Source organism: Coptis chinensis, chromosome 7 (assembly GCF_015680905.1).
Source record: "Coptis chinensis isolate HL-2020 chromosome 7, ASM1568090v1, whole genome shotgun sequence".
In the NCBI taxonomy this organism is placed as follows: Eukaryota; Viridiplantae; Streptophyta; class Magnoliopsida; order Ranunculales; family Ranunculaceae; genus Coptis; species Coptis chinensis.
In genome coordinates, this window is record NC_141462.1 from 8977981 (window position 1) to 9104073 (window position 126093).

General features: G+C 37.2%; 11 protein-coding genes and 2 long non-coding RNA genes across 17 annotated transcripts; 9 read left to right on the forward strand and 4 right to left on the reverse strand.

Annotated features, from left to right (window-relative positions):
• Window positions 1-6191: 6191 nt before the first annotated feature.
• Window positions 6192-8411, reverse strand: LOC147485833 (cation/calcium exchanger 2-like). The gene has a single exon (XM_086571533.1). It carries the CDS (start codon window positions 8095-8097, stop codon window positions 6379-6381), a length of 1719 nt encoding a protein of 572 aa, XP_086427659.1. The 5' UTR covers window positions 8098-8411; the 3' UTR covers window positions 6192-6378.
• An 11384-nt stretch (window positions 8412-19795) lies between these two features.
• On the forward strand, window positions 19796-22932 carry LOC147485834 (DnaJ/Hsp40 cysteine-rich domain superfamily protein). The gene is made up of 3 exons (XM_086575304.1): window positions 19796-20208; window positions 21472-21727; window positions 22565-22932. Exons 1-3 carry the CDS (start codon window positions 20047-20049, stop codon window positions 22621-22623), a joined length of 477 nt encoding a protein of 158 aa, XP_086431430.1. The 5' UTR covers window positions 19796-20046; the 3' UTR covers window positions 22624-22932.
• Window positions 22933-22997: 65 nt separating this feature from the next.
• Window positions 22998-23801, forward strand: LOC147485835 (uncharacterized). The gene is made up of 2 exons (XR_015203309.1): window positions 22998-23162; window positions 23231-23801. It is a non-coding gene; the product is annotated as an uncharacterized LOC147485835 (long non-coding RNA).
• Window positions 23802-24212: 411 nt separating this feature from the next.
• LOC147485836 (beta-glucuronosyltransferase GlcAT14A-like) lies at window positions 24213-27152 on the forward strand. The gene is made up of 4 exons (XM_086575303.1): window positions 24213-24847; window positions 24935-25010; window positions 25100-25215; window positions 26273-27152. Exons 1-4 carry the CDS (start codon window positions 24361-24363, stop codon window positions 26785-26787), a joined length of 1194 nt encoding a protein of 397 aa, XP_086431429.1. The 5' UTR covers window positions 24213-24360; the 3' UTR covers window positions 26788-27152.
• A 458-nt stretch (window positions 27153-27610) lies between these two features.
• LOC147485837 (uncharacterized) lies at window positions 27611-29757 on the reverse strand. 2 transcript variants are annotated; one of them, XM_086575302.1, is made up of 2 exons: window positions 29552-29757; window positions 27611-29299 (listed from the first exon to the last, which is right to left on the reverse strand). In XM_086575302.1, exon 2 carries the CDS (start codon window positions 29282-29284, stop codon window positions 27962-27964), a length of 1323 nt encoding a protein of 440 aa, XP_086431428.1. In that variant the 5' UTR covers window positions 29285-29299; window positions 29552-29757; the 3' UTR covers window positions 27611-27961. The 2 variants fall into 2 exon arrangements, with proteins under 2 accessions (XP_086431428.1, XP_086431427.1); XM_086575301.1 differs by having other exon boundaries at window positions 27611-29345; window positions 29552-29739.
• Window positions 29758-31132: 1375 nt separating this feature from the next.
• Window positions 31133-45069, forward strand: EMB3011 (RNA helicase family protein). The gene is made up of 18 exons (XM_086570484.1): window positions 31133-31256; window positions 31392-31432; window positions 31512-31647; window positions 31730-31948; window positions 32297-32373; window positions 33557-33797; window positions 33919-34071; window positions 34161-34309; window positions 35018-35115; window positions 36220-36328; window positions 36738-36915; window positions 37618-37847; window positions 40741-40920; window positions 41808-41879; window positions 41985-42161; window positions 42970-43031; window positions 43137-43289; window positions 43370-45069. The coding sequence occupies exons 2-18, from the start codon at window positions 31418-31420 to the stop codon at window positions 44955-44957; spliced, it is 3837 nt and encodes a 1278-aa protein (XP_086426610.1). The 5' UTR covers window positions 31133-31256; window positions 31392-31417; the 3' UTR covers window positions 44958-45069.
• Window positions 45070-46584: 1515 nt separating this feature from the next.
• Window positions 46585-49941, reverse strand: LOC147485839 (C2 calcium/lipid-binding plant phosphoribosyltransferase family protein). Its single transcript, XM_086573300.1, has one exon. The coding sequence runs from the start codon at window positions 49789-49791 to the stop codon at window positions 46834-46836; it is 2958 nt and encodes a 985-aa protein (XP_086429426.1). The 5' UTR covers window positions 49792-49941; the 3' UTR covers window positions 46585-46833.
• A 1939-nt stretch (window positions 49942-51880) lies between these two features.
• LOC147485840 (acetyl-CoA acetyltransferase 2) lies at window positions 51881-57615 on the forward strand. Of its 2 annotated transcripts, none has more exons than XM_086569747.1 (14): window positions 51881-52188; window positions 52266-52364; window positions 52445-52618; window positions 52699-52804; window positions 53249-53387; window positions 54044-54121; window positions 54210-54275; window positions 54741-54826; window positions 55749-55848; window positions 56071-56181; window positions 56274-56315; window positions 56455-56541; window positions 56744-56847; window positions 57283-57615. In XM_086569747.1, exons 1-13 carry the CDS (start codon window positions 52158-52160, stop codon window positions 56831-56833), a joined length of 1209 nt encoding a protein of 402 aa, XP_086425873.1. In that variant the 5' UTR covers window positions 51881-52157; the 3' UTR covers window positions 56834-56847; window positions 57283-57615. The 2 variants fall into 2 exon arrangements, with proteins under 2 accessions (XP_086425873.1, XP_086425872.1); XM_086569746.1 differs by having other exon boundaries at window positions 51925-52188; window positions 56744-56829.
• A 1487-nt stretch (window positions 57616-59102) lies between these two features.
• On the forward strand, window positions 59103-69438 carry LOC147485841 (Cyclin/Brf1-like TBP-binding protein). 3 transcript variants are annotated; one of them, XM_086572008.1, is made up of 19 exons: window positions 59103-59411; window positions 59494-59575; window positions 59646-59721; window positions 59790-59875; window positions 59963-60039; window positions 60612-60668; window positions 60815-60927; window positions 61559-61686; window positions 61782-61868; window positions 62740-62820; window positions 63247-63393; window positions 63478-63591; window positions 64256-64346; window positions 64546-64664; window positions 65615-65695; window positions 66437-66562; window positions 66798-66887; window positions 67149-67196; window positions 68907-69438. In XM_086572008.1, exons 1-19 carry the CDS (start codon window positions 59350-59352, stop codon window positions 69117-69119), a joined length of 1878 nt encoding a protein of 625 aa, XP_086428134.1. In that variant the 5' UTR covers window positions 59103-59349; the 3' UTR covers window positions 69120-69438. The 3 variants fall into 3 exon arrangements, with proteins under 3 accessions (XP_086428134.1, XP_086428135.1, XP_086428136.1); XM_086572009.1 differs by having other exon boundaries at window positions 59210-59411; window positions 68911-69438; XM_086572010.1 differs by lacking the exons at window positions 66437-66562; window positions 66798-66887; window positions 67149-67196 and having other exon boundaries at window positions 59210-59411.
• A 1811-nt stretch (window positions 69439-71249) lies between these two features.
• On the reverse strand, window positions 71250-77183 carry LOC147485842 (uncharacterized). The gene is made up of 3 exons (XR_015200659.1): window positions 77123-77183; window positions 76929-76999; window positions 71250-71530 (listed from the first exon to the last, which is right to left on the reverse strand). It is a non-coding gene; the product is annotated as an uncharacterized LOC147485842 (long non-coding RNA).
• An 11640-nt stretch (window positions 77184-88823) lies between these two features.
• LOC147485843 (uncharacterized) lies at window positions 88824-97775 on the forward strand. Its single transcript, XM_086573593.1, has 8 exons — window positions 88824-88853; window positions 89065-89414; window positions 89567-89669; window positions 91720-91779; window positions 93192-93309; window positions 95006-95088; window positions 95497-95567; window positions 97315-97775. Exons 1-8 carry the CDS (start codon window positions 88824-88826, stop codon window positions 97424-97426), a joined length of 927 nt encoding a protein of 308 aa, XP_086429719.1. The 3' UTR covers window positions 97427-97775.
• An 876-nt stretch (window positions 97776-98651) lies between these two features.
• Window positions 98652-99269, forward strand: LOC147485844 (putative disease resistance protein RGA3). Its single transcript, XM_086573594.1, has one exon. The coding sequence runs from the start codon at window positions 98652-98654 to the stop codon at window positions 99267-99269; it is 618 nt and encodes a 205-aa protein (XP_086429720.1).
• A 1564-nt stretch (window positions 99270-100833) lies between these two features.
• On the forward strand, window positions 100834-105439 carry LOC147485845 (uncharacterized). The gene is made up of 4 exons (XM_086572351.1): window positions 100834-101683; window positions 102754-102836; window positions 103249-103319; window positions 104155-105439. The coding sequence occupies exons 1-4, from the start codon at window positions 100855-100857 to the stop codon at window positions 104264-104266; spliced, it is 1095 nt and encodes a 364-aa protein (XP_086428477.1). The 5' UTR covers window positions 100834-100854; the 3' UTR covers window positions 104267-105439.
• The last annotated feature ends 20654 nt before the right edge of the window (window positions 105440-126093 follow it).

Consider the following 126093-nt stretch of genomic DNA (forward strand, 5'->3'; position numbering starts at 1 on the left):
TGATATACGGGCGAGGGCCGAGAGGCAACGGTCAACTCTTACTGCATTTTTTGATTGTTTGCTTCAGATTCGCGTCGCGAGGGGCTCACATATCAACAAGTGCCAGAACACTACGTTTGGATAAAGCAACACCAAATTTGGAAATTCAGGGCACAGGGGTTTGCTATTGGTAGAATGTATTTCGCGAGTCCTAATTCTGGTGAAAGGTTTTACTTACGCTTGCTTCTAACCGTAGTGAAAGGGCCACAGTCCTTTAATGATCTGAAAAGGATTGGTACTGATTTACATCCAACTTTCAAAGAAGCATGTATTGCACGCGGACTTCTTGAGGATGATAGTGAATGGGTGCAGTGTCTGCAAGAGGCCTCAACCATGCAAACTGGTTATCATCTTCGCCGACCGTTTCGTGTTATTCTCGCATTTAATGCAATCCTCTATATCCCCAAACATTGTGGCATGATTTTTGGGAGAGTATCTGTGACGACCTCTCACACAAACTTCGCACCATCTTCAACATTCCAGAACCTACCGAAGCAGAGTCCAAGATTATGGTTTATTTCTTCTAAATGAGATTCTCATAGAGTCAGGTAAACTGCTCATTAATTTTCCTCCTATGCCACTATCAACCACCAATTGGAACTCAGTCGTTGGTAACCGACTTATATGGGACCAACGACAATTTCAATATGATCCACAAACTGAAAAAGCACATGGCAACAGAGTTCATTTAAATGTTGAGCAACACTCGGCATATAAAGCAGTTCTGGATTCTGTTTACCGAAATCAAGGGACACTCTTCTTTTTGAATGGGGCAGCAGGGACAGGCAAGACTTTTGTCTATAACACCATTGCTGCTACGTGTCGGATTGAGGGACATATTGTTATTATGGTGGCTTCATCTGGAATAGCTGCGTTGCTATTGGGTCGGCGGTCGGATCGCTTCACTCAACCTTTTGCATCCCACTGGACATTCTTGATACCTCGGTTTGTGGGTTCAATAAGAATTCACCGCATGCCCACTTATTCAGGGAAACTAAACTTATTATTTGGGATGAGGTCCCAATGCAAAACAAGTTCTGTGTTGAGGCAAGATACTTGCAACAATAATAAGCCTTTCGGTGGAATTACATTGTTCTTGGTGGTGACTTTCGCCAATGCCTTCCAGTTATACCCAAAGGGGTGCGAACAAATTGTGCGTGCTTCTTTGCGGTGTTCTTTCCTCCTCGAATCATATTCGGTTCTAACTTTGGTACAAAACATGAGATTAGAACATGGGGACTCTGCAAATATGGGTTTCTTTCTTGATGGAGGTAACCACTTATGTATTCTTTTCTCCTTTTGTTTTCAAACTTATATCCATTAATCTTTTTCTGTCTTCTTTCGCTTAGATTGAAGTGATCCAAGTGAGACGGTTGAATCGCCATCGACAATTCGGCCAATGTGCGATCTTCGAGAACTAATTTCTGCTACATACCCTCATCCGAGTCATGCTTTTCACCCCAGATATTTAACTCGAAATGCATAATTCTTTCGCACGCAATGATGATGTCAATGAAATTAATGCAACAGCTTTGAATATGTTCCCAGGAGAAACTACTCTCTTTCTAGCTGCCGACAAGATGGAGGATGCAGAAGCAAATAATCCAACCAATATTAATCAATACCCAAATGAGTACCTAAACACACTTGATCCAACTGGTCTGCCACCATTTCGCCTCAACCTTAAAGTTGGTAGTCCTATAATGTTGTTGCGAAATATTGCTCCCAGAGATGGACTATGCAATGGAACCCGATTGGTAGTGGTACAATGCAAACCACATGTTCTTTTTTCCAGAATTTTAACTGGTGAAAAACAGGGCAATGAAGCTTTTATTCCAAGGATATCTTTGTCACCGCCGTCTCTGATTTTCCTTTCCATATGACGAAAGACAATTTCCATTCGATTGGCCTATTCAATGACTATTAATAAGTCTCAAGGACAATCGGTCCAAGTATGTTGGTATTGACCTCTCCGCGACGGAAGTTTTCAGTCATGGTCAATTGTATGTGGCCCTCTCAAGATGCACTTCGGCGGATAGGATCAGCATTCTTCTACCTCCAAATGCAGAAAGTCAAACCGCAAATGTGGTATACCCAGAAGTTTTGCTATAAACCTCTTCAACAACAAAAGTGTAATTTCCCTTCTCCCACTTAGTTGATTTCACTTCGCTTTGTTTTCGTAAGTGGACACTTTTGTTCCTGTACTTAATGTCTTCCGTAACATATGAACAGGCACTTGACTACATCTTCAGATATGTTTACTCAAGTCATGGGATACGCACAAAAATCACTCATTTTGGGGCCTCGGTAAGTTTTTCAAACCAGATGGAGAACTCATTACACTACTGTTTCCGGTAAATCATTTTCCAACATTTGATTAGCTTTCTTTTCTAGATGTTAGGTTGACGATCAAGAGGGGAGGGACGGATTTTTGCTGATTCATATTTCTTCAATGGGAAGGAGCTCGGCAAGAGCATCAATCCAGATGAGGCTGTTGCCTATGGAGCTGCTGTTCAGGCTGCCATTTTGAGTGGCGAGGTCGATGAGAAGGTGCAGGACCTTTTGCTCCTGGATTTCACTCCCTTTTCTCTTGGGTTGAAACTAGCGGAGGTGTGATGACCGTGTTAATTACCGTGAATACCACCATTCCCACCAAGAAAGACCAGGTCTTCTCTACCTATTCGCATAACCACCGGTGTGTTGATTCGTGTATGAGGGGGTGAGAGGACAAGGACTAGGGATAACAATTTGTTGGGTAAATTCGAGCTGTCTGGCATCCCTCCTGCTCCTCGTGCTATTCCTCATATTACAGTTTGTTTTGACATTGATGCCAATGTTATCTTAAATGTTTCGGCTGAGGACAACACTACAGGGCAGAACAACGAGATCACCATCACTAACGACAAGGGTAGGTTGTCTAAGGATGAGATAGAGTAGATGGTTCAAGACGCAGAGAAATACAAGTCTGAGGGTGAGGGACACAAAAACAAGGTAGAATCAACGAATGCTTTTGAGAATTACTCTTACAACATGAGGAACACCATCAAGGCTGAGAAGATTGCATCCAAGCTTGACCCAGAGAGATAAGAAGAAGATTGAAGATGCCATTGAGGTCTGCTATCCGATGGCTCGACAAAGAACCCGACTTTTGCGAGGCGTATGAGTTCGAGGACAAGATGAAGGAGTTCGAGAGCCTCTACAACCCAATCATAGCAAAGATGTACCAGGGTGCAGGTGCTGATATGGGTCCTGGAAAGGATGAAGATGGTCCTTTAGTCGGTGGAGGCAGTGGTGCTGGTGCTAGTGCTGGTCCTAAGATTGAGGAGGTCAACTAACTAAGTTACTGTCGATCTTGAATAATTTTGTTGCTCAGCTATTGCCTTTTTAAACTTTCCAGTCATGGTATTATGAACATGGGTACTTTTTGTTTTGGTTAAGGGAATTATGAATTCGTGATATTGCTTAATATGGGCTCCTGTTTTTTAGTTATGGCCTTTATGGCAGTAAATTTTACTTCCAGTTGTTACCTAATACTTTTTTGCTCATATTTTTAGTTGAACCTTGTGTTTGTTAGGTGGAATTTCATATAATGTTGTCTGATCTCCAATTGTTTTTACTTTCCTTTGTCTAGCTTGAATTGATTAAAGTTCGTTGAAACACTTTCATTTTTTCTTCACTGTTGAAATACGCGAAGTGTTGTGTTGTTAAATCCCATGCTTCTGAAATTCTTTTTGGAGGGGAAGAAGTTTAAAAATTGGAACACGCTTTTTACTGTGTATGCGCAAAGTAAAACATATACATATGTGCCTTACGTTATATATAGAATTGCGCCAAAGGCGCTCGTATCTGTGCCGTACGGCACGGGCAAACCCTAGTATTTAACAAGAGTAAATATATAAATATAAAATTCAAATCTAATTAGATTGGTCAATAAGGACAACTGGGCTTCTATTGGAATTCGATGGGCTTTTTTTGGTATTGGACTTCAATTGCAATTTGGTTGGGCTTATTTTGAATGGGCTTCAATTGCAATTTTTTTAAAATCAATATTGCACTTTTGTTCGGCTTGCTTTAATGGCTTGGTTAATTAGACAGCTCTCAATTTCAGCTCATAGGGTGTGCCCAAAATGCTATTAATTATATAAAGATACGAGCCCAAAGTTTCGTCTTAGAACAAGTCCAATGGAGAGCTGTTAAATGGGCTGCCAAAAGGTGTCATAAAGGCCTTTTAGCTTGTCCAGTCAAATTTGGCACTCCAAAATAAAAAAACCAATCCAATCGCATTTTCTGTTTTGAAGTGCTATATGATACGGACGACATAATTTCTGCCATCTGTCAATTATTTTGTAACTTAAGTTGAAATTTTTTTGGTCGGACGGCACAGTTTCTGCCGTCCGTCAAAATTTAACACACGAATGGCAGAAACTATACCGTCTGTCTCCTGAATTTATTATAGCAACTTTTAGCGAAGGTCTTAATTTTGGCTGAGTTTTTTACTCCTTCCAAATTTAAAACCCTTTTAGCAGCCCTATTGGAATGACATTTTTGTGGTTGAGGTGCTATATTTGCATTTAGCAGCCCATATAGCTCCTTTGGACTTGCTCTTAGGGCATCTCCAATAGGGGGTGTAAACCGTATAGAGTGGAAATTTTACACCTAAAATATAAAAAAACTCTCTCTAATGGGGGTGTTATACCGTAGGTAATAGTGTATTAGCTAATAGAGAGGGTAGGGAATTCCCCCTCTCGCTATTAGTTAATAAAAAGCCCGGACGTCACTTAAAATAACTTCTGTTTAACTTAAAAACTCGGACGTCAGCTTTATTTTTATGTTTGCGACGGTCTAAGTCCGTCACTCAGTGATTTATAATTGTTAAAAACACGAACGTTGCTTTGAATGACATTTGAAAGTGGACCACTATTTGTTTTAAGCTTTTGCGACGGACCAGATCCGTTATTTTACATTATTTTGAATGAGCTGTGACAGTTTAAGTCCGTTGCTATCTATTTTTACACATTTGCCTCCACCTACCATTGGAATAGCCACAAATAGTAAATATACACTTTATGTATTTGAGATTTCTCTAGAGTGTATAATCCTAATGGCGCCTATGTGGAGGTGGATTTTTCCATATGGAGATGCCCTTAGCCCGTTACACCATTTTATTTTATTTTTAATCATAATCTTAAGCGTAGCTGGTTTCAAGAAATATCTAAATGGGACCACTTAATTGTTCGTTTGAGTAAGAGAAATGTGAAAAAGAATTTAACACTTGCCAATGTAGTCAACTTAACAAAAAAGTTGTTGAACGAGATTAAGATGAAATCATGTTCAGATTGCTTCCGTATTAATCTTGCCATTGAAGTATAGAACAAGATCACAAAGGGCATAAAGAAAGCGTTCAGGACCATAGGTGGGGCAATCTGAGAACATTATAGAAAAGCTACTTTCTCTCGTTGTCACCTTCCTCTGAGATGCGGCGCTGGCTTCTAAAGTAAAGATCAGTAGAGATATTTTCATTCAATAACCATGGAACGCGTTTTGGGACGTTGGGTTCTTAATATATTTAAGGGGATTTTTGTTTTTTTTCTTAAAAGATTTTTGATAACTTAGCAGTTAAGGAGCTTCTGGACACTTTATTGAGTTATTATGTAGCATTCTACCTGACAGCATGATTATATCTGTATCAGTTTTATAGGGGCAAGTTGTGATGGCAATGTACGTACGTTCTGTATTAGGCCGAAATCGCAAAATGCTTTGAAGGTTTGCGAGTAAAAGAGTTGGGGAAACAAACTTCATTCCGATCATTACAAATTAGATCAAAGAAATGCAACCCAAGGAAAAGAGCAGTTAGAAACTGAAGACTTTTGGTTTAGCACAAAATTAAGATGTGGTGCAAAATTGTTGAAGAAATTGCATAAAAAACCTAACATGTGGTAGCACTGTAGAAAGGATCCATTTCATGACAGGGTATGTAAGGTTACAAACAATTCAATTTCACGTCAGAGAGAGTTTTGAACAATTCAGATCACACAGGTGACCAAGAACTACGCTGCCGGGAATCAAGAGAATGTGCAGCAGGAATAACAACGTCATTACTAATTAAATGTGAGAATGCTCTCAAGTACCCCAATATATCAAGTGAAAAATCGTGACCAAACATGGAGATGTCTTTAATTGCTAAACCCAACATATCCACAAACACATAATTACATTGCCCAGCAACTTAAAGCATCAGAACTTACATAAAAGATTGACACTACAATTATCGAGATCTTTCATTCAAAATGCAAAGTGTGAAATGTGTAATCAATGTCAAAAGTGTAAGATGACTATATGTTACAGGGAACCAAGTGTCTGAACCAACCTCAAAGAAATGCAACCCAAATATATAGCTAAAAGCCCTACACCCAAGAACCGATCAAGCTTCATCTTTCTCCATTGCAAAATCACAAGAGCCCAAAGCAATCCAAGCACTAAGAAGGCCAATGTCTCTAGTAAAAATACGTCTTTAGCGATCACAACAGTAGATGGATAAACATGCCAAGTTGAGATAATCTGAGACACGCCCAATCCCACGAATAAGTTGAAGATCGGCCCTGCATAGCAACCTGAGATTGCAACCTGGGTCCCTTCAGGCCCTCCTTTCAATGCCATTGTGACATTGGTTATCAAATCTCCAAGCGAGTTACCCCAAGCAAGCACAGTTAGGCCTAGAATTGCAGGGCTGATCCCAAGGATATACCCAATTGAAACTAACAACGCAACCAATTCATTAGCTATAATATAGCTCCAAGCCACACTCATCACAAATCCTCCTACAAGCCAAGGGAACAAGAACTTCTGCGGCGGGTTAGAATTCTCTGTTGTTAAAAATGCAAGAATCCCAAAGAAAATTCCCACTAGTCCTCCAACTATGTAAATAGCAACCCTTGTTTTAAACCCCATGTCACTAATTTGGAAGTTACATATAACTGCTAACAGTAGCGGGGCTAATGTAACTGAAGCAACTGCAAATGGCTTAGACCAATTCTCCTCAAAAACAACAGGAATGGTCAATCTCCTTGGTATTGAGAGGGGTAGTTCTAGAAGGTAAATAAGCCAATTGAGTATTGCAGATGACTTCAAACTAGAACAGTTCCTCTTAGTTTTGCAGTCTCCCTTGGCTTCAAGAGCTTCACTCTTTGTCCTCAAAAACTCTTCGCTTCCGATTCTACGCAAAAGGGGAACACCTAATTCATTGTCATAGCTCGAATCAAGAGCAATTACACCGTCTTCAATGTCAGTCTTCAGATGGACATGTGTCTTGTAAACAACAAACACGTATACGAGATACAATGAAGCAAACGCAATTGCACCCCAAAGATTAATCTTCCCCACGACAACAGTCAAAAGTAAGACCAGAAGCCCAAGGAGGAAGAAACAAATATCTCTAACAAAGTTAGATTTATCAATAGCCACTCGATTTGGAGCCACGACAATGCTTATGACCCCGGTCACTATACACGTAACAAAGAAACCACCCCCAAGAACACTATTAACACCTACACTCTTTGAACCAGTGCCTACAAACGAAACAATGCTAGAGAAAAAATCGGGCGCCCCATTGCCAAGTGATAGGAGTGTAACTCCAGCTATAGTAGGAGACAATTTCAATACCTTTGACAAGCTTTCAAGTGATGTACAAAAGTAAGTAGAAGCTGTATCCCCCAAGATGTAAAACAACACAAGTAGCCAAAGGATAACAAGGGTAGAACCCAGAAAAGGCCAATTCCCACACAAGCAATAGAACAAGTAAAGATAGTCAATGTAACCACTGGTGTCACATGAATGCTGGGATTTAAGAAACAGACACTTGGCTTTATAGTCTTTCAGGTTTTGTAGCTCTCTGCAATCTTTTTTAGCATCAGTAATCAATTGTAGATTAGACCTTGAAACAAGACTACTCTTTGATGTGAAGAAATGGGCATTCAAGAACAAACCAAAGAGTAACACAAAGGAGATGTTTAAGAAAACAAGATATGCCTTTGATTTATTTAAAAAACCAAAACCAGCCATTCCAGTGTAAACTTGTCAATCTTTAAAACCTTAAAAACAGGATCTAAACATGATATAAAGACATGGGTCATACATCATTTTGATCACACCAACCTCAACAAAGCTAACCTGTTTTCAAAATGATCACTCAATATACTAAAATGAAGTTGATACTTGAAAAAGAACTGACCTTTTTTCCTTGTTATAGAAAATTTGATAGTTTTCCTTCCTTGGGGTGGTTTTAAGCTTTATACAAAAGTGAAGTTTGGGGATTAACAAAGCATTCAAGAGTGAGGGGTTCATTTAATAGTTAACAATGGTGAAATGGCAAGTTGCCCGCGGGACATTAGTACACGTGTTCATTTAAATACACTTTCTTGGGAGAATCTATGCTTTGACGCGGTAGTACACGTGGCAGTTGTTGAGAAGTTCCTTTCCCTTGGAAACCCAAATATAAATAAAGACATAAAGTGTCTTCTTTAAAATATACAATTACGATACTACCCCTCACATGTTCGCTCTTGGCAGTTGGTAGTTGGAAATTTTGGAGAAATACCATCTGCTGAACTTTTAGAAGTCGGCACGATACTCTTTATATTACTGATTTCAACGATTACTTCTACATTCTAAGTCGGTATCATTATCTTTGAATTAAAAGAATCACTGATGAAGTTTGATACTTTGATATATAGAATTCAGATTTGAGATCCAGATATGAATAATAGCCATTTAAAACTACAGACAAGGATCAAGTTTAGAAATCAATTCATTTAGTATTGCACCATCGCAAATGTGATGCACTTGGTTGATACGCAACTACTACACTAGTAAAAGATCAACTTCATTTTCTAAAAACATTGATTCTCCATAGTCTTCTATTTCTGTCGACAAAGCAATGCAAGTAGACTAGTGGATGAGATACGCTTAAAAGCTATATATAGTTTCGGTTAGCTGATGGAAAAGCCATGAGTTTTGTGGTTAGCGTATGTCTTGGGCTAGCATTACATTAAAATGTAAGTAAAAATGATCAGAAGATGATAACAACAAATTTAATGTTTATACCAAACTTAAGAGTGGTTGCGTGAGTTTATTATCGATGAAAATCAATCGTTCTCTTGCTCATAAGTTGTGGTGTGAAAGTCAGGAATTTTCATTTATCAACCATGATGAACTAGTTTTGAACATACATGTAAGGGACATCCCACACTGCACAAGGCCCATATACAACGACTCTTTCAAGGTAGCTCAACTTCAGACACACAGATACTAATCACAGTTGAAGCCGACTTCAGACACTCGACATACTCAAAGACTCGCATACATATCAGCACAAGTGACTTGTCACTTGGCTCCACCTCGTGACATCATCACTTACCTCTTAATACATTAACCATCACAGTCATTTACTATCATTGCGGAGTACTCACCATTATTACACTCTATGACAGCTCAAACAAGCCTGAACACCTATGACTACTACCCACATGCCTCTTATGGAAGCATGTCACTCATCTCGACTGCATATATGTACTCATCAGTACACGTGTCGCATTCTATGTACATTTTCAATGCCTATAAAAGTCACCCCCAAAAACTACGTGTGACTTGATTCCAACATAATCATGGATCCCCATTTGAATTATTAACTCAAAGTTCACTACCACTTCCAATACATAGACGTAATACGTAGTCATCTTCATAAAAAACAGCCACCCCATTAACAAAAGGACATCCCCTTATTTCACTTTAATTTAAGAGCTAAATCTTAATTTGGTGTAATATCCTGATAGTCCTTTAAAACAAATTTAGACATTTACAACACATTACTAGAGAATCAGCAAATTATGTATTAACAAACTATGATCGTGTGATCAATTCTATACGCAACTTACGTCCATAATTCGTTCATCCTATTTGAGGACCAAATGACCCACTACTTTTAGTCAAGGCCCAAAATATCATTGATATATCCTATATATTGCCGATTTATATCATTTTTTTGGTACACCGACATGGATATATTCGATATATCTCAACCGAATATTGAATATATATTTTTTTCTGATATATATCGTAATTTCCGATATAACAATATATATCGACCGATATATACGATATAAATTGTTGACTTTGACCGATATTGTTGACTTTAACCAAATATTATTGACTTTAACTGATATATTGACAATATTTTCGATATAATGGATGATATTTCCGATATAATCGACGATATTTCCTATATATCAACATACAAAACAAAATTTTGACTAGTCAACAAAAAAATATATATCTCCGATATTTCCAATATATCCGATATATATAAGTTTTTAGGAACATCGAAATATTGACCGAATTCGATATTTTGGGCCTTGCTTTTGGTAGAGGTAGATTCTATCTATAAGAGTATTTTGAGATATTGTTTCTTTTGTCCAATATAAAAAAGTCATGGGAAAACTGTTGGGGTTTATACCAATACCAATCGATTCCTCCACTACACAGATAATTTGTATTTGAACACAATTCAACTCCAGACAAATTTTAAATATCAACTACAACCTATACTAACATGCCCAACTCGCTAAATAACTATTAACAACAAATAATAATGTAAAACATAATTAAACGCATACCACAACACAAAGATATACCGTGGTTCGGCCAATGGTGCCTACTTCTACAAGAGCTAGTCCTTTATAAAGTGGGAATGAATATTACAATCTCTCCTTTCAGTCTCTCATTTTACTAGATCACTCTTATCTCTTTACAGGGTTGTCTCTCTATAAAGGTTATCTCTCAATCTTGATAGCTTTCAAGATTGGGTTTTCTCTGACTTTTGTGGTGCCTCTCGTGTGTTTTCTGGGTGTTAGGTTTTGCCAAAAACTCTAACTCTTATTGCAAACTCGCGGTCCACAATTTCTTCTGAAAATAGACTTGGGCGATTGGCGCTGCAGGCAGACTAAGTCGAAGCGGTCGGCTACTCAAACATTTCCACATAGAATGAACTTCGTTCTCTCCTCATGTGAGGGATAATTCCAACAATCTCTCCCTCCAAAACAGTGAGGTGGGATACCTCCACTACAAACTGTTTCTGCTTTAGCCCTAGTTCATCGAAGAACATCTTCATCCATAACAACTCTTTGCAACACTCAGTGGCTGCAATATACTCGGCTTCTGTAGTGGAGAGGGCAACACATTTTTGTAACTTTGATTGCCAAGAAACTGCTTCCCCTGCAAAGGTAACCAAATAACCGAAGGTGGACTTCATCGAGTCAACATCACCTGCCATGTCTGCATCAGTGTAGCTTTCAAGTAAGGGCTTACTTCCACCAAAGCACAAACACAATTTGGAAGTGCCCTTGAGATATCTCAATATCCACTTAACACCTTCCTAATGTTCCTTACCCGGATTTGACAGAAAGCGGCTTACAACACCCACGGCGAAAGCAATATCCGGTCTTGTACACACCATTGCATACATCAAGCTACCCACTGCAGATGTATAAGAAATCTTTTCCATCTGACTCTGCTCATGCTCACCCTTTGGATATATCTCTTTGGTCATGCGGAACTGGCCACCAAACGGACAACTGACTGGCTTCGCTTGATCCATGTTGAATCTCTTCAACACCTTTTTAATGTAGCTTTCTTGAGAAAGCCACAACTTCCCACTCTTTCTGTCACGAGTGATCCGCATCCCAAGTATCTGCTTTGCTTGACCTAAATCTTTCATCTCAAAGGACTTACTCAAGTCTTTCTTTAATTTGGATATCTTGTTGATGTTTGGGCTAACTATCAACATATCATCCACATATAATAATAGCACTATGAAATCCCCATCTGGATATCTCTGAACAAACACACAATGATCGGAAGCAGACTTCTTGTATCCTTGTTTCGTCATAAAGGAATCAACTTTATGTATCACTGCCTCAGTGCTTGCTTCAACCCATACAAGCTCTTTATCAGCTTGCATACTAGGTGCTCCTTGCCTTTGACCTCAAACCCCTCTGGCTGGTCCATGTAGACATCTTCTTCAAGGTTATGAAGAAAAGTTGTCTTAACATCTAGCTGCTCAACCTCTAGGTTCATACTTGCGGTCATACCCAATACCACCCGGATAGAAGTCATCTTCACTACAGGAGAGAAAATCTCATCAAAGTCAATCCCTTTCCTTTGACCGAATCCTTTAACAACAATGCGAGCTTTGTGCCTTTGGTGAGGATTGTTCTCCTCATGCTTGACTTTGTATATCCACTTATTCTTGAGAATTTTTCGTCCTTGCAGTTTCTCAACTAACTCATAAGTGTGATTCTTATATAAAGAATCCATCTCGTCATGCATGACCTTCAACCACTTTTATTTGTCTATACCTTCAAGTGCCTCTTGATAGTACATAGGTTCTCCACCATCCGATAGTAGAACGTACGTATGTGGTGGATACCTGGTTGAAACTAGTCTCTCTCTGTTTGACCTTCTTGCCCTATCTGCTGGTGCCTCAGGAGGATGCACTTCTACTTGCTCTGGTGATGGTTCATGCATCTCCTCTGCATTTTCTATACCAATAGGTTCTATCCCATCATGAGCAATAGGATTCTCATCATGAGCTTTAAACTCATGGTTCTCTGCATTCTCAATGCCTTCTACACGTTCCACAGTAGGAACTTCTGGTTCTGAATCAACAAGATCATTGGTGAAAGCCTATAGCTTCTCACCCTCCTTAAAGTCTGCTATGGTTTGGTCTTCCATCCAGGAACACAACATCTCTGCTATGGTATGATCCAAGCTTGATGGCTTTTCCATCAAGCTTGGATCTCTCATCCTTTGGAATATGCACAAATGCCCTACACCCAAATACCCTCAAGTATCCATAATCAACATCTCTGCCTGACCATACTCTCTCTGGATAGTCACTATTCAGAGGCCTCGACGGCGATAGGTTGATTACATGCACGGCTGTACGCATTGCTTCTATCCAGTAGGTTCTAGGTAGCTTAGAGTGAAATAGTATGCATCTCATCCTCTCTACAATGGTACGGTTCATTCTATTTGCTATTCCATTCTGTTGCGATGTCTTGGGAACGGTCTGCTCATGACAAATTGCATGACTATGGCAATACTCTTCAAATGGCTAAATATACTCACCCCCATTATCTGAGCGAATACACTTCAACAACTTCCCAATCTCTCTTTCCACCATGCTGTGGAATTTCTCAAACACGCCAAGTACTTCATTCTTGGTCTTCAAACTATAGGCCCATATCTTTCTTGATGCATCATCAATGAAGGTCACGAAGTATGAAGCTCCCCCATGGGACTTCACTTTTATAAGACCACATAAGTCTGTGTGTACTAGTTCAAGGACATTGTCCTTTCTGTGAGATGAGAATCTTTGGAAAGACACCCTGTGTTGTTTTCCTACCAAACAGTGAGTACATGTATTTAAATGTGTACCTTTAATATCTGGCAAGGCCTTTTGCTTAGCAAGAACTTCCATCCCTTTTATGCCCATATGACACAGTCTCTTGTGCCACAATTTGGAGAAAGCTTCTTCTTCTGCCGCATTCACTTCTACTTTACACAAACTAGCCTGTGTTTTGTAAAGAGAGCAAGTTTTCTTCCCTCTGGCTGCTACAATGGAACATCTATCTACTTAGTTTCCATACCCCGTTACCAAATGAGTTTACAAAGACATCGTCATCTAACTTCCTAGCCGAAACTAGACTTAGCCAAATGCCAGGGACATGTCTTACATCCTTGAGTGTCAAGGTGTAGCTGACATTGGTTTCTACATGAACATCACCAATGCCTATAATCTTGAGGCGCCATCTGTTACCCGATTAGCGGAGCTAAAGTCCTGTGGTACACCCTGGCGTACCCTCAACTTTCTCCAAAAAAAAATATAGTTATCACTTAATCATGTATAAGAGTGTATGTATGGTAGAACTAGAAAGAATTGCAAACAAGAACTGAAATGGCAATCATGATTGCATCCTCTTCTTCCGTTCATCTTCTACCCTATTTCATTTTTTATATTTTTTTTCTTCATCAATAAAACCATAATGATATAATAAGCCTTCTCTTTCCTTCACAAAGAAGATGTACGGACTCGAAACGAAGCCAAAACAACTAAAACCGAAACACCTCAAGACTCAAGACATTGAAAGTTTCGAACCGCTCACCCAAATTCACTAAAAGGTACAAAAGTGGGACATGAAAGAAAGCAGAGGCAATAAAAGGAATGAAGCCGAAGAAATGGTCATTAGGCAATGGCGCAAATGGGAAGGCATTGTTTCTTCCACCTGTGCCATTGAAGGAACCAGTTTCGAGTGGAGTCTAGGTTGAGTTGTGGTTCAGTAGGTACGTACACTAAGCGGCTCAATGGTTGGCTAGCTGGTCTCGGGTTAGCTACGCTGCCTCTGGTGGAACCAGCATCTAGGAAGAGCGTGATCAATAAGTATCATCACTCCCCATCAATAGTATGCGTTTTATTCACCAGATTTCGGGTGTAGTCTTAGTCTTTGTGTTCATCAAGTTTGAGAAAGAGGGGGTCAGCATTTGGCTTAATACTCAATCCTCCCATTCAAAAAAATAAAATTGGTTAATTAGGAAAAAATTATAGAAAACGAATTTCTCTCGTTTTCTTGTTTATTGAAAATGAAGTAATGCAAAAACTTCAAAAGAGTGAGCAGATGATTTGAGAATTTATTTATGTATTATTATCACCAAAGATTGCAATGGGCTTGGAGAGTTGGAGGTGTGAAATTGCTCAGGAGAAGAGGTTGTATTCATACGGTCTACGATGTCATGATATATTGCAAAATATTAAGTTGATCTAGTTGGAATTTGGAGATTAGGAATTCTAAAAACATTGTGTTTAAGTTATTGATGGATGTTTCCACCACTAACGGATGCAAATTCAGTGAAATTTTTCTTTGCCATTCTAGAAGTGTGAAAATTTTGTTCCTATTTGCCTCTTATGAGAGAGATTATGGAAGTGGAAATACCTACAAAGTACAAACTACTCAAAGACCATCCCTATTCCGAATCCAAAGATAAACAATGTGCCCAAATATATAGCTAAGTTTATGAAAATGTCATACAACTAAAAATATAGTTATCAATTATCACTTAATCACATATGTTTATCACCCGGCCGGCCGGGTTTTGTATACTTGGTTATTTGGGTGGCTCACCCTCATTCAAATTCCTAGCTCCGCCACTGACTGTTACCCATATTCACCACCACTGTAGGTAGTGAAGAATTCCATGTGCGGTGTGACGTGATATATGCTCCTATATCTATTACCCACTCTCAGATCGACATGAGGTACTAAGACAAAGACACACACACAATCGACCTGATTTCCACTAGGTCGCCGACTAGTGCGGTAGTATCTATCTCCTTTGTTTTTTCATTCCTCCACACCATGTCTTCATGTACACAGTTATTCTTCTCATCCCTCTTCAGTGTTCTGCACTCATATCTGAAGTGGCCCTTGGTGGCACAATAGTAACATTGCCACTCTGCCTTAGGAGTTCTAGCTTCACCCCTAGATTTACTTCTGTCATCATCTCTAGAACGAGATGGTTTTTTCTGTATCTATCTCTCCCCTGTTTCTCTGTGACAAGGATCTTTGAGTGAGAGGAGCTACCTTTTGAACTCCTTCTAGTCTCCTCATTCAACAAAGACGTGGTAGCCATCTCCATGATAACGATTCTATCCTTGGCTGCTCCGTGTAGAGAGACTGCTAATGTCTCCCAACTTTCGGGTAGAGAGTCTAATAGAAACAAAGCCTCAACTTCATCTCCCAAATCAATCTTCATCAAATGCATCTGATTGATGGTATTCTGTAATTCATTAAGATGCTCAGACATTGAAGAACCTTCTTGGTACTTCGTGTCGGCAAACTTCTTAAAGACCAACACTTTGCTTCCGCCCGACTTCCTCTCATAAAGGTCTTCGAGTTTCTTCCACAAGCCAAAAGCTATAGTCTCTTGGGATACATGGTGAAAGACATTGTCGTCAATCCACTATCGAATGTACCCAATTGCTTTTCTATCAAGCTTGCTCCACTCAGCCGCAGCAACCGTTTCCAGTATTTCTCCTTCATTGTCAATGGGTTGTGCCAAGTCCTTGCAATAAAGCAAGTCTTCCATCTTGGCTTTCCAAATGGTGTAGTTCTTCCTATTCAGACTCGTCATGCGAGTGTTCACGGAATGGTCCATTTCTACAAGTTATTTAAACTCAAATTTTCTCTTAGGAATTTTGTCAAACACCTTCCGACCAAGATTTGGATAACACCCTCGGCTAATCTAACCTGGCTCCGATACCACTTGTTGGGGTTTATACCAATACTAATTGATTCCCCCACTACACAGATAACTTGTATTTGAATACAATTCAACTCCAGACAAATTCTAAATATCAACTACAACCTATACTAACATGCCCAACTCGCTAAACAACTATTAACAACAGATAATAATGTAAAGCATAATTAAACGCATACCACAACACAAAGATATACCGTAGTTCGGCCAATGGTGCCTACTTCCACAAGAGCTAGTCCTTTATAAAGTGGGAATGAAGATTACAATCTCTCATTTCAGTCTCTCACCTTACTAGATCTGTCACAGCCCGAATTTCTAAACAATTACAAAGTGAATATTTAAAATATAAATATCTCAAACATCGCTATGTTCAATTGTCTAAAAACCCAGGCTATGATGGGGTGGATACATCACATGCCAAAATCGAAAACCCACATCATAAAGAATCAACTTAACAATAAAATATCTCCAAAATTATCACTTTATTAAAAGACTATCTTCCGTCCAAAAATCATCAATATAAAACTCTAAGAATAATAAGTCTTAAACATCGTATTCTCATGTCACATGAATATGAAACTACGTTATTACATACTTCCAAAAAGATCAGACCTAATAAAATAAACTCCCGGACTGCTCCATAAATAAATCCAAATCAAACACCATGGTTCTACTGCCTTCCACCTATGTTCCCAAGAACACACCCACGTTGCCAAAACAAAGCAAACATGGGTCAGCAAAATGAAATTTGCAGGTATGAGTAGGCTAACCACATATAAACATTTCCAGTCTTTACTTATCAAACTAATACTTTAAATATATCATAACTTAATCATTCTCAGCTTGGAAGACAGGTAGTTCCGTCATTACAACCGGCATAGTTTCTTCCCAATCAAAACTTCCATTATATTAACTCATTATAATAACTCGTTTTAATAACTAAGTAATTTAATTAAAACATACCGATATCCACTTCTGTATAAGGGTAGGACCGCGTTCCTGCACAAAATATTATTAAGTCCTACCCTCCTGCAAACGAAAGTTAGAAATTTGATATAACATGTGTAGATATCCTATAGGTATTCAAATGTAAGCGCAAACACACTCGCATAATCAAATCAATTTCTTTTATCAATTAATTAATTACTTTTCTTATACACCCACCCTTTAGTACCTCTGTACCTTAGGTCATTCCCGCCACATTCAATGAATACCCAGGTCATTCATGGCATAATCAATGAATAATCAATGAATACCCATTTATAACGCTAACGGGCCATTTATGGCACATTCAATAAATGCCCACCTATCACATGACATATTCAGTCATAAAATCTCATTTCCAAACTTGAGGAGTGGAGAGATTCTAAAAGGGTGCGGTAAATTTGTTGAAAACACTATTGAACTTTATTGTATACATTATTTCAGATAATGGAGGAGTATTTTGTTTTATATATTTTTGGTTTACGCGTTATTAATTATATGGATGTCTAAGTGTCATAACGTTATATATCATAACAGACTGAAATATCACATAGTAGTTAATACATGTACACAAGTATATATAGAAATGTTTTAGCCTAAAGCCAAGCACGCTAATAGCTCTAGACCTATCATAATCCGAGTTAAAAGGCAAACTGGGTCAACTGGTCAAAGTCAACCTGCCAAGGGTCAACAACAGTCAATCAGCCAGGTCAACAGCAATCAACTAGTCTTAAACTCCTCTAACCCAAAAGCCCAAAGACTAAGGCCCAAAGTCTAAAACTTAAACCCAAAATGAAATATAAAGTTTAAAACACTCAAGCCCACCCACTAAGTTCGGCCTAAGCCCAACAACAAAACCCTTACTGTTCATTTTCCTCCTCCCTCACCAGCTCGCCACTTCCACCAATTGACCACCACAACCCACCAACCTAACACCATTATACACCCCACGGTTCCACTACCCTTGAAAAACCAAATCTGCCGATACCCTAAAACTTCAATTCCCTTATACTATAAAAATCGCGATCGACCCGCCATTAATGGCTTCTCTAGAGCTTCAACAGCCCCCAACCCACTACGAAATTAAATCTCCATTCACCAACACAGTTCCGTACTAGAACCACAGTATAACCTACCAAAACACACAACAAAATTAAATAGTACCGATTCGAGTTCGCGCCTCCATTAACGCATTTACAGAGCTTCAACATCGCATTCTCCAGCGCCCAATCCAACATCAACAATCAAAATCAAACTAACAGTATAACCTCACAACAAAATCAAACAAAACCAATCATTCAAACACAACAAAAATCATGACGATTTGGTTCTTATGGCGACGCCATTAACAACCTGTTTCAAGGCTTCGACAGTTCAATCCAAAACGCGAAAAATGCATATTAAATACCTATATATATACAAAGTAATTTACATAAATTCTTAATCACTTGATTACTTGATTTTTATCAAGGTATCTTGACTAGTTTTTCTTTCCGGAGACCAGATTGGTTCTTCAGTCGAAACTCAACATGTAAACGCAATTAGCACTAAACGGCATACAGTACTGAATAAAACAGCATGTGAACAGTATGAACAGTAAAAATAATATATTTCCTTTTTTCCTCGTATCATAAAACCTACAGTAAACGAAAAATTTAAAAACCGTAAAATATCTACTCACTTGTTGTATGCCCCGACTACCAGCTAGCTCTCAGAAAAATCTTCCTTTTCTTCTTTCAGTAAAACCCTTTTTTATGTATAAAGGTTTTTATGTGTTTTTCCCCCCAGAAACTCTACGTGAAAATCCATTTTTTTAGTTTTTAAAACCTCACCGAAAAACAATGATGAAACTTATTTATTTACCTACGGGACTTTTATCCTTAATTGATAGTTATCATATATTTAGTTTAACCTATTATCATCATCATTATTATCATTATTATAGGAAAATAAAATAAAGAGACGAGGTGTTATAAGATCACTCTTATCTCTTTACAGGATTGTCTCTCTGTAAAGGTTATTTCTCAATCTTGATAGCTTTCAAGATTGGATTTTCTCTGACTTTTGTGCTGCCTCTCGTGTGTTTTCTGGGTGTTAGGTTTTGCCAAAAACTCTAACTCTTATTGCAAACTCGCGGTCCACAATTTCCTCTGAAAATAGACCTGGGTGCGGATCGCGACTCGGGCAAGACCAAGTCGTGGGTCGCGCCTTGGTCAAGGCCAATCTTAGCGGATCGCGCTCAAACATTTCCACGTAGAATGAACTTCGTTCTCTCCTCATGTGAGGGATAATTCCAACAAAAACTTCTTTTTATCATTTATCAAATCAATTTATATTTCGAAGTTTGATTTTCTCTTTATCGGTAATGTTGCTCCCTAAATCATCTCCTCAAAAATCACAATGTGCCGTATATATTTCATAAATGTTTTCAATTATCTCTTTTATCTATAATTTTTTTTTTTCGATAAAAATTTCCCAACCATATCAGAGATGAGGTAGTTATTTCTAAGATGAAAGAACTCTTTTTTGTCTGTTTTATCAACGACATAAAAAAAACAAAACATCGATACTTTCAAAGCCTTCATTTATAGCCCATTTGTTTTTTTCCCTATACAAGCCTCAAATCTAAAATTTCATAAGAACTAAAACTCTGTAATGGAATCTACCATTAGTTTTTCTTCAACCACCCCGTTTCCCATTTCTTTCAATACCTCATTTGATAAAAAACCATTCTTTCAGCTAAAAGAAAGAGAACCTATCATAAAAATCAATGCAATCTTCTGCAAAAGCTCAGTTTCTCACCTTAAGTTGAATGGGGTGAGACTTTTCTTTCCAGTTTCTTTTATACTTATTTTTTGTATTATGTTTGATAATTTTGTTGTTTTGAGCATTGGTTTTGGTGGATTTGTGGGCATGATTGGAGTAAAGGGTATGAAGAAATTCCACTGAGTTATGTTGGGTTGATTTGAGATTTGGGTAATGTTTACTGATAAAGACGATTTAACAATTCTTGCAAAGTTTTCATTAGCCAGTAAAGTGTATATTGTGTCTTTACTACTTGGAATTTAGCTTGCCTTGTCAAGTTGATTCTAGCTTTAGAACTTAGTCCAGATTTTTTTAAAGCTTACTCTTTGGTGAATCGAGGGATGCTACATTTTCTGGAAATAGTTTCAGTGAGTTGATTATAAGATTGGTTTGGATAAGAACATTTAAGCCTCCACTAGGATAGGCATAGAAGCGCATTGGAGAGTTGAATGGCGTATTACATTGTCAACATACAAAAAGGGTGTCTAAGACGCCCACATCTATTGAAAGAGTGTGGAATGCTACACGGTATACGATTCGTCTATCTCTGTCATGAAGCTGAACCTTGTACCTCCTTCCGTAGCAGAGCTTCATTGCTAGGTTGTTTGAATCTAAGTTTATTAGATATGCTATGTCGATTTGTGGACTGAGTGGAAGCCTATTTGTTGTTTTTGAACCCTATGTTACTTATTTTAAAGCTCACGTGGTCAAGCATGGAGAAACATTAGACTTTCTACCAATAATTTTAATCAAATTGTTAGTGCTAATACAAGAATAGTTTCTTGGGAACATTGAAGCTTCACAATGGTTACCATATAAATTGAACAATGTATAATTTATAAAGGTGTTTGTGGCTCATGCCTTTGTAAGATTTGCATGAGGATTTGTGTTAGTTTACTGTTCTGTTATTGTTAGTAATTTCCTCTTCCTTGTCTTTTTTCTTAATATGTATCTATTCGTCTGTTTTCTTCTAGACAACTGCCATAGACCTACAGTTTTGGTATGTAACTTTTTTTTTTCCTTACTTTTTTCTCTTGTACATAATTGTTTCACTGATGATTAAGCAAGAGATGTACTTTCAGTGCCCAAATGGGCATTGGTGTGAGACGGAAATGACAGACCTGGCCTTCTCATATTTTGATTTAGTTGTGTCTATCTTGGATATGCATCAAAATGTGTTTGAACCACAAATGCAGAAGAGAAAGAGAAAATCAACTGAGATAATTGCAAATTCTTTTCCGACTTGACTTATTGGAAATTTTGTTAATGCTTCAGGCCAGGCAAGCTTTAGTAGGAGATATGCATAGATCCAGAAGTGGTGACAATTCCTCGTTTTGCTATGATAAACCTATACCAGAGGAGATAATTGAGGAACCAGTTGCTTTGTCAGAAAAAAGTATTGGTGACAATCCTCGTTGCAGTGTTTGTGAAGCCAAAGGTGCAGTGCTTTGTTTGACATGCACTGGGTCTGGCTTATATATTGACTCTATAATGGAGAGCCAAGGGATCACAGTCAAAGTTCGGTGCCTAGGTATTTAGAATTCCAAAACTAGCCTACGTGAATTTTCTTTTCTTTGGATTCTTTGGATTCCAAAACTTCTACTTATCGTTAGAAAATTTTGGTAATTTCTCCCTTTCGTTAACCATTTCATGTGAAACTGTTAAAGTTCTAAGGGAAAATTTGTAATGTTTATAACTGAAAAATATAATGTAATATAACTGAAACCATTTATAAATATTGGCTATCTTTGTTCACGAGTCACGACTTATAATACTATCTAATGCAAAATCATGAGATTGGTCACCTCAAGTAATGTCTGTTAAAGTTAAAGAACATACATGGCAAATTGGAATGGAAAACTTGTTTTCCCTCAGTTAATGGGGACTTAAACAGAAAAGAGGTCGCACATTACTACATTATGTATGTTTCTTGGGGAGTTACGCTGGAAGTATTATGAATTCTTGCTAACTGACCAAACAAGGTTAGATAGGCAAACCGTTGGTAGGCGGAGATCTTATAAAGGCAGTTTCTCTTATTGGCTTTAGTGCTTTACACTCTTACGGCCTTTTACTTTCTTCATCCATAAAGGTGAAAGGCCTTGGAAAACAGTTGCTAGAGTAATGGATATTGAGCATTTCAAATTCTTGGAATAATTATGTTAAACCCTCACGTTATGTATGAGATTCTCCAAACTATAACACTGCTACTGCCACCAGTGCAGATTTCTTAAGGTCTCAGAAATTAGTTTCACTTGATAACACTAATGTATTAATACAACCTGTACTTTTCTATTTTGTCTATAATAGTATATAATAGTAATATTTGAACCTTTCTAATTTTTTGTTTTAACTTCTTGGTATGGTGTAGGTTGCGGTGGTACTGGCAACATCATGTGTTCAAAATGTGGAGGGTGGGGTCACCTTTGAATTATATGATGTTCATGGTTTGCTGATTTTCTTTTAAATTTGTCAAAATTTTAGCTTGTACTTGAAATATCTGATGCGGCAGCTGCATGCACTACAGAAAGATCAGGAATTAAAAACTTGATCTAGTTTTTGCCTATTGGCCATGGCTCTCTTTACTTCTCATCCACGGTTAGCAGTCCTATAAAAGCTGTAAATGACTCCTTATTGTAACTTCAATAATTATGTCAAGGTCTGTATACCTCTGGTTGAAACAGATACTGTACAATATAGATGCGGTTTATTTGGGGAATGAGAATTTACATGGTATAATCACTGACTTCAAATGCTTCTTCCTTCTTGCCTAGGAGGTACTGTCACTTCTAATATCTTTTCAGGGGGGAGAGTCTCCATTTACATCATTAAAAGGTTTTTAGATAAGCTAAAATGACCCAAGGACCCATTACATGTTTAGAGCTTGTTACCAGCCTGCCCATTCCAGCGTTGAAGATGTGAAGCTCAATGTGTCTTACAAGTCAGTTCTATTCATCAAGACAAGATAGGTAATATTTTCAGATATTTGGACTCAAGCCTTGTGTTGATTGAAAATTCACCAAGACGTTTCTTTTAGGTGGTCTTCAAAAATGTGATGAACGATCTGTTATCCATCAAGAAGCTTTTGGCTTTTGCCCTACCTGTCACTGGCAAAGTGCTTTTTGAGTTTCTTTACTGGCTTCAGCTGTTCGAATTCTAGTAACCCAAGCTAAGTTATATCTGCATTGCCGGTCAGAGATGCATATGCCTTCACACGTTTCCTAAACTTTCTTCTTGGGCACTAGTGCTTTTATTATGAAAAATGGTCTTTCAAAAAGTTCAACCTGATGGATACTCATAAGGTCTCTGGCTCTCTGCTCTCCTGTGTGGGCCGACCCCACGACAAATATGGTGATCTGAATGTTACAGCCTTACAGGTTCGGGTATTTGACGATCCACATAGAAAACCTGTGTGCGTTTCTTTAGGTTGGCCAGACCCGGCAATACGTACTCAAAGTCTCAGAAATGATGATCCAATTGGGCAACTGGATGGTCCTCAGTAGCCTTAGGTGCTTTATTTATTACTTTATAAAAATAACAAGGTAGAATGTGTTGAAAAAAGATATTATTAGGTGAGTTACACACTTCCACTAACGTTTTAGGTAAAATTCCTATTTATATGATTTTTTACATATATATATATATAGTAATGGCCAAATTTTAGGACAATAACCATATCTACTTCAGTGGGGATTGCACTACCTATAGTGTACTTGAAGTGGGAATTACCTATTCAGAAGGGAACAGGGTCTTCTGCGCAACTCTCATGGAGTCCTTGACCACAACAATTACTGTCACAGAACTATTCCAACCCAAATTGTTAGTTTGTTACACAGATTACATAAAGAAAAATCGATTTTCCAGACACTCCGAGTATTTTTGTTTATCTAAAAAGAGAAAGATTGTTTCTACTCTTTTTGTGGTCAGTTGTTTTGAGAATAAAGTCACACTAGCACCAAGTCCAAGCTTGCCACCTTGGTGGCCTTCCCTTCAAGTAACGTACCATTACCTGATTTGTACTCTTCCTTGCATTTACTCCTCACATCAGGTAACTTCCAACAATAACTTGATAACTACTTTCACATTTGGCAGATAACTGCTCTTCACCTCCCTTCACTTTTCTCTCTCTCTTTCTCATGTTTTCTGCAACTGTTGTCATCTCCATTAATGGGTATCAAAGAGATCATGATACCTTCCATCTTCACCTTTATTATCTTCTTTATACTCTACATCCCAGCACTTCTAACTAGACCAATATCTAGATTACAAGCAGTTAACACTCTTAAGATCTTAAAACCAATAGAACCATATCCTGTAACATTTGCATACCTCATTTCAGCTTCAAAAGGAGATCTCAATCAGCTCAAACGCACTCTATATGCACTATACCATCCTGGAAATTACTACCTTCTTCATATGGACCAAGGTGCACCTGACACTGAACATCTTGATCTAGCGCAATTTGTATCTGGCAACCCGATTTTCGCTGAAGTTGGCAATGTTTGGGTGGTTGGCAAACCAAATTTAGTCACTTATAGAGGACCTACAATGCTTGCTACTACACTTCATGCAATGGCAATGCTTCTAAGGAGTTGTAAATGGGATTGGTTTATTAATCTTAGTTCTTCTGACTATCCTTTACTCACTCAAGATGGTAAGGTAAGTGAGTCTAAAGTTGCTATTAGTTGTTTGGATATTTCGGTTTGTTTTTAATGAGATTTTCTTGTGATCCTTTTCTCAGATTTGATTCATGCTTTCTCCAACTTGCCTAGAGATCTCAATTTCATACAGCATAGTGGTCACTTGGGCTGGAAACAGTAAGAATCACGAAGTTTCTTTGAACTGGTTTGGAAGTACAAGTACCTTTGCATGGTGGTAACAACTTAATTGTTGTAAAATTTTGTAGGAATAAGAGAGGGAGGCCAATCATTATAGATCCTGGACTCTATAGTCTTAATAAATCAGAGATCTGGTGGGTTATAAAACAGAGGACTCTGCCTACTGCCTTCAAGCTGTACACAGGTTTTTCCTTGCTATATTTTACAACTTTCAGCACATCATTTTATTAGTATAAGATACTCAAATCATACATGAATACAGACATTTTTCTGATCATTCACTAACCAACTATCCTTACCCCTGTTAAAACTTAAAAAGCTGAGGTAGTAATGTGCATATCTTCATTGCACATTAATAAGCATCAAAGCATGGTTACATATGCATACATTGAATAATTGTATGAGCATGCATGGAAATTATTTTAAGAGTGTTCATTTCTTCATTTAACAAAAATATAGTACAGAGAATGTACTAAGTACTAAAACTGCATGGGCATTTCCCAATACCTTGAAAGCTGATTTATAACATTTTTATCATATCTTTCTTTAAGATACTAATCCCCATCAATAATTCATGCTTATATGTACGGATACATCAATAAAAACATGCGCTTGTACTATATCAATATGTTTGCAGTTAAGGTAATAGTAATTTAGAGTGTTGATGTTGCTGCAGACCACTTCAGAATTTTAATCATGGGAGTTGAGATAGATGTTCACAGCTTTCAAATTGCATAGTGTAGTGAGACCACATGTTGTGGCCTTTGTTCCAGTTTGTGGGGATTGAATGAACGTGCTTTCCTGCTGGTGTAGAGGGCCAAACAGATTGTAGGAGTTGGAAATTAATCATTTAGTTATGAAGTCCAACAGATCTTTGGATCCCTGACTCAATACTTAAGTGCCTTAATCATCACTTAAATACAACACGTGGACTGGCATAATCTACATTTCTATATTTTAATTGTAAAGGATAAGATCAAGGGTGCTACTAACACGGTTTTCGACCAACTTAACAATATCTATTATTATCTGGATTCAGTGTATATTAAACTAAGGAGTCGTAATTAATAATTAAGCTTTATAAAGATATCTAGTTAGGGACAAAAGGATGCTTTAGGGAAGCGATCACAACCATCTAGCTGCCCCCTGTAGAGTAATTTGGATTCTGAATAGTCCATTGCATCCGCATATATATTGTAAATTTGTAACCCCCAAATTTGTTTTCTGTATTCACTATTCAGGTTCTGCTTGGACAATATTATCCAGATCGTTTTCTGAGTACTGTATAAGAGGTTGGGACAATTTGCCAAGGACCCTTCTCCTCTATTACACAAATTTTGTCTCATCTCCTGAGGGCTACTTTCAGACACTGATATGCAATTCACAGGAATACATGAACACCACAGTAAACCACGATCTCCATTACATAGCATGGGATACACCACCAAAGCAGCATCCACGGTCTCTTGGCTTGAGAGATTACAGGAAAATTGTTTTAAGTAATGCTCCATTTGCTAGAAAATTCAAGAAAAGTAAACCAGTACTGGATAAAATTGATAGACAGCTTCTCCAACGACACAATGGAAAGTTCTCATTTGGTGGGTGGTGTTCTCAAAAGGGGGAGATGAATGATTCATGTTCTCATTTGAGTGATAACTTAGGTGTGTTAAAACCTGGACCGGGTTCAAGAAGATTGAAAGTATTATTAACAAAAGTGCTTTCAGCAAGGAGTTTTAGGAGAAGGCAATGTCGATGAATGGTTAAGAAGACCGAGCGGCAGGTATCCTGAATCCCAGAAGGGCTTTCTGAAGTAGCCGCAAACAAATTTTTTGTATAGGTAATGAATAAGAAAATGAGATATAACAGAAGCACAAGGCTGAATTGGTTTCAAGAAAATGAAATTAAATTGCAATAAAACAGTCTTCCAGTTTCTATGTTTTAGTGTGTTAGGAAAATGAAGAAGCAGCAGAAACTTTGAAGGTCAGCATGACATATGCTTCGTGGTATGTAATAGGACAACGGAAGAAGGTGTTCTTGTACGATCAAATACACTGTAGCCACTAGCCACAATTGGTGGTCATTACTATATTTTCCAACTTAAAGTGATGTTTTGTTGTCATTTATCCGGTTTAGTTACATGGTATCACAGCCGAACTCCAAGAAACAGAGCTCCTGACATTTTCAGGAGGTGGTGATAAAACTGTTACTAACACAACCTAGCTGCTTCTTTCTTACCACTGCTAATGCATGATAAATCAACATTCATTTGTTCATCATTCATTTCCACGTTCAACTGTCAGTCTGTCACTCATCTTTTCAATAGGATAAGGACCAATAAGCTGTTTTCCTATTTACTTTTGTATCTACGGGTGGCACGCCAATGTTTCAACTCACCGGCACAGAATCAGTTTAATCCTGCTTCATGTACATTGAATTGAACACAGAAATATACATACGCATCATGAGTAGGTTGATCACTTGATCATCCTAAAGCTTCAATAGTTCAATGTGTTTGTGCATATTTTTTATTTTATTTTTTCATTAGAACCCCAAGGAGAAATCATCAGTCGAAGCAAGTGACAACGTAATTATTTTGTACTTTTCAAATTTCAATGGTTTAGACTTTAGTATAATTAAAACAGAATAACAGTTATATACATGAAAAGTAGATTTTGTAACCGATGTACATAGAATTATGTGCTTGCACCGCCGCTTTTATTGAGCAGCCAACCTTGTCTGGTGCAACACTCATTATGATATGCACTGCAATTACATGGAATGCATAAAATGGGCATGTGTCGGATAATGGACGCCGCATCAGGTCAGGTGCACGGTGCACCTCTCAAGTCAATGTGATCTTCCCAAATTTGTAACCCTCTCCCAGCAGAGCAACTCACTTTTTCTCTCTATTATTCACAATGTCTGCCATTTCATGGCTTTAGAAGCATTGATCCCATGGTGGATGTCATCCATGAAGCAATCACATCCACAAGCAAGTCAACATCTTTTGAGATCTGGGACTTGATGTCCACGCCTAACGTGCTGTTCACTTCTCTGGCTACTGTCTCCCACGGTGTTCCCACTGTCAGATTTGCCAAAAGCTCGCTTCCACGGTTCACTGCATCAGCCATTCCTGGTGGAACATCTGGGATAACCTGTTGCAACGGACTTCCATGGTCTCCGGGTAAGGAACGAACTGACATGTCCAGCAGTGAACTAATGGCAGATTCTGAGCTTAGCAACTGCGCTAATATTGGAGTTTCATCAATGGTATCGTCTTTAAACTTTACCAGAAGATTCTTGGCAACACCGTAATAGGATTTTACTAGTCGCCGTGTTTCTTCAGGTTTTGGGATGAAATCTTCTCTGCCTTCAGCTAAGTCCATGTACAAGGGAGGAAGCTGCTCAACCAGAGGGAGAACTTGTTTCATAATTGGAGGGCTAAGGGTCTCGAATTGCTTCATTGCCATTTCGGCGCCGAAACGGACTGTGGGAGATGATATGAGCTGGGAGATAACTGGACCAAAGCTTTGGGCCATAGGCACAATAACAGGAGAGAATAATGGAACAGCTGAGCTTGCTTCCTTATTGTTGAATGACATCAACACATTTCCACTTCGTTGAATAGCATATCTAGCCCCAATTAAAAGGTGTACCACAGATCCCAAAGAATGACCGATCCCAAAAGTAGGAAGATCACTTATGTCTTGTAAAGATCGGACACATCTGTCGAATTTGAACTGTGCTTCATCTGCAATGCGAAAGTGATCAAAGCCACTAGCATATGGTGTTGCAATCACCAAAACACCTTTTTCTGAAAGTCGCTCAAGAAACAAACGGTAGGTTAGTTGCGGGGCAGCCCCAACAAAGATACCACCAATGAAATGGACAACGGATGTCGGTCTTGAATTTCTTGGTCTTAGCACCCAAGCTCCCTCAACTTCACGCCAGTCTCCTGAAACACCCCAACCATCTTGGGACCTCTTTGCAGTTTCTGTCATTAATTTCTCAATCTCACCATAGAGCTGTATTCCAGCGGCTTCACTACGAGGTTTATTTTCAGTCTCATCTTGGTAGCAGAAAATCCTACCAGGGGGGACGGTAGAGCTCCTCAAGTGTGGACGCACTTTAAGGAAACGGTGGTTTGAGGAATTACAGAAGCCATTGGTCTGAAACTGCAACAGCTTTGCTGGACAGTGTCGATCAGGAGTGACAATATTCAGTAACGGGGCCAAGAAGTAACAAGTGGCCATCCCTTCTCTCCCTCCCTGCGTCAATTATTCAGCAGTAGCAATTTATTCTTGTCTGAGAAAACTTTTTATTGCCAGCAAGAACCAACAATAACAAATTAGCAATAGTGGCAGAGAACAAATCCATTAAAATTAAATTACTTTACTTGTATGAAATTAATTGTTAAGCAAGGGGCATGAAAATTAACCATGTAAAATGAGGAGAAACAACCAGTGTAAGTAATAAACAATTTAACTAAATATAAGTTTAGCCAGCTTGAAAAGTCTTACTTGTTCTCAAGGTAAAATGAAAGTGTGGAGAAGCTTTGGATGAAGTAGAAGAAGATCAAATCATGGATCAGAGAAGAATTACGCACAGAAATAGGGAGAAGCAGAGACGTAAAAGTGGACTTCCAAGTAGATAACTAGAAAAAATAGACGTGGGCAATTTAACTTCCTATTCTACGTCTGTACCTGTCGTTTTAACTTGTGCAACTAAACTAATTTATAATAATGATTTTCATCAGTACCAGAAATTATTCTGGTAGAACACGTGTCTACTCGCGCATCTACATCTAAAGGTGGACTTCGGCCGGGTTGGTTCGGGTTGAGATATAACCCGAGGCTAATCCGAGTTTCAAATCCTTCAACCCGAGCATGAGACCAAACCCTATTCCGTCTTTAAATTTTCAGTCCAAGCCCTAGCCCTACCAATTCGGATTGGGTCGGATTATATTGAGTTAGTCAACTTCTTAGGTGTTTTTTGAAATTAGGAGGTAAAAACACTGAAATTGAAATCTTCTAATGAAATCAAAGAGATTTTATTATTTGAAAAAAAACTAACCTTGTTGACTAGATAACTGCTAAGCAGTGGGGAAAGCGGAGGGTGAAGAAGAGAGAGAGATAGATGGGTTTGTGGGTGGGGAGAGAAAGATAGTTAGAGTTTGGTTGAGAGGGAGAGGGAAGGAAAGAGGGAGAAAGATAGGTGAGGACAGACAGAAACCAACCAATTTAATTTTTGTCTGCATAACTCTTATTTCTGCCCAGATCGTTCGCTCTGCTCGTTTGATTACATTATTCTTTCTAAAATAGAGATTCTCAACCTTATTTTTTTTACAAAAATAGAAGAATTGAAAGATATACATATATACTAGCTTGTAGGCCCGTGCATACGCATCGACTCTTTTGAAAATATTTAAATTTTTGTTAGAAAATTGGGACTACCGTTTTAGTCACTAACCTGTTTCAATTTTCAAACAAATTGTTTTAATTAAGTTTTAAAAACCCATTTTTTTCAATTGGGAGAGAGATTATGTTTTAATAAGAAAATAATTTCCGTTTTAATTAGATATGTTATACTTTATTTTTTCAATAAGTGACAAATTATCATTTTAATAGGAGAATGATTCCCGCTTTAATTAGAAGTGCTAAAATTTGTTTTAATAGGAGATGAATTCTCGTTATAATAGGAGAGGAATTATTTTGTAAAAAAAGATTTCCATTTTTCAACCGTTTTAATAGGAGATGACGTGGAATTTTAATATAGCTCGAAAAATATCTCTTGGGAGCTTTAATATTAAGATATAGATATGTACACGAGCTCAGGTTTTTCGGTTTTTTAATATTCTAACCCGAGCCCAATCCAAAATAGAGTCGGGTTTTGATTTTACAAAACCAAGCCCAGATTATGAATCTAACATGTTAGCCGAGGACCAACAAAAGTCGGGTTTTAGCCCATCGGGCTTGGACTAACCCGACCCAAGTTCCACCCCTAATAAAGTTTTTGTCTTTAGGGGTGTGGGCTTTATAAAAAAAAGTCCATCCACAATATATGGGCCGGGCTTAAAAGCAATAAAAGTCACCACCCGTTAGTGAAACCGCCAAAACACAAGTATTTTTCTTCATTCCGTTATTTTTAAAGAAGAATATCCAGCTCCCCCTTTCATCTCTCACTCTCTTCACAACATCATCAGCAGCAGCAACCAAATTATCCCACGTGAGTTCTCTCTATAACTTTCTAGTCTTCACCTCTTTTTTATATAAATCGAATAAATTAAATCTAGGTTTTCATAAGTTGACTTAAACACCCTTCGACTTGGTATTAATTACTCTACTTACTATTCAATTACAGAACGATTGCGTGTCAAATTATATACAATGTCTAATACACAGGTAATATATGTTTAATTTTTTATTTGTTTTGTTTTCTTGTGGTGAATGAATAATTTATTTTTGTATTATGGTTTTGCAGAAAATTAATACTGAAGCTATTGATCTTGACAAAACAACGGTTATTTTAGAACCTGATAGGGTAAGTAATGGTGGACTACAGTTTTCTGGAAGCGATAGGGTACTTTACCAACCTCGCGAGAGGAAATCACTTCTAGGTAAGTGTTCATTATTGTTGGTGTGCGTGGATACGAGTTTTGATGATTATATTAAGTAAGTTAGAAAATTTTATGTGAATAGGTTTGGATTCGCTAGCTATTGCGAAAAGAGAATCTAGAGGCGAGGGTGAGTTCAAAGTGCCTAAAGAAAGACTGCTTTTTGCTATTTCTGATTTTGAGGAAGAGGATAAATCTACGTCCTCGGGACTGGATGAGGAAGGGGGTGGGTTGTCTAGTGGTGGGAGGAGTCATTCGAGCCGTCATTATCGGGGAAATACAGTTCAAGAATCACCTCGTTCAGGTAAAGTGTTTATGCTATTGTGAGGGATCATTTGGGTTTCACTGTTTATAGATGGGCTTAATTAGTAATTAGTGATACAACAAGTATGACACATTATCCTAGTTTATAGGGTTCAACTGTATGAGTCCTATTCCGCAAAGTGGAACTTAACACACCTTTTCAAGTTGTTGCATCATTTAAGGTGCAAAAACACTACTTAGTTTAGTTATTTGGTTGTTATGAAAGTGAGTGTGATGCAATGACATGTGTATGGTTCTGTTATTGTTTTATATTGATACAACTGAGGGTTTACTTGGAAATGTTTTTACTTGGTTGTCTAATGCCATTTTGATGTTTACAATTTTGCAGAAAGTGCTTTGACTTCGCATGGACAAGAGAGTTTTACATATGGATCCTATCTCCCAGATGGTCGCCCACGTTCAGAGGTGTGTTCTATTACCTTAAGCTAAATGAGCTTTACATATTCAGGGGCTTCTTTTATCTGAGCAGACATACTATTTCTTTTTTATTTTTATGTTTTTCATTTCGTTTAATAAATCTCAGGGATAAGGTGGAGAAAGTTATAACATTATAGCAAAAAGAACATGATAAAGTTAATCCAAAAAGGTTTTATACCGGACAGTAGCCCCTTAATCCACCATAAGTATATCATTCCCATCCTTTCTGAATCTAAGAAAGTCCAGTTACCAAAGAGGAGCCTTGGTATTCAGACTAGCGGACTCCAAGAAATCAGGTTGTAAAAATTAAATTGTCAAATGTTGATGGGATATATATATTGTCTTAAGTAACATTTAAATGTAATTTTCTTCCATCTTTTCTTCTACTAGTCTTTTGTATGCTTTGTGGTATCTCACTGAGTGGCAGTTCACATAAAATTAGTCTAAAGTGCAATAGACAAAAGAAAGTATTATTTTAGAAAAATGGTGTTGCGCACTTGGGTATCAATCTTGTGTAGTTTGTTCTATACTCTATTAGAAAGTTCACTTACGTTATTGTCTGATATACATGAAATTACTATGGGCATGATATATATATATATATATATATATATATATATATATATATATATATATATATATATATATATATATATATATATATATATATATATATATATATATATATATATATATATATATATATATATATATATATATATATATATATATATATTCTCACGTATAAATAAAACAACTGTTGGATTTGTTTTAATATTCTCACCCAGCCAACGGAGACAAATACACCCCACCTTTTTTTTTAAAACAATTAGGTTTGTTTTAATAGTTGTCACTCAACAGATATAACTGGGATTTGTTTTAGTAGTTGTAACTGAACGTATATATAGGGATTTGATCACGAGGTCTCTGATGAGATCATTCGAACATTGCTCGTATGTCTTTCAATATTAAGACCCTCGTATATATTTTTTTTTCTAAACTTTGTCATTTAATAGAGGACTTTGTATATATGAGTATTTGGTACGAGGTTGGGATTATGATTCTACCAATGAAGCTTAGATCGTCTATATGTATTTTTGTTTTCCCTTTTTTATTTGAAATGAAGTTGAAAAGAGGATATGATTATGGTTTGTGTTGTTTTCCTTGTTAGATTCTCACCCCATCTAATGGGAGATCTCGGAGCGGTGAAGATAGAAGTTTCAGTCATTTCGACAGGGATGATCGCCGTCGTGAAAGAAGAGATTTGAGGAATGACACTGGGAATGATAGCAGGAGAAAGAGAGAGCGTTCTCATGGAAGGGAAAGATATAGTCATTATCCATCTGAAGAAAAGTATAGCGGAGACTTTGGAAGAAAACGGAGTCAAGGGGAATATTCTAGGTGGACACCTGGTATGTCATACCGATTGACCAGACATGACACATCTAACTATAAGTTTAGAATCTATGTTTCTAACAAGTGCCTTCAGAATTAATGGTGTTCAACCTAATATTCTGTATACATGATTTGCAGGAAGGTCAGAGTGGGAAGACACACCAGGTCGAGATAGTCATTCTATGACTGATAGGCATCGCCATCATTCAAGATCTCCAATGCTGTTTGGGGCATCACCTGATGCACGACTAGTGTCCCCAATGCAAACTCCTCAGTCTACAGGTTATACAGGTATGGCACAATAAAGTGAAAGTATAAGACAAATTGGATTTAAATCCTTTTTATTGTAGTGCTGATGTGTCATGTTGGTGATGTTCTAGGGCCTTCTGCTTCTTCATGGGACTACGCTTCTCCATCTCCGGTCCCAATACGTGCTTCAGGATCCTCAGTTAGATCTTCAAGTTCTCGTCTCAACAGAAGGACACATCAGCTCAATTTTTCTGGTGAAAATTCAAATCATGATTCTGAGGTATTATCCACATTTAAGCCTCTAACCGTGTATCTTGTTGTACTTTTTTTTGAGATCGGTGAAACATATTCAGTTGATATAATCATTAATTTAATACCATGAGGGTTAACCAGAAATTAATCTCCAAGAACCAGACCCATATGTCCCCTACCTAGGAACAAGAACCCAACATTATTAATGCCTACAGGTGGTATCCACTATCCAGTACTCATCCCCCAGGCCTGAAGTGAGACAGACAAGTCTTCTCATTTAGCTCACTTCCTCACCCCCCTAGCACTTTTCTAATAGTTTCTTGTCGTGTTTTTATTATTATTATTATTATTATTTTTGGGTAATTATATACAAATGATAGTGCATGTCGATCTTTGCAATATGTACACTATTTAATATTGTAGTAATGAGCTTTAAGTTTAAGCTTATGCTCTGAGCCTTTGATACTTGCTTTGGTATATAACTGCTATAAGTTTTAACTTTGAAAGATATTTGCGGATTTACACATTAATCCTCCAAGTTTCTGTTAATATTTTTAAGGGAATAGTTAATTATTATTGTGGTGATTTGCAAGATTGTCTGCGAAGCAATAATTATTTCCTTTGCCAGTTTTTCCATCAATTATCAATGGAGTGCTAATCAGTATTATATAGGGGATATATATATTGAAAAGTTTTCCAATTGTTTTTCTTCAATGTACTATCTTCTTGAATCCAGGATAACAGGATGGATAGAGATTCATTTGTTAAAGAAGAGGATCCGGAGATCACTGAAACAATGCGTTTGGAGATGGAATACAATTCTGATCGTGCATGGTATTTGAGCATTAGCCTTTTACATTACTATAAATTCGTTTCTGCATGCACACACTTAAGTTAATTTTTGCTTATTTGTTATTTATAATTGTTGGATAAGATTTTCCATGTCTGTTTATATTGTGCTTGTTTTGATAATTCGTGAAGAAGTGCCATGATGTTAGTTGTATCCTTGATTAACTTTTGTACGTACCCACATATTTCACTTTTCAAATATTACTCAAATATTTAGAGTCATGCCACAAAACATTACTCAAATGTCAAATGTTTTGAGTCATACTGATTAAATCCTGTTTGTCTGATATGTTCGTTTCTGATAAGCTATGCTCGCCATCGCATTAAATGTAAACATTGGCATCTACTTCTTGCTCTCTAGAACACCTGTATTCTCCTAACTTGGTACATTAACCGTCTATGCTGTACATGGAGGGACCATCTAATTTGAATTTTGTTTAATTTATTGCCTATTGGGACTATTATTACACTTTCCAAGTGCAGTCAATTTTTTTCTCCTTCCAAGTCTTAGGGGTTATCGGACTGGACATCTAAATTTCTGTTATACTAAGTTCCTGGCTTCCCAACATTCCGTCCAGAAAGCATGACTGGCTTTACCACTATTTTATGTCATTTCCTTTCAGTTTGATTGGAATGAGCTGCAGCTCTGAAGCGGATACATAATTTAACCATCTTTGGACAACATCTTCCTTGTTTTCTCCATCCTTATTAATGATGGATCCATGATCTTGGAACTTGAAAGTGGTCAACTTTACCAATGCAAACCTTTTCAGTTTTTCTTTGTCTTCCAAGTAAAAATAAAGATACAGTTATAATGTCATTCATTTGACTCTTATGGGCCATGGCTTGATCTATTGAAGTGTTGCCGCTTCACACCTAGATGTTTATTTCACTTTCCTCAATGCAATATATCTCATGGATTGAATCCCCTAAATGTAGAAGTTCGCATTACCCTTGCAGTATATCACTTTTATTTTAGTGTTGTTAACACTTTCTATTCTTGGTATGATTGTATCTTAGTTGCAAGACACGATGTTTATGGTTGGTTAATTTTTATGATGGATGCACTAATATATTTATATTTTGTAGGTATGATAGAGAAGAAGGAAATTCAGCCTTTGATACTGACACTTCATCATTTTACCTTGGAGATGAGGTCTCTCTCAAAAAGAAAGAGGCTGAAATTGCAAAACGATTGGTATGTATAAATTTGACTGGTCTACTTTCTTTTTTAGCTAGATGATTTCCTTTTTTCCCCGTGTTGTACTAAAAGAGGATCTGTGGTCACAAAAAGAACTGAATAATTGTTTTGATAATTCAATTAATTTTTAAGTAGATTTTGGAGAAATGATGGACGGTTGGAAATTGTCCAGTAAATCTGATGTTTGGCCTAAGCATGTTGAGATGTTTGTATGCATGAAAAGTACATTTTGGTCTGAGTACTCGACTTTGGATATTCTCTTTTTAGATTATGGAGAAAAGGCTATTTTGATTTGTTAAGAACTTTATTTTCTTTCTGTTGCATTTGCTGTTCGTTGTATTGTTTTGACAGAATGAAGTGCCTGCTTGTGTGATCTGTCTCATGCATATCGTGTATCTCAATACAGGTGCGCAAAGATGGAACACCAATGACTCTTGCGCAGAGCAAAAAGTTGTCGCAACGCACTAAAGATAATGCTGACTGGGAAGACCGACAACTTCTGAGGTCTGGTGCTGTTAGAGGTACAGAGGTCCAAACCGAGTTTGATGATGAAGATGAACGGAAAGTTATTCTGCTCGTTCATGGTATGCAATTTTCTTCTTACTATCCTTCCTAATCAGAAATTATTTGTAGTTTATCTCGACCTACTTTCGTTGATATAATAAAACTTACTGTGCCGACCAAAATAAAATCACAAATTTTTTTTGGGAATCTGTCAAAAAATAGTTGTTATGATTGATTTATATAGTTTAAGTGTTTCTTATGCATGAATTGGCGATAGCTATTACTTTTTTCGACTTTGAGTTACTTTATATTGAGGCAATTTTACTCTAAATGCCCAAGATGATGGAGAGGGGCGAGAATGTGTAATGAAGGGCACAGATGGGGCATATGCCTTTTACTTTATTGTGAAATACTTTGCTTCTTATGGAAAGGAATGAAAAGAGTTCATGGAGCTTAGTTGGTCACAATTTATATGTCTTAATGTAAAATGTGAAATTTTGTGTTACTGTTTACTGTTACTAAGACGCCCTGGGTTGTAAAGATGTTAATCTGATTAGCTTTTCTGGTATCAACTCTCTTCACAGCGTTAAACTTCTAAATGAGTACACACTGGTCTTACTTATTCATCTAATATCTGGGTCCATAAAGTTTGTAATCTTTTGTTAATTATAATCATAGAACAAATAAATGATTTGTTGCAGTGTTGTTTCGACAGAATATTGAAAACATGCATTTATATCCTATGCCTTTATATGTTTGATTTGACTTTTTTCTTGTCCCAGATACAAAGCCTCCTTTTCTGGATGGGAGGGTTGTCTTTACAAAGCAAGCGGAGCCCATAATGCCATTGAAAGATCCTACATCAGATATGGCTATTATATCTCGCAAAGGATCTGTTTTGGTTAGAGAAATACATGAAAAGCAAAGTATGAACAAATCTCGCCAGAGGTTTTGGGAACTTGCTGGTTCAAAGCTTGGAGATATATTGGGTGTTGAAAAGACCGCAGAACAGGTAACATACTCTGAGTTGCAACTGATATCGTACTAAAGATATTTGAAGAAAAATGTAGGTTTTTAGGTTCGAGAAATTTGTTCTTCTACCAAGAACAACACAGAAAAGAAATTCTGGTCCGACTAGGAAATAACTACTAAATCATAATATAGTTAATTAGGAAACTAAGGTTCTCGTCTAGATTGAGGAGAGTGATAAGTGGTGTGATCTCCCATGAGCAAGGAGCTTTTGTGTCTGATAGACAAATTTTGGATGGTATTCTTATTGCCAATGAGGCGATTGATGATCGGAAAGGGAGGGGTGTGGGTGGTATTGTTTGTAAAGTGGACTTGACTAAGGCTTATGATCATGTAAGTTGGAAGTTTTTGGATTATGTCTTAGATAGAATGGGTTTTGGTTCTAAGTGGAGAGGCTGGATTAGAAAATGTATTTCTACTGCCTCCTTTTCAGTGCTTGTGAATGGGTCTCCAACTGTTTTTTTTAAGAGTACTAGAGGTCTTAGACAAGGAGACCCTCTATCTAGGGGTGGAATTTGAGCCGAGTAGCTTGGGCATGGCTCATTTAAGCTTGGCTCAAGCTCGTTCATTTAACTAAATGAGCCAAGCTTGAGCCCATATTATAGCTCGCTTAATAAACGAGCAGGGTGAAGCTCGGCTCAATAAGCTCAAATACCATCATCACAGTGTAAAATAGCCGAGCTACTCGGGCTTGGCTCAAGCTCAGCTCATTTAAGCTCAGCTCAGACTCGTTCATATAATATATGAGCCAAGCTTGAGCCTATATTAAAGCTCGTTTAAATAAACGAGTTGAGCCGAGCTTAGTGAAACTCGGCTCGATTAGCTCGAATTCCACCCCTACCTCTATCCCCACTCTTGTTTATCTTGGTGGTGGAAGTTTTGGGTAGAATGTTATCAAGGGCAAATGAGATGGGAGTTTTGTCAGGTTCAGAGTTGGTAGGGAGGATGTCCTCATTCCTCATTTTCAGTTTGCTGATGGCACCATTGTCTTTTAGGGGATGAGATTGAGCAAGTTAGGTGGTTTAGGGGCATTCTAGGGTGTTTTGAGACTGTGTCGTGTTTATGTGTTAATCTCTCAAAGAGCAAGGTGTTTTCAGTGGGGGAGGTTGGAGACATTCACGCCTTAGTCTCTGTGCTTGGATGTGGTGCAGATCGTTTGCCTTCGAAGTATCTTGGCCTTCTCTTGGGGCTCTTTTTGATCTAAAGCTATTTGGGATCCTGTAGTTGAGCAGTTCGGTAAGAAGCTTAGTGTTTGGAAGGCCAGGAATTGTCTAAATGGGGCGCCTTGTGCTCATTAAGAGCTCTCTATCTAACCTACCTGTTTATTCTTTGTCTCGTTTTTTATGCGCCTATGAGTGTTGTCCTTAGGATAGTGGCAATAATAAGAAATTTTTTGTGGGATGATACAGGCGAGCACCATAGGTATCATCTTGTCAATTGGAATTTAGTTTGCTTGTCTAAAACGGATGGGGGTTTGAGCATTCGGAATATCCATACCTTCAATTTGGCGCTGGAAATGACTTTCGAGATTTGGTATATAGGGATAGTTTGTGGAGAAAAGTGATCATGTCTAGGTTTGGGGAATCTCATTTTGGTTGGGAGAGTGGTCTTGTTTGTATCTTTTATGGGTGTGGTGTTTGGAGGGGCATTGTGAAGGTCTTGCCCATGCTTAAAAGAGGTATTAGGTATAGTATTGGTTCAGGAGATAAAATCCTGTTTTGGGAAGACACACGGCTAGGAGATAGACCGCTAAAAGAGGTGTTTAATACATTGTTCAACATGTCTGAGCATAAAGGGCGCACTATTAGCAAATGCATGGTTAGATCTTATGGGGATATTTCTTGGAACCTCGGCTTTCGTAGGGCTTTCAATGATTGGGTCATCGATGGGTTAGCCTCTCTTATGGCTCGGCTTGGAGAGGGAAACCTCAACCAACAAGACCTTGATTCGATGGTTGGTGCCCTGACAAGCCCCGACAAGAAAGGGATCTTTTCTACCAAGTCGTTATACTTTGCTCTTCGTTCTTGGTATCCCCCAAGCAATGTGGTTGTTTCCATTCCCTATTTTCCAGGTTCAGGAATTTACCCTATGAGAATTGCTTTCTTTGTTTGGTCTGCCGCTTTAGAGTGTATTCTTCCTGTTGATAATCTCAAGAATTTTGTTTTTAAGGGTCAACCTTTAGATTTCTGCCGCTTATGTTCGATGGTCGAGGAGTCGGTTAATCATGTGCTTTTGTGGTGTCCTTTTTCTTAGATGGTTTGGTCTTTCTTTCATTGTGAGTCTGCGTTGGTTTGGGTCTGTCTTGGTCGGGTGGTTGATCTCCTTACTCAGTGGTATACAAGGTCATTTTCATCTAGAGGGCAAAGGATATGGAACATGCTATAATTTGCGATTATGTGGGGTATTTGGTTAGAACGTAATAGACACATCTTTAAGGGTAAAACTATGGTGATCCAAAAAGTCATACTAGTCATCAAATGACTTCTTTGTTATTGGAGTAAAATTTATGTGGACCTAAGAAACATTTGCTTTGAACAATTTGTTGCTAGATGGGAAGATATTATGTATAGAGTCTTGGGTAGGGTGGTTGTTTTACTTTTGGGTTGTTTTCATTTTTATTATATGTAATTGTAGGTTATCTTGACCTACGTTTCTTTGATCTAATAAAATTTAACCTTTACCGATAAAAAAAAAAAACTAATGAACTAAAAAACTAGTATATAAAATCAGGCTTGGATATTGTGCGTTCCATGAGGTTTGCACATCTTCAAAGATGACGTAACTACTTTGCTCTTGCATCAATGACTCTTTGAAATGTTGAATAGTTCGGATGACACAACCGTGAGTCTATATTCTCTTAATTTCTTGAATCACAGATTGATGCAGATACTGCTGTCGTTGGGGAAGATGGTGAAGTGGACTTTAAAGAGGAAGCAAAGTTTGCACAACACATGAAGGAGAAGGGTGAAGCAGTTAGTGATTTTGCAAGGACTAAAACTTTGTCTCAACAACGACAATATCTGCCGATATTTTCTGTGCGGGAAGAATTGTTGCAGGTGAGTAATCTGATATTTTGTGCAAGTTTAACCTCGGAATCTGTGTGTTTTTACTTGGTGATAATACACATATTATAGGTTGGAAGTCATGCCCATCATTTCGATGGTTTTCACCTTGGAACTTTTATCTTTCTCATTCTTGGGTGGTTAGACGAAATCGAGAACAGCTGTAGTATATTGATTTAATATATCTATTGATATTATAACTTGTGAAGTGGACAATTCAGCAAAGGATGTGTCTGCCCACCGATTTTCCTCTTGAAGGAGGAGCTTGAGGGAAAGTGTGGGCACTGTTTTAACAAATTTGCATATATCTGAATTTCACTTTAATAAATACGGGTGTGCCTTAATTGTAATAACACCGTGCTTGGTTCTTGTAAATTTGTTAAGTATTTAACAATGGTTTTCACAATTTTGGTAAATGTTAAACGAACATGTTGTCAAATCTCATCTCTTTTCTACATACTATGACTCAGTCCGTGAATGTTCTTTGTTTATGCATGTCTTTTTCTATGTAGTCTACTTTGCGTATTGCATTCAACAAATAGATTTATCTCATCTAAGTAAGCAGCTAGATTTTTTCTCTCTCTCTAAAGACCTGTAAATTCTTGCAGTTTAATAAGAAGGTGCTGAGAAACCTATTTGCTTTTCTTTGGGTTCTGCATTGCCCAAAATATTCTTATACATTTGATTGGATTGCCATCAGGGAAATTCATCTGATGGTTGTTCTAGTGGGATGTCATCTTAGTTGTTTAATTGCATTGGGTGATATTCACATCACACATTTTGAAGTTGAAACATGTTTATGGATCTTAATTAGTCCTTTTCCCTGAAGTGTTCAAACACTTTTCTCATTATATTTTAATTTCTTTTGCAACCATTATTAGGTAATTCGTGAAAATCAAGTGATTATTGTAGTTGGAGAAACTGGTTCTGGAAAGACGACTCAGCTGACACAGGTTCGTTCTGCTATATTGCATAATCAATTTATGGTTTTGTAGTTTGGTGAAATTAAAATTTGAGCGTTTAATTATGAGTTTCTAATATTCTGCGAACTTTTACAGTATCTGCTCGAGGATGGATACACTACAAATGGCATTATTGGTTGTACTCAACCAAGACGTGTGGCAGCCATGAGTGTTGCCAAACGAGTTAGTGAAGAGATGGAAACAGATTTAGGTGATAAAGTTGGGTATGCTATTCGGTTTGAGGATGTGACTGGGCCTAATACCTTAATAAAGGTGAAATAGATTTTGTGTTTCGAAAGTTAAATTAGCTCTCATTTTCTTCCAACAGTCTCTTCCAGTGGTGATATGTTGAAACGGTCTCTATTTTCTTATGCTGATGAGTTTGCATACCAAATATATATAGGGGAGGGATAGAGCAACTCCCGAGCCACTCCATCAATTTACAAATTGAATTAAGACCCGATTTTTTGTGGATATGATCTTCTCAAAATGGATAGCATGCCTACAAAATTTCATCCTATTTGGATATGTTTAACCTTGCGAAAACTAGTGTTCAATTTGGAACGTTTATCTAACGGTCCAAAATTTTCCGATTTCAGAAGTTAGACATATTTGAATGAGCCGAAATTTGGTGGGTATGTTATTCATGGTGAGGAGATCATATCTACAAGGTATCAACCCTTAGTTCAACCGGTAGGATGAGATATGGCCTTGTACGTTTTGGGAGTGGCTCTATCCCCATATACATATTGGCTCGGTTACCAAATAATTTGAATGGTTGTGGTTTTGCATGTGTCTTGTGCTTGGCATGACCAGTGCTTTTGATTTTCTTGTGAACTTATATAAAAAGATAATGGGAAATTGATTCGAGTTTTCATAGCCCCAAAGTTGATCTAGGTTGGTTTGGCATGCAGTGAAGCACAGACCAGAACCAAGTTCTTATTTCCAATGTTCACCTAAATCAAAAGAGCTGTATTTTTTGTGAACTAATGACACTTTTCAGTTCTAAAGTTGATGCTCCTGTCTATTTTTTTTTTTTTTCTCTAAGTTCAATTAACCTTACAATTTCAATTGTTTACAGTACATGACGGATGGAGTACTTCTACGTGAGACGTTGAAAGATTCTGATCTTGACAAATATCGGTATGGTCCTTTCTTCTAGGTCATTAAATTTTAATCCCTTTATGGGATAGCTAGATGTCATCAATTTCATTTGCGTTATAACTGACAATTGAGGTGCTTTTTCAGTGTGATTGTCATGGATGAGGCACATGAGAGGTCATTAAGCACTGACGTCCTATTTGGGATTCTGAAAAAGGTTGTTGCGCAACGCCGTGACTTCAAGCTCATTGTGACATCCGCAACTTTAAATGCTCAGAAGTTCTCCAACTTTTTTGGGAGGTAAGACATGTTTTATTCTTCCGAATTAGTTTATCCACTTATTACATCAATCTTTTAAAACCCAGTTGATTTCATTGCAGTGTGCCAATATTTCACATCCCTGGGAGGACATTTCCTGTGAACATTCTCTACAGTAAAACCCCCTGTGAGGACTACGTTGAAGCTGCAGTGAAACAGGCCATGACTATTCACATTACCAGCCCTCCTGGCGACATCCTCATCTTCATGACAGGGCAAGATGAAATTGAAGCAACATGCTATGCACTTGCAGAGCGTATTGAACAACTTGTATCAACCACCAAGAAGGGGGTCCCCAAATTATTGATACTACCAATCTATTCCCAGCTACCAGCTGACTTGCAAGCTAAGATCTTTCAGAAAGCTGAAGAAGGGGCTCGCAAATGCATTGTGGCTACCAACATTGCCGAGACTTCATTGACTGTAGATGGTATCTTATATGTTATTGATACGGGCTATGGTAAGATGAAAGTGTACAATCCAAAGATGGGTATGGATGCCCTTCAAGTGTTTCCAGTCAGTCGGGCTGCTGCTGACCAGCGAGCTGGTCGTGCTGGAAGAACAGGACCAGGTACATGTTATCGTCTTTACACAGATAGTGCCTATCAAAATGAAATGCTGCCCAACCCTGTGCCAGAAATTCAGAGGACAAATCTTGGGAATGTAGTTCTTCTGCTGAAGTCTTTAAAGATTGAAAACCTGCTGGATTTTGATTTTATGGATCCACCTCCACAGGATAACATCCTCAATTCAATGTATCAACTGTGGGTTTTGGGTGCCTTGAACAATGTGGGGGGCCTGACGGATCTTGGGTGGAAAATGGTAGAGTTTCCATTGGACCCACCACTTGCAAAGATGCTTCTGATGGGCGAGCAACTTGGGTGTGTTAATGAGGTCCTAACAATTGTCTCCATGCTTTCGGTACCTTCGGTGTTCTTCCGGCCAAAGGATCGAGCGGAGGAGAGTGATGCTGCAAGAGAGAAGTTCTTTATTCCGGAGTCTGACCACCTTACTTTGCTTAATGTATACCAGCAGTGGAAAGCAAATAATTACCGAGGAGACTGGTGCAATGACCACTTCTTACATGTGAAAGGTTTGAGGAAGGCAAGGGAGGTGAGGTCCCAATTACTGGATATACTCAATACATTGAAAATCCCTCTCACATCATGCGACCCAGACTGGGATATTGTGAGGAAGGCTATTTGTTCTGCGTACTTCCACAATTCTGCAAGATTGAAGGGGGTGGGAGAGTATGTGAATTGTCGGAACGGAATGAAGTGCCATCTGCACCCAAGCAGTGCTCTCTATGGTCTAGGGTACACCCCAGATTACGTCGTGTATCACGAGTTGATCATGACAACAAAGGAGTACATGCAATGTGCAACGGCGGTGGAGCCCCAGTGGCTAGCTGAGCTTGGTCCCATGTTCTTTTCAGTTAAGGATTCAGATACATCAATGTTAGAGCACAAGAAGAAACAAAAGGAAGAAAAGACAGCTATGGAGGAAGAGATGGAGAAATTGAGGAAGGAACAAGCAGAGATGTTAAAGGAAAACAAGGAGAGGGAGAGACAAAAGAGGGCAAGGCAACAGCAACAGATCTCAGTGGTAGGATCTTCGACATATTTAAGACCAAAGAGGTTTGGTCTTTGAAAGTGAATTACATTTTGTAATTGTAAATAACTTCGTGTTAGATAATTATGTTCACCATTTGTAAAAAATTTAAAATGTTGATTTATAGAAGAGAATAGAAAAATTTGAGGCAGGGTAGAACGACAATTTCAGTCTCACAAGAGAGATGGGATCTCATGCTGTTACCATGAATTAAGTACCTACAGTCAAAAGTAACTGTGTTGCAGACACTACCGTCTGACGTATCTGTATTGCTCTACACATTAAAATTCAGAATTAAACTGAACATTTTGTAAACTGGACTTGCAACTGAGTATATAACTACACTAAAAGTATCTGTAAAAATATAATGCGGTACACATTACTAGGAAACTGAACATTTTGTCAACCGGACTTGCAACTGAGGCACCAGGAATTCAAACGATTGACAAGATGCATATTTTTCATTGAAGGAATTAGTCAATTTAAAATGATTACAAGTTTTACAACCATAACAATTTTCTTGTATTATGGTGATAAACTTCTGAATTTGTTATAATTTGAGAGGAAAGATTGTTATAAATTTGCAACTTCCGAATTTTGCCGAGGATTGATTGATTTGACTTAAGTATCGGTTAAACATGCAACCTGAGTTTCTAAAAGAAAGTTTTTGCACAAATAAAATAACCATTTTAGAAAGATTTGAGCATCCACATTAGGACACTAAATAGGAAACGAAAGATTCCTTGAGTGGTTTTAGAGTTATATATAAAAATATAGAGGCTCAATAACGTCTATTAAAGTGGATTTTGCAGCCTTTGCGTAATAGAAGGATTGTTGATTTAAGGTTGGATTATTCAAATAGTAGTCACAATGTGTCATCTTGGGAGAATGCGTCCGTGTAGTAACTGTGGTAGGGATTGCAATGTGCGCATCGAGCAGGGTTATATGTAAGTATTACCTCTATATCTGTTATAATATGTATATTTCATAGAGAGTCTATATTTTTTATTCGATTTACTGTGTACTGATTGGTTTACCTTTTTTCTCAGATGTTGTCATGACTGTGGAAAGATTTTGAGCTCCGAGAGTGTTGAGACCTCTAAAAGGAAAGATGGGCCCTCGAAAAAGAATGCCTCCATCGAATATGCCGGAGATCAGAGAGCAAGTCAGTTCTTACATGGTTAATTATGTTGCCTGGCATGAGTTGGTTTTCCTTAATTAAATAGTACTAGTCTTAAATTGGGATATATTAATACCCTTTTTTTCTCGAGTGTTTGTGATAACAAAATTTTGATCGTACTGTTTTTTAGAATTTGAAGTTTTAATTGAAAACAATGATCATATCATGAAATAGGATATTACTTATTAGCACCATTATACATGTGTTGGAGGAGTAGAAAGGCATCAGGTTATCAGAGCAAGTCTGTTCTTACTAGCTCTTCTGCCGTGCCTCCATCAAAATAAACTGAATCAGAGAGACAATAAAGCTTTTGGGGTTGCTTTAATTTTACAATTTCATGCATACTTCCATAGTTCCATACTTAAAAACACTGGACAATGTACTTGAAAATCTTTCCAAGGTTGTCGAGCATTACTCCCTAGCTAGCAATTATTTTCTTCTTTTCTGATTTTATTATGCGTTGATTGCAATAGCCACAACAACCTTGTACTTAAAAGGCAACGGTCACTTTCTGACCATTAAACAACTCACCAATGTCATTGAATCTAAGCTCAAAGCTCACGATCCCTATAACGGTCTTATGCCCACTTTAGTGCTTTCTTTTCATTTATTATTACATTTCCATAGCTAGGAACCATATTCAAATAAATTAATGAATATTTTTATACTAACAACAAATTCAAAATCCCAGCTACCTTTTCCCCAAAATGTGTCGCGACATACACTTCGATTAACCTATAGAATTTGGTCAGAATAAGAAGGGAGTCGCCGGAAAAAGTTAACAGGGACAGACGGCATATCACCCCGGAACCTTGGGTGACGCAAGTAATAGAACCCAGCTCCAAGTACAAATCCTCTAAATGGCACAACATAGAAGACCAGGGAAGCAAGTAGGCAAAACACCACAAATATTCCGGTTGCGCGTGGATCCCTCCAGTTCATTAAGGCCTCCACGCGCTCACCTTGAGCTGCGATATCACCAAGTAGTGATTGAACCCGGCCTGCTAATGCCCGCAGGCGATCATACCTCACACGAACTTGGTCCGCCGACCTTGTGGTAGGAAATGTATCGAACTCCTCATCGAGTTCATCTGAACCCACTGCATCGACATAAGAAATCCGAGGGTCCATATTTGCCGGTAATCGAGGACGATTTCGGAACCTCAATGAGACAATGAAGAATGCGTAAATGAAGGCAGTTGGTAGTACCAAATGTGGGCACAGAACAATGGACACAAGTAGAGCATGGACTAGAACAGTAGCTGAAGGGTATGCCCATGTGCGAATCCCATCTAACCAACGTGCAAACTCTGCCGCGCGGGACAAACACCCAACAATTCTAAACCAATTTGCTTTAGTTCTTCTCATGCTCCAAACGTGGGTATCTGTATCTAACATGAACTGAACCACTTCTTGACCCATTGGCGGCTCTGATCTTGCAAGCCGAGCAGTGACTATCTTCATAGCTGTGTGTCGTAAGATATCTTGTTGGGCTGCACCCAAAGGCTTCACATAGTGCATTCTTGGCAGCATTGGAGTAGTGTACGATTGGAGCAAATTCATCCATGATGATGATGAAAATCTAACAGCTAATTGTATCTCACCCATTTTCTTCCCACCACCAGGCTGCAATACTGTGAGTGAATACCAGTTCATGTACACCCGGTTAGCATCCAGAGTCGATAATCTTATTCTTAGCTTGCCAATACGTAGATCTTTGCCCGGTTTTCCTGCTTCGTCGCGCTTATACCTCCCATTGTCGAATACACCAATAGTCAGTACAGTACACGGATCATACACATCCCATGTGTACTGCTCATGCCAACGCGGATTAAACCGATCCAGGATTGTTCGCGTGCGAACCCATTTGGGCCCGTATTTAGCAACCACGTAAGCATCAGCAGTGCCACGTGTTCCATCCTTGGTTTTCACAGGAAGCAAATTAGTGGCACCACGGATGCCTACCTCAAGCAAACCAATTAGTGGCTTTGTTAACTGCTTTGCCGCGGCTTGAACATCACTAGTCACATGAGCTGCCTCATCTAACACATGATAACCACCTTCTAAACAACACCTCACATGTATCCTCCCTGCATAAGGACGATTCTCATCACCAGTCAAATTAAACCATCTCGACCGTGGATCTGCTCGATCATCAGTGCGTCTATCTAGGCTCGGCACATGTACTTTAGCATAACCAACCGACTGACCACTAGAAACATCTTCCACACTCACCACCAAAAACGGCTCAAACGGCTCAGCTGCAATAAACACAAGATCTTCATTCCAACAAGGATTAACTGAACTTGAAGCAGAAATCGAGCTCCTAGCCGTTTTAAAAATCTGCGCCCCGAGCTGAGCTTTCACATAAAGCTCACTTGTCCGAACCTTAGGCTCAGCCACCACCGAACCAAGTTGCAAATCTTGAGTCTGGATGACCGTTAGTCTCAAATACCACAGCTTTGGAGATAGATATACTTTTGCTCTAGTTTCCGGCATTAATCCACCAGAATCCGATTGCCAAGCTTCTTGAAACGCCTCATCAGTCTGCGTCCCAATCCACACGGCAAGCATTACATCAGATACCGGCGCATTCTCCGCCACAGCCCCTTCGAGTGTGTACCACTGTGGAGCAAGTGGACTATCTGGTGGTACTCTTTTTGGCACTTCTTGCAAATCAAATGACACATTCCCAAGAGCCATTTCTGTGATAGTTTCTGTACCCGGCCCCGGATCCGTTCCCTCCTCCGTAACTGGAGCTGGAACTGTTTCTTTCTTTTCTGACCAAATTGAGACTTCTAATGCAGATGAATTCAAGCCTTCTTTATTGAAAGCAAAGACTTGATCCCAATCTTTATCAGAAACACTCTTAGTACGAATGCTATGAGTTCCAATAACAAGCTTTGCGTAAATAGATGTCCCAGCTTCAACATTCGGATGCTTTGCTTTCAAAACTCGAACATATAGAAACGGCATTCGCTCTACTAAATCATATGTACAACGGCTTCGATCACCAAGCGACCTCAGTTCTAGATCATTCACCCCCGAATCACGCCTTTTCTGTGTCGCAATTGGCTTCTCTACTTTCGACTTGTCTGATTGAGCAGTTGGTGGATTCTCCACGGCAGCCGGCTTTTCCTCCTCTGGTTTTGAATTCTCCGGGGGCTTTTCCTCCTCTTTCGGTTTTTCTTCTTCTTTTTTCTCCTCTTCTTCCACTTTCTCCTCCTTCGCTTCAGATTTCTCCGTTGTTGTTGTCGCTGCGGCTTCAACGACTACTGGTGGATCTTCATCAAGATAACATATTTTCAAACCAATCTCACCTTTAATCTGCGAAAAAACACTCCTTTTCTCTAACGGGTAATAAACAAGTGTTTCTAAACCAGTTTTAACAAAAGTAGTACCTGACAACTTCACTTTACCAAGAAATGTACTTCTCTTACCACTCTTCTTATCATTATAAACATTAATCTCCAATGTTTCAGTTGCCATAGCTTCCGTATCATGAACTAAGAACTCAAGCTTCTCATCCCATTGCGGGTTTAAATCTCGCACTTTCGTCTTTGTTCTTCTTCGTTGTCCGTCGAAGTCCACTAGTACGTATGGACTCGACGTTCCTTGTCCATCTTTCGGCATTAAATTTTTTGCATTGCATATTTCTACTAGTAGCTTTCGATTATTACCACTCTCGCCCATCGTTTTGAGGATGTAGCTCGATTTTTGAACGAAGTGTTTTGAAAGAGTGGTTTTTTAGAAAGAGAAATGAGGAATGTACAGTGAAAGAAGAAGTGTTTATAAAGAGAAGGAGCCTATTACCACGTCAGCACTTAGATGGCAGTTTCTGGGATTATTTCAAGGTTTACACCACTTGGGTTTGTTACATGTGTAACGCTTGGTTGATCATGAGAAATGAATGTGTGATTCAAGGTGCCGTTGAGGTTGGTTTTGGAATTTCGTTGTCGATGTTACCGTTAGGTTGGACGACCTTTGTATTGATTTCTAGCCAAAAATAGGAAAATATATTTGGTACTGTACTGATGATATATGCAATGTCTGCCTTCAGACAAGATCTTTCCATGAAAATATTTGGGTTGGTCAGATAAAAACGTTTATTCTGATTGCCAGATATGATACTTTCTTTATGTTGTGCAAGTACACATTTAATCCTTCACATTTTTTCCGAAAATATAGATTTGGAGTGTATTAGCTAGCTTACATTAAGCTCACTAGTCTTTACCAAAACAATGTTTATCAAAAAAAAAAAATTTACCAAAAAAAAATGAAGCTCTAAATATGAGAATATGATCGAGATGTAGTGTCCATTGCATAAAATATTCTGATACATCGGAAAATATTGGGTGACAAGGGGCGGATCTATGAGTTGGCTGACCCGGGCTGTAGCTCCTCCTAACTTTGCTCAAAAATCATAAATACAGTGATAACTGTTCACAAAAAAAATAATAATAATGAGAATTAGTGCTAGTATCCCCCCTATTGTTGAATCCTGCATCCGCCCCGATATCAGGAATTCGAAGTCCAATTGTAAGAGTGGCATAATCTTTGCGAACTTAAACATGTGATAAGCGGATTCCTGGAGATTTATCATCTAAAAAAAAAACGGATTCCTGCCTTTCTTGGAGATAAGATTGCTAATTGTGTATGTTTTTGTGGTTTTGACTTTTGAACTGGGAAGAGTGGGTGGTATCCGAGACCAATCCATGAACATAAATACAAACATTTATCTCCATATACATCATGTAATTGGGTCTGGCTTCATACGATCATACTCAGCAGTCAGTATTGCGATATAAATGAATAATAGAGACAGATGAGTGAGATGACCACTTGCTGTCTTGCTCTGCGCATATGAACGTTGCCCTGTGCTCTAAGAAGCTTTCTTAAAGTTAAATTTGTAGGGTACAAGGTAAAAAAACATGGCACATACAGTGAGAATATATCAGTAAATCAATGCCATTATTTGTACTTTTTCCTTGAAATTTACTTGTACTGACACACCAAGGATGTGAGCATATTTTAACGGCTTTGTGAGTGCGTGGACACTGAGAGTTGGTTTGCTGTTAATGAATTATAAATTCGTGAATGAAGATTTTGTGCTCTTCTTCACATGCGCATTATGGTCATCTTCAGTAACAAATTAGTTTGGTAATCGAGTTTTTTTGTGCTCTGCTTGGCTACAATCACAAGAAGCAGCTAGATTGATGGAGTGTTGAGTACTTGAGTCTATTGGGGATTTGGGAGTCGGTTAGGAGTTTGGTACTTTGGTTTGTTGGTGGGAAGTTTGGGCTTTGGTTTCAATTTTCCAGGCTTCTGCTCATGGACACTTTGTGCTGGAGTGTTGAAACAGACATGGATATGGGCTGCTAAAGACAAATATAACACTCAAACCACAAAAATGTCATTTCAATGGGGCTGTTAAAAAGATTTTAAATTTGGAAGGAGTTAAAAACCCAGCCAAAATTCAGACATTCGCTAGCAGCTGTTATAATAAGTTTGGGAAACGGACGGCATAATTTATGCCGTGTGTTAAATTTCAATTGACGGCAGAAACTGTACCGTTTGTCTTAAAAAATTTCAAAAAATAATAGACACGATTAGATTGGTATTTTTATTTTGGGAAACCAAATTTAACTGGGCAAGCTAAAAACATATGTGGCATTAACACTTGTGTAACACTTTTACCAGCCCAATTTAACAGCTTTCCATTGGACTTGCTATCAAACTTTATTTCATATCATTTCTAACACACTCCGCACGTGTTCCTTGCACTGGCTTAATAGTAGATGGACCTTTGTTCACGTTGTTGAATTTAACTCACACTCGCAGCAACCAACCATGTACATCTCACCATTCCCTAGTAAGCTTAAAATTGTGTGCCACATTAACAAAATTGGATCATATTAAGATACATAAAAAAAATAGCTGACTCCTAGACCCCGGTCTCGTCCTTTCCCGCCTCCTACTCACAACTGTCATAAATCATGTGCTAACTAATCCTCTCTCTCTCCAATTACACGTAAACCTCCTCTAATAATCATTTCTCAATGGCTTCTTCAGATTCGATTAACCCTCGCGGTAAGTCTATTCCAAGATTAAATTGTGATCCAATATATTTAATTAGTTAGTTAATTTATTTTATTTTGGGGTGATAGATGTATGCATTGTTGGCGTTGCACGTACACCAATGGGTGGATTTCTTGGTACCCTTTCATCATTATCAGCTACCAAGCTTGGTTCTATAGCAATTCAATGTAAGTTCCATAAAGAATCTATTTTTATCATTTTTTATTAATAATATATGTTGTTGTTTTGATTATTACTATTTTAATAGGTGCATTGAAAAGGGCTAATATTGATCCATCACTTGTTCAAGAAGTTTTCTTTGGAAATGTTTTGAGTGCTAATCTTGGGCAAGCTCCTGCCAGACAGGCTGCGTTAGGTGCCGGGTTACCTAATTCCGTTGTTTGTACTACCATTAACAAAGTTTGTGCGTCGGGAATGAAAGGTTTGAATTTTATTAACCTTGGTATCTTTATTTTTTTCTGTAGTAAGTATGATTATGTTTTCTTACTTCTGTGGTGGCAGCAACGATGTTTGCTGCACAAAGTATCCAGTTGGGTGTGAATGACGTTGTTGTGGCTGGTGGCATGGAAAGCATGTCTAATGCACCAAAATATCTGGCTGAAGCAAGGTTTTTTTTTTTTTTTTTTTTGATTAGTGAGTTGTTTACTTCTCAGCTGTATATGCCTTTCAGCCTTTGGTTATTATTTATATGAGACACACAAGTATACGACTCTTTGGAATTTGTTGCACATAAATGAAGGTAAATAGGATATTTTACTGGAAAGATCATTGACATCTAGAAAGCATAGTTGTAGCGACAGAGGAGCTGGAGTGCTTAGATGTCCTAACAGTTTGTCGAATGGAACTTCGTCATGTTGTTAAATCCAGGCTCAAGTATAGTCTTGACCACTGGATATGAGTTCCTTACGCCTTAATAAGTTTTTCCAGATCTCATACCCTCTAAAAGTTTTTAAATGCATAATCAGTTCGTCTGGATTAGTTAACCATTTAGTATGCAATATGCCAGTATGATTTTCAAACTTTCTTGATTCTTTATCATTTTCATAAACAGGAAGGGATCTCGCTTTGGCCATGATACTATTGTTGATGGGATGCTTAAAGATGGACTGTGGGATGTGTATAATGATTATGGAATGGGAGTGTGTGCAGAACTTTGTGCAGATATGCATACAGTAACAAGGGAAGAACAGGTATTGTTTAAACATTCTCCAAATGCCCTTTGCCATTTTATTTTTGGTTATTATATCAAAATAATTATGCTTGAGTATGGAAAGTTTATGGTATGTAACTTTAGGACTTGATATATTGAGTAAAATATCACCCATAAGATTGTTCTTGATTCGTATCTTGAACCAATAAGATTTATGTATTGTGTAAATGATGTCTTTCAATTTTTTCAAGTCTGTATGGTCTGAAATATTAGTGTTTTTCAGAGAACCTCTAGATGTTTAAACAATACAATAACACAGTTTTTAAAGTCAATGCATTGAAAAACTGAGACATCAAGATGTGTAAAATAAATTATTTTGATTTTTTTCATGTGTAATTTTTCTTGTTGACTATAGAAGTTTCACATTACCAAGATTGCATAATATGAAAAGGGCTATATTGATGGTGAGTGTCTTAAGCATGGGTTCTTCTAGTATAAACCATTAAACAGATTGGACTTGAGCTTCACATGAACAGTCAATTACAAGACATTGTTTTTCTTCTCACATTTTAAACTGTCGGATGAGTTCTTTGAACTGAGGTCTTCAAATTTGTGTGGTTTCTATTTGGTCGATGTAGACTTCTTTTCTTTTTTTTTTTTTTTTTTGACTTGCATACGTGTATGTGAGTCCTACAGGATGATTATGCTATTCAGAGCTTTGAGCGTGGTATTGCTGCTCAAAATGGTGGTTCCTTTGCATGGGAGATTGCTCCAGTAAGACTTCAATTACTATTTTTGATGGTAACAGATTTTACCGTTTGTATGAAACTGCTATTATTTATCAGCTTTTATGACAATTTAGGTTGAAATTCCTGGTGGGAGGGGAAAACCTTCCACATTTGTTGATAAGGATGAAGGCCTAAGTAAGGTAAAAGGAATCAATTTACTATTCATCTACTTTTTCTATAGAGTATTTTCTTCTTATGAGTTAGCTATGTGTTCCATCATTGCTTTCTTTTGGCACCTTACCTGTAGCAGGGAACAGTAAAATTCTAAAATATATGTAAATCTGTTGTCATATTTGAGAAGTTCAATATTGCCCTTTGAGTTGCATGACATCTCATACGAACTTTAGGTTCATATCTTTGATGTCTTCCAGAACATGTAAAAGGTTTATGCTATTCTTCATTGATTACAAAGTAAATAAGGCATGTTATATCTAAACTCTGTTGGCCTTGAGAAATTCTCGCATGATCCTTTTTTCTGTATTTGTTCTTGGATTTGTGACATAATCCATAAATGGAAACTGGAGTTCGTCAGTGTAATTCTACTTTTTATTTGTTGATCATGCTGGTTACTGCTTTTAAAATTTTGAATTGCTGTGTCTTCTCAGTTTGATCCTGCAAAACTAAGAAAGTTACGGCCAAGTTTCAAAGAAAATGGAGGTTCTGTTACTGCTGGGAATGCATCTAGTATTAGGTACAATAACTTTTCTACTTAATATATTTCTTCATGCATATTTTATCTTGCATGCCTTACTGATTAATAAGCATTTACAATCTGATAGCGAAACATTTATATTTTCATACATCTGTCAACAAGTTGAACATTCCTTCACGTTTTATCATATGAACTATGTGTCTCTGTTATTGGGTTAATGAAGTTTGTTGTTCTGAAGTGTACGATTACCCAACTTGTGATGCACGAGCACTTCTTTAGATATAGGGAGGACTTGGAATATCCATGTTTCAAATGTATGTGAAACTAAAACACATCGATTACCAAGAAAGTGACCCACCTACACAACACAAACACATTGTTTACCAAAATTTTGTGGCAAAAGCATAGGTTACCGAAATTATTTCTTTTTGATATTCCTTTGTTTACTTTTTGTAACCCCACTTTTTTTCATTAATACAATAGTTACTGATTGACCAAAACAAAAAAATCTTCCAAAACAAAATTTTCATAGAGACAGCTTGAGAACCTGAAAGTAGAAGAAGAAAACTCAGCTTTAAAGTAGGTGATCAACTGATCAAGTAGGTGGTTGCTAAATGTCGGTATTTAAGTTTTGCATTGGCGTTTCTCCTATGTCTGTCACATGCAGTTATTTATGTGTCCTTAGTACATTAGGCCCCAATTACAAGGTTTTTACAAGTCCATATCAATGAAGTTATTAGAAATGACAAACATACCATCATAACATAGTTGTTGATGACTTTGATGTTCTTGTGGTGTTACGTTGAATTTGACGTTCCTCATAGGGATAACTTCTACATCCAGTCTTTCAACTTTAAGTTTATCTGGTTGCATAACATTGAGGTTGAGATGTCAATGAGCAATTTGATATCTTAAGAATGCATGATGGAGAGCTTTTTGCCAAATATCCTCTCTTGAACAGTGATGGTGCTGCTGCGTTGGTGTTAGTGAGTGGAGCGAAGGCACTTGAACTTGGATTGCAAGTTATTGCCAAGATCAAAGGGTACGCTGATGCTGCTCAGGTATATATGGCATAATCATTTTAATTTTTACATCTAGGTCTTGATTTCAGTTGGACAATATTGTTTTTGTGGGCTAATCTGTGTGAGCTCTAAAATGAGGGCAACCAATTTTTTATTTTAAATCAGGAGCTTTACTTTACAGTCTTCCTTTTTTTTTCTTTCTTATATTACCTTGTTGTCAAGTCCCCATAATCTTGGTGCTGACATGTGATGGTTGTGCAGGCACCTGAGTTGTTCACGACGGCTCCGGCCCTTGCTATACCTAAAGCTATTTCAAATGCTGGCTTGGAGGCTTCTCAAATAGATTACTATGAAATAAACGAAGCCTTTTCTGTAAGATTCACGATTCATTATGTATAGGAAATTCTTTCTTCATTTACGAGTCTGTCTAGCAATCTAATATTTGCTGCAAATCTTCTTTGCAGGTTGTGGCCCTTGCAAATCAGAAATTGCTTGGGATTAACCCTGTAAGTCCTATTGTCTTCCCCAAGAGAGGCTTTTTTTTTTAATGATGCACAGTTTTGCCCACTTTCTTTCTTGTTCCTATTGTTTTGCTTCAGTTGTTTCAGCTACTTTCCATTTAGCTTGTACATCATGTGCATGCAGGATAAAATCAATGTACATGGTGGAGCTGTATCTTTGGGACACCCACTAGGTTGCAGTGGAGCTCGCATATTGGTTACATTGATAGGGGTAAAATCTTGATTATATTTCTCCTTCATGCTTGTAATTATGTTACTTAGATGGACTATTTGAGTCTTTTGTCTATGTTAGAAGAATTCTTGAAATAGTTGTCAGTTTTGAACATGATTTTGTGTTTAGTTCATATAAGCATGCTGATATATGTCCCTGTTATGTTTGACAATGAGTTTTCATATTAATTATGGTACAACAGGTGCTCAGACAGAGAAATGGGAAGTATGGAGTTGGTGGTATTTGCAATGGAGGAGGAGGGGCATCATCCCTTGTATTAGAGCTCATGTAAGACTCCACCAGTTGGTAAGATTCAGTTGCTTAATATTATGATAAGTTCAAGTTTGTGTAAAATAATTAATTTAATTACATGTTCAAATCCACCCTCAACTAAACTTATGAGTTCAATTATCAAGATGGAAAAATGAATTCTGTATTCTCACCTAGATGATATCGAATTATTGATTATGCTATTTCCCAACATTATTCTCTAGTAAGAAATCTTTCAGAGGTTGTATACTTGTATGGTGCACCGATTTGATTTATTTCAAAATTCCCAATTCCACGACCAGATTAGATTAGGATACAGAGACCTGTAATATATGATATGGAATCATTGATATTATTTTCCACTCAAGTCAAACTCTGTTAATAGTATGTCATACGAATTCCGACCCTAATCTTTTTTTTTCTTTGGAATAGGCATTCAGTTTATAAGTTGAAATTTTTTATTTGTTGCAGGCCATTTGCAAGGGCAGGACCTTCTTCTTTATGAAAACTAGCTTCCTTTTTATGCCATGACAGTGGCAGTAATCAAATGTGACGAACTTTCATCTCTTTTACTCCAATAAAAGTATTCTGAGAAACATTCTGCTGAAGAGATTTGACATCCAGTTGTAGCTGTACGGCTGTACCAACCAAAAGAGAGCAGGGAAAGGAAGGCTTGTTGTAGTTGTTTATTGACGCATCTTCTGTAATCATTTTTTTTTTTCTTTCTTATTCTATCTGGGGATCAGATTGACTGTCCATTTTAAGAATAAGATTGAGGAGAATAAAATCTAGATTACAACTCAATCGCTTAAACAGTGATGACTTTTGATATAACGTGTTCTGGTGGATGGAGCTGAAAATTCGTTTGTTTTTGCTTGTTTTTAGTTGCGATTCCAAAGGATAACTAGAACTTTGCTTGGATCGTTTCTTTTCCAATCTAGCACATGAACGTTAAACGCTATTTTGCATCAACGCATCTCTTCCTGTTCAATTCTAGTGTTGTTAGCTACTGAATTCTTAAACATCTCAAGACAATTTCAATAATTTCCCTGGAAAGAGTTCTCCATCAGCTCATGCCATATTTACATGATTACATCAGTTATATATCGGTGCCAGGCTTGCTGAAAACCGGTTGATTTCATGAATTCATTCATTGGCAGGGGAATATTTTGTACTAAGGCTGTGTTTGTTTAGTGGCAAACCTCTAGTGGGAAAATATAAGATTTCTTTTCCCACTAGAGGCAAATTTATAGTGGAAAAATTTCAGTTTTCCAGTGTTTGTTTGTAAAAATTTATAGTGGGAAAATATGAGATTTGCTAGTTTTGTTAGTGTTTGTTTGCATGATTTTTTTTTCCTGTGGCAAATAATATTTCAACTTTTTGAAAATATAAGTTTTTGGTTTTCAAACTCAATGAAGTAATAAAAAAAAAAAAAAAATTATATAAAAAAACAAAATAATAATAATAATAAAAAAAAAGTAAAGACAATACACACACAAACAAAGACTTCAAATTATCTAAAATAAAATGAAAAAAGAAGTGCATAATAATGAAGTTCTTAGACAGTGTTTCTATACCAAAAAAGAGATCACTAACAAAACCATAAAGAAATCTAAAATACCCCAGACAAATCAATGATATCCTAATATCCGCCTTTAAGATTGTAAGTACCCTCCGTTCTACACTACAGAGCACATGTCCACATGGCAGGACGTCTTATTTCAGCTCGTCCCACAATATCAGATCGTACCAACGACCCAACACCCAGGTCGTCACCAGCAGCAGTTACAACTATTTATGGAAATATATCAACTAACACAATCTTGAAGCTCAATCAACGCCACAATCAATAAAATATTAACTTTGTAACAACACATTAATGGCGGTCATCAAAATAGCACACAAGGTGGATCTGCAATTCATAACGGTTCAAACACATATCTATAAATAGAAAGAGATGAACTACGTAAGGCTTGATTCGAGTTTATCCCGAAAAACTTGATACGTAGGCAACTCTTATTCCAAGAAGAGTGCATCCATTTCTTATCCAACAAATCATCAATCGTAGTACCAAATTAACCAACATCTACAAAGATCATTAACAACATCTACAAAGATCATTAACAACGACTACGGGATATGTGTGACAGTCTCAAGAGTAGCACCCTCCACCATAAAACCAAGCTTAGGACCCTCTGGTTGCCTCTTTGTGCCAATCTTCTCGCTACAAGTTTTTGCCTCAGCCTCTGCTAAACATAACCACATGCCAACAGCAGCACCAGCAACACCTAGAACCAGTAGCAGCACATGGACCAGCAGCACCACACTGATATGTCATAAGTTGTTTATTGGGTATTAACGAAGTCGAACCCAGGACCTCAAAGTTTCCTCCAAAGCTTATTAACCATCATAGCTGCGTAGTTATCAAGTCATTCCTCGTAAAAGAAAAAACCCTAGCCACCCCCTCAAACATCCTTATATACCCGCCGAAATCAACCAAAACAAAAAAAATCCCGCCATCTCCTTATTTCTCATTCAATGGGTTGGTGTCCACATTGTGCTAAAAATCTCGAAACTGTTCGTGGAGATGAAGGTTTCATGTGAGCATTCTTTTCCACTCTTTGGTCAAAGTTAATGTCGTACTTGAAACTTGATTGCTTATTTTTTCTGTGTTATTCTTAGATGTTGTGCTTCTTGTGGAAAAGTTGTTGATTCTGATATGTTCACTGATGAACCTACCTTTATCAAAGGCGCCGGTGGACAGGTCTGCTTCTTTCTCTCTCCCTCGTTTTTATTTCTTTAAGGATCATTTCTAACTTGTATTTATTTTGTAGAGCCAATTGTCTGGTAGATATATAAGGAGTGTTGAAAGTGGCAATTCAGAGTCACGTGAAAAGACCTTGGCAAATGGTGTGTTTTCTTTTGTCTGTTTTAATTAAATGGAATAGATTACATTTGCCATTTTTCCTTTATTGTAGGAAGAGACGAAATCTCATCCCTGGTACAAAACTTAAGCATGACCGGCCAAGAGCCTATCATTAATGCTGCTCTTAGTTTTTATAAGGTGTGTTCCTTGACATCTAAATTTACTGTTAATTCACCAGTAGCTTATAAGACTGTCGATTATCTAAAATGTACCTTTCATTTGAAGTTAGCTGTTGACCGCAATTTCACTAGGGGCCGCAAGCGCAATCTAGTTACAGCATCTTGCCTTTACATCGCTTGCAGGTAAGGGGATTTTTTTTAAATTGGATTAACTTCTTGTTTCATTTGTTGAAATATCTTGTGTGAGTTTTTAGTAGTGGTACCCAAATCGAAGTTAGCCTGTGGAAGCAAAACTAAAAGAATGGAAGGAAGGGTGGCTAATAAGATGAGATGGGGTGGGTGAATTGTGAGGTTCTGATTGTTTCCCAGGACCCACGAGCCACAGTTGTATTATATTGAACAATTTTTCGTAAATACGTGAAAGTTGACCAACTTGGTGACTGGGAGTGGCATTGGAGAAGTTTGCTACTGCTGTGGTTTGGGAGAAACCTAATCCACAATTGTGAAAGATGAAGTTACTAGGATGTATGTATTGTATACACGTCAGGCTTCATAAATGTAAATACCAGTCCTGTTGAAAAGCCCATTCTTAGTTTTGCTGTTTAAAGTTAAGATATTTGATATACAAAGGGACTGAATCACTGAACAACATGTTCTTTTAAGATATTATTCTCATAAAAATATTTAGTGTTTTTTCTATTCTGTGTTATTTCAAGTAACTAATGCCAGTGTGCTTGTCCTTCACTCCTCTGTAGGGAAGATAATAGGGCATATCTTCTAATTGATTTTTCAAACCAGTTGTGCGAAAATGTGTAAGTTAACTTTCTCATAGGAAACTTTCCAACCATATTCTGTAAGGAGTTGTTGTGGTGGATACATCTGGAAATTGTATTTGCTGTGTCAACGACGTTTTCACTTTTTGACAGTGCTCTCATCTGATAATTGAATTATGTTCCAGTTATGTGCTAGGTGCTGTATTTTTGCAGCTTTGCCAATTGTTAAGGCTTCAAAACCATCCGATTATGAAGAAACTTGTTGATCCCGTTCTTTTTATTCCTCGGTTCACACATAGTAAGAAGCTCCCAACTCGGTAATCTTTTTTCTTGCGAACGTGCTTCCATATTCTATCAGGATAATGTTCTGGTGCCATTAAGATCTTTATTATAGTGTAGATGCACATGCACTATATCAAAAGTGAGATATAAATGGTTAATGATCATATCATTTTGTATCTTCGTTAGACATGATCACTTTCTTTTCCATTGATATTTTATTTGTCTGTTCGAGAAATTCATTGAGTTTATTAGAGATATAAGAGCACCATATCAGTATCACTTGATTTTGATAGAATGTTATTTGAATTAGTGTTTGTTGGTCGTTAATCTCAATCTGGAGCTTTGATTTATAATTTCATTGGAATAGTTATTTCACTAAGAACCACAAAATATTGATTTCTCAGTAATCAGTATGCAATGAAATCCCCGTGTCAAATTTTTTTCAGCTTTAATGGGACTTGATGAAGCTTAATCTTTTGATAGTAAGAGCTTCTGTATGTAGCACATAATGTCAATTAGATCCTGAAAGAATTATTATTTAAGGGTTCATTATATGTTGGGCATCTCTATTTCTTCGTCTATCTAATGTATATGTATAAAAACATGCTATTAGGAATTATAATCGGTTATGTCTATTCATGTTTTAGGTTTACTCATGTTACTCGATGAAAGAAAGAAAAAGTTAGATTTACTGGGGAGCAAGACCAGACTGTTCAATGATATTGAAAGGACTGCAAGGCGCATTTTAGCTAGCATGAAGCGAGACTGGATGCAGGTATGACTTTTTCCCCTAAGTAATTAACAGGGTTCAAGTTTGTAAATATTCACCTGAAAATCAATTTGAAGACCAAACTGATTAAGCATATACAGACAGGGCGAAAACCGAGTGGCTTATGTGGTGCTGCATTGTACATATCTGCACATTCGTTTGGGCTCGAATGTTCAAAGTCTGATGTTGTAAGTTAAAACTATTTACTGATGTTCTCTGATATGCACCTTAGTGAGTTCAAATGATATATACCACTGCCACAATGAAGAGAATGTTTCCAGCTTAGAAACAAAACTTGTAAGTTCCACTGACAAGAGATTTTCTTCGGGATATTTCCAGATTTTAAACTTGTCCTATTCAGTCAGTTGCAGTAGTACAAGTTGTAGTTGAGAATAAGACATAGAAAGCAGTAGAAGGTTTGAGGTACATAAAATATATATATTTTAATGGATGCTAAAATAATACAGACTTGTGTGTACTATACTACTATGTGAAAGCCTTGTGTGTTGTATGCTTGGCTCTGTTTCCTGTACTTGAATATTTGAAATGGGGGAGATTCTGAGCCACAAACACAATATTTCCCAAACACTCTCCTCTCCTCTCCTCTCCTCTTCATCTTCCTATCTTTCAAGGCCCTAGTACAGACTTGAAGACCCTCGACTCACATGGGTTTAAATGCAAATGAATGCATGAACAAAAGTTTTGAAGCGGACCTTTTCTAGTTGGGAATTTGGATGATGATGTTTACACATTGTTTTCACTCATCATTGGCACGGTTTCTATTTTCAACTAATTTTCAGACGTTGGTCCAGTCAGTCACAGTTTATTTACCAAGTGTCTGATTTCAGGATAAACATTCATGATTCACATATATTGGTATGTGTATAACATGTTTGTCAAAATTTGCTATTTGAAATTCAATGTGATGACTAATATCTTTCCTCTATACCACCACGACACCAATGCCCTCTAAAATACTCACATCTTAAGTTCAGCCAGGTCTTTTCTTTTTCCTACTTTTCTACTAACGGAAGTCATTCATATGATAATGCTCAACAGGAAAGTATTGTACATGTCTGTGAAGCAACATTGACAAAACGACTGATCGAGTTTGAGAATACAGAGTCAGGAAACTTGACGGTGAGCATGAATACCATTATTAGTTCCTTCATAGAATCTCTACCACATCTCAACATTTTTCTTTCATCTTGATAAAAGAAATATGTTTGCTATATGTGGAATTTTTGCCTAGTATCCCGTGAGTACCAATGAAAAATGTAAGGTGTAGAGTAAATTAGTCTCTTCATCACAAGTCTTGCAACTATCTTTAACATATTCACATGTTTGATCCCAAATGATACATGTAATTTAGTATGTATCCTTGTCAATGAATTGTTTTTTGCTTTGCATTGGAGGTCAAGCTGACGCTCTGCTTATGAATCAATCCTCTCATGCGGCAATCCTCTCACGTGGCACTTGTTTTCTAATTTCATAGCCATCTCTGTCCTGCTCTATGACACAATTCCCGTCATTCTTTCTTTATTTCTTTATTTATTTTTTTGCTAGATTGAGGAATTCAATTTGAAGGCAGATGAGCTTGAGAAGGAACCAAAGCTGATTAAGTCATCTGAGGCTAGGGAACTACTTTGTAAGCACAATGAGTCCGAGACACCTCATTTTGCTAATGGACTTTGTAAAGAATGTTACGATGAGGTGACCTTTTGGTCCTTTTCTACCTATTAGTTTTTCTCCTCATTGCATGTCTTTAACATCTCAAAAATGTATGGGTTGGTGTAGTTCGTTGAATTTTCTGGTGGGCTTCAGGGAGGTTCAGATCCTCCAGCTTTCCAGCTTGCTGAAAGGGAGAGATTGGCCAAAGCATCTGCTGAAAAGAGCAAAGACTCAAACCTGGTTAGTAGGCCTATGCATCTCGGAGGAACATTATGATCGACATATGAATGGCTACCTTCTAGCTCAGTGTTTAAAGCTTCATGGTTCACCGAATGTTTTCCAGTAGTAGATTCAAAATTATGATGTTTCTTCTGAAACTCTGATACGAGTATTTCTTGGAAGACTTTAGAGACATGATGAAACATAAAATTGATGAATGAACAAGAAAACGAAGTAAAGGGCAAAAAAAGGGAACAAGCAATTGGACTAGCACAAAATGATGAATTGGGAAGCCTCCAAGATTAGAAATATTTGGTAGCATTGACCCTTTTCGTGAGGTGTAAGCAAATGATATATGGGTCAAGAGGGCATGTCTTTGCTCGCATGGTTTTAAAAAAATATTCTTCTTCTTTGCTTTAAATAATTATATATACACGAGTAGGTTATATATATACACGAGCAGGTTCCATTTACCACACTTATTATACCATGGTTTATACTTTATACCACACCCCCATACAAGTTGAGTTAAGCGCTAATAATTTGTGGATATGATCTACTAGTTCTTATCTCATGTGATATCTTATCTTAGTCCTTGTTGCATATATTGTGTGAAGTCTTGGCGTATTTTTCTTGTTTTGGTTCATCTTAACATGTTGCTTGATTGTTTGCTTTTTAATTCTAGTGTGAGAAAGAGGTGGAAGAGGGGGATCCTTTTTCTCAGCCCAACCCAAATGTGAATGTAGAAAAAAAGCTGGATTCTCAACGGTCAGAAGGTATATGTTAGTTTCTTCCACATAAAACTCGTAAAGAACATTGTGATGCGTTCAAACTTCAAACTTTTATGCCATCAACCATTTGCAAAATATGTTGTTATTCCGAAGTTTTGGTACGAGAGATACCAATTGTTTTGGCACTAGTACTTTGGCGTTTACGAAATTCAACTAAGAGGTACAAAAAATGGTCATGTTTCAGGTGTTGTTAATGAACACCAGACTGTTGAGGAGGGTGTTTGTGGTCAATCAATTGGACATGAGGATATAGATAATACTGGAGATGAATCAGAAAGTTTCTCAGATATCGATGATGTTGAGGTTCGTGGCTTCATTTGTTTTTAACTTCGTTCTAGACTTGTATCATGTGCCAAGGTAAGTTTTGTTTGGAAGTGCAAAGTTCCATCTCAAGTCCCATTTTTCATGCAATGTAACATAAAATTAAACCTTTATATTGTGAATCTAATTAGATAAAGAGTCCACTGTGTACAGCAGATTGGGAGTCGGTCATCATACTCTCATCTTATGTCTCTGCCATTGCGCGTTTTCTGTTATCATATTCACTTGTAAGCACTGGTGGAGCCAGGATTTTCATCCAGTAGGGGAGAACCAACAGAACCTCCTAACCCTTTGGCCTTGGACCTGGGAATTGAATTTCAGTGTAACTAAACTAAAAGGAAAAAATTCCTTCAGGGGGTCCAACAACTATTGCTTGGCCCAAAAAACATTAACATACATACTAAACTTTCAGAACTCTAGAGTGGAGGGTGGGATGTCTCCCATCCTAGCCCAAGTAAGGGCTATTTTGCTATCCCCTCATTCAGTTGAGGTTCTTTCAGCGTCATGATTCTTGAGAGTGCATTCCTTGGTGGGAGGGCAAGCTGTGGAGCATTTTGTCATTCACTATCTTGAAGCCTCTGGCTAGAGACAAACACCAGACATTATAAGGAAGAGCTTTGCAGTTGGAGGTGGTGATGGCAAAAGGGCTTATCATTGGCCAAAAAACCTGGGAGAGTGGGAAGAGTTGTGTTTGGATGAGATATTTTGTTTATTTGTGTGTGCATGTATGGTCGTGTTCTTGTATTGTAGGATAGCCGAACCTAATATTTTATTTTTGAATTGTATCTTTAACGACAAAGTTCAGAAGGAATTAGTTTGTTTCTATGTAATGAATATTTTAGTTCTTATGACACTTTACATATGCACACCTTTAAGGTTTCTTGCTGTTCGTTTTAGTTGATTTATTATCCGTAAATGGTAATGCTACATAGGTCAATGGGTACCTTCACGACGAGGAAGAAAAGCGCTTGAAAACAAAAATCTGGGAGAGCCTGAACTGGGAATATCTTGAGGTATTGAAATCCTTTTCATCCTATTGAAATGTTTGTGACAGCGCATAGTGCAAGTACTTTTCTTAATTGCCATCTCTTTTGTATGTCACTATGTGGAACATATTAGGAATTGTTTAGTAACAGGTCTTTGTTGCACTTTCTCAGTTACTGATCACTTTAACCGCATTTGAATCCCATGTGTGATGTTTAGAGCCTTGCAGTATAGTAGAAATCTTCCTGGGCCTCTCCACTCATCACCAAATGGTTTTGATTGGATGTCCCAATGTTTAAGATGGTATAGAGTTGGCTATTGATTTTTACTCCACGTCACCCAAGTATGTTGTCCATGTGTTAGGCTCAAGTAACGCCACACGTGAGAGCACATGTTGAGATGTTAAATTTTAGAGTTGTGTCCCACGTCTAGATGACCTAGGAACGTAAGATAAGAAATCCACGTTATTTCTTGATCAGAGCTGTTTCATGTAGTCCTCATTTTTCGATAGACATTAGTCCGCCTAAGCATGTTATAGGTCTAAATTCTAAACCACTATAGATTAGCTGGTGTGGATGTGTTATCTATGATTAAAGACCTATGTTATATCCTTGGTTTGGCCTTTGAGTGAATGATATCGCCATCTATAGAAATTATGATATGCATTGAATCCTTGATAATTCATAATTCTATAGAAGTCAAGATTTCTTTTGAACCCTTGATAATTTTGTTGGTGTTATATTGAATGACATAAAACTGTCATCTTACAGGAAGAAGCTGCTAAAGAAGCTGCAGCAAAAGAAGCAGAGGCCAAGTTCCGCAATTGGTCAGAAGGATCGCTTGATGCAAAGCAACTTGCTGCTGCAACTGAAGCTGCTCTTGCCAATTCGAAAAAGGTAAACTTGTTTTTATTTTTATATAATTATGTTTTGCATATGGACTGTCATTCTTCAACAGGGTCATCCTTTTAAAATACCAAAATGTGGCACACATATCAAACAAACTTAGTTCAAAACGACTTTTGGTATTTAAGTCTAAGTTAGCTTGTTTTCTCAAGTCCATGTTTCTGTTTTGTGCTCTTAAAGCTTTCTTGTTCGGAGTCCAACTTCCTTTATTATATCTGACGTGTAGGAGAGGCGACAAAAAAGAGCTGCGGATGCCAAGAATGCCGCACCTGCAAAAACTGCTGCAGAAGCTACCCGCCAAATGCTAACAAAGAAGGTAAGATACTACCATCAGGGAAAAAAAAGGAAGTTGAAGATCCTAAAACTCTAATATTTAAACAAAGAAAATTCCTTGCTGAATTATTTTAGTACTCATTTCACATAGATTTTGCTATGTATATCAAGGTCATGCATTCTATAGTTCCCTATTTGTTTTATGCCTGTATTGTTGTCCACTGTTAGCGGTGTATACTTTATTTTCCACCGTACTTCTCTCTTCGCATACTGATAAATATATCTTTCTGTTTTCTTTGTGCAGGGAATGAGTTTCAACTTTGATGTATTAAACAAAATTTTTGAAGACCCTGTATGTTGGCTTTCTCCTCCTTACATACAAGCTCTCATAAATACGTATAGAAATACATTCATTTATTCCAGGAGTGATGGCACATGCATATGTTTTATCACCCCTAGAAGTCCATTTTTAATCGCCAATAAATTCATATTTGCTTCCCTAATATATATTTGGTGTTGCAACTATTATTGATATCAGTCTAAGTGTCCTGACACCATCCTTGTCTAGTCATCCAACTTTTAAACTCACAATGAGATTCCTTGATCCTGTACTCCTTAAAGTGTGTGTACTGGTTCCTTGTGTTCTACATTACAAATGAAATGCATGAAAGCAGTACTATAAATACAGCGAGGAGAGGTGCCCAACAGGATTTAGTGTCTGTACTTCTTTCCATTCTAATTTGGTGTGTTCTAAGGGATAGTAATAGTTCCTTGCTGGTATGAACTAATGAACATGATTCATGATTCAAGTTTCAATGGAAGTTTCCAGACTAAGTCACGTTGACACGGATATACGTGAAGGTGTTCGACACGGGTACGGGGTGTCCGACACGGGATCTATATGAAGTAGGACATGGGGACACAGCTAATCAAAAGATTAAGTTACTGTTATTCTATGTTACATGGTCACGCCATATATCAAAAATACTCTGTGTTGGATATGTGTCCGTGTCGGACACACCTGGACACATATCGTATGTAACATACCTGATTTTTTTATATTTCGCCGTGTCAGACATTTCGTATCCGTGTCGTATACGTACACACCTGTCCGTGTTATGTAAGTATTATTCTTTAGTTACACAACTAATGCTTGAGCTCAAGACCTTATAAAGCAGCTCCTTGCAAATAATAAATATGAAAGTAGCATATCATGGAGTTGTGACTATGTTAATAGATTATTTTTTTAGTCTTTTAGGATATAAAGAAACCCTAGTTTGAAATGGTATGCGGAACGTGTCCGTGTGTCTGACACGGATATATTTAAGTATATGAAGCGCCAAGTGTCCATGTTACTTAGTTTCCAGACCATGTCCCAAACTGGAAATTTTTCCAAACTAACATAAGTTGTTATTGTGACTTTAAGTATTGGTGTATAGCAATAATTGTAGGTATAAGGATTACCCTATTCTCTATTCTAGCCTATGGGTGTTTCGGGACTAATGCACTATGCATAATAGTGCATCTAATGGTGTAAAAATCTTTCTAGTTCAGGCACTATTCAGAAAAAAACATCTCTAATGGTCCTGTAAAATGCCATAACCGTATCCCTATAACTCTGAAACCCAAGTACCCAACGCTGTGGTGTACAGTGTGTACAGTTGCTAGAGGTGGGTAACTTTCCTTAAGTGATCTCTTGACCGTAGTATAGAATTTATGGAATTTCTAATTTTATTTACTCTAAAAGCTCAAGCTTTGTAGAGAGGGTGGAATTGTATGATTATCAAGAGACCTAGGGATAGGGTGCAAGTGGAAGCCGTGAGGCAAATTATAGTATCCGAGTAACCGTTGTGCATGGTCTTAATCTATGTTTCTGTGTTATTTCTGAATTTCTATGTGTGCTTAATATTAAACTATAAAATTTTATTCCTGCTTTATAAACAAATAGTGTCAAAATAATTTTCATATATGCCAACCCTCTTGCATACTGTGTTCGCTACTTGTGTTGCTCCTCATTTTGATTTCTGAAACTGAGTGTACTGGTTGAAAATCTTCCTGACAGCCAGCTCCTAAGAAACCGCGTACTGAGTCGGACTCCAAGGACAATGCTAACGGACAACAGAATGTCAAGGGTGAGGAAGAAGTTGAGTTGGATCTTGTGGACAATGATGATGACATAGGACACAATGATGAATTTGGAGATGATTACAGTACTGGAGATATGTATGGTGATGATTTGTATCATCGGAACAATAATGAGGATTATGGCTACTAGGATAATGAGTTCTAATCAAGATGGCTTTTCTTCATTTTTAAAAGTTTTTCAAGGAGCCGAAAAGTGTTTCTACAGAAGGAATTGGTTTCAATTTCAACTAGTGCCCTGGCCCCACATCCAGTCTGCTGTAAGATATATCTCGCATTCTTTTCCAATTTTCTTATAAGCCAATTTGCTTTAGATTATAGTTTTTCTTTTTTCTTTTTCTATAGTATTGTTTGTTATTTTTTTTTTTTTCAATCCCAATCCCCCCATTGTGTAATGTAATTGTCGTTTAAAAGAAAATAAATATCTACCCTAAGTTTTCTTTTTCTTCTCACATTTTTTCCCTATGTCTGTATGACCAGTGCAGTTGTTTGATAATCGTATGTATTCCTCATGGTTATTGGCAAATAAAAAGAAGAAAGAACGCCATAAATTATATTTCATAGAACTCTATAACTTTCTTTTCAAAATTTAGTTTTGGATAGTTGTTGTTTTAATTTCTGATGTTAATTGTTCATATACTTTTCGTATTGTAGTCCTTCACAAAAACAAAAGAAATTCTGGTTGAGTTCCAGTTTGATCTGTTAACTATGTCAGGAGCATTAATGAAGTCTGTTGACCCTCGACTGCATTACTTAATATTACCCATTTACCCTGCATTTTTAGTGTGAGATGCTGATAAAGAGCTGGTGTTTTAGAGCATATTTCATGGTGAGACCTCTTGAGCACCAAACACCAAATTCTTGGAAAGCACCAAACACTAAGAATTTGGTGTTTTTCACATTTAATGGTGAGACCTCTTGAATACCAAACCAAAAAAACGCCAACCCAAACATCAAATCGGCTGGAATTTGGTGTTTCCTTTGGTGTTGAACCAAATGTACGACGCCGTATTTCGAACACCGTGTGGGCAAAACCACTTTCTCATTTCTTGACAAAAACAAGCTTCTATTGTGGGCGTTTCTCTTGCGGTGTTCCGAAAGCAGTGACTATATTGGGCTTTATTTGGCGACACGATGTACGTTTGGTACTCACTCTTTGATGTTTTCACTGAAGTTGTTTGGTGTTTATTTGATTTGGTGTTGGTTTGTTCAAAAAAATTGGTGTTTTTCAGGTCTCACCATTAAAGATGCTATTAGTTGTATTGCATGCAGACTTACAGTACCATTGCGTATTGCAGACTTACAGTACCATTGAACTCAGCCTAAGTACACAAATATCTTGGGTTCAGACGTTCAGTCACATGTTTATGGGAGCCTGTAAGATGGAGTGCCCATGTGATTTTATTATTTCAGACCAGTTCCTTTATGAAAAGTTAAAACCATGTCCATGTGGCTAGGTATGTGTGTGGGGGCTCTGACCATTAACTTAACTAGTATACTGCATTGCAGTGGGGCGTGAGCGTAGTATATCATTAATTTGGCTCTGATTTTCTATATATTTATTTATTTATTTCCATGACTTGATTAAATTTTTGATAAATTAAGAAAAATAAATTATATCATTGTCTAGTTTATTCAAGTGTAACAATATTGATTGAATATTTTTGCTACGGTAATTTTATTGCATACTTGAAACCAACAGTCATGTATTAACATGTGTAACGCTTTAGCACGTACACAGAATTATCTATCAATAATTACGTGTGCGATAAATGTGAAGAAGTAGACCATTATCCCAACAATGAAAGAAGCTAGTATTTGCGGAAATTTCCCCTGCTAAGTAGTCCTGCCTTACAATGGGCACCCCTATAGAGCCCTTTTGTGTTTGGAGCTAAGTCACATAATATCCTATCAACATACATTTAATTTTAAAACAATATTACATTCTCCAAATGGATAAGAATGAAATTTTAGGCAAAATCTTCTCTATATTTTCAACATTAAATCACAAAACCTATCATTCCAAAGAAACATGTTTTTGTCTTTCGTTATTTGAAGAACCAAAAATATATATATACAACACCATCAGAAAACTAAAGTAACATTTTGAAAGTTTTAAAATATTATACATATAAGAAGTTACACAGTTATTTACTTTAGAAACAAATATTATATTCTCAACGTAGAAAAATCACAACACATATTTTACGAATGAAAATTTCGACAGAATCTCCTTTGTATTTTCAATATTAAATCATAAAAAACCTGTCATATCTAGAAATCATTAAACCTGTCATATGATCAGAAGAACAGAAATAACAACATCGAACCAAAATAACAACATCCCAAAAGTTCTAAAATACTATACATATAACAAGTTACACATTTATTTACTTTACAAACTGCTCAACTCAACTCAAAAGACACAGAAAGGAGGGTTAGTAAAAGTCCAAACAACATCCCAAAAGGTAGTAGCTGAAGTGACAAAATCCATCTACAGCAACCATCAAAAAATGTCCTCCTATATATTACTTGTGGAAGAACCTACATAAATCCAAACAACAAAATTAAACATGATAACGACATTAGATATTCATTTATAAGAAATATAAAACATCTTGATGAAGTGAATTTGCAAACAAAATAAATATAAATAAAGATAGAAAGATGAATACTACATACCGAGATAAAAATAATAAATTAACATTTCAAAGGTCAGATTTTCCGATAACATCAAATGGTTGAAGGCATAAGTGCAACAAACGATTCTCCTTCTTGCAATCGGCCTCTAAGGCCAACACATTTTCCAATCTTTTGAAGTCTCTCCAAAGAGAACATAGGGCTAAATGCTAGATCACACAACTTTCTTGTGCGAGACAAAGCAACAAAAGTCAAACCGAGGCTTTCCCTTTCACCAATATCTACCACAGCCCGATCAAGAGTGAGGCCTTGACTCTTGTGAATTGTTATCACCCAACATAGTACAAGGGGAACCTGAATGCGCTGGCATGAAGCATTACCCGACTTCCAATTTGATGTCCGTGGAGTAATAGGTATTGTATTAGAATGCGATCTGAACCTAGCACCACGAGATAGTGGTCGTCAACCATAATAGCAAGAGGTATATCTTCCGGGTGATTTGCAACCATTTCGTAAACAATATCTACAACAAAGCCCCATTGCACCATTAACCACCCATTTGTGGTGGCAATGTTTGAACGAAGCATAACATCGCACCAAGTGATAGACCGCGGAACTTTCTCCAAGCCTTTTGCATCATCCGACGGCCTTGGTAGCGGTCTCACAATTATTTAGTGATACAATTCGAAAGCAACCGGTTTTACCAAGCTCAAGCGGTCGGGTGAGATTGTAATAATGTGCGTGCTGTTTGGTAGGTAGGAAAAGACGCAAAAGCATCTTTGAAGGTGTTAACCTCATCCATATTGAGCAAGGAAATATCCCGAAAGTTAGAAATAATTGCCAATCAATCGACGGTTGAAGTTCCATTATCGAAGTCCGAATAGTGTTTCTGAATGATGCTTGATCATCCCCGCTTGTCGAAATATATGTGATAACCGAACACATTTATCGAAACTAGAATATACAATTCCGCCATGTTGTTTTGAATAGACCCACCTTTGGACATATAATGCAATCGTCCACATCCAGAGGTAATTGACGATATCACCAACGAGAATAATAGATACATCACCAAATGGTTTCGTTTTTTTGAAAAATATCTCGACAACGCCGGTCAATATTTTCAAGCATACTTCTTCCCGACCATGCCGCACTCATCGATAATGATAAGTTTGGTGTCTTTAAACTCTTCTTGCATACGCCGACATTGATCACCTTCAATCTTTTTGGAAGTTTCTTTCACACCTTTACGCTCCACGCTGAAAGAGAGTTCATGATGGATGGTTGCACCTCCAATATTAAAAGCGGCAACTCCAAGAGGAGCCATGACACGCATCGCTTTGTTTGTTCCGGTGCGCAATGAATCAATACATAATTGCATTTACGAGTGTGGACTTGCCTCGCGTCTCCCCCCCCAAAACAATGAACCGAATACATGCTCCAAAATTGTAGTGCTCTAACAACCATATCATGAGCCGGGCCTTTGTTCATTAGATAAATCATGATCCGGGTACAACGGTTTGAGGTTCATGATTTAGTTCATTGCCACCACGCAGAAAGCATGAACAAATTTTCTATCAATTTCTATATTTGGATATCGATGTAAACCTTCAAAATTTAATCAGGGAAATGTCGGTCTCTCCTTCCTAATTCCACGCTTTCCCCAAGGACAAACATGGGCCCCATTGTCACGCCGCCATCATCCACTCATCCCTAAGTAAGTCTTCAGCACCAAGCTCTACCTCAATACCATCTTCAAGCTCTTCATCTATCGGTTTTGGAAGAATAATCCTATGAGTGATTTCAAACCCAAGTCATAGTATCTTTCGCACCACAAGGAAAAATTCTCCCTCGAAAGCTTCTTCGGAGTTCGATAATGGTGATGAATTAAGACTTGTTGGACGACAAAATGATTCCCATTTTTAAGTGTTTGGTAGGATGTCACCGCCTAGCTCGAACCAAACGCATCGCTTTCCACTCTAGAAGTTGTGCCAAACCCGCCGCTTGAAGTAATGTCTCTTTGCCATATTCGGAGGGAAGTATTTTCATAGCAAGAAGGTCGCTGCAGATATCTTCCTACAAAGGTTGGATCTGTTCCAACAATTTCATCATCATCGGCCACTCTTCGGACGGGCATAATTGATGCTACCATGCTCTTTTCACTAACATTTAAGAGTACAAACTTTCTCGATGATCGGGTTAATGGGTACCCCATTAGCAAGTGACATACTTCACGGCGAAATATCTCTTTCGTGAGACACTTTTCATAAGTAGCCGCTTGAAAGCGATCTTGCATTTTGATTGTGGTCGATGAAAATCTTCAACAATATCTTGAAAAGTATCTCAAAACTTTTGAAGTCGGGTTCGATTTATTTAGCAATGTAATTGACAATGTAATTGACAATTGCACCGAAAAAGGACAAAGCGACCAATCAATGTTTGCACGCCAGTCCGCAAAATCTTTCGATTGTGGGAAACGTACTAGTTCATCATTCCCGGCAACGAGGAAACGATACATGTTACCGTTGGGAGGCTCTTCTACAATCTTCGACTCACCAATTACATCAAATGGGTATCTAAAGCGACATACCATTTGTTTGGTTGTTTTGTATAAAGCAAACAATGACTCCCACATATAGAGTGTCGCATGATGACTAATTGACCAACGAAACATAGTCATTTTCGTCTCAGATCAAGTTGTAAATCGAGTGGCAAAGTCGTGCACAAGGATGGTCTTGCAGATTTCTAGACATGCTGGGGTCTGGGTTCATAGTGCAAACAAGTCTATCAAAATATTCAATGACATTAGATCTATCGGTAGCACTTGTAGCAATCTTAGTAACATCTGGAGCATCTGCTAGCCAAAGAAATCCATGAACATGACCACTACCACGATTTTGCCACTCAAACCTGGTACCAATGATCAACCACGAGAACTCACCGTAAGTAATCCCAAAAGAAGAATTCCACTCTTGCTTTTAAATAACCAAGCGACAACATTTGGGTTATCATTAATTAATTTTATGCCGCCCCCCGCTTTTTTATCTAAAGGAGACATCCTTTCAAGATCATTAGAAGGATCTAAAATACAAAACAGCTTCCGCATCGCATGTCGCTAGCTACTGAGTGTGAAGAAAATGGTTGGTGCACCTAACTATTTAACCATGGCAAAATAACTCTTTCAATCTTGTATACCAATAAGACCGGGTACCACGAATGTTGTTAGCAAAGTAAGAGACACGATTAGCTAATTGCTTGTCCCCACGAAACCATATTCGAATTTCCTCGATTGACAACTCAAAGATCCCCCGATTCTTCCTCACAAAAACATCGCCTAAAGAAAGTTACACCTTTGAAAGAGAGTTCCAAGCAAAGTAGCTGAACCTCAGATTCTAGCAAAACGCCCATCATGATATTTCATCAAAACCGGAAGTACGGCAATGGATTGATTTTTCATTTGGCGAAGCTTGACGTGAGATCGATCAAAAGGAAACAAAGTTGGAAATGCTTGTGGCGCTTGGAGAGTGGTATGTAGTCGCCTATAGTAGGTGGCGGTCGGGTTTTCACGATATTGTCTTCACACACCATCGCTTGTACACCGGGAAGTCTTTGATGAACAACGCTTTGTGAAATAACTCTTTGACGAGCAATAACAACTCTTTGATCGGCAATTGTTTGACGCAAACTCTTCACCCAACAACTTTGCTCTGAAACGCATTAAATGCTTTTGAACAACCCTTTCAAATGGGGTTTTGCCTTTACAAATGCCGATCTTCTACGAAGTTTGTCCGAATTTCGTAATCCATCCATGTGCAATGCACGAAAGTAAAGCTTTACGAAAGCGATGTTCAGGGCGACGATGAGCATCTCGGTGCTTGGAGGTTTCGCAAATGCGCGCAACTTTTCTTCTAGCACTATTAATTGATCGGGTCGATGCATGCTGCTTCACTTGTCCGCTTTTGCACGGGCTCTTTTCTTTTTGCAGTTTTTAGCCCTTTTTGCTCCACCCGTTGCCTTGTGTGTTGCTCCACTTCCACGTTGCCTTGTGTGGGAAATGTTGTTTTGATTAGAATCCCAACTTCTTTGCAAAGAATTATGTCTAGAAGGTTCGTATGAAACGGTTTTCGAGCAAATATTATCAACTGGCCTCATGAACCCTTAGATTACGGAGCCAATCGAATGAGGGGACAATTGTCCGCTAAATCAAAAAATCGATACACTATCTAGTTGCAAAGATTTATCTGCTTGACTTCCAACCCTGTCATAACCTCTTGAAGTCTCTGTTGGATCTGGTAGATTGTCAACCCTTTGCATATGGGGTAGATTTTCTAGTAAATCAGATATAGTCTCCCTTGGCAAAGAATTTTGTGCAGGATTTCCAACCATACGAACCCATTCCATGAGCGGGCAATTTTCATCGATCTAGATCATCGACCCTCTCCCTTGCTGAAGAGATTTCTGCATAATTTCTAACCATGTGATTACTTATAGAGGATTCTGGCTGATCAGGTATCCTATGAATATGCATTGAACTCTCAGGTTGAGATGCCACTGCGGTCATAACCCGAGAAGGAGTACGTCTGGAACGAATTGTACGTCTTCGAGTTGTTGGATATGCAATTTCTGGTAGGCAGTCTAATCTCCCGATGCATGTTGAAAGTTGGGCGAAAGAGTTACGGGGCCAACGATTATGAAGACGCGGCCGAGTAGTAGTTGGTAGGGGAGTATGTCGATTCCGACGACTATAAAATCTACCAAAGAACCTATCAATTTGGTGCAGTGTTACTGGAAAACCTTCATCACCGTGATCCATTGTGCATTCAAACACTAAGAGTGGAAAATGAGGGACGGTAGGAAGCCTTCTTATGTCGTGGTCAATTGAAATCCCTACATGGGCATTAAATAGTTGAAAGTTTTGCTTAGGAATTATGTTTCTTTTCTCTAACGAAAGTTAAGGCAAGAAAAGTTTAGTAAACGGATAAAAACTATAAAGTCGAACTACTTCAAACTTATTATTTCAACCCCGGTTGTCATAAATGTGAAAACTTGCAATATATATGAAACATAAATATGACCACTTACTTTGTTATATCTAAATGAAATAATGAAATTTGGACCATTATTACCCACCTATTAAATGCACCCAAAGTAACTAATGTATTAGGATATATTTAGAATATTAAGCCGCAAGAGAATTGCATGAATATCAACAAGGATTGCATGAATAATATTTAAAATGTAAAGAGTTTCAAACTGAAAACAAATTAAAACAAGAGTAAAGCAAATGCGAATGAATACATACCAATTTCTTTGACAAAAATATCTCCAAGAAACAGAAATACCTAGAACAAAAAAAACCCAAAAGAACTGAGCCTGCAAGGACAAAACAAATAGTGGTTAGCTTTGGAAATATATTGTAATGAAAACGGGTAGTTAGAGGCCAAGAAAATATTTGTTGCAGGATTAGGAATACCACAAATCTGAATGAAAACATACCGCTTCCTTTTAAAAATAAATCCACAATAACAGAAAGACCTAGAGCCACAAAACTGCAGCTGTAAAGACAGAAGAAAATGGTTAGCTCCATGAATATAGATATTTAATCAAGTAAATCTATATAACGATTAGGTTGCTTTTATTTGTGGAATTGTTTGAAAATGATAGAGTAAATTTGTATCTTAATTTTGTTATTCCTTTTGATAATATTTCTAACAAATTTAAAGCAAAAAATACATTTCAAATTTAAAATTGAACTTACATGCAGTTGACATAAACAAACAAAAATTCTCAATCATGATTTAAAACATATAGAGATTGGTTTATTCCATCTAATAAGGCTTGGTTCCACATCTTCAAACCTCCCTCAAAAGTGTAACGCTAATGGATCTTTAGTTGGTGATGTGGTTGGGGCTTTCGACAATCGACACTATTATTGGTGTAAACCCACTAGCCGTAGTTTCCACTTGCATCCCTTTTATTGGGTTATTGGGACATGACATGGTAGAACATGCATGAATGATATATATAAAGAAATACACATGGAAAATAGCGCAAAGAAGTACAATTAATAAATGTGTTGTTCTAGGACAAAAGCATACAACTATTCATATTTGGCAAGAGTAAAGGGTAACACCTCTTGGAATTGTTTGAAAAATAATAGAGTAAAGTTGTATCTAATTTATTGTTATTCGTTTGGATAAATTTGTTCATTAATTTAAAGTTAAAATACATTTTTAAATAAATAAAATACATTTACAAATAAATAAAATACATTTACCAAATAAAAAAACAATATAATTTAAAATATTGGACTTACATGCATTGGTGGAGGTTGATATGTATATTGCGATCATGACAGAGATTAAATCCCCTCTTCTTGCATTATTACAAATTGTGGACATCTTGTTATTTGGGTTTTCTTGATCTCCATCAAATTCTTCTGCTACGCTTTGGAGCAAAGGTGATTTACTTCACTTATGGTAGAGGTATTGTTTTTTGAAGAAAACGAAAAAAGCATTGATGACTCCTCGGTCCCATGTCTTGACATATATAATTTCTTTTTCATGGAGTAAAAGTAAAATCAACACGGTCATTTTCAAGATCGGGGTGGTAGGATTGAATGGGACACAACCAAAATCGCATAGTACTTTCGAAATAAGCACATACTGGGGAACCATGAAGGCCAACAAGTCTGATACTTTGTCGACTGGAATAATGTAGATAAATATCTCTATGGCACAAGAGCCAATCACATTTCCACTTGATGTCATCCTTCTTCAAAAGAATTTAAGCTGGTGTACCATGCTTTAGCATCCTTAGAATTGTACAAGGACGCTTTGCTAATGCTTGTTTTGACAAGATTATATCCGCTATCTCCAACACTTTTCATTTTCACCAAGGAATTTGATAAGTGCTCATATGCCCAAACTTGAAGAAGTGGAATGCATCCTAAAAGCTTGGTATGTCTATTTATGACACAATTGGTCAAACCTATAAGAAGTTCTTCTATATGTCATTACAATGCGATAGTAACGCCTCCACAAGCTCTAACTTCTTGAATAATTTTTGCATAAAGAGGCATCAATTTTGTTTGTGTTATTCGAAGAAGAACATGTCCCACAATTGCTAAGTCTATTGAATTTGTACCCTAATGAATTTTTTTATCGTTTGGATCACCAACATTCAAGTGTCTAGCGATAAGAAAATCAAGAGTGCAAGTTTTTCCTTGACCATTTTTGTCTTTTTCAAGTATTTTTTTTTTTTTGAAATCGACAAAGTTCCTTTATATAGCTATCTTTTAGGTGGGGATAAGCAGGCTTCCCTTCAAGAGACATGCCAAGAAGATGAGAGCATTCTTGTTAGTGTAGGGACAAAGTTGATGAGGGCCAAATTTGAAAACCATGTCATTTGGATTCCCAACATCTAACAAGTGCTTCTATGAAATCCCAATTGATTTCGAGTTTAGCTAAAAGTTAGTGTTTTCCATACCACTATTTTGCCTCCAATTGATCCAATCACCACTATTCCAATCATTGTTAATGATTTCCAATAAAGCTTTTATTAGGCACTTTGGTATTCATTATCCAGGTTCTCCCTCCCTCCTATAGAAATAAAATAGTTCAATTAGAATCCGAAAAAATTATTTGTCTATGTAGATTATACTGAATGCATCTAATAAGGCTTGGTTCCACATCTTCAAACCTCCCCCAGTAATTGTAACGCTAATGGATCTCTATTTGTGATGTGGTTAGTTAAACTGACAAAACGACAGTGGTGTAACCCACTAGCCGAAGTCTACTTACATCCCTTCTATTGGGTTATTGGGGCATGACATGGTAGAACATGCATGAATGATATATAAAAAATAAATACACTGAAAATAGGCAAGAGGGAAGTAATCGATCAAGTAAATTTGATTGAGAAGCTAATTAGCAACAACATTCATCAATAACCCAAAGAAGAAGCTAATAGAACATATATATCTAGAACTGTAGCTTTTTAACTATCATGTTTCTTGGTAGCTTGTGCATGAATGCATTTGAGGAAATAAAAATGGGTGCGCGTTACGTTTAATTTGTTTTGTGACTTCTTTATATATATTTATTTTAGTGCGGTATTGGACATTATACATATAGATCTTTGGATGTCGGTGTCATTGAGGATGATGGTTCATCTAAAATTAAGAGCTACTTGAGGGATCTATGCGTACCACAATAATTAGATCTTGGGGGTGATGTCACATCTTTGTATCGATGCTTTAAGACTTGCTCAAACTTGAAAGGAATTTGTCAATTTTAAATGGCTATGTTTTTATTTTATTTAATCGCTTTGATTTGTTTTCATGCTCATCATACAAATATGATTATGTTGTTATATCATATTATCATTCTTTGAGCTTATTGGGATTTCTTACAACTAAAGCGGACGGATCATATTGTGCTTGATCACATGTTAAAATGAATGAGATTTCTTTATGTTTGTAACTACGGTTTTATATGTAATGATTGACTTAGGGATCGTGTTTTTCAACTATGAGTGTGAATTGCGAGGGTCATCTCACATTTCAGTTTCTTGTTTTGAGGTATCCTATCACATAAATACTGATCTTAAATATAGTCGACTTGAGTATTACAGAGGCTAGATAAAGTTATGTGCACAGATTTACCATTGAATTGAAAAATTATGCACCTGCCAAAAAGAATCTGCTCATGTCTTATATTATTGTTTTAAATTGTCACTTTTTGTATGTTTAATCTAGCATAGCGTATGTATATGCAACTTGTGTTTTTTAGGGATCGGACGAATATGAAAACGAATTATTAAATAATTAAATTGCTTCCCCGTTATAAAACTCAATTTTTACCTTTAACGAACTAAGCAAGAGATGAGATAAGCAGAAAATCCCAAAAAACAATAATATTGATCAAGCAAAAGATGTTTCTTTGAACTAATCAGCTACTTTAAGTAAAAAACAAAGCATATGATTAAAAAAGGTGGAAAAGAGTTATATTAGCCTCAGCTCCCAGTCTTAAAAGAAGTGCAATAACCAACAATTATGAGGGTCGATGTCTTATAAGATTATGAATGTCATTCTTGTAATTACTGTTTGTGTCAAGCTACCATAATCAAATACAGAATTCCACTCAACCGCCGTGAGTATGTGTGTGGTTAAGATTATTTTTATTGGCAAAGCGGAATTGTATTTTTATAAAAAACCAGAGATTGTAGGATGAGATATCCTAGCTTGGTATGATGTACTTGGTACTTGGGTCGAAGTGTTAATGTTACAAGTACATGCTACTTGGGTCGAAAATTAGATGGGCATAAATCATAGATGAACTTCAACATTTTCACAAAATTAAGTACAGAAATAACTTTAACCTTAAAATGAAAACAAAGAACGAAAAGAAAAATAAACCGAAGTAAAGCTCCCTGATATGTCAAAACAAAGACTTACCTTTGTAGAAAGTTGTTAAAAGTTCAAAGATTCCAAAACGAGTCTCGACACGGAAATCCTTCCAAATGTTGAAGACATAAAACCACTATATAATCCTACAAAAATAATAATGAGTGAAAATTTTAGAACACATAATCACTAAACTATCCAACGGTTTATACTTAGGATGTTGTTGCAATTAAAATCCAATAAATTGTTTTCCTAAGACCCTTGTCTTAACACAAATGACAACACCACCAAAGAACAAAATTTAAAGGGCATGGCTACCTAAGCTTTTTTTTTCAATTTTGCAGAATCATACCAACCTTTTCCAAATTCCAATTCTTTTAAATTTATTTCACAATCTAATTTCCTAGCCACCACGCCAAATGCAAATGACTATGTTTTCTATGTTCAAATGAATTTCTATAGTGCGAGTACCACCGGGTCCGCTCTAAAAAGCTGATTTTAGTCAAACCAACCCAGGGGAACTCATTCACCCTTAACCAAAAACGGTTGAGGAACCACGCTTACAAATGCAAAGCCCCGCACACCTTTCCAAACTGAATAATACTCGACTGCGGTCAAAGAATGACCAACTAACATGGTCATAAGTTTTAAGGTTTTCCACATTGCCCGTGAGCACAATCGCTCATTGATCTAACCCATCATCACCAGATCCACACAAGCAATGAGCAACCTTTTGAGAATCTAACTCTTGACACATCTTATGAGTACTACTTCTTTATATCATTCTTAAGAGCCTTCGAACATCTTTTGTCACATTGAATTCAGCATCAATGTGAAGGCGCGTAGGACGTTCTTCAAAAGGAAGCCACCTTCGGACCATCTACAAATAACAAAGAACTTCACCAGCTTATACTCACTTCTTTGAGGGGGGATTTAAACATTAAAATCATATCCAACTTTTCTCGACAATCAACATAAATAATTTTCCTCAGAGCCAACATGATGAGCTTCCTTAAGACTTATAAATTTATTGCTATTAGTATTCAGAGAAGTTAGTATATATATGTACCAAAATAAAATATAGTGATTTAACTAGCCCTAGACCAAAAGTTTGGTTTATATCAACAGATGAACAAACAAACTAGTCCTAAAATTACCGTATAACTTATGAGGAACTAATATGTAATTTACTTATATAATGGGACATATCTTTAATATACTAAAATTTAAAAATAGCTCCCAATTTAGGATTATAGACCAAAGAAACAATTAAGGCCCAAATCTCCACCCTCCACACAATGCTTTGGGTACAAGTACACCAAGCTAGGATATCTCATCCTACAATCTCTGGGTTTTTATAAAAATACAATTCCAAAAGAACTTTGCCAATAAAAAATAATCTTAGCCAAACACACATACTCCTTGGTTGAGTGGAATTTGAACATTCAAAAATATGCAACTTTCTTGAACATGTTACGAAGAATCTTATTTATTTTTCTATGTCCACTTTTTGTATAATAAGCCCCTTACAACTTACAAGATTTGTTACTATAAGTTGGAGCTTGGTTTTGTGTCCATAATCAACAAAAGAGTTAGTCCTAAAATTACCGTATATAACGGCTGGCTTTGGACTCAAATAAAGTTACTATTATGTAGTCTACTTAAATATTCTGATATAGCTAAAACCCACTCGAAGTCTCAAAACAACCACAAACCGAGACTCAAAGATCAAAAAAACAAATTAAGGCCCATGGCTCCAAAATTCTCCAGAACAACGAGTGCAAGCACAAACAAATGCTATTAAAAATAAATCGGAAAGAATGAGCAGCGATTTTTCTTCCACAAAGAATTAACAAGTGCACTTCTTCCGCTATGCCCAATCAGGAAGCAAGCATAACCTGACCAAAAGTGGATCAAAAATTTGTGCCACCAAAGTCATCTCAAGAGCTTAACCAACAACATGCTTTTATTGGGGGACCCGTGAGATGCATATATCCGCCAATTAACTATTTTCAAACATGATCAACACATCCGAGGAACACGGATTTATGTCGATAAACAAAGTCTACTCCTAGAAGCCAATAATATGACTCTTTGGTCTGTCAAGATTATTGAGCTTGTCATGCTAAAACAGACTGCAAATAATAGTGAACGAACAAGGGTGATGATTGCATGCATGTCCATCAAACACGGTTAATTTCTATTTCTTAAATTTATGTATTGAAGATGGGCATCCAAAGGTGATAATGTGGAAGCCCCCGGATTGAAATATTTGATGGTGAGGCTTTAGACACCCGATATGGGATGACAATCTCAACATTACGAAAATCACAAATTTTAATTTAATTTTTATAATCACCCATGATGATGAATGAATACATAAAAAGAAATTACACAATAGTTAAAGTTGTACCATTGCATTTCAACTTAGGAAAATAAGAGGAAGAAATGCATACCTATGGATCCAAAATCTCGAACGATGTAAATTGTCGGTGAATGTCTTTTACATCTTCTCTCATGGATGAAATAATTTTTCGAGTGTTACAATCCACTCCACAAGCTGATTTTAGTGAAATTAGGGTTCCTAATTTTCCGAGAGTCACATTTGGGTTGCGAACTATGTTAAAATCAGCATGATACTTTTTTGTAGGTTTGTCTTTCTGAAATTTTACTCTCTCACTTTCAATTTGGTTGGTTGGTTAAAAAGTGTTATTTGAGGAAGATAGAGGAGAGATTGGAGGCTTAAGATAGAGGAAGATGATGAAAAAAGGGGGTGTTATTTGGGGAAGATAGAGGAGAGATTGATGGAGGAGAGATTGGAGGCTTAAGATAGAGGAAGATGAGAAAATAGGGGTACGGTCGACAAAAAAGAAGTGTTATTTGGGGGCACGGGTCGGATAACGGAGAGGATGACACGAAGCAAGTTGTTTTTGGGTGATTTTAAAAACCGACCTCAAGAATTACTAAACCACGGATTAACCCAAAGTCCCAAACGGATAGAAACCAAAATACTAAAGCCCTAATAAACAATTATCTAAAACACAGGTCATAACTCATAAGTATAACTACGTTTACACAATAAGAGACAATTGTAATAAGTATGAGATTATGATACGTAGTTGACATATGTAAAGTCTTAGTATAAATATGTAACTCTGATCTCTGGGTCACTCTACTCAATCTCTATCAATTAATCAATCCTTGTTATTTTTATTGGTATCTCTCCATTTCTCAATGTCATAACTCTCATAACAACACCATTTAACATATTGTTTGGTCAAGAAAGTATGACTCCTAAAAGTCGGGCTATTTTATAGTGTAGAGATATTTGTAATTAATTTTAATAAATTATATGTATGGATGTTGGGGATTCTAGTTATCGGTTTAGGTTGGTTAGGATTGACAATATTCTTTATCGGTCCGCTCAATTGACTGCCTAAAAAATTACATTTATATACTTTTAAGGGAGGGAAATTGTACGATTTGAAAACAACCTCAAAAGCCTATGAAATCACATTTATCTCTGCTGCTCTCCCCATAACTTTATGTACTTTATTTCATAAATTAAAGCACAAATATTAAATATATTAATTTGTCCACTAAAAGTTTAAGACCAATTATCGGACATATGCACCGTGAAATAGTTGAGGGATTAGGGGAATAATACGAAAGTATACTATAATGAAATGCTGAATTATAAGACCAAACTCACGGGCCTAGTTCAACCCAATTATGAATTGAACATCTAAACCATGCGAATAGATCCTAAGAGCCAAGTCAATATTTTCCCTCTCTTATCACCTCCAATTATAAGAGATGAGAAATGGTCAAATTAGTTGCAACCCTATACAAAGCTTCATTAATAGCAGAGCTTCTAGAAATACAACTAAACAATATGACATATATATTGTGATGAAAATTGTGATTCATAGTGTCATATTGTTGTTTCAAAATTAAACACTAAGCTTCTTAGATTTTTTATAAATTGACGATAAAGAGAGACTGCATCTTATAACAATCCAAGTGCGTGGTATCTCCATTTATTACTTTTATAAATTCCCTCTTCCAACCATTTGCCCAATCCCAATATATTTATATATTATTGTTTTTTATTTATCTAGTAATTCTATTATATATTTTTTCCAACTATTCTCTCAAGATATACAAAAAATGCGAACAACTTTATACACCAATCAAAATGAATGGGTACCTCCACGAGGTGCAATTCTTATCGCCACATCAACTACGTCTACGTCTATTTTATGGGACTTGTCTGAAATAGCTAGTGGAGCTTTTATACACCCTTAGTTTTGGAGTCACGTATATAGATTGATTGTTGGAAAAACAAAACAAATACATATATATGATAAATAAATAATCATACGATTCAATTTGAATTTGCATAAATAAATTATATACATTAGCAATCCCAAAATAAAAAGCAATGTTAAACTATATTTTCAACATAGAAACACAAACTACTATGTTATATCTCTTCTTAACATATGTAGAGTTTGCCATTCGACCCTACAATAAATAGAGTTTAGAGTCATAATCTAAATAGAAAACAAGTGCCCAAGTTTTTTTTTTGGTAACAAGTGCCCAAGTTAGTTATGCCAAGGACGTTATACATCTTTTAGGTAATCGTTAAATAAAATATCTCATTTCTAGGAAATACAAATAGATCTAAGCCGAAAAATTATTATTTTTCGTTTAAAAAAAAAAAAAAAAACACACACACACACAAACACAAACAAACAAACTTTTACTACATCTCGGCACTACCAAAAATGATTGTGCTGGTCTCTTTTAAGTTTTACCACACATAACATACCAAAATAACTAATAATTTAGACTTTGCCACTATCACAAATGATAATCAACCCACTAATGTCAAACTAAGTTAACATACTAAATCTTATAACTAATTAATTCAATTCAACCGCATTCTCAAAATCAATGGATTTGACATTCAATACACAAAATCAATGGATACAACCATTATCACAAATCACAATAACCCATAACAAACTTTGAGTTTCATAAGAGTTTTGTTAGTATAGTGACAAGTGACTGTGGTTATATCTCCTCAAGTTAAAATGTCTATAGTTCAATCCTATAGTATATAAAGTTTATAAGTCTGAATCCAAATAGAAAACAAGTGCCCATGTTATGTGAAGGACGTTATACCTCTTTTAGGTAATATTCTAAAGAAAGGTAGACATCTATAAAAAAAAACTATTGTTTTTCATTGAAAAAAAAAAAAACAAAAATAATCTATTACTGCATATTGGTACTACCACAAAATGATTATGCTTGTAAAGTTGAACACAAACTAAAAAAATCAAATAAACAAATAGTTTAGAGTTTAGTAGTACCCACAAACTAGAGATCAAATAAACAAATAGTGTAGAGTTTAGTAGTACCGATGACACTCAACCCATTAATGTAAAACTAAATTAACATGTTAAATCTTAGAATAAATTACGCCGTCTACATTCTCAAAATCAATGTGGATTTGACTTTCAGTACGAAGCGATTGACACGCTACAATGGGATTTAGACAGGATAAACAAATGCACCTGAACCTGTAAATTTATTAGTAAATAAACGAGTTAACATGTTAATATTTATATTGAATGCGGGCATGCAACTACGGGTGTTAGCCACACGACGATGTGAGAGCCATAAGGAGGAGAATGCTCGCTTAGCCAGAGATATTGCAGCGCGAGATGCGGAGCTTGATGCGCTAAAGAAGGAGTTATCTCGTTACTGTAACAGTGCTTAAACTGTTCCTATTGTGTTTGCATGAAGTAACTTGTTTGAAATCGGAAGAGATAAAAACTCACTTAATAAGTTGGATATGCTAAATGTGTAACCATTCTCATAAAATATTAAACGGTGGTCTACCGTTGTCGCAACTATATCAATGCAACTAAATCACTTGATGAACAAGTGTAATTACATTGCAAAGATTCTCCAGTTGATGATTCTTGTGGAGACCAAAGGACAACCAAAAATGCCTCATTAGTTTGGTTAATCTGAGTATAGCTTAGATTTTGCCACCAATGGTAGACGCTTGATGTAACCTAAGCAATCGCACCCAGACCAAAACGATACATTATCGTTATTGAGTTTGCATTGTTGAACCATGATACTAGGCGTAGGGCCACTGCACCATTCAAGCCGAAACTGAAGTGCAGGATAACCTTCGCCACCCGAGTTTAATAAGTGTAAGAATATAAATTGTTGCATGTTGGAAGAAATTGTTACTGGCTAGTAGAGACATTAATAAATCTGTCAGCAAATAATAATAGATCATATGAACTATATTTCATAAAAATATATGCCCCTAAGTAGGCTTTGACACGTTAGAAAACTTATGGACTAAACACTTAGAACCTCATGGTGTAGTGGGCAACTTATGGACTACACGTTGTTGTTTTTTTTTTTTTTGTTTGTTTGTTTGTTTGTTTGTTTTTTTTTTTTTTTTTTTTGTTTTGTTTTATTTTATTTTGTTTTATTTTATTTTGTTTTTTTTGTGGGCATGAAAAAGAAAAATAAGTGAGTGGCATTTTTATTTTTTTTGTTTATTTTTTAATTTTATTTTGTACGGGCATGAAGAAGAAAAATAAGTGAGTGTCATGAATGTTAATGACCGAATAAGACTTATTATATAATGGGTATGTAAAAGTGATGACTTAATAATATAATATGAGATTTATATTGTAGTAAATTGTGATAAAACACTCAACAAATAAAAGTGAAATACTTATCTGAAGGTAAGATTGTAATCATCATGCTTGAAGATCGTATCTAAGATTTGATTAGATCTGGTTGTGCTTTCCCGTGACACCATATTATAGAAATCTTAAGTTTTGAACTAACTCCATAATTTGTTAGTTGAGCATTAGATCTTCTCTGCATGCCAATGTTTCCTTAGACGACAACATAAACTTTTCCCATCAGTTTTATAAAGCTTCTGACGTTGCTATTTTTGTTTTAATTTCGTAAGTATTGTTGCGCATCACACTCTCGTGATTGTAATTGATTTTTATATTGGATTTTATTTGGTATGATTATGAACGTCTAATTTGCCATATTGGAAGTTTGAACCAAATTGGCCTGGTAGAGAACAAGAACTTCTTGGTCCCACTCCCCACAAGTGGCGCCAAAGAATGTCGGGGCAAAAAGTTAACCCAACATTCCCAATGTAGTGGTGCTTCCGAAAGCTCGAAAGAGATGTGGATTAGGTTTTTTTGAATAAGAGATACTGTACCAACGTTCTGATTGCTTACGTACCCAGTAAAGAATCCGGGATCAAGTCTCTTAAAACGTAGTTTTGGAAGTTGTAGAAGCCTCTGTATATATAGCTATCTCCTGCCTTGGTGACCAAGAAAGTAATTATCGGAGATTGTCTTCCTTGATGAATCATAATATCATTTTATCTAAAATATAATCATTTCCCGAGATTTCATTCTATCTTTGTGCAAGATCTTCAGAATCATCAAGACGGATTGGATCAATGAACTTGGCCACCCGGATGGGTCCTGGATCTGTTGTGACGAATTAGTAGAAGGAATGATCCAAAAGTGTTTATCTAACAGCTACCAAACTATTACTTTATGAACCGAAAATGTGATGTAAGATACTCACATTTACACAAAATCAATGGATCTAACCATCCAAAATAACTCAAAACAAACTTTGAATTTTAGTGGAGTTTAGTTAGTACCAAAAAAAGTGGCCATCACGAAACAAATATTTCTGGTAACGAGCACGTTTGGAACGATGTCTGGTAGATGTATGTTAAATTTGTTGGTAATAATTATCTTTTAACTCGAGTCAAATCTGAGATTAATCAATCACAATTAATTTGTTTGTTTGAAACCCTAATAATTGGTTAAAAATATCCGAATTATTGGTTGAAATTCGAAATCTGAGGTGGAGTGGTAGAGTAGGGCGGCCCATATGAAAAGAACACGCTGTCGGGGAGTTAATTGGCAGGATCGGAAAGATCCGTAGAGACTAGAAAGAGCTGAAGCCTGAAGGGAGCCAAAATAAAATCTTCCGTCTATTTTATTTTTTATTTATTTTTCTTTCTCTTTCAATTTTGTCACCAGTCTCATTCTTCTTCTTCTTCTTCTTCAAAACCTTCCAATGGCAGCAAGCGCGAATCCACCTGGAAACAATCAAGAAAAACAACGGCAGCAATAATTACAATGGCCATAATGGCGTTGTGAATGGTGGCAACAAGTCATCTTCTGAGAATCATCCTCATCCTGCTCCTCCTCCCAGGGCTTTGAAGCACAGTCCAGAACCAGGTCTTTCCTCAAAATGGACTTCTGAAGAGCAGACTATCTTGGACGAAGGCCTTATCAAGTATTCAAATTTCCCACTGTTTTTTAACTACTATCAACTAACAACATTTTTAGCTCTATAATATCATGTTAGTTAATGCTTTTTCTTGCTTATATGCTCTTCTTCTGTGACCCAGTGCTGTTATTCACTGCTCTTCTTATATGCTTTTCCAGATATGCTTCTGAAATACCCATGGCCCGCTATACAATGATTGCAGCGTCCTTGCATGACAAAAACAGTACGCTGATGTCAGCCTTGCGTTGTAGATGGATGACTGTAAGTTCACCTATTTACATAGTTGCTTCTACTTGCAATTGCAGTATTCATTGTTTTAACTATTCAATTTTTGTATGCTGAATAAGTATTTGCGAGTTAAGTGCTCAAAATAATACAAGTATGTCTAAAGGTCTCCTGATTTAAACCATTGATGTACCTGCACAGGCCTCATTTTATTTTGTTTATTTTAAAATTAGTTCTACATATATGCAACTCAGTGGTGCCAAGCTCCGATCTAAGCTACCCCTTATAAAAAATTACTTAAACAAGAATAAATTTACTAACATATTGATTTTCCCCTATGAATTACATTTCTGAGCTTAAGAACCTACTTGAATATAAGACTGATTTTTTCTTGTTTTGTTTTGGCATTATCTTCTAGTCATGAAGATTGCAGTCTCCACACTTAACAATTTCTACATTTATAGGAAACGGATAAAAATTTAAAGAATCTACAACAGCCATTAGCTCTAAAAATCTCTTCCAGCTTTTTATGAAGTTATAAATTTTGGTCTGATCTGATGTTTGCGATAATGATCATTTGGTGGCAAAATAATTTTCCCTCAGCCTTCAACTTTTCTTAAGAAAAAGAAAGGGGGTCATCTCCTCCAAATGATGTGCTTTTAGTAACTTTCAGTTCTACTTTTTGAACACGAGGCTTAGGCCTGCTGTTTTCATGTTTTGGAAGTTGAGGTTTGTGTCTTGTGCTGTGTACGTGCATACTTGATAAAACAACTGGTATCACATTTTGAAGAAAACTAATTGATGAAACTTCAATGACTATTGTATGTGTATTCTTGGTAATGATCTTTTCTTGAAATATATAGTCCCATATCGGGCATGTAAAGACTTTCATCAGAATATAATAGACCCTGGGGCCTCCTTGCATTGTGAATTGGTTATAGTTGGAAGTTTCAAATTTAAGATGGTATCCGAGCATGATATTATATATCACCAATCGCCAAACAACTTACTTGCTCCACATCACCAAATACAATTAGTCCACATGCTTGGTTCAAGTCACGCCACAGGCGAGGGGGATGTTAAGATATATAGTTCAACATTGGGCATGTAAAGCCTTGCATTGCAATATAGCTTGGCTCAAGTCACGCCATGCTTGAACTGGCATATATATATATATATATATATATGATGGAGGCCATTGTATAAATATGGGAGGGATCCATATACAACACTTTTTATACAATGGCCTCCATCTCACCTTACAAATTTACTTACAACTTGATTTTTTGTGGATGTCATCTTCCTACCATAGAGAACATCATTGCAAAAAAATGGCCTCATTTGGAAATTTCTAAAGATGCCAAAAGAGGGTTGCAAAATTTTAAATCCTGACCGTTAAAATAAATCACATTTTCAAATCAAGTTTTGAAAGGGTTAGAGATTTTAGAATGATATGAAATTTTGTGGATATGATCTCTATAGCGTAAGATCATACCCACAAAGTATTAGTCATTAATACAATTTATAAAAGGGGTGTTGTATAAACTGTTGTATATGGATCCCTCCCCATATATATATATCGGGCATGTAAAGCCTTGCATTTGAATATAAAAGATCGCTGGTTCGCCTCCACTTCGATCATTGCCAATTAGTTTGATTGGATGCTCCAACTTGAAGATCTTTTTCTATTTGGTGGAACTTTCCTTCTCCTTTAACTGTTGAGTGATATTGAGGGAGAGATAGCTCTTTGCCTCATGTCTAAGGAGGAAGTCTAGTTATCACCATGTTAACTGTGTATAGTTGTAGAAATTTGTTTCTAGGCAAGAGATTATTAATGAGTGAAGGTGGGCACACCATCCACCCCCTCACCTTTTCTCTTTTCTATTATTTTTCTGTTTTTCCAGTTTTCCTTGTAAATACTCCCATTGTAACATAGTTATGTCATCAATATCAAAGATCCCCAACATTTTCACTTACATATCTATCTTGAAATGTAACTGAATCTCACACAATAAGTATTATGATTTTTTTGTTATTATGCTGATGTCATTATATGGATACTTAAATGCATTTGTCCCTTTTACAGAAGAAGGAGAGCGGTAAGAGAAGGAAAGAAGACATGTCGAGGAAAAGCAAAGATAAAAAGGTAAGCTTTACTGTGATATTTGAGTTTCTGATCTTAACATATAATTGGTGTTTTTATTTTGTATTCCCATTTATATGCCAAACCATCACTTAGTGAATTGATTTTTTTTTATCAGTAAGTTATAGACGGTTATGTATAAGTGCAATTAAGCAATTAAGTGGAAAAGAAAAAGGGTGAGTACTCAATTAAATCTTTGCGCATGTGAACCACATATTCTCAAGGGATTTGTTGTGGGTCGGAACTACAATTTGGAGAAATTGAATTCAGCCGTGATTTCAATGGGTCATGGTTTATGTAAAAGGACTTTGGGGGATATACATAACCTCTTCTTAATATCACACTTGACAGACCATCCTAAAGTATTTCTTTCAATCTGTTTTATTACTTTTTTTTTTACATTTTCTTCATATGTTTTTTCAGTGTCAATACTTGCTCATTTTATTAAATATTTTCTCCTCTTTAACTGCGTAAGTCTTCATCTCTTCCCTTTTAATATTATCTTGCTTTGTTGTCTCCTTTGACACATTCATCATTATTTTGTTTATCTTCCTCCGAAAAAAGAAGCCAACATGATTCAGTCCACTAAGGTCTTGGTTTGGTAATATCCACCAATAAGTATTGTGTGGTTGTCATACATAACAATTTCAAGAATAATCATACATTTTTTTTTTGCTTCTTATGAGTCTTTTGAGTTTAGAGGAAGCTTCTTTGAGTCTTTTGTTGCTAGATGGGACCGTGTTATGTTTTTAGACATGGGGTGATGGTGCATGTCTGGGGTTTTTTGTTTTTTTCTTCTTGTGATTTGTTTCATCGCTTGTAAATATTTATTTTTTGGTTGTTCTCTTGTAATGTAGGCCTTCTCAGCCTACTTTTCTTTTATTAATGGAATATCACTTTTTACCGAGCAAAAAAAAAAAATAATCATACATGCCCAAACAATTTCGGTACTATCACACACAGACAATTAAAAAAAACAAGGAAGGGAAAATAAATAGTCAGAATAACCTTATTTCAAGTGATAGTTTGCAGACTTATTCTTTAATTGTTTCCAAATACTGGGAATGAGATCTCTCTAGATTGAGAGGCGCAACTTGACTGGTTTCTGTATTTAGTGATGATTTTAAGAACATGGGCGTGTCGTTTGGCTTTCCCTAAGGCCCCACAATGTCTTGAGCCACCCCTGAATGCAAGTTACGTGGCTAATTGAAAACTTCATTGCATGCCTAGGTTTCAAAACCAGCTTACCTGTCTGAAAGAGAGGAAAGAAATCGAAGAAAAGTAAAAAAGGAAAAGAATAGTTTCAATCACTTCTATTTGCACAGTTCTTCTATAATTTTCTTTTGTTTTTACTATGCAAAAAAGTGCTCTGACACCCAAAAATTAAGAAGGTTTATGTCGGATTTGTGTCTCAGGAAAGAACTACAGATCCTTCAGTGAAGTCATCAGCTCATTTAGCAATACGCCCAAGTGTTCCTCCATATGCTCCACCAATGATCCCTGTGGACAATGATGATGGCATTTCATATCAAGGTTTGCTTCATGTTTTTGTTTTTTCAAAAGCTCATTGTACAAAACTGAACTTTTATGTTGTGATTGAAAGAAGTTGCTATCCTTGATGACTGTAAGGATTGTGTTAGTTATTGCCATGTCGTTTGGGCACTTAGGTCTTCTTGCTATGCTTCTAACCTGTGTATCTAACCTCTGTATTGTATGCACATATTGGTTCCTGATGAAATTGAATCCTAAATAAATTCTTATAATTAATTGGTTGTTCCTCCCTTGACTGACCTTCAACATGCATTTGATTTGATTTATCTCAAAAAGTCACTTTCATCGTTGATGATGGAACTTGTAGACAATATTATCGTAGGGAATTTTATCTCGTGATAGTTTCCTCTTTGCAATGATGGAGAAATGCTGTAAGGTAGTTTTTAAGTAAAAGTTGTCAACAGAGAAGATAAGTTTATCTTCTTAAACTAGGCTGCAAACGGCCAAACCATCTCAATTGACCTTCCCTCAGTTAATCAATCTGTGAAGCTGCTGCTGCACTATCCTGAAAGCGCTCATTCTTAACTGCATTAGTCCACCCATCCATCTCATCGTCCTCGTCGCTGCTTACGTTATACTTATGAACATGGTTCTCAGTTGCATAACAGTTCGCACTCTGCAGTGTTATTAATAAGTGCTCTTGCTTCGGTCTTATAGAGTAGATACTTTTATTTTTCATTGAAGTTAATTGTTTTCCACTAATAACCTATGAATACTTGTTTGTGAGTTAAAACAAGTAGCTTAGTTGGTAAGGTTTGAGGGAGTTGTTACCACAGAGCACCGACTTGAGTTCAAAAGGCCCTAGTACAGTGTCAGACACAGCATAAAACTGAAACAAATCCAATTGAAGTTTGTTTACATGTGTTCGAAAACAACGCAGGGTACAACTGCAGCTTCAACGTTGCAAATATTTTGGGTAGGGTCTGTCCTTGTTAAATAGATTACATTCCACATGGCGTAAGCCATTTAGAAACAACTGTTGGCCTTAGTTGCAGTGAGTTTGACTATTTAAGTTGATTTAACTCTGCAGTGTTATTAGTAAGTGCTTTGCTTCGGTCTTATAGAATAGATACTTTTATTTTTCATTGAAGTTAATTGTTTTCCACAGATAACCTTTGAATACGTGTTTGTGAGTTAAAACAAGTAGCTTAGTTGGTAAAGTTTGAGGGAGTTGTTACCACAGAGCACCGACTTGAGTTCAAAAGTTGCTAGTACATTAATATTTCTACCTATCAAATTAAGAGACTATATGCAAGGACCTGTGTCTATTCCTATAAAAGTCCTGTATGGGCATCCTTGAGTATTGTTGTGATTTGTTTGGTACTCCTGTGAGGATCTACACATCATTTGGGAAAAATAAGGAGATATGTGCAAAAATTTTACTTGAAGGTTGGCGTGATTGGTTGGAAAAACACCTGGGAGATGGAGATATCCATAACACATAATGCATTGTAGAGAACCTATGAAAAAAAAAATACCTACCCTTACCTTTACTGTAGAAAAATGCATGTATGCTATTCTTCAATCAACTTAGTGTGGGCTGAGTTTACTTCTTATCAGAAGATACTTAAGTGTTTCCATCATTTTTTTGTGACCACAAATATGGTATTGAACTATGTATAGTCCTTGCTTATTCTTGCTATGCGTCATTTAAATTTTTTATTTGGTTTCTTTTCAGCAATAGGTGGCCCTACAGGACATTTGCTCGAGCAAAACGCACAGGTTTTCGAACAAATTTCGGCAAATTTTGCAACTCTACAGGTATCTTCTTACTTTCTTGGTGACATCATTTCTACATAATGACATAACACCATAAACTATTTCATGTATGTTCAGTACCTCATTCGGAAAACCAAAGTAAATTTGAAGCAAACCAAGACATGCCGCAACGCCTGGCCATTATTGACATAATTCTTGGTTATGAAGTATCAACTGTTTGACCAAGTCTCAAAGCCATTACATTAATAATTTGTGTTATATCACGTTACCATTATAGTTGTTACCACCAGCTTTTGGCTATATATGTACATACTTTTATGTTGTCACGGGCTAGGATTCTGAGGATTGGTTTTCTTTTTTCTAGTTTTAACATGGAACATGCATTCTTTTGAAACAAAGGCGGAACATATAATTCTAGACTGTATGAGCTGACAATTTGTCTTCTTGCAGATTCACGATGTTCATAAGAACATCAATCTCTTCTGTCAGACGCGGGATAATATTCTCACAATAATGAACGAAGTGCGTATTTATTTATCTCCTGGCTCTTGTAAGAATTACATTTTGGCAGATGTTTGTTTGCAACATGGGTACACAGTGTCAGACACAGCATAAAACTGAAACAAATCCAATTGATTGTTTACATGTGTTTGAACACACAACGCAGGGTACAACTGCAACTTCACCACTGCAAATATTTTGGGATAGGGTCTGTCCTTGTTTGATAGATTACATTCCACATGATGTAAGCCATTTAGAAACAACTGTTGGCCTTAGTTGCAGTGAGTTAGACTATTTAAGTTGTTTTTAAAAATAAATAAAAAATGCCATTAACTAAAACCCCCTCCCTGCTCTTTCCATTTGAGCCCAATCCTTGTGCAAAGGGTTGAATTATCGTGAGTAAAGTAACTCTCAGCACCCCCATATGTTCTGTATTTAACGTTTAAAGTATTGTTTGACAATATCAGTAAGGGTATTGTTTGACGACAACAGTAAGGGCATTGGTGTTTAGAAAATGGCTTAGTAAGGCATCCGTGTTGAACATTCAAATTCAAATTTATATTCTTAGCGATATTATTCACATAAAGCCTCTCTTTTTTTTTATAGAGAGAGGAACTAGAAAGAATTAGCCTAATTTGAGCAATGTGGGGAGTAAATCCCCATATTCTAAGAAGAGACTATGTAGACTCCCCCTAAGGCTCTTATGCCTATAATGGCTCCGGCTGGGTTCTTTTTGCTTTCTATATGCTGGTTTTCCTGCTGGTGTTTCTGGCAACTGAACTTTTTGCTGGAAAAATACTAAAATAGGTTTTTGACTTTTCTCCAGCAAAGTTAGTTCTGCTCACATCTCTCTTTGCTTTGTCCTTGAATGCTTAATTTTTGTTGTTGTTGCTGCTGTTCAATATCAATCTGGTTATCAATTTGCTTTCTGTTATTGATTTGGTAATGCTGTTAGTGTTCCTCCACAATGAAGCTGCAAGTTACTAGCTTTTGTTATGTACTCCAAGCAGACAATCAGAGTTTGAATGTTCAGCTTCAAGGGGAGTACAGTAAGTGTAGTAGGTAGAAGTTAGGCCGGTGGCGCCAAATAGTGCCAAGTCCTTCTAGTTCATCTATATAAAAGTAAAGAAAGGCTTTATGTAACTTGTGTCTTTAAGAAATATGAATATGTAATTGACATTGAATGTTAAAAACAGTTTTCATCAGTAATGTTTTCTTTAGGAGCCTTTCTAGTTTGGTTTGATCTCTTTTGCTCAGGAAAAAAAAAATTTTTTTCTAAGGTTTCTAGTTTAGTTGAAGTTTGTATTTTACATTGAAATTAACTAAAATCTTCTACTTGTCATATTTTTCTAGTGAAAATACGGTGAAGATTAAAGAAGTTGCTAATGAATCATCTTGAAAAGAAAACTATTGGATCCCGTGTATCTTTAGCTGATATTGAGCTCTGTGTGTGCGGCCCTCAAGGCTGCCTTTTGCCTCATATTCTGGTTAAGACTTGAACTTCTGCCTTAGTCAATAACCAGGATTCTAATTTGATACTTCATTTGAGAATTGAGATCATAGAAGTATATAGAACGTAATCTATAAAATCTGTGTTATCCGAGAGTTTTTTTTTTTCCTCTCTTTTGGTTGCAGGATTGCTCTAGCAGCATAGATCAATAGTATCAATTTTCATGGCCTTGCACTTATTGATGGTCATTATTATTATAGGTTTTACACTGTCTCTTGATTTATGAAATTGCTTGCCCTTTTATTTGAACTTCACAGCTTGAATGACATGCCTGGGATAATGAAGCAGATGCCACCTCTACCAGTTAAGGTGAACGAAGAACTTGCGAACACGATCCTTCCGAGGCCAACCCGCCCGATGCAATCGTGATTGTTATATGTTCATCAGTTGGGGCCTCTTTAACTATTTCGTCAGTTGGATACTCGAGTCCAGTTTTGGAATCCAGGTCTCTGTCTGATTTAAATATTGCCCCAAAATTGTAAATTCTTGTTTTTCTTTATGAATGTGTTGATGGGAAGTTGTGTAGGGATGGGTGAAAAAGGAGAGATGGTTCTGATTTTCATTATTTGGAGTGCTTTTATAGTGAGGATATAATAAGCAGTTAGAACTTAGTTTAAGGTTAATCACAGTAAGGTAACTCGTTGTAATAAGTGCACATACATGTTCCCTTTTCCTGTAGTAATAATAGATAGAAGGAAAAATATGTGACAAATAATAATGGCTATATTTATTTCAGCCACATATGTAGAGTAAACAGAGGAAAGTTTGAGGTGCTCTCTTTTCTGTTTCCTTTCCTAGTCTGGCGTGTAAGCATTTCTTTAGGTGTTGAAGAAGATTTCACATGCTAGGTAGAAATGCAAAACCCGAGCGTAGTTCAAATTTAGAAATGATGAGCATTGCGACTTTGGTATTGTTGCCTGTTGGTTCCGTTGCACCCTCTCCCCCCCCCACTCTGGTTTGGTCTCGTGAAAAATGGCACATGTAGCATGGATAAAATTCATATTCCGACCAATGGAAGCAATTACTTGGGCTTTCGTCCCATTTACTGACCCAATTAATCTATGGTAGAGTTGCAACTTTGGACTATGACTATGGACTATGGTACTCAATAATCAGTTTAAGAGCCTAGATCGGTACAAATAATTGTACCTTTTGCTTCAAATTTAAAAGATCGGTTCTTGAATCCAACTTTTTTCTCAACTAACAAAATCGGAATAAATTTTTAGTCATTTATCGTTACTTATATACAAAACTATCAAAAGGCGTTATGCGAAATTAAACCTTTCCAGCAAAGGAAACACCAGTGCAAGTGATACGTAAGTGATACTAGGAAGTTTTGGATCATGAGAAGAAGGGAATGAGATTCTGTGATTGTGAAAAGTTGTTGTAGTTGAGGTTGTGGGTTTAAGAGGTGTTGTTTATTACTTTAACTGAAGTTGAAGCCATGGTTGCTTGTGAAGAGAGAAATGAATAAGGCTGTGGACTTGACTTGACAAGCTGCTCGAGCTCCATTCTCTCTCTCCTTGATTTGGTCTTCCTCTCCCATTGTTAGTCCTCACACTTACAAAAAACAGAAAAAACAAAAACAAAAAACATGGCTGAAGCAATAGTTTCTGGTGTCATGGACCAGCTGGCCTCAGTCATTCGAAAAGAACTTGAACAGGAAGTGAGGTTAGTGGTTGGCGTTAGAAAAGAATTAATAAAACTTGGCACTAAGCTCACTCAGATCAAAGCGGTGCTTGAAGACGCTTTTCTGAAAATAAGGAAATACATTGATAATGCAGTGAAGGTTTGGTTGGTAGAGCTCAAAGATATAGCGTATGATGCAGATGATGTTTTGGATGAATGGAACACACGAATTCTCATTTCGCTAATGGCCCTCCGCGTTGTCAAGGTGCGGCGATCCTACTTGTTATCTCTGTGTGCTTGCTTTAAACATGTTAGTGTACACCATGACATTGCTCATAGGATTAAATGCATAAGAGAAGGACTAGACGAGATTGCTGTCACCAAGGATCAACTAAGCCTCATTCAGAGTCATAGTCATGAGGAACCTCGACAACTCACTAGCTCTGTTGTGGATGTATCAGTGATATGTGGTCGGGATCTTGACAAACAAATGATACTAAGCAAGCTACTATGTGAGACTAGTCAACAAGAAACTCAGGTCCATATACCTATCTTGTCAATAATTGTTGAACTGGCGGGTTAATAAAACAAGTCTTGCGCAGCTACTGTTTAACGAAGGAACTATCGCGACCACCTTTGAGCTGAAAATATGGGTGTGTGTTTCTCAACCTTTTGATCTTAAAAGGGTTGCCAAGAAATCATTGAACAAACTACTGGAGATAAGCCACCAAATATGGTTGGGTGGGAACCTCTACATCAACTTTTGTGCAACTCATTAAAGGGAAAGCGGTTTTGCTCGTGCTAGATGATGTCCGGACTGAAGATTCCTACCGTTGGGAACTATTGCAACTATCTCTAGACGGTGGTGAGCGAGGAAGCAAAATCATCATTACAACACGTAACGAGGCAGTTGCGATGATGATTGGCTCAACTTATATACACAGGCTTGTACAATTGTCAGATGATGATTGCTGGCACATATTCAGAACGAATAGCTTTTTGGGAAGATCGGAAGAAGAGTGTGAAAGATTGATGGAAATTGGACATGAAATCAAAAAGAAATGCAAAGGTGTTCCACTAGCTGTGAAGACATTAGCAAGTCAAATCTCGATTCAAACGAGCAAAAGAAGATTGGATGGGTGTATTAGAAAGTGACATTTGGGAAACACAAGTGAGAAGTTTTTACCTGCTATTTTGTTAAGCTACCATGCTTTGCCATCAGTTTTGAAACGATGTTTTATGTACTGTGCAATCTTTCCAAAAGACCATAATATACAAAAGGAGGAGCTGGTGAAGCTATGGATGGCTCAAAGGTTTTCTCGGCCTGATGGAGCAAGAGAGAGCTAGAAAGGGTTGGTGAAGAGTATTTTAATGCTTTGTCTATGCGCTCATTCTTCCAAGATTTTAAGAAAGACAAAGACGGAAACAATGTTGAATGCAAGATGCATGATCTCGTACATGACTTTGCCCAGTTCCTCACAAAAACTGATTGCTCTGTTTTGGTGAATAATGACAAAATCAGTAGTCATAAGGTTCGTCATTTGACTGTTGATAATATAAAAATCCCTCCTATTTATGAGGCGGGAAATTACGCACGCTGGTAGCCAGATCATCCCAGTCGGTTCCTTTTGCATTACTATTCCAGGAGTTGATATGTCTTAGAACATTGGACTTGAGTTGTGTATATGGTGGTTTTGAAGTACTTCCCAGCGAAGTGAATAGATTATTACATCTTCGGTACCTTGATTTGTCGAAAACAAGACTGAAGGAATTGCCTGAGACAGTGAGAAGTCTAGTTAATTTGCAAACATTGAAGCTTAACGGTTGTTATAATCTTTGCAAACTGCCGGAAGGAATTGGAGAACTTTCTAACCTAAGACATCTGGAAGTTGAAGACACTTTGAGCCTAAAGTATTATCCGAGAGGAGGCATTGAGAGATTGAGGCAGCTTCGAACACTAAGTAAGTTTGTTGTGAGAGATGGAAGTGAAGGGTCCATGATTGGGGAACTGGAAAATCTCAATTTTCTAAAAGGAAGGCTAACTATTGAGGGGTTAAGGCATGTAAAAAAGTGTGAACGAGGCTAAGCAGGCGGAATTGCAAAAAGAAAAAACATTTCAGAGTTGCAGTTGGTTTCGGACCGTCAGAGGCAAAGAGGCGATACGAAGGATGGAAGGTGTTCTTGAAAATTTGGAACCACATAAAGAAAGCTTGGAACGATTGGTAATAAGATACTATGCTGGATTCACGCTCCCTCGTTGGATGTTGTCAGTTGAAGAATCTGTATTGTCCAATATTGTCGACTTGAAGCTTGACTGGTGTCCAAATTTGAAGGTGTTGCCCGCTCTAGGCAAATTACAATTTCTCGAACGGCTCGATTTAACAGGTCTAAAGGCGGTGAAACATTTGGGTGCGGATCTTTTGAGGGTTGAAAATGGAGCTTCAACGTCGTCATCATCAGTAGTGCTGTTTCCAAAATTGAAATATTTGAACTTGTATGATTTGTCAGAGTGGAAGGAGGAGGAGCATGATGTCCCAACAACTACTATCATTATCATGCCCCGTCTCCATACCCTAAAGATTGGATATTGCCCAAAACTGAAGGTGGAACCGCACTACCTGTTTCCTCCTTGGCTTGAAACTCTGGAATTATGGGGTGATGTAGGTGTTCTTTCAAAATCGTTAATCATGTCCCTCACCCACAACAACAACAACCTCAAGTCTCTTACAATCAAATATTTTCCGCATTCCTCTCTCCCTCAAGGATTAAACCAACTCACGTCACTTCAAGAATTGAATTTTTATATCTGCAAATTCCTTGATTTCAAGCCAGAGGAGTTGAAACCACTCACCACGCTTTGCACGTTGGAAATTGATTTCTGCCTTATCATGAGTATACGTAGCAGGGAGGACTGGAGCATCTTAACCCACATTCCCAACATTGTCATTGATTACATAAATATTACAAGCAATTCCTATTCCTACCCAGGTTTACCAGGTTTGTTTCATGTTTTTTTTTTTAAAAGTTTCTATCCTTGCTAGTATTGCCATGTCATTTGGGTGCTTAGGTCTTCTTGCTATGCTTCTAACATGTGTATATAACCTCTGTATTGTATGCGTATTGTTCCTCCCCCTTGACTGACCTTCAACATGCATTTGATTTGATGATGGAACTTATAGACAATATTATACGTAGGGATTTTTATCTCGTGATAGTTTCCTCTTTGCAACGATGGAGAAATGCTGTAAGGTAGTTTTTAGTAAACGCGTTATCAACAGAGAAAGCAAAGATAAGTTTGTCTTCTTAAACTATGCATAAACGCCAAACAATCTCAATTGACCTTCCTCAGTTAATCATTCTGTGAAGCTGCTGCTGCACTGTCCTGAAAGTGCCCATTCTTAACTGCATTCTTCCACCCATCATCTCATCGTCCTCATCAGTGCTTACATTATACTTATGAACATTGTTCTCAATTGCATAACAGTTAAGCCACTCCGCAGTGTTATTAATAACTGCTCTTGCTTCAGTCTTATAGAGTAGATTGAAGTTAATTGTTTTCCACAAATAACCTATGAATACATGTTTGTGAGTTAAAACAGAGCACTGACTTGAGTTCAAAAGTCGCTAGTACATTAATATTTCTACCTATCAAATGAAGAGACTATATATATGCAAGGACCTGTGTCTATCCCGATAAGAGTCCTGTATGGAAATCCTTGATTATTGTTGTGATTTGTCTGGTACTCCCGTGAGGATCTACCATTGGGAAAAATAAGGAGGTATGTGCAAAACTTTTACTTGAAGGTTGCGTGATTGGTTGGAAGACACCAGGGAGATGGAGATATCCATAAGACATACGTAGTATAGAGAACCTATGAAGAAGGACATACCTACCCTTACTTTATTACTATACAAAGGTGCATGTATGCTATTCTTCAATCAACTGAGCGTGGGCTGAGCTTACTTCTCATCAGAGGATACTTAAGTGTTTCCATCATTTATTTTTTGTGACCATAAATATGGTATTGTTATGCGTTATTTAAAAATTTTATTTAATTTCTTTTCAGCAATAGGTGGCCCTATAGGACATTTGCTTGAGCAAAACGCACAGGTTTTCAAACAAATTTCTGCAAATTTTGCAACTTTACAGGTATCTTCTTACTTTCTTGGTGACATCATTTCTACATGCACAATGACACAACACCATAAACTATATCATGGATGTTCAGTACCTCAGTTGGAAAACCAAAGTAAATTTGAAGCAAACCAAGACATGCCGCAACACCTGGCCATTGTTGACATAATTATTGGTTATAAAGTATAAACTGTTTGACAAAGTCACAAAGCAGTTACATTAATACTTTGTGTTATATCAAAGAACCATTATACATGTTAACATCAGCTTTTGGCTATATATGTACATACTTATATGTTGTCAATGGCTAGGACTCTATGAGAATTGGTCTTCTCTTTTTCTAGTTTTAACATGTAACATGCATTCTTTTGAAACAAAGTGAACATATAATTCTGGATGTATGAGCTGACAATGTGTCTTCTTGCAGATTCACGATGTTCATAAGAACATCAATCTCTTCTGTCAAACGCTGGATAATATTCTCACAATAATGAACATGTACGTTATTGATTTATCTCCTGGGCTCTTGTAAGAATTACCTTTGCCAGTTGTTTGTTTGCAACGTGGGTACACAGTGTCAGACAGCATAAAACTGAAACAAATCCAATTGAAGTGTGTTTTCATGTGTTTGAAACACACAACGCAGGGCACAACTGCAGCAACTGCAAATATTTTTGGGATAGGGACTGTCCTTGTTAAAATAGATTACATTCCACTGCAAATTTATTTTGGGATAGGGACTGTCCTTGTTAAACTATTTATTGACTTTTTTCCCTAATATATCCACTAAGCTACTCCCCCTAAAGATGAAACCATAAGTTGTGTATTTATTTAGAAACAACTGTTTGCCCTTAGTTGCAGTTTCAAATTAGACTTAGTTTATTCACATAAAGCAGTGAGTAAGAGCAATGTGGAAGTAATCGCCCATATTTAAAAGAAAAAAACTATTGATCCCGTATAAATAGTGCTTTCTAGTTCAGATATGAGAGCTGAATCATCTTTAAAAAGTGTCCATTGCATTCACGTGCTCTGTCTTGTCATATTCTGTTTAAGACTTGAACTTCTGCCTTAGCCTATAACCATGATTCTGATTTGATGCTTCGCTTTGAGAATTGAGATCATAGAAGTATATATAGAACATAATCTATAAAATTGTTGTTATTATGAGAGTGTTTTTCTTTCTTTTTCTCTTTTGGTTGTGGGATTGCTCTAGTAGTCTAGATTATAGTATCAATTTTCAGGGCCTTGTACTTATTGATGGTCATTATTATTATAGGTTTTACACTGTCTATTGATTTTTTAAATCACTTATCCTTTTATATGAACTTCACAGCTTGAATGACATGCCTGGGATAATGAAGGAGATGCCACCTCTACCAGTTAAGCTGAATGAAGAACTTGCGAACTCGATCCTTCCGAGGCCAACCCGCCCGATGCGATCTTGATTGTTATGTTCATCGGTTGGGGCTTCTTCAACCATTTCTGTCAGTTGGATACTGGAGTCCAATTTTGGAATCCAGGTCTTTGTCTGATTTAAATATTGCCCCACATTTGTAAATTATTGTTTTTCTTTATGAATGTGTTGATGGGAAGTTGTGTAGGGATGGGTGAAAAAAGGAGAGATGTTTCTGATTTTCATTATTTGGAGTGCTTTTATAGTGGGGATATAATAACCAGTTGGAACTACTCTTTCAGTTGCCAGAAGAAGCTACTGTTGCAGATTTGATACATGAAGGACCATGGAATGAGAGGATTACCGGACTACCAGAAGGAGAACTGAAAAAGAGTATTTTGAGTGTAGAAATTCATAATCATTTAGAGGAAGATAAAATAGTATGGAATGCCACTTCATCATGGCAATATAGCACAAAATCTGCTTACATGGGACTGAAGAACTCAAGAACATTAGAGAGAAGGTGAAATGGTACAAGTTGATATGGGGGAGAATTTGTGTGCCCAAACACTCTATTGCATGGCAGTTGTTTAGTGGCAGCCTATCAACTCAAGATAGGTTGATTAAAAAGAACATTCTAAACCATTCAGAGTGTATCTTTTGCAGGAATGCTAGGGAGAATTCACACCATTTGTTTTTTGATTGCCCATATACAAAGGAGGTGTGGGCGGGAGCAAAGAGAAGAATTGGATTGACTGATACTGTTCTTCAGTCTAATCATGAATGGTACAGGATTTTCAGAATAACTAGGAAGAACACCACTGAATCTGAGGTCATAAGGGCAATGGTTTGTGCTGTGATCTATGCAGTGTGGAATGAAAGAAACTGTCGAAGGTTCAAGAATAGATCTCGCTCAGCTAGTCAGGTTCTAAATGATATTATGAAGAAGATGCAACAAGCCATCAAAGAAGTAGAAACACAGGAGCAGCAAGACAAATCTTAGAGAGGATGGGAATACATGCACAAGTCAGTAACAGGGTGGAAAGCAAGTGCAGTGGAAGAAGCAAATGTTTCCTTAATAATAATATGATAATCTCGATACCTTGTAGCAAATGTCTGTAATCACTAATCACGCAATATCAAACTTTTTGGGTGTTAGTGAAGTGATTCTTCATCTTGGCAATTTGATAAATAAAGAAATTCATCAAAATGAGTTTAAAATAAACAAGATGCCTTTGATTATAAAGAACACAAACGAGATGTCTTTTGTAATAGTTAACAAGTAGTTTCTAGTTTCATCGCTTCACGTACAACTACATCTAATTAAATGAACTCCCAGAGGCTCAGAGCAATCTACAGCAATGACAACATCTTATCAATAACCACTCCAACCTGCATCCATGATGAAGCATAACAAATGATATTAGCTAATAGTGTATCAAACCTTGGTTCTCATTCTTTTTTTGGTGCTCATTCAATATATACATACATACACACCATGATTTTCATAATACTGATAAAACTGAAATTTGGAAGGACAAGTGTTTCTATCAAAGTTCACATGCACGATCAATAATATGTACATCACATTGTAACATTGCTTAATATTTCAGGAAATGGTTGACAACGGGATAATGGAGACTCACAAGTCCTTGATACAGGTGCTTTTTGAGTCCAGTTCGTTTGGGGGGCTTCGGTCGAGCGAAAATGCTGATGGCAACGAATCTTTGGCCAGGATAGGAATAGTTTCAGGAGATGTAGGACATGAGAAAGGTGGAGAAGGAGATGGTGATGAAGAGAAGATGTATAGTTGATGACCTGAACCTACACTAATTGGAAGAGGGGATGGAGGAGTTGGAGGAGAAGAACAAGGAGAGGCAAAGCCCTTCTTCATCATGAATAATAATGTTTTTGACAACGTATGAGCATAATAATCCTTGATGTTTCACTGAGGTAGGTGTAGAAACTACTACCTTATGCTTCATGTAAGGTGAGTTTTGCCGTGAGTGTTTTTGATGTGTAGGTTCACCAAACAGTCAATCTCCCAACAGTCACCACACCTCACCGGACACCCCTACTTGTTAAAACAGAAAGAAAGAATTTTTTTGATGTTTGCATACTAGTAGTAATAAATGCTGATGTGGTGTATCGTGTTGTATGTACACAATGGTTGTGCTGAGGTTTCTTACATTCCCACTCTTGTTGCCTGATACAGATATTTCTCATTCCCTATGGGACAGTAACCAGAATGAACACCTTCCATACATGTTTGTAATGATTGCTTGTTGTTAGTAGCTCCAAAAGAGTACCATTCTCTGTGATGGAACATCTTCACTTGCTATATTCATATGTATCCGGTTTTACTTATGCAGGACAAAGAGGACTAAATGGAAGAGGTTTCACCTGAAAATACACAGTGAGACTCAGGATGTTATGGTTTGTTTTTTCTCCTAAATCTTGGCCATTATAGTGCAAGAAATGCAGGGATGTAAACACTTGCTAAGCTTTGTCCTAATTATTTGGTCTATGGTAGGAGATAGATCTGCTTTTAGTAATGGTGGGGTTGGATCAGTCCTCTGAGGAATGGCTTTCCAATTGCTTTAGTGATGGTGGGATGCAACTCTGCTCGGATGATATGTATGCTTCTTTTCATTTTACTTTCATATTAGACCTTGAATGTTATGTCATTCTTCCAAGTGCATATGTGGATGTTTTTTGACACAGTAACAATGATCAAAGATATGAATGAAGATCTTGCTGCATTGAAGATCCTCTAACTAGCTTTTCAGTTCACTGTAAGTTGCTCCCTACTAGGTGGGGACCTAAATGTGCAAAGTATTTTGGTATCTCCTGGCCTTTGAGGTGTTGCTCAGTGGTAATCGAGTTTAGCGGAAATAACGATTTTGGGAGAAGGGGGCTATTGAGACAAAAACCAACTTCGTTAACCAACTCGCTGGTTTCCCACTGTCTGTCCTCATCTTCTTCTTATTTTTTTTTTTTCGCCCAAATATCTTCTCCTTCACCCATCTCCATCTCCCCACACAACTTCTCTCTCGCCGCAGCTCCGCTTCACTCCCCACTGCCACGCAGCATACTAGTTTTTTAATGCATAACCACTGTTTTGATTCTTTTGAAAGATTGGGAAATGTCACAAGGGGCTAAACAATTGTGTTCTACTATTAGGCTGGGCTGGGCTGGGCTTTGCATTTTGATATCAGCCTTAACACTGAAAGCTAAAGAAATTGACTACTCAAATAGTTCCCTCGAGCAGTCGATTACCAATGGCTTGTAGTTCGCTTTGAGACACTTGGAGAAGAAACTGGCATACACAGTAGACAGAGAGAAGTGCAACGTGCATATAGAGAGCTGCTAATTGTATTGCTTAAAGAAAATTGCTAGTGTGCAACTCTTTATTACATAGTATTATGTCAGAGAGCGGAAGAAGAAGCAGCAGCAGAAGAAGAATTGTGAAGCTGTTGTGTCCGTCTGTGCCGAAGCAGTGTAGAAGAAGTAGTGGTGTCGGAAGATGAGAAGGTGGACATGGGGTTCATCTCTTGTTTTTTGGCCTGGACCCTGGGCTTACCGTCAAGCTCAACAGACACTTAATCGGTTCTTCTTCCTCACTTGAAATCCCTGCTCTCCTTCTTCGCCTCCCGAGGTTTCCACAGGCTCCACTCGACAACAATGATCCTATTATAGTCCATGGCAAGTTCTCTACAACCTGAACCAAAGAGTAACTACTACTCGTTTCTTTTCTTATTTATTTAATTTGCTTCTTCTGTTCCACCATCCTCATTGTTTACAAACATATATTTCACCCAACGAATAGCCTGAATGATTTTGTATTGATAAAACCACGCCCCTGAATACAAGTTTTAGCTTATCCCTCATTTGTTCAGCCTCAAGATACATTAGCATCACTATAGTTTAGGTGAATAACGGTAGCATTGACACCCTTATGTCTGTATGTTATTGGGGATTGGGTGAACACTTTATTGGTTGTGTTCTGACTTCTGAGCATAAAAAAGGGAGTCTATATATATGCCTTCTTGTAAGTGTTTGGTGATTTTTGTCAGATAAATTGCTCAAGCACAATATCTTGATCACCGTCTTCCATGTATACGCGGATTCTTATTTTTTGCTTTTGGTATTTTACTTCCATCTTTATTTCGTTCATATTTGCTTGTGGTATATTAGTTCTTTTGTAGCACAACACCATAACTCATTGATGCCAATATTCTGAAACATTCTTAGGTTCCATTTTGTTGGCCTGTTAATGCCTATATGTTGCACTTTTCTACATTTTGTGTCTTAATGAAATTAATTTTAATTTTCCTTACCGATTTATTCCTTTGTTTAGGACGGAGCGTAATGTTTAGACACCTAAAGTGGGATAAGCAGCACAATCGGCAGGATTACCGGCAAAAGATTGAATACAGAACTGAACGTGCCAACTTTTAAGAAAATAAAGATGGAACCTAATGACGAGGTACACTAAAATCAAGCCTATTTTATCTTGGGCTATTTATCTTTTATTTGACCATTCAATAGATGGACTGTGCTTTGGTACCTTTTGACAGCTGTGGTGCCATTTTGAATTGGAAATGTGATAGAAATAGGTTGTGACATCAAATTGAAATTGAATTGTAATTTTACAGGAATCTGTAATCCTTCCAATGGAAAGATGGTGATTGTCGCAAACAAACTGCAGGCAATGGGCCGGTCTTTTAAAGAGAAAGCCTTCTACTAGAAGATAAATAATCCTTTGAAGAAGAGTAGGATAGTTGAAGGCAGCTCAGGTACATTAGTTTGAAACAAGGATTTATATATTGAAACTCAACTATACTTTATGCTTATCAAAACATAGGTTGTTCATTTCAAAGATTGAAAAGTTCCGCTTAAAATTACATGGAGCGCCGCATCACGCTTCAAAGCGAAGCACTCGCCTAAACGCCGAACTCGAGCGACCCCGCCATACCGACCGACCCGCTTAAGTTATCGAACACCTGAGCGCGACCGGCTTCAAAGCGAAATCTCGCCTAAGCTGAAATTTGCCTTCGGATTTCCACAGTTTGTTTCAATTTTGATTTTTCAAGTTTTTGTGTTTTAACTTGTTATATACACTCAAACACGCCAGAAACAAGACGCTATTCATAAAAGCCGGGCAAGGACTCAATCAATCGCCTTTCTTCCACACCTCGCATCTCCGGTTAGAGGTTTCTACTAGTATATCGAGAATTGTTTGGAGTGTTGCATGTTTAGTTAAGTTCACTTATTCTTGCATGAGATTAAGGTCCGGTAGAAGAAAACAACTAACGAATTACACCCAACAACGCCAACAAACAAGTCTATCTAGTTTCCCACCCACTACACCTCTAGCTACTATTTCACACACACCACCCGATATTATGGATGAAGAAAGAGAGACTCCTCTCGACTTTTATAAAGCCTCGAAATAGCCCCCTAAATCTTGTATCGTTCTAGCAAACCCAAATGGGGATTTCCGCATCCCCCAAATATATTTAATTTGTTACCGCTTTTCATGGTTTAGACCATGAAAAACCTTATTAGCATATCGCGTAGGATTGAACAAGTCCTTACAACATTCCACCATCCTACAAATGGTGCGGAACAAATTAAATTGAGGGTATTCCCTTTCACCTTAGTCGATAGGGCGTCTTGGTTAACTGCCTAAGCCTAAATTCGTGGACTCGTGGGCCAAACTTGTTCATTTGTTTATGGAACATTTTTACCCACCCCTAATGACGGATGAAATGCTTTCCAAGATTCACTTCTTTCGGCGTAATCCTCATGAATCATTTTCGAGGCTTGGAATCGTTTCACCGATCTCCTTATAGAGTGTCCACACCATCACCTCTAGCAAAAGACACGTTAGTTCGTGCCTTTTCAAAGGACTTCTACACCACCATAAAGAAGTCCTAGACATAATGAATGGGGGTAGTTTCCTAAGTAAAGGAGCCTCGAGGAATATAAATTTTGGAAGATCGGTAAAGCGTAATAATAATTGGGGGAGGTAGTGACGATTACTCCCGCTCGCTAGTTCTTCTTCAACAGATTAAGGCTACCAAGATATGTTTGAGGTTAAATCAGATCCCGAGCTTTGAAACTCTAATTGAATCCCTCACAAAAAGGTAGAGGCCATTTAAATACAACAAAAGCCTATCCTATCCCCATCATGAATGTAAATTCAAATCCATGTAGTTTACGTTGGAGTCTTGAGCATCTCGACTCCCACGTCCCTATAGCCTATGAACATTCTTGTTCCATTAATAGTGAACCTAACCCCTTGGAGACAAAATCCCAACTTCGGTTGGAGAAATAACCAACAAGTCACACCTACGAGGTACAATAATCAATATGTTAGGCCAACGACGCTTATAACCAAGCTCCACCACAACAAGGGCAAGATCGGGTAATTATAATAATTATAACAACCAAAGCGCCTTACCTCGACAAAGTCAAGCACAAGGTCAATGTAGTTACAATAATTATAATGCTAATAGAGGTATCGTTCCGTAAATAATAACTATCACAATCCGCCCATAAATAATCAACGCGAGATAGTTCCAAATCCACCACTTTCGACTACTACACCCACACAACCGGATCGTCTTGACACCTTCATACAAGTGAGCCAACAACTTTTCCAAACCATGGCTCAATCTAACCAACACATTCTACAATCCGTTAATAATTTAAACCAACAGTTAGCCCAAGAGAAAGCCCAACCAAAAGTGTTTCCGGGCCAAAGCGATACCCAACCCTAGAACGGCAAAAACACGACCTTTGAGCTAAAGCGGTAATACTAGTACGGAACTACAACCGTAGGTGAGCTAAATGCCATCACCACTCCGCTTCGGAAGAGTGGTTGATAACAAAGTAACTATGCCTATAGTTACCCCATCGAGATCCACTACACCGATATCGAACTAGATACCCGAAATAGAAACCCGAAGAACCTACCACCGTAGAGGTACCGGTTAAACCACAACCTAAGAAAACAGAAAGCCAAGGTTACACATCAAGTCGAGCCATACGCTAAATATAGAGTGAAACGACCGTTCCCTCGAAATTAGCCATGCTAACCGGGGATACTAACTTTGAGGAGATTAGAAACGTTTTTCAAAAATCTAACGATAAACCTTCCTTTTCTCGGCTATAAAAAGCTACCTAACCACGCTAAGTTTCTTAAGGAGTTGTGCACTACTAGGCGTAAGACCAACATACCTAAAGATGCCTTTCTAACCGAACAGGTTCCCAACTTTATCCTAAAATAATGGAATTGTTAAGTACAAGGACCCGGTCGCCCCATTTGTCTAATGCACCTTAGAAGATTCTCTCACACGACGACGCCGCTTACTAGACACGGGGGCTAGTGTTAACTTATTCTCCGTTTTATTTGTATAAACAAATAGGTCTAGAGGAGATGCAACCTACTAAAATGACATTGCAATTAGGCGATTACATTAAGTATCCTAAGGGTGTGGTTGAAAACGTCTTTGGTTAAAGTCCAAAATTTTACTACCCACCAAACTTCGTTATCCCTCGACCGCGAAAGTCACTAACTAACGACTCTATACCTATCATTTTAGGGCGTCCCTTCTTGGCTACTGCCAACGAGCTCATAAACTGCCATGGTTCGATGTCCTTGTCTTTTTGGCCATATTTCTGTTGAGGTAAATGTTTTCAAAGCGAGGACACGCGATATCGATTCATCTACAAATGGAGAGGTTAGCATGATCGAGCTTAGCTCAAGATTACTTCAAAAACATGTTTCCGGAGAAACAGATTAACAAATTCCTTTCCTTCCCGAAATTCGACTTTAACAATAACTCCCCGGTAGTAGACCGAAATCGAAGAAGAATTCCTCAAACTTTTGCAGACCGCTTCTTTACCACTTCACAGTCCCCTTTGCCAATAACCATTCATCCCTTGATGCTATGACGTAAGATGAATTTTTCAATCTCTATCCCAAAGATCCTTTTGACCCACCTATTGAGGAATGTCTTGCATATATCAAGATTTCATGATATGGACTTGAGAGCTCTAGGCGAGAATCATTCACCTTCCATCACCAATATTCCCCACCCTCCACCTTTTCAAAGGAACCTCGAGTTTGCACTCGATCCTTTAGTTTTCTCCCTGCTTCATGATTTTTAAATCCACCTAGTAAACAAATACTTCCCAAGGATAAACCACTTGACACCTTTATTTTAAGACTTGAGAGCAGGTCCCCTAACTACACCATGAATGAGTTTTGTGCTAAACCCACATCCTCATTTTTTCCATGCTTTCCTCTAAAACTTATCCCAATCCACCATATTTTCCACAACCATTCACTTTTCCACACTTATTCACTAGGACACCCTCTCGTTCAAAGATGAAACATAAGGTGCATGCTCGGTTATGTTATAGGTCTATCCGACTTCGTTTTCATTCCACTAGGTTGCGTTGTAGGAAATCTTGGTGCTTGATTGTGTTTGAATATCTTTTCTGTGATATTTATTTATGGAACGATCCACAACTATTTCAGTTGTTGATATATGATAAACCCATATTCATACATATGTTTAGATAAGTCTAGGGAATCGACTTTAAAAGACCCAAGTTTTTAAGTACAATACCAACTTTCTGAGAGATAGGCCAAACAAAATTTTCAAACTTAAAAAAGAGTTTTCCAATTTTGTTTGGGGGTGGCATGATTTTGGTATTCATTTCAAATCATGTTGCCACCCTAAGCCCTGTCATGTTTCCAAAGAGAGTTTGTGTTAGTTAGTGCACGCACCGGTTTAATTGTGCTTCATATTATCATATCATCTTTACAATATTTTTGTTACAGTGTGCTGCCAATTTTACCATGTTTCTATGGTAAATTCTTTCCTTATCTCTTTACACTTTGAGGACAAAGCGTTCGATTGTTTGGGGTGGGATAGAAACATTTGCAAAAATTAGACACTTTTAGGATGTAAATTACGACTTTTATTTATAAAATGTTAAAAATTATAAAAATTAGTTAGTTACATAATTTAATTGTGCTATTGAATTGTTTCATGAACCCCTTCTCCCAAATTGTTTGGGGTGGTATAGAAACACGATGTAAATGTTAAGCACATATTAGGTTGTATATTATTATTATTTGTCTTAAAAATAATAAAAATAAAAATAAAAATAAAAATAAAAAGTTTATGCTATACACTTAGGAATATTGGTATTGTTTCTTTCTCTATGCTCTTAATAATCTAGAAGTCTCAATGTAGCTTTTGCATTAGAATAGTTTTAGAAACTTAGGTTAATATGTAGGTAATAATCTTTGCATCTATCTATAAATATATTACATGAGTATCTATGATTGTTTGGCAATAAGTTTAAAATCTAGGCTAGAGTACTTATTTTACAAATCCTGTGAGAATATAGCCTAAAGCCTTATATGAGTGAAACATTTGAGAAATGACACAAGGGAGAAGTATATTCCGAATAGAGAAATCACACGTCCACTTGCTTGATCACTAAACCATATCCTAAGCGAAAATTTAGGCCCTCTTTGGATCGATATAGCCAGAAATTCAAACCTATGAATTATTTTCCGCTAGTCGCCCTACTGAGCCTTTTATTAGCCCTTTCATAAACCACAAATCCTTTACCCTGTTACAAAACAAAACAAAATAAAAAAATTCAACCTACCCAACTTAGATAAGTTTGAGAATAGAATGAAGAAGAAAGAAGAAGAAGAAAGAAGAAGAAAAACCTATGTAAACAAAAATTAGTTAGTTGCTTCAGAAATAAAGAAAAGAAGTTTCCATCCAAAGAAAAGAAAAAGAAAAATAGAAATAAAATAAAAACTCCAAAAAAATAGAATAAAGGAGTCAAAAGCCAAAGAAAAAAAAAAAAAAAAAAAATGGCTAAGGATGGAAACAAAGTGTAGAAGCAAAAGTAAATAACAAGGTTTTCTCTAGTTACATAATATGAAGACTCTTTTATCTCAGACTTGTCCGTTTTGAATATCCATTTTCTTCCTTCTTAAACCATCTCCTAATCCCCTCAAACACCTAATAAAGACCTCTAGCTCAATTAGGAATAGGTTAGTGTGATAGTAAGTTCTTGCAGATGTGTTTGATCAACTTCGGGCTTCCTTTGTGTGTCATTGAGATTGTAAGGTAAAGTATGCCCACCGCATTAATCGGAGTATCAAAACTTGAGTGAAAAATCGAGTGATTTTGTCTTGACTTTTATGTGAGAACCTACTTAAGGACGCTTATTCGAAGTTTGAAACGGACCTGTTATCGCATTTCATAGCATTACTCATTGTATATATGTTTATTAAGTAGATGATTGATTATTATGCATATATTAGCTTAGGTTTCGACATGATTATTCTCAGTATTCATTGCTAGTAAGATGTATAGATAATTGAGACATAAATAAGGAAACAATAGTTTTTTTCTTAGTCGTTGTAGTATAGATGAAGTTTGTGAGTACCTTCACTGGAAAACTCTCACGAGGCTATAACTTCGTCCACTAGGGAATTCCTAGTGGTTTAAGGCCTTGTTGCATATGGTCAATGCAATCGCGACTCAAATAAACGAGTAGATAAAACTCCATTCTTGGTCACTTATTCTAATTTCTCATCTTTGCTTGAGGACAAGCAAAATACTGTTTGGGGTGGTTTGATAAGAGCCCAAAACTGCAGTTTTAACCCCTTAACAATCGTACTTTTAGACCAATTATGTGAATAATAAGTAAGAGTTAATACCGATTCGTGTTTTATGCATTTCGAGGGCTTCAAAGTCCATTATCTTGTGAAAATGTGCCACTTTAGCGAGATAAAGGAGCAAAGGTCAGTTGCTAAGGAGTTCTGTGATTAAAGGCCAATTTTCAAGAAGACAAAGCCTCTGTAAAGCCCGGTCAAAAGATGAAAAGTCAAAGTCCACGTGGGCAGAAACAGTGCACAAAGTCAACAAAACTTCCGAAGACCATATCTTTGGACTCAGACCTCGAAATTGGGCCTACCTTACGTCAAAACGACCGGCTCGGAAAGAGCTTTCCAATGGTCCAAGCCTTGGCCCAATCAGAGGAGCAGAAGTGGACGAAAAGTCTATCAAAGTCAATGGCAGCTGAAGAGGCCTTTCTGGACTGAAAGTATTGGGTTTTGGGCCTGCTTCTCTGGCCCGAAACATGGATCCAAGCCCATGCACGATTTTTGGATCTGAACATATAAAAACCAAAGCTTAGCTTTTTGTTAATGGTAGATAGTTAGACCTAGATTAGAATTAGATTAGTTAGCCTCCATTAATGAGTTTTAAAACTTAGTTTTAGAATTTCATTTCTTGTTTTAGATTAATTTCTTGAATCATTGAATATCATTCATTAGATAAATAAAATAGTTATTATTCTTGTCATTTCAATTTTTGTTATTTCAATCTATTAGATCTAGTTTTAATTATTGTTGGTTACCATTTCTTTAGTGTAATTAGATTTTAATTATTGTTTAATTTAGATTAGTAAATTTCGAATCTTGATATTATGTTTAGTTTAGATTCATATGGAAATGATTGGAATGATTCTCGCTAAACCTCCATTAGAGGGGTTGAGAAGCCTTGATGAAAGCTTGATTTCGATTATCGTAGAAGTTAAGTAATTTCTATTCCACTCTAGAAAACGATTAATTAAGCCATGAGAATGGGTTTAAACGTTCACATGCTAGTTATGAATTGGTAGAAATGTCATGTGTAATTAGGGATTAGGAAGAACCAATTGTTCAGCGTGCGATTCAATTCGGATTCTGATGATTAAATGGATTAGTGAGTTAAGTTGAGTTAAGGTGGAATCAATCCCCCCTAATTCCTTATTATAGAATCAACGTAGTATTTCCGTAGTTGAATCAATTATAGTTTGTATCTTGTGGGTAGTTGCATCGTAGTATAATTCCCCCTCGTAAAACTCTCATTAGACTTAAGACCGATTAGTTAACTATGAAATCATTCCATGCTAGAGAACTAGGAGTGGAACGAATTTGTTACTCCACTCTATTTCGATAGAATTGAGAGTAGAAACTTTGATAAATATAGGCTCATAAGAAAGTTTTAGTTTACTTACGTTTTGAGTTCATCGTTCATTTCGTAGGTAAACTATTCATTTTATGTTTTATCATTTACCATTGCTCTCGTTGTGTTGAAGCAGTTTACTGCCGAAACATAGTATGCCCACAAGACATCCGATAATCGGAGAGACCATACTTTTTTTGATGGATTGATAGTTTTCTCCATAATGGACTTTATCTCTCTGTTGGAGACTTCCACTTGGCCACTCGTTTGTGGGTGATATGGAGTAGCAACTTTGTGAGTAACTCCATATTTCTTCATTAAAAACCCAAAATTTTTATTACAAAAGTGTGTACCTCCATCACTGATGATAGCTTTGGGGACACCAAAATGAGAGAAAATGTTTTCTTTTACAAATTTCATGACAGTCTTATGGTTATTTGAGCGACATGCGAGTGCCTCAATCCATTTGGACACATAGTCTACAACGACTAGAATGTAGAGAAAATCTTGAGAAATAGGGAAGGGTCCCATAAAATCAATGCCCCAAACATCAAAAATTTCCACAATCAAGATAGGATTTAGGGGCATCAAATTGTGTTTTGTAATTCGACCTAGGTGTTGACAACGAATACAGGCTATGCAATGTTCGTGTGCATCGCGAAAAAGGGTAGGCCAGTAAAAACCACATTGTAACACTTTGGCCGTAGTTTTATTTTCACTGAAATGACCTCCGCAAGATTGTTCATGGCAAAAGGATAATACGTCGATGTGCTCCCAGTCGGGAATGCAGCGACGAATGAGTTGGTCGGAACAATACTTAAAGAGGTAGGGGGTCATCCCATAAATAATATTTTACAGTGGATAAGAACTTTTTACGATCAAGACGTGACCAAGAGGAATGGACTTCCGCAGTAACTAGGTAGTTAACTGATAAGAGCCCAAAACTATAGTTTTAACCCATTAACAATAATACTTTTAGACCAAATATGCGAGTAATAAATAAGAGTTAATGCTAATTACGTGCTTTTATGTATTTCAGGCATTGAAAATCAATTATGTGTAGAAATGTGCCACTTTGGCGATATAAAGGAGCAAGGGTTGGTTGCTAAAAAGTTCTGTGATTAAAGGCCAAGATTCAAGGAGAAAAAGCCTTTGTAATGCCCGGTCAGAAGCTGAAAAGTCAGAGTCAACGCGGGTAGAAACAGCACACAAAAGGCAGCAGAACTTTCGAAGACCGTATCTTTGGACTCAGGCCTCGGAATTAGGCGTACCTTATGTCAAATTGACCGGATCGGAAAGAGCTTTCCAATGGTCTTAACCTTGACCCAATCAAAGCAGCAGAAGTAGACAAAAAGCCTATTGAAGTCAAAGCCAGCTAATAAGGGCCCTATGGACTGAAGAAATTGGGCTTTGGGCTAGATTTTTTGGCCCAAAACATGGACCCTCAGCCCATGCACAAAAATGTGGATCTGGTCTCCTCCATTTCCACACATAAGAGTTAGCTCTTAAGTATCAATGAGGTTAGGATAGAAAGTACCCATTAGAGATAATTCTAGATCTAGTTTTGAGATTTATTCAATTAATTAGTTTTCAATTATTGTTTTACATCTAGTTTTTACTTTGCAATAGATTAGTTAGAACAAGTAAATGATTAATTTAGAATCACATTTAGTTTTATAATAAAGTATTCATCTTTAATTCCGATTTAGGTTATTGATTCAATTCTTGTTTAGTTTTAGTATTGTTAAATTCATAAATTAGTTGTCTTCAATTGCTAATTAGTTAATCATAATCTAGTTTTAATTATTTAGTTATCAATTTCATTTCTTAGTTGTTAATTTAGATTTGAATCTATTGATTAGTTAAATTAGTAAAGTTAGAATCTTTATATGATGTCTTGTTTTAATTCAATTGGAAATGATAGTTTGATGAATCAAGGCTAAACCTCCATTAGAGGGGTTTGATGAAACCTTGATGAAAACTTGATTGTGTAGTGTAGAATCATTGTAAGAGTCTATTCCACTCTAGAATGTCGTTGATTTGCCATGAGAATGGGTTGGACTTCCTCACATGCTAGTTATGAATTGGTAGAGATGACATGTATAATTAGGGATTAGAGCGACCAATTCTTACCGTAAGAACGTAAGAATTGGATTACAACAATCTATGCTAGTTTATTAAGTTGGATTCAAGGTGGATTCAATTCCCCCCTAATTCTTATTCTAGATTCAAACCTTAGTATTATGTAGCATTTTGTAGTTGAATCATTATAGTTAGTATCTTATTCTTAGAATTCATATCGTAGTATAGTCCGTTCGTAAAACTCTCATTAACTTTGGTAGGATTGATAGTCGTAGAAAACTTTGAATGCTAAAGAACTAGGAGTGGAACGAATCTTCTATTCTAACTCTACTTCAATAGTATCGAGAGTAGAAATTTTTTATAAGAAATGTTCATATAAAATTATAGTTTTACTTCCGTTTTGAAATTTATCATTTTATTCGGAGTATAACTATTCAATTTTATCGTTTTATCAAATGGCAGCCGCTGCCATCTTAGTTCCCTTTAGTATTGTTTTATTTAGAATTGTTAGTTTTCCAAAGTCCCATAACCTACCCACCCTTGTTTGATTCTCACCGGTTTGTCCGTTTCAAGATCGAAAATTTTCCTCATGAGAATTACACGGGAGCGCGGCCAGCCGGGCAAAAGCTAAATTGGAGCGCCACCAAAATTAAATGCCCGAACTCCACTTTTTAGCTAAAAGCAACCCGCGCCTTGCCAAGGCAAAACACGAGCGCCCCCCGCGCTGAAGCGCCTGGACCTTGAGTTTTTCCCTGAGCGCGACCTGCACCTTGCCAAGGCAAAACACGAAGCCCCAGCGGCCGAAAGCGCTGGACCTTGAGTTTTTCCCCCGGAGCGACCACCCTACCAAGGCTAACCCGAAGCGACCAGCCAAACGCTGGAACTCCAACTTGACCTGAGCGCGACGTGCGCCCTACCTAGGCCTATTCTGAGCGCGACCTGCGCCCTCTGCTGAAATTGCCAAGACGCTATTCATAAGCAAAGCAAGGAGGCATTCAGGTACTATTTTCTTCCACACCTTGCATCTCCTGTTAGAGGTTCATACTAGCATATCAGGATTGTTTGGAGTGTTGTTGTGTTTTGTTAAGATTGGCTCAGCCTTGCATGAGATTAAGGTCAGGCCGAAGAAAAACGCCTAACGTAATCAATCGGCAACGTCAACAAACACGCCTTTCTAGTATACCACTCACTACACCTCTAGCTAATATACCACACACACCACCTAAAATAATGGCTGAAGAAAGAGAGTCTCCTCTCTCTGACTTTTACAAAGCCTTGAACGATAGCCCTAAATCTTGCATCGTTCTATCAGACCCAGTGGGGGATTTCCGAATCGCCCCAAATATATTTAATTTGTTACCCGTTTTTCATAGGTTAGACCATGAAAAACCTTATCAGCACATGCGTAGGATTGACCAAGTTCTTACTACATTCCACCATCTTACGGTTGGTGCTGAACAAATTAAACTAAGAGTATTTCCTTTCACTTTAGCCGATAAGGTGGCGTCTTGGTTAACTGCCCAAGCGCCTAATTCTGTGGACTCGTGGGCTAAACTTGTTCAACTATTTATGGAACATTTTTACCCACCACTGAAGAGCGATGAAATGCTTTCCAAGATTCATTTCTTTCGACAGAATCCTCATGAATCATTTTCAGAGGCTTGGAATCATTTCACCGATCTTCTTATAGAGTGTCCACACCATAACCTTCGCGAAAGACACGCTTAGTTTAGTTCGCTTTTCAAAGGACTTCTACACCACCATAAAGAAGTCTTTGACATAATGAATGGGGGTAGTTTCCTAAGTAAAGGGAGCCTCGAGAGGCTTATAAATTTTTAGAAGATCAAACTAAGTGTAATAATAATAACTGGGGGGTGACAACAATTTCTCCTGTTCCGCTAGTTCTTCTACAACAGCTTAAAGCGCCCGGTATGTTTGAGATGAAACTTCGATCCAAACTTAAAAATTTAATCAATCTCTAACTAAAAAGTAGAGGCTATTTACGTTCAACAAACGCCTATCCCCATCATGAATGTCAACTCCAATCCATGTAATTTATGTTTGAGTCTAGAGCATCCCGACTCCTATTGCCCTCTCGCCTATGAACAACAACAATCACAACAAGATAATGTTTGCTTTCGATTAATAGTTATCCTATTCCTAATGCCTTGTGAGACAACAACATCCCAACTTCAGTTGGAGAAATAATCAACAAGTAACACCTCCAGTGTTTAATAATCAAAATGTTAGGCTAGCAAACAATTATAACCAAGGCCCACCATGACAAGGTCAAGGACAAAGTCAGGATAATTATAATTATAACAACCAAGCTCAACCATTACAAGGACAAGGTCAGGGTAATTATAATAATTATAACAACAATAATTAGGGTTAGTTAGACTTACCCCCCATTACTAGTTGCAATTAGTGTTACCCCCCCGTTTTCAAAAATATTAGTGATACCCCCCCAATTGCAAGATCCAACGGTTACGAGATGATTTTTTTTTTTCAGATGAAGAAATCAGACCGTTGGATCACTCAAATGGGGGGGGGGGGGGTAACACTAATTGCAACTAGTAATGGGGGTAAGTCTAACTAACCCTAATAATTATAATGCTAATAGAGGTATCGTTCTGGCTAATAATAATAACTATCAAAATCCACCAATTAATAATCAACGTGACATAGTTCCTGTCACATAACCAGTAGCAAATACTACTCCACAATCGGATCATTTTAATACCTTTATCCAATCTCAACAACATATTTTACAAGCCATCCAACTTTCCTTACAGCAGTTAGCTCAAGAGAAAGTACAACCTAAATGTGTATTTCCAGGTCAAGCGATAGCTAATCCTAAAACAACAAACACAGCCTTTGAGGTGAATGGTAATACTAGTATAGAAAATGCAAACGTAGGTGAGCTAAATGCCATCACCACTCTCTGTTTAGGGAGAGTGGTTGATAACAAAGTAACTATGTCTATAGTTACCCCACCAGTTGTCCCTACACCGGAGATTGAACTAGATACCGTAATAGAAACTGAAAAGCCTACCCCTGTAGAGGTACCAGTTAAACCACAACCTAAGAAACAGAAAGCAAAGGTTAGACATCTAGTTGATCCATACGCTAAATATAGAGAGAAACCACCGTTTCTCCATAAATTAGCTATGTTAAACAGGGATACAAACTTTGACGAGATTAGGAAAGTTTTTAAAAATCTAACGATAAACTTACCTTTTCTGGATGCAATAAAAAAATTACCTCACCATGCTAAGTTTCTCAAAGAGTTGTGCACTAAAAGGCGTAAGACAAATATTCCTAAAGTCGCCTTTTTAACTGAACAGTTTCCAACTTTAACGGAACACAATGGAATCGTTAAGTACAAGGACCCCGGTCGTCCCAATCGCATAATGCACCTTAGGATTCCCACACGGCGACCGCTTTACTAGACACCTGAAGTGTTAACTTACTCCCGTTATTATCTATACAAACAAATAGGTTTACAAGAGATGCAACCTACTAAAATGACGTTGCAATTAGCGGATCAATCTATTAAGTACCCTGAGGGTGTGGTTGAAAACGTGCTTGTTAAGGTCCAGGATTTCTACTATCCTGCTGATTTTGTTATCCTCGATACAGAAGTCTCTAACGACTTTGTTCCAATCATCTTAGGGCGTCCCTTCTTGGCGACTGCCAACACGCTTATAAACTGCCACGATGGTTCGATGTCCTTGTCTTTTGGCCATCTTTCGGTTGAGGTAAATATTTTTAAAATGATGAAACAGTTATCAGATTCGTCTATAGATGGAGAGGTTAGCATGATCGAGAGCTTAGCTCAATATTACTTTAATAACACGTTTCCAGAAAACCATATGCATAAATTCCTTTCTTTTGGAAGTTCAGAATTTTGTCAATGACTCCTATGTAGAGGAAGTCAACACCATCTTCGAGTTTACACAAATCGCACACCTTCCGGTTGCTCCATATACAGAGTTTGAAGACCTGCTGCCTAAGCAAGTATTCATTACTCAAGATGAGGACCCTCCAGAAGCATTTATCGATATTCCTTCCACCCCGGTGCTTAAACCTCTTCCTCCTGAGTTAAAGTATATTCAACTTGATCCGGATGGTAGTCACCGGGTAATTATATCTTCTCTGTTATCTAAAGAGGAAGAGACACGATTGATCAGGGTGATTAGGGAACATCGTTCTGCGATTGGTTAGTCCCTAACCGATATTAAGATAATTGACCCTAATGTATGCACTCATCGTATCCATTTGGAGGATAACGTAAAGACTTCTCGCGAACCTCAGTGTCGCTTGAACCCTGCCATGAAAGAGGTGGTCAGGGAAGAGGTCTTACGGTTACTCGATGCGGGTATCATATACCCAATCTCTGATAGCGAATGGGTAAGTCCCATTCATGTAGTTCCAAAGAAATCAGGGATTACCATGGTACGTAATGCCAAGGGTGAATATGTTGCCACGCAAGGTCCTATGAAATGGAGGATTTGTATTGATTACAGACGTTTAAATGCTATGACACGAAAGGATCATTTTCCTTTACCCTTTATAGATCAGATGCTTGAACGTCTAGTTGGTCATGCTTTTTATTGCTTTTTGGATGGCTACTCTGGCTATTTCCAATTTATTATTGATATAGATGATCAAAAAAAGACTACCTTCACATGTCCTTCTGGAACATACGCCTATAAATGAATGCCTTTTGGCCTTTGTAATGCTCCTGGTACCTTCCAGAGGTGTATGCTTCATATATTTAGTGACATGGTAGAGCGCTGCATGGAAGTTTTCATGGATGATTTCTCTATCTATGGAGACTCTTTTAGTGATTGCCTATCTAACCTGTCTAAGGTGTTGACACGATGTGAGAAGAAAAATCTGGTTTTAAATTGGGAAAAGTGTCATTTTATGGTTAAGAAAGGAGTAGTGCTAGGTCACATAATATCTAGTGATGACATTGAAGTAGATAAGGCCAAACTAGATAAGATAGCGACTCTACCTATACCATGGACTGTCCGTGATATTAGAGCCTTTCTAGGCCATGCAGGTTTTTATAGGCGCTTTATCAAAGATTTTTCGAAAATAGCTAGGCCGTTAACTAATCTGCTTTTAAAGGATGCCATCTTTGATTTTAATTTTAACTGTAAACAGGCTTTTGAAACTTTAAAAGCCACCTTAACTTCTGCACCCATTATACAGCCTCCCGATTAGTCTAAACATTTCGAACTCATGTGTGATGCTAGTGATTATGCAGTTGGTGCTGTCTTGGGACAGAAACTAAATAATAAATCCACTATTATTTATTATGCTAGTAAAACTCTAAACGATGCTCAAAGGAATTAAACAACTACTGAAAAAGAATTCTTAGCTATCGTTTATGTTTTAGATAAGTTTCGTCCTTATTTGGTTGGTTCTAAGACTCTAGTTTACACGGACTATGCAACCCTTAGGTACCTTCTCGCAAAGAAGGATGCTAAGCAGAGATTAATCCGATGGATTCTTCTCCTACAAGAATTCACATTAGAAATAAAGGACAAAAGAGGGGTCGAAAACGTAGTTGCCGACGACTTATCTAGACTTATAAACGACGATGATAGTGATTCTGAGTCCATACCAGACTCTTTTCCCCGATGAGCATCTCAGTATGCTATTTTTTCTGCACCATGGTATGCTGACATTGTGAATTATTTAGCGTCTGATGTTAGTCCTTATAATTGGTCAAGAAATGAACATAAGAAGTTCTTGGCCAGAGTTAAGCTATACTACTGGGATGAGCCCTACCTTTTTAAGTATATAATGAGGTTCTCTCATTCTGCCATGACAAAGAATGTGGTGGCCATTTTAGTGATATGAAAACAACTGCTAAAATTCTTCAATGTGGGTTTTATTGGCCTACTCTCTTTAAAGATGCCCAAGTGCATTGCAAGACGTGCATTCGTTGCCAACAACTTGGGCTTAATCCACTGTCGTAATATGATGCCATTAAATCCAATCATGGTGGTAGAAATTTTTGACGTATGGGGCATTGATTTCATGGGTCCCTTTCCAATTTCCCACGGTTTCATTTATATTCTAGTTGCCGTGGACTACGTGTCTAAATGGATAGATGTCATGGCTTGCCGTAGCAATGACCATAAAACAGTTGTGTTTTTTTGTTAAAGAGTATATTTTCTGTCGATTTGGCATTCCCAAAGCCATCATTAGTGATGGTGGAACATATTTTTGCAACGGAGTTGTTGCATCTCTCGTGAAAAAGTATGGAGTTACACATAAAGTAGCAACTCCATATCATTCACAAACTAGCGGACAAGTAGAAGTTTCTAATAGGGAAATCAAAAAGATATTAGAAACAACTGTAAATCTTGATAGGAAAGACTGGTCAAAGCGTCTATCTGATGCCTTATGGGCATATAGGACTACTTTCAAAATTCCTATAGGTATGTCTCCCTTTAGACTTGTATTTGGGAAACCTTGTCATTTTCCCATTGAATTGGAGCACAGCGCTATGTGGGCTATAAAAAGCCTTAACTTCAATTTTGATGAGGCGGGTGTCAAGCGCAAGTTGCAATTGAATGAGCTTGAAGAAATCCGTAGCGATTCTTATGATCTCGCGAAGGATTATAAAGCTAACATGAAACATGTTCATGATTAACAAATCTTGCGCAAAGAGTTTGTAGTAGGTCAAAAGGTCTTACTTTACAACTCTCGTCTACATATTTTTCCAGGGAAATTAAAAACCCGTTGGTCTGGTCCTTTTTTGGTTACTGAAGTCACCCCTCACGGGGCAAGTACCTTGGTAAATCCCAAGGACAACAGTATCTTTCAAGTCAATGGCCAACGGTTGAAACATTTCCACGAGCTTTTGTCCCCTGATGTAGAGGAAGTCCTTTTACAGGACCCTATCTATGTGGACTAACCTTTTCGTTGGTGTACTTCCTTTTATTTCCATATATTGGTAAGTGCACCATTCAGGTAACCGGGCCCTCCCTATGGAGTGTGTGGCTGTAAGTACCGGATCCTAAGTCCACGTTAAACATAATTCACGTTTTCCACTCTTGCATGTTTTCTCGAATTTTGAGTCATGTTCCTCTATGGTGTGAATTATGCAATTATTTTTTTCTTGTTTTTCTTATATTAAATATTTTTCATAAAAAAAAAAATTGTTAAAATCACAAACATAGTAATTTAGGAAGTCTCGGAAATCTAACTTTAAAATACCCACTTTTAAAACAAATTTTCTAAACTCTGTGTCTAAAATTTGTTTGGGGGTGGGGTGTTCGTTTCCATCCTGGATTGTTCAACTTTCCAGTTGTGTTGTCTAGGCCGTTTAATTGTATTTTGATTTAGGTTGACATTATCTATGAAATTAGAGTTTATTTGTTCACATAACTTATATCATGCACGCACTTCGAGGTGTTTTTCATCTTCTTATATGTCATCCACGGTCAGAATATAGTGTTTTATGATTGGAAATTCTCTCCTGATCATTTCTATATCTCATTCACAAAAATTAGACCGGTAACGAAGTGCCAATTTTAGTTTGAAGTTGCGCTAAAAATCGAATTTTTTTGGGATCAAATTAGGCTTGGGCCCAAGCCCACAGTATAACCCAAGAACGCATCGCGTTCTTCTTCTTCATCTTCCCACTTCCGCCATTAACACCTTCAAACCCTAACATAAAAAATAAAATTAAAAAGAAACCTCAATACAC

Bases quoted from the DNA above. Each gene is read 5' to 3' on its own strand.
- LOC147485833 (XM_086571533.1), bottom strand. From the start codon at position 8,097: ATGGCTGGTTTTGGTTTTTTAAATAAATCAAAGGCATATCTTGTTTTC.
- LOC147485834 (XM_086575304.1), top strand. From the start codon at position 20,047: ATGGAATCTACCATTAGTTTTTCTTCAACCACCCCGTTTCCCATTTCT. The intron at 20,209-21,471 runs GTGAGACTTTTC...TTAATGCTTCAG, and splicing joins CTCACCTTAAGTTGAATGGG to GCCAGGCAAGCTTTAGTAGG. The intron at 21,728-22,564 runs GTATTTAGAATT...GGTATGGTGTAG, and splicing joins AGTCAAAGTTCGGTGCCTAG to GTTGCGGTGGTACTGGCAAC.
- LOC147485836 (XM_086575303.1), top strand. From the start codon at position 24,361: ATGGGTATCAAAGAGATCATGATACCTTCCATCTTCACCTTTATTATC. The intron at 24,848-24,934 runs GTAAGGTAAGTG...TCCTTTTCTCAG, and splicing joins TCCTTTACTCACTCAAGATG to ATTTGATTCATGCTTTCTCC. The intron at 25,216-26,272 runs GTTTTTCCTTGC...TTCACTATTCAG, and splicing joins TGCCTTCAAGCTGTACACAG to GTTCTGCTTGGACAATATTA.
- LOC147485837 (XM_086575302.1), bottom strand. From the start codon at position 29,284: ATGGCCACTTGTTACTTCTTGGCCCCGTTACTGAATATTGTCACTCCT.
- EMB3011 (XM_086570484.1), top strand. The intron at 33,798-33,918 runs GTATGTCATACC...CATGATTTGCAG, and splicing joins ATATTCTAGGTGGACACCTG to GAAGGTCAGAGTGGGAAGAC. The intron at 41,880-41,984 runs GTTCGTTCTGCT...GAACTTTTACAG, and splicing joins AGACGACTCAGCTGACACAG to TATCTGCTCGAGGATGGATA.
- LOC147485839 (XM_086573300.1), bottom strand. From the start codon at position 49,791: ATGGGCGAGAGTGGTAATAATCGAAAGCTACTAGTAGAAATATGCAAT.
- LOC147485840 (XM_086569746.1), top strand. From the start codon at position 52,158: ATGGCTTCTTCAGATTCGATTAACCCTCGCG. The intron at 52,805-53,248 runs GTTTTTTTTTTT...TTTCATAAACAG, and splicing joins AAATATCTGGCTGAAGCAAG to GAAGGGATCTCGCTTTGGCC. The intron at 56,182-56,273 runs GTAAGATTCACG...TCTTCTTTGCAG, and splicing joins AAATAAACGAAGCCTTTTCT to GTTGTGGCCCTTGCAAATCA.
- LOC147485841 (XM_086572008.1), top strand. From the start codon at position 59,350: ATGGGTTGGTGTCCACATTGTGCTAAAAATCTCGAAACTGTTCGTGGA. The intron at 59,722-59,789 runs GTGTGTTTTCTT...CCTTTATTGTAG, and splicing joins TGAAAAGACCTTGGCAAATG to GAAGAGACGAAATCTCATCC. The intron at 64,347-64,545 runs GTATATGTTAGT...GTCATGTTTCAG, and splicing joins GGATTCTCAACGGTCAGAAG to GTGTTGTTAATGAACACCAG.
- LOC147485843 (XM_086573593.1), top strand. From the start codon at position 88,824: ATGTCTGGTAGATGTATGTTAAATTTGTTG. The intron at 89,415-89,566 runs GTATTCAAATTT...ATGCTTTTCCAG, and splicing joins TTGGACGAAGGCCTTATCAA to ATATGCTTCTGAAATACCCA. The intron at 95,568-97,314 runs AGTGCGTATTTA...TGAACTTCACAG, and splicing joins ATTCTCACAATAATGAACGA to CTTGAATGACATGCCTGGGA.
- LOC147485844 (XM_086573594.1), top strand. From the start codon at position 98,652: ATGGCTGAAGCAATAGTTTCTGGTGTCATGGACCAGCTGGCCTCAGTC.
- LOC147485845 (XM_086572351.1), top strand. From the start codon at position 100,855: ATGGAAGGTGTTCTTGAAAATTTGGAACCACATAAAGAAAGCTTGGAA. The intron at 102,837-103,248 runs GTATCTTCTTAC...GTCTTCTTGCAG, and splicing joins CAAATTTTGCAACTTTACAG to ATTCACGATGTTCATAAGAA. The intron at 103,320-104,154 runs GTACGTTATTGA...TGAACTTCACAG, and splicing joins ATTCTCACAATAATGAACAT to CTTGAATGACATGCCTGGGA.